General features: G+C 38.5%; 1 protein-coding gene and 1 non-coding gene across 2 annotated transcripts; both read left to right on the forward strand.

Annotated features, from left to right (window-relative positions):
• Window positions 1-1,192: 1,192 nt before the first annotated feature.
• clcn7 (chloride channel 7) lies at window positions 1,193-74,360 on the forward strand. The gene is made up of 25 exons (XM_063059029.1): window positions 1,193-1,349; window positions 8,331-8,396; window positions 9,455-9,526; window positions 12,110-12,175; window positions 14,310-14,442; window positions 14,564-14,673; window positions 18,310-18,390; window positions 19,814-19,876; window positions 35,434-35,517; window positions 38,285-38,378; window positions 40,342-40,406; window positions 41,219-41,335; window positions 43,682-43,736; window positions 45,378-45,438; window positions 47,009-47,153; window positions 48,436-48,529; window positions 49,855-50,024; window positions 50,657-50,708; window positions 55,318-55,445; window positions 61,550-61,635; window positions 63,384-63,507; window positions 64,538-64,612; window positions 66,482-66,658; window positions 68,959-69,039; window positions 72,676-74,360. Exons 1-25 carry the CDS (start codon window positions 1,242-1,244, stop codon window positions 72,760-72,762), a joined length of 2,394 nt encoding a protein of 797 aa, XP_062915099.1. The 5' UTR covers window positions 1,193-1,241; the 3' UTR covers window positions 72,763-74,360.
• Window positions 10,162-10,343, forward strand: LOC134352413 (U2 spliceosomal RNA). The gene has a single exon (XR_010019409.1). It is a non-coding gene; the product is annotated as a U2 spliceosomal RNA (small nuclear RNA).
• Window positions 74,361-144,179: the final 69,819 nt, after the last annotated feature.

A 144,179-nucleotide genomic window follows, 5' to 3' on the forward strand; every position in this document is an offset into this window, starting at 1 on the left:
ATACTTCCTGATCTTTAGATGCCTTCACCGATTTTCAAAACAGAACTCCTGCGACCGTAATGCAGCTTACTAACTTTCTCAAATAAAGTTTTTTTTTGAGCTCACAGCCCCTGTTTCTTAAATTATAAACGAGCTGTTCTGAAGCAAGAGAAAATCTCTGAAAGCGCACAGCAGGTCAGGTGGTATCTGTAAAGCAAGAAAGAAAGTTCAGGTCCATAGCCTGTCATCAAATCGTTTTTTGAAGGAATGGACATTGAACTTAAAAGTTAACTATATTTCTTTCCAACGGAAAATAATAGAAATACTCAACAGGTCAGGGCCCATCTACGGACACACACAAAAAGTAACATTTCACATACCTAACTATTTTATAAAATAAAATAGCTGAGAGCACTTATGAAATGAGAACTAAAGAACAGAAGTAAAATTAACATTTCAGATAATTTTGACTGTCAAATTATTCCCTCTATTTTCTCTCTCGATAAATGTTGAATAAAGATCATCCAGTTCATTGTGCCTGCTCCATCATCATTCACCTTGGTTCCAACGGCCAGCACCAACCCACATCTCTTGATTCGCGTAATATCTATAAATATATGAATATATCTTAAATACATTTAGCAACTGACCACCACTGTTCTCTTGGGCAGAAAATTCCGAATCTGACCGCCCTTTAAGTGAAGAGCAATACACATCAAAGTTGCTGGTGAACGCAGCAGGCCAGACAGCATCTCTAGGAAGAGGTGCAGTCGACGTTTCGGGCCGAGACGCTTCGAATTTGTTTTCATCACTGTCCTGAATGGTCGAACTCGTATTTCAAGAAATGTGACTTCTAGAGACCCCGGCATTTCGTCATCATTAGCCAATTCTCTTTTCTCAGCTGCTGTCTGGATTACTAAATGTTTCCAGTAATTTTACCTTTATATTTCAAATCTACATCCCTGAGCCCTCTGCACCTTCCTCACAGCCCACACTCCCAAGAAAGATCTCCTCATGCAAACGATACTGTACAGCTGGGGTGCTTTTATTTCAGATTATCAACATCTCCACTGTCTCGATTTTCAGTCAGTATGGTACAGTATCCCAGGTGAATAATGAACGTTCAATATGTCACTGTGTTGGGTAAATAGCGCCGGTCGGAACGCCTCGAACCCTTAGACTCGCCGTAGCGGGATCATGTGACCTGGAGCAGCAGCCACGTGACTTCGACCCGCGTCTCTTGACAACGCGGGTACGGTAAGATGGCGAATGTGGCAAAGAAAGTTTCTTGGTCTAACAAGGATGATGAATCTCGCCCCGGAGAAACGACCCCTTTACTGAACGGTTCGCCCACCGCCTCCCAGCCTCAGGTTAGTGCCGTTGGTCGAGCTTTGGGCGGCTGTGCTTGGGTTTGTTTGGACTCAACACAAGGCGCTGGTTATCCAAAACAGGGTGGTGTTTACGGTCGGTTAAAGACGCATTTGGAACAGGACTGTCTGTGATTAAGAATAGCAGCCCACAACAAAAGATCTTACGATTATTTTGTCTCTTTTTTTCCCTCTTTCTCCCGATCATTTTCGGGCAAGTTTGTTTTCCTCTCTGTTCTCTTTTGACAGGATTGAGTTGAGGTTATGGTTGCGAAACGGTATCATCTGATCCACAGAAGTCAGATGCTGAGTAACTTCAAGACATTAAAAAAAGTTAAATAGAGTCAAGTTAGAGGTAGTTTTAATTTGGGAAGTAAGTTCATTTTTGTGAGTATTTTTGCAATTGGTAATCTGAAATTTAAAATTACAAGCATGATGATGTTACTGCATCCAAGGCTGATCTATTTGATGTCTGGATTCTGTCAATGTTTGTAATGGCAACCTTTAAACTTTAATTAGGTTATGGTAAACATGTTTGAAATTTGTTTGTGAAATTATAATTTATGCTTTGATTAGAACTAGAAGCATCCTGCCATTTTTTGTGCTATCACAATATTGTGGGTCAGTTTTTGAAATAATTCCTGAAATAACTTGCCCACAATGACAGATTTATTTTGAACGAAAGCATATTTACATATCACTTTATCTAAAATGCCTTTGTGTTGTGATTATTGTATTACATTGGCAAATGTTTCATTTGTGTCTGGACCCAACTGTATCTTCAAAACACTTATCTCCATTTAACATCTAGTTGTGGGCAGCTTTAAATGTGTTTAGATGCCATGAACTCCTTTTTCAAGACTATGTTTTACCCATTTTATTGTCCAGTCCATGTAAAAACTTAAGTACAAAAAGATTATTGTATTCCTTTTGGTATAATTTTTTCTTATTTTCTGATTAGTTGTCTAGACAATTATTATGCTGCTTTTTAACCTTGAGATTTAGGGGCAACAGAGTGATTGTTTAATGCAGCTTATAGCAGAAATGTCTTTTGTATAAGGTGGATAAAAGTAATTGTGTACAATCTGGAGCTTGTGGCATTTTCCTGCAGAGGGTTGTATTTTGGGATTGTTACAACTGTACTTATTGATCACAAGCTGTATTCTCTCATCCCAAGATGTCAACTTTAATATTTTGTTAATCACATTCTTAAATGATCTGAAACTTCGATTCAGGCTCTTTCTTTATTGATGCTACCAGACCTGCTGAGTCTCTGTACTGTTTTTCTTTTTTGCATTATAGCTTTTTTTTGGTTTTTTTCATATTTAATGGCTATTGTTTAGTAAAAGTGAATTGGATGGTGTTGATTTTTTTTTGTCGCCAACAGTTGTAAATCCTTAGAATTCTTCACCTCGTACAACTGTAGAAGTTCAGTTTTGTAAGCATAGTACCAGTGAGAGTAATTAGGGAAATGGGTATTTTTGGGACATGGTAGGACGGTGTATTTGAAGTACAAGATGTGCTATGGTGGCGTAGCAGTTAGCACGGCACTATCACAAACAAGAGAAAATCTGCAGATACTGGAAATCAAAGTAATACACACAATGCTGGAGGAATTCAGCAGGCCAGGCAGCATCCGTGGAAAAAAGTAAACAGTGGCCATTTCAGGCTGAGGCCCTTCTCGTGATGCTATTATAGGTTGGGACGTCGGAGGTTGGAGTTCATTCTTGGCGTCCTTTGTAAGGATTCTGTATGTTCATCTTGTGGAATCTGTGCTTTTCTCCGGGTGCTCTGATTTTCTCCCACAGTTGAAACACATACCAGTTAGGTTAATTAGTTATTGTATATTGTCCGGTGATTAGGTTAGGATTAAATTAGAGGTGGTCAGGGGTTTGCTGGGCAGTGCGGCTCGAAGGGCAGAAGGGCCTATTCAGCACTGAATCTCTAAATAAAGATAAGATCTGATACTATTGAATGGTGGAACAGGCTCTGCAGGCCTTTGACCTCTTCCTTTAGGAATTTGTTTTCATTGTCCAACAGTGTCTCATCTTTGTCACTGCCCTTTTTTAAGACCATCTAGATTCAAATAATTTAATATATTTAATGATTAGCTAAACTCCAGGTGGCTTTCTTAGAAAAAACCTGAGGATCATCAAGAAGGATATCCTTCATTTTTTGAGACATGGAAGAGTGCAGATACTGTTTCTAGAGCAAGAATCAAACTTCATCAGGTGTCGAATGGCGACCATCGTTTGCTTCCATTAGACCATAAGACATAGGAGCAGAATTGGGTCAATCAGCCCATTGAGTCTGCTCCGCCATTCCATCATGGCTGATCTTGGATCCCACTTCAACCCCATACACCTGCCTTCTTGCCATATCCTATGATGCCGTGACTAATCAGGAATCTATCAACTTCTGCCTTAAATATAGCAACAGACTGGCTCAAGCACAGGCTGCTTTAAAAAGCCATCTTGTAGGCATTCAACAAATAGTCATAGTCATACTTTATTAATCCCGGGGGAAATTGGTTTTCATTACAGTTGCACCATAAATAATAAATAGTAATAGAACCATAAATAGTTAAATAGTAATATGTAAATTATGCCAGTAAATTATGAAATAAGTCCAGGATCAGCCTATTGGCTCAGGATGTCTGATCCTCCAAGGAAGGAGTTGTAAAGTTTGATGGCCACAGGCAGGAATGACTTCCTATGACGCTCTGTGCGGCATCTCAGAGGAATGAGTCTCTGGCTGAATGTACTCCTGTGCCCATCCAGTACATTATGTAGTGGATGGGAGACATTGACCAAGATGGCATGCAACGTAGACAGTATCCTCTTTTCAGACACCACTGTGAGAGAGTCCACTTCCATCCCCACAACATCACTGGCCTTACGAATGAGTTTGTTGATTCTGTTGGCGTTTGCTACCCTCAGCCTGCTGCCCCAGCACACAGCAGCAAACATGATCGCACTGGCCACCACAGACTCGTAGAACATCCTCAGCATCGTCCAGCAGATGTTAAAGGACCTCAGTCTCCTCAGGAAATAGAGATGGCTCTGTCCCTTCTTGTAGACAGCTTCAGTGTTCTTTGACCAGTCCAGTTTATCATCAATTCGTATCCCCAGGTATTTGTAATCATCCACCATGTCCACACTGACCCCCTGGATGGAAACAGGGGTCACCGGTACCTTAGCTCTCCTCAGGTCTACCAACAGCTCCTTAATCTTTTTCACATTAAGCTGCAGATAATTCTGCTCACACCATGTGACAAAGTTTCCTACCGTAGCCCTGTACTCAGCCTCATCTCCCTTGCTGATGCATCCAACTATGGCAGAGTCATCCGAAAACTTCTGAAGATGACAAGACTCTGTGCAATAGTTGAAGTCCGATGTGTAAATGGTGAAGAGAAAGGGAGACAAGACAGTCCCCTGTGGAGCCCCAGTGATCACTCTGTCGGACACACAATGTTGCAAGCACACGTACTGTGGTCTGCCAGTCAGGTAATCAAGAATCCATGACACCAGGGAAGCATCCACCTGCATCCAAATGCCCTCTCTTGTGATCTGACATCAACCTGATTTTCCCAATCGCCTTGCATATTGAAGTCCCCCATTACAATTGTGATCAAGAATCCTTATTCCTTTCCCTTTCCAGCTCCCTTTGCAATCTCAACCCCACATCTTGGCTTTTATTTGGAGGCCTATATATGATTCCCATAGTTTTTTTTTACCCTTGCAGTTTCTTAACTCCACCCACAAAATATTCAACATACCCTATGTCATCTCTTTCCAAAGATGTAATTCCATCTCTTACCAACAGAGCTACACCACCACCTATGCCTTCCTGCCTGTCCTTTTGGTACAAAGTATATCCTTTGATGTTAAACTCCCAACTATGACCTTCTTTCAGCCATGACTCAGTGATGCCCACTATGTCATACCAACCAATTTCTAATTGTGCAGCAAGTTCATCCACCTTATTCCAAATGTTATGTGCATTTAAATACAGCATCTTCAGCTTCTCACTAACTGAGTTCCACCTACTGTCTGTTTGTCATTCTTCATTCTTTGCTGTATGAATGTGGGAAACTTAACAAATGTCAGGGGATGACTTGGAATGTTCAAGAACCTCAAACTAAACTGCATCAGACATCACTTGTCAGACGTATTAAAACTAAAATGGAAAATGCTGGTAAATACACAGCAAGTCATGTAGCAAATCGATGCAGAAGTGATGATCATCATAACTACTAAATGTACTTGCACCCTTTTTAAATATTTAAACAGTGCAAAAATTTGGAGTCCTGATGAAGGGTCTCGGCCCAAAAAGTCTACTGTACTCTTTTCCATAATTACTGCCTGATCTGCTGAGTTCCTCCAGCATTTTTTGTGTGTTGCTATTTTTAACAACCTGTTTCTAATGGAGACAATTAGACTAAGTACATGCAGGTGTGATTCAGCCTTGAAGGACGACATTGCTTTGGAAAATGTGTAGCTTGGGTGCTTGATGGTTGGGTTGAGTTGTTCTCCGATCTTGGCAACTTACTTGCAAACGTCTTCTCCTCATCACCAGCGCAGTGGTGATGAGGAGACATCACCAGTGCGCTGTTAATTGTGCTGTATCCTTCAAATGCTTGACCTTTATATACATTCAGCTAATTGATAAGTGTACAAAGGCTTAGCATTTGGAGGGCACACCACAATCAACAGGGCAGTGGTGATGCCTCCATGTATGATGACTAAAAGTTTGCAAGTAAATCAAGATCAGAGAACAATTCAACCCAACAATGATTTTTTATTTCATGCCCATGATTATTCCTTCCTGGTACTACATTGATCACGTAACAAACACTTATCGAGGAACTCAGTGGGCAAGCAGCATTTTTGGGAGAAAAGGAATTAGCGGTATTTTTGGTCGATATCCTGCATGAGGATTGAGAGTGGAAAGGGGAGGTAGCAGTATAAAGAGATCTCCACTGCACTGACAATGTCGGAGATCATTTCTGTGTCAAATTGCTTACAGGACCTTTGCACTGCAGAGATCAATGCTGAGATAGCTATGTAATTTATGAGCTGTCTCGTAATAACTTGGGGCAATTCACAGCATGGAAAGTGATCCTTGGGCAAGTTTGCTGGTGCATTTTTTGTCAAACTACATTTCATATTGTTTGTTTGCTTGACCCCTGGAAAATTTCCAGGAACTTTGATCCATACTTACAACCAACTATCTCAACACGGATCAGAATGATGTGTTACTGGATTGCAACATTGTCTCCTTCATACATAAAGGCTTTCTGATTTGACATTCTTTCCATTCAATAAGTTCTCTGAAATTTTAAGGACTTATCTATAAATTACTATGATTGCTTGTTTTGCTTGTCATATGTCTTAAGAATTACGACTGAGAATAAGAATTATGTGCATTATCATACCGTATGTTCCAAAGACCTCTAGCCCCATGGTTCTTAAATGGCATGCATTCTTATAAGGGAACAATGGAGCTGGAGATCTTTTCATTTCAGTTCATTCACTATGGCTTTTCACTATCATTCAGGCAGGTGGTAATGTACCCAACTGGTTCAGTTCTTATTCAGGAATAACCCTTTACAACACTTGAATAGTTAATTTTTTTTCAAGCTGCTGCTCAACATCATTTGAAGCCATTATATAATTACTCACGAGTATGCTAAAGATAGCTTAACTTAATTCACCTCATGAGTTGACTCCTTCACTCTTCCTAAATTGACATCAAATAATTGAAGGGTGGATATTTATTATAACTGAATATTGGGAAGATTCGAGAATTTCTTCATGGCCCAGCAGAAACTTTCTTCCTTAGCCTCAGATTCCCTTCCAGCCCCGGCATCTGCCTGAGAGGGAATAAAAATATTTGTAACACCGGTATCATCAACTTTGAATCACATTTAACTCACCATTTCTCTCTTGGCGTTATCTAAATGTTAAAACCAAATTAGTGAGCTTTAGGAGAGAGATATAAAAGAAACACAAGAACAGGAGCAGAATGCTCAGCCCGATGAATGTATTTCTTCATTCTAATCCATGGCTGTAACTCCTTTTATCTGCTTGTGTTCCTTGTTCCATGATGAAAAATTGGAGTGTTATTCTCTAAAACCTTGAAAATAGCATAAACATAAGAGATTCTGCAGGTGCTGGAAATCCAGAGCAACACACACAAGATACTGGAGGAACTCAGCAGGTCAGGCAGCATCTATGAAAGTAAATTAAAAGGTAATGTCATGGGCCAAGACCTTCATCAGGATGTATCCGGATGAAAATATCAAACCCACTCTTTTGAAGAGTCTTTAGGATTTCCACTCCCTGTGAAGAGAGAACCAACAGTTTTCTGAATTTGCCCATTGTGTTGTATTCCTAATCTAATTAATGATTCTTCAGTTTGATTGAAAGTGTGTTATGCTTGCTTATTGTTGTCTTTCTTCAGCCCAGGTCTCAGATCCCTTGTTTAAAAAAAAATCTGGAGTAACCAGAATTGTATTTAGTCTAAGCACTATTTTCTTGCTGCCAACAATAAAATCTAAACCGATGCCTCCCTACCAGTTACCGTCCAACTTCCAGCTGTGAATTACACAATCCAACTGAACTCAAAAATCTATTGTTGCTAGAAATCTGAAAAGAAATGAGAAAATTCAACAGGTCAGAAGGCCGTTGAGAGAGGAACTCAGTAACATTTCACATTGATGACCTCCATGGATCTGTCTGATTTAATGAGTATTCCTAGTGATTTAAAAAAAATTACTCATCGTCTCTGTACCTCCTAAAGTGGAGTAATCCATAAGAAAAGAGAACTACAATATTTTGCTCAAATTTCTGATATGCCTTTTTTGTAATTTAGTTGTCTGTTGTTGTTATCTCTCTCTCTCTCTTTCTCTCGCTAAAAAAAATATATATATATATATAATGTTCATCTTCTAAAATTATATAGCTTCTCTAATTTTTCCAGACCAACTTTTTTCGCATTGAAAGGCTGACCACAGTGAATTTAGATGACGATCCAATCCAGGACCAGGTAATTACTTTAAAATTTCAGCAACATTAATACACATGCTGAAGAAACTTTGCAGTGAGACTGTAATGGTGTTTGATAAATGAAATTGTAGGAATTTTGTTAGTTCTTTTTAATTTGACAAGTAGAATGTATTTTCTGACTAGTTTTCCATGGTCCTTTTTCCTCAATAAATGAAGGTATATAACCATATAACAGTTACAGCATGGAAACAGGCTATTTCGGCCCTTCTAGTCCGTGCCAAACTCTTACTCTCAACTAGTCCCACCGACCTGCACTTAGCCCATAACCCTCCATTCCTTTCCTGTCCATATAGCTATCCAATTTAACTTTAAATGACAACATCAAACCTGCCTCAACCACTTCTGCTGGAAGCTCATTCCACACAGCTACCACTCTCTGAGTAAAGAAGTTCTTCCTCATGTTACCCCTAAACTTTTGCCCTTTAACTCTCAACTCATGTCCTCTTGTTTGAATCTCCCCCACTCAATGGAAAAAACCTGTCCACGTCAATTCTATCTATCCCCCTCATAATTTTAAATACCTCTATCAAGTCCCCCCTCAACCTTCTACTCTCCAAAGAATAAAGACCCAACTTGTTCAACCTTTCTCTGTAACTTAGGAGATGAAACCCAGGTAACATTCTAGTAAATCTTCTCTGTACTCTCTCAATTTTGTTAACATCTTTCCTATAATTCAGTGACCAGAATTGTACACAATACTCCAAATTTGGCCTTACCAATGCCTTGTACAATTTCAACATTACATCCCTACCCCTATACTCAATGCTCCGATTCATAAAGGCCAGCATACCAAAAGCTTTCTTCACCACCCTGTCCACATGAGATTCCACCTTCAGGGAATTATGCACCATTATTCCTCGATCCCTCTGTTCTACTGCATTCTTCAATGCCCTACCATTCACCATGGTACTTGTTAGGGAAATGAATAATCTAGGTCACTGCTGTCTATCCCTTTTTACTTTGGATGGTATTAAAAAAAAAAATCTGTCCTGTGTAAAGTGAATATTTCTATTTGCTGCATGTGATTTTCTTCCATAGGATGGAGTTTCAGCTGCTTGTGTTTCCAAGGAAATTCCACATAATGAAAAGCTGCTTTCACTTCAATATGAGGTAATTAGCACTGTTTGTCGTCTTATATGCATTCTTTCAGATTGCATTGATACTCCAGTTACTTCAGAGGTAAGAATGAAAGGGTTACTTTTTACTATGGCTACCTCCATTTACTGTGGAATAAACCCAAGGTGACGGTAACAAAATACGCAGTGTCTTGAGACAATCTCTTTGAAGTGCAACTTTAAGGTATCTCCTTTCCTGAAGAACTTGATACAATGCAGGATATCTCCAAGTCTGATTTGAATAGATCTATAAATTTTGTAGGTGGTAAATCATGTAATACCGAAGACCTATACCAAAATTGTATAAAATTAGGAAGAGAAGACTTTATGTATAAATTACTGCTCCTTGGCAAAAAATCCACAAAGTTAAACATCTGCTTTTAAAGAATTTATGAGATTGGCATCATATAGCAACCTTTTGAGTGTAGGGAATTGGAATTTGAGAAATATGCATGAACATGTCATTGAATTGTTTTATGTTCTTTCCTGGAAAATAGTCCTTGTGTATTATTTTTACCAGTGAAATGCTCAGCATATGTCCTTTAAAATCTATTAAGCTATGTTTTTCTCTTGTAGTTCCTCCTTGTTCCTATTGGTGTATTGAGCAACAGCTTTGCCATTTCTTTAGCGTTTGTTTTATGGACTTTTGGCTAAGATCAAGAGTAGTATCTGTTCTTATCAGGTTAATGTCTGATACGTCCCTTATCTGGGGACTATATGTATCTTTTCTTATATTGTGGGATATTGTACTTGCCATGAGATACAGTCAGCCCTCCTTATCCGCGAGTTTCGCATGTGCGAATTCAACCAATGGCGAATTGAGAAAACCCGGAAGTGCTCTTCCAGCACTTGTTGCTCAAGCATGTACAGACTTTTTTCTTGTCATTATTCCCTAAACAATGCAGTATAACAACTATTTTACACAGCATTTAAATTGTATTAGGTATTATAAGTAATCTAGAGATGATTTAAAGTATACGGGAGGATGTGTGTAGGTTATCGTGGATTGGGATCGAGAAAAAAACAGAAGTTCTCTTACTGAGTAAGTTGGAACAGGTACATCGGGTATTATTTAGCAGCATCACTTAGTCAAACGTTTGTCTTAGTATATAGTATATATTTTACCTTTCTATGCATATAAAACACTTAAGAAACGTATGTTTCAGTGCCGGACTCGGGAACGGAAATTCCCAAGTTCAATCCAGTGACAGACCACTCCCGAGTGTGCTCTCCATCCGTGCCGGGTTGATGTGGAGGATCAAAAACACAAAACTCCGAAACCCAATAATTAAACCACTGCATTGCTTAGTATTAATTGTAGCTTTAGTCAGGACAGAGCCTTTCTCACTTTATCCTTTAAAATTGTTCCAATTGTAGACCGACTGTAGCCTAATCCTTTTCCAATGACCGGTGGCGTTTCACCTCTTTCCGATTGCTTTATTATTTCCACTTTATTTTCAATTGTGATCGTGATTATTTTCGTGAACAGAAATATTGCGGATTCAGAGCTCCGCCGCCGGGTCCTAATGTCCACCGCACTGAGACAGGTTAAATAAAGTCCGGGGTTTCACTGAGTCCCAAGGTCCACTGCATTGAGACAGGTTGAATAAGGGACTTGAGCATCCGCGTTTTTTGGTATCCGCGAGGGGTCCCGGAACCAGTCCCTCGCAGATAAGGAGGGCCGACTGTACTTGTATTTAACCCATATGTTTAGCACTGTGTGGAATTGTATTGCATAAATGTACTTCACTCATTGGAATTTGAAATGATACCTCACTGTGCAGTTCAGTAATGTGAGTGCTGTTAGCAGAAAGAGGAAGTTTTTTTCACTTCTCAATTCCTAAGTTTTTGAATCATACACTTCCATAGATGGTAGTTTAATACTGCATTTACAACACATGTGAACTAGGTTTCCAGTTCTTAAAAAGACAGTAGTTTCATGCTTTTTTTTTGTCTGCATTATTAAAAGCAAAGTTTATGAAATTGTTTTCAGTCCTATAGAATATATTTGCAGGGGTGAATTACTCAGTTATGGAGCTGTACAGGCACGTGCAAGGCAGATCAAAGTCGGGACTCTTCTATAATTAACTTGAAATCCAATATTATAGCGCTCGGAAGAATATACTTTTTCGTAGGTGTGGGGATGATCCGACAATTTTCCAATTTCATCACTTGCAATTCCACTGCGATACATGTGAAAATAATGTAAGGATTAAAAAGAGGGCGATACACTCTAGTGACTGATAGGTGTATTTACAAATGAGATGAAAATGTGTAATTGCTTTTAGAATGTGTTCAGGGTTACTCTTTTCCATTTGGCTTTTGGCTGACGTTTCTAAGTGGCCACGTTTTATTCACTTTAGTATCATAACATTAAAAATTTGTTTCCTGCATAATCATACACCTTTCAATGTATATAGCCTGAGGATCTTGCATCAGATTGGATTCCTCTTAATTATTAAATGCTTGTGTTGATATTTAATAATAAAAAAGCTGCTAAATTTTGTCTTGATAAATCCATGTTAGTGAGCTGCATGGTTTTGGTTTATCTTACACTGGTTTTCTTTTTTGTTTAAAGAGTCTTGATTATGACAATAGTGAAAATCAGTTGTTTATGGAGGAAGAAAGAAGGATAAGCAAAATAGTAAGTACTTCTGTGAAAGCTGATCATTTGTTTCAAAAATGCACATTCTGCTGTCAACGCTGACTACTTTTAAGCTTTACATTTCTTCTGTTTTTATTGTGTTTGTGATTTTTCTTATCGTGTCTGTGTTAGTCTCATTCTCCTTTATTGTTAACATTTTCCTTTTAATTCCTCCTTTAGTGATTTGCTGATCTTTCAGTGATGGCCAGTTTCTACATGTGGCATGTTGGATTAGGGGTACATTGTTGTTATTGGAAGGAAGTGAAAATGAAGCTGGTAATGAGATGGTGGCTGTTAAGGAGCATTTTGATTTAATTGTTTTATAATATTTACCAGATACTGTAGTTCTCTCTCATTTTTAAAATATACTTTAGCAGTTTAAGTAATTTATCAGCCAGTTTAGCTTTCAAAACATAGTGTACCTCACTATATGAGGAATCAATGTGAGAAAACCCCTCAAATGGTTAGTTAAAGCAGTGCTTAATGCTGTCAAGTCAGAGAGGTTTGGGAATAACTATTCATGAGGAAAAACCTTAAAGACTTAAGATCTGAATGTGGCTAAAAGACCATGACAGAAGGTTCATTCTCCTTGAGTCTAAGGCATGGCCTGTTCATAAGTATATGAAGTCCATCTAATGCAATATAATGGCCATCCAAATATTGATGGAGCTGCATTACCAACTTTTTTATCAAAACCTCTTAAAGCATTTTGGTGTGTTCTTTATGTCATCTAGTTTACAGATTTAATAAATGAACCAACATACAGCTTGCAGTTACTTTGACAGGTAGACTGCATTATAATGCCTGGAAAATGAAATCCTACAGATTCAATAATTCACATATAAGTAATGATGCATATATTAATGAAGTATGAATGAGATTCATAGTAAACAACTCAAAATATATGTTTTGATTACTTTATCTAATTGATCTGTAAAAGACCTATCTGATTAAAATACTCTTCAGTACTGTTCATAGATGTACAGGGTGAGCATCCCTTATCCAAAATGCTTGGGGCCGGAAGTGTTTCAGATTTTGGATTTTTTTGGATTTTGGAGTATTTGTATCTATATAATGAAGTACCTTAGGGATGCAATCCAAGTCTAAACACAAAATCCATTTATGTTCTATATACAGCTTATGTACAGCTGGTGAGAAGCTCACAGAGTGAACAGTCTGTAGTCAGAGCACAGTTTGACGTGATGGAGCTGGGTCCTCCAGACTGTTGGAGTGGAATGACGGCCCCTGACTGTGACTATTACTGGGTTCCAGCGCTGCAATTGGCTTCATATAGACCATCAATTTCAAACAGCTGCCGGTTCCATAGTAACTGTGATGGAAGGGGGCTACTTTTATGTAATATTTTTTGATAATTTTGTGCATGAAACAATTATCTTCAATTTTCAGTTTGTCATGATAGATCTTTGCTTGCTTCATGATCAGCATACCATGAAGCCACATGTTTATTCCATTGCTGACCAGTCTACTCCAATACACGAATGAGATCTTCATTTTTCGAATATGCAGTGTTTTTCTATTTTTCATTTAACTTCCAGTCATTACATATGTGGGGTCACTTCTCAGAACTGTCTGTAGAGTGCAGAGATCTATATATCACCTAGGAACCTTCCAAGCACCATGTGTAATTTTCCATTTGTGACATTATGTCAGTGCTCAAATAAAATCTAACTTCAGAGGATTTTGGATTTCAGATAAGGGGCACACAACCAGTATTATACTGTATGTTATCACGAGATTTCTACCAGGGTCATTGATACCAAATCAATACATATATCAAATCGATATCATCTCTACTTGGGTATTACTTTCAGTGTACACGGTCTTTTCTTTTTAATTAGCAGCCGCACTAAATTCTGGAAAGTTTTAAAACAGGGGAGTGTGAAACAGTTACATTTACATTCTGCTTTTGACTTTGTAATTTAGTTGTACAGATTAACTGATTATACACTGCCCCTCCTTTGAATGTAGGATTTTGTGGTTTACAATAAACATGTGATAAAGTTTGCACATTGTCTAATTTCACCACTAGTTCATAGAGATGCCATGTGATAGTATGCTTCTAAATGTAGTATTGATAATCTACTTATAATTACCTTTCTTTTCCCTTCCTTAGGGCTTTCATGTACTGGAAATCAAAAGATGGTTGGTCTGTTGCTTCATTGGAATCTTTACTGGCCTTATTGCTTGTTTTATCGATATAGTTGTAGAAAAACTTGCAGATATAAAATACCATGTGATTAAAGAAAGTATCCTTTACAGTGTGACTTATCATGAATTACTGTTATGGATTTCAACTGCTTTGAGATTTTTTTATTCTGTTCATATTTTCCATGTAATTTATGTTGATTTTCCTTAAAGAATATGTAGATATTGATAAATCTACAGAAAAGGGTGGATTATCCATTTCACTTGTGCTTTGGGCATCCTTGAATGCAAGCTTTGTGATGATTGGCTCTTTCCTGGTGGCTTTCATAGAGGTTTTGAAACTTTGTTTTTCCAAATCCTTTTAGACTGATAAAGATAAATCACTAAATTATGAATTTCTAAATTAACATGGCTGAAATCATATTTTAGATTTAACTTTGTGATGTTTTTATGATTTTGCTTTTTATATGGAGTTTTGATAATAGTGTAGTACATTTAAAGTGTCCTTTTGAGGCTTTTGACAATTTGAATGAAACTAAGCATTCTGATGTTGACTTTTAAGAAGCATTTTCAGTATGATTAGTATAGTCCAGTGGAAAATTTTTGTCTTGCATTCTATGTTCTTTTAACATTAATATTCTTTATTTCCCTTCATTTTTTCCTCCTTTTTTTTATTCCATTCTTCCATTTTCTTGAGTATACAGTACTGTGGATTTAATTTAATTGGGACGCATCAGGAAAGTACATTTTGGTCACAATTAGGGAATAGTTTAGAAAAAAGTATAAAACAGACAAACTACTATTTAACTGAATAACTTTATGCTTTATTGTCACCAAACAATTGATACTAGAGCATACAATTATCACAGCGATATTTGATTCTGCGCTTTCCGCTCCCTGGATTACAAATCGATAGTAAATATTAAAAATTTAAATTATAAATCATAAATAGAAAATAGAAAAATGGAAAGTAAGGTAGTGCAAAAAATCCGAGAGACAGGTCCGGATATTTGGAGGGTATGGCCCAGATCCGGGTCAGGATCCGTTCAGCAGTCTTATCACAGTTGGAAAGAAGCTGTTCCCAAATCTGGCCATATGAGTCTTCAAATTCCTGAGCCTTCTCCCGGAGGGAAGAGGGACGAAAAGTGTGTTGGCTGGGTGGGTCGTGTCCTTGATTATCTTGGCAGCACTGCTCCGACAGCGTGCTGTGTAAAGTGAGTCCAAGGATGGAAGATGAATTTGTGTGATGTGCTGCGCCGTGTTCACGATCTTCTGCAGCTTCTTCCGGTCTTGGACAGGACAACTTCCATACCAGGTTGTGATGCACCCAAGAAGAATGCTTTCTACGGTGCATCTATAAAGATTAGTGAGGGTTTTGGGGGACAGGCCAAATTTCTTTAGTTTTCTCGGAAGTAAAGGTGCTGGTGGGCCTTCTTGGCAGTGGACTCTGCTTGTTTGGACCAAATCAGGTCGTTTGTGATATTGACCTGGAGGAACTTAAAGCTTTTGACCTGTTCCACTTGCGCACCAATGATGTAAATTGGGTTGTGCGGTCCATTACTCCTTCTGAAATCAACAAATTATATATTTAAATGAAATACAGAACAAATTACCAGTATTACTAAAGTGTTATAAAACTGGGTATTAGTCAAGTCAAGTCAAATTTATTTATAAAGTATATTTAAATCAACCCATGTTGACCAAAGTGCTGTACAAACCATAACAAGTAGCTAAAATCACAAATACAAGAAACACAGATATAAACAACAAGGCACACAACTTATAGGCATAAAATAAACAACACATGAGCCTAAGCACAAGCCAAAAATCAGCCACATCAGGAAGATTCAAACGCTAGTGAATAAAGGTAAGTTTTGAGCCTGGACTTGAAAGAGTCAATGGAGGGGGCAGATCTGATAGGGAAGGGAATGCTGTTCCACAGTCTAGGGGCTACAACAGCAAAGGCGCGGTCACCCCGAACTTAAATTTAGATCGTGGGACAGCTAGGAGCCCCAAGTCAGCCGACCTGAGGGACCTGGAAGTAGAATAAGGGGTTAGAAGATCTGCGATATAGAAGGAGGGCAGCCCATTTAGGGCTTTCAAAACAAACAGGAGAACCTTAAAATCAATTCTAAACTGTACTGGTAGCCAGTGGAGTGAGGCTAGGGTAGAAGTAATGTTCCTAATGGTTATTGATCAAGGAATTTATCCAGTGTACGTTGCTGTGTTCTTTTGATAGACTGGAAGTAATACCTGGTGCGGATAATGGATTGCCTTTATACAATGTGTGCGACAATGGTATCCTCTAAATCTTCATTTTCATTGTAACATTTTGGATGATTGTCGATACCTTCAAATTCTTTATAATTCCTAGTTGTTGAAGTAGTGAGAGTGTTTCATTTTCACTCGTATTCCTGGCATCTTCAAGGCTGAATGCTTGAAACTGCAGTGAGCAAAACAGTTCTGAATTGTCTTCTGCTTATTTGTCACCTCCATCGGTGACAAAACTCACTGCTCTTTGAACACAAACAGATGCAACTGACGGTATTTTAAAAAGTGTTTTCTTTAAGCATGGTGTAGTGTCTAATGGCCACACAAGTGTATGTTACTGACACTAGTTAGAAACTGTTCGGCAACAGTCTCCTGTCACAAGTAAGTGGCATAGTGCTCTTAATAAATGATGAGAATCCTGACTGTGTTCGCGATTAGTTTTTGTTCTTTGAGTTGTCCCAAATAACTGGAGGCTCAATGAACTGGAATCCACTGTATTCAAGTAATTTTAAATCTTAAAAAGTGTCTTCAGCACTTGTTCAGAGATGTATATCTGGTAGCATAGCCCTCCTTGAGTGCCACATTTGAACTAAAAGTGGTTATGTGGTCACTGTTGTGTAGAATATGAGCTCTCACTGTGAGCGACATAATATACAGAGCAAAGGCGCAATCAGTAGTAATATACGAGGGATGTTCGAAATCTCAAATGAAAATACGTAATGGAGTACTCAGCAGTTCAGACAATACCTTTGGAAAGCAAAACAACATAAATGATAAGCAAGTTTCCTTTCTGTTTCGGCACTAATTCAACAACTTGCACCATCTGTATTGTCTTATACCCCAATCAAATAGTTATTCTGTTTTTTTAAAATTGTGCTTGTGTTTCATTTGTCTCTTGCAACAAAGCACTCCATGTTCAATAACACATTTATTCCAATGAAAACATCTCTGTTGCTTGCTACCTTAAAAGTTGTATAGTATTGTAAAAGTCTCCTTATGTAACCTGTTCTGCTGTAACAATAGCTAGATTTGGTTTAAGCCTTTTCACTTAAACTCTCATTCCTCATGTACATAGAAGCAGAAAAATCGGAGTAAATCATTTGCAATTTGAACTTGTGTCTGCCATTGGCTGATCCTCTTTCTCATTCTCTCTCTTTACCTTTTGTCACTTTTTGTCTATAAATCTGTAAGCATATTTATTAACTTGCCCTTCACAACATTCTTTGGTCGAGAATTCTGCAGATTATCCACCCTCTGAATGCGGGGGGGAGAGATCTTTCTTCATCGCACTCCTAAATGTTTTACCTCTAGTTTTGTGAATCTATTTTGTATGCTTTCCGTGGTCCTGATATTCTTTGAGGCAGCATATTTCCCTGAGTGGCATGCAGTATTCCGAATCAGTATCTTGTAGGAAAGAATCAGCATTTTAGTTCTTTTGTCTTTATTGCACATACAGTAAATCCCAGTATTAGTTTTAACCAGAGGTACTATTTAAGTATTTCATATCTTCCTGTAATACTACCCTGCTTAGTTAATATCACAGGTAGCTCCCATTTATCTCAATTATTGAAGGATCTACTTAAGATAACTAAATATATTCTCTGCCAAAATATGTTTGAGCAAAGTCATCTTAAGTCATCTTAAATGGTGGAGTTAATTCATCTTTGTATGATATCTGTTTTTATGTTTGACTTTAGCCTGCAGCAGCTGGGAGTGGAATTCCACAGATCAAATGTTACCTTAATGGAGTAAAGGTGTCTCATGTGGTTCGACTTAAGGTAGGCAGAACATATGTGAAGTCATAAAATGATATTGCAGGGAATCAGGCCCTTAGGCACACAATGTTGATGCCTACCATGAAGCGCTAATGCTTTTTAAAATTCTCTCATCCCTAATAAATCTTCCCTTTATTCTGTTATTAACCATCTGTGCAATTTATACTAAGCATTTACACTGCAAAGCAGCATGTGGAAAGGAACTGTATGCACTTGGAAAACCCACAGGATCAGAATGAGAACATGCAAATGCCAAACGTGTTAAACCTGTGGTGCTGGAGCTGTGAGAGAGCAGCACTGATTACTGTAACACTGTGCCACCCCAGTTCCATGATAGTTTTAGCCCCAGTTTTCAAACTAAGTAAACTGAATAAGATATGCACACAGTTTAATAGAATTCATTGACCATTCATAGCACAACGAACAGATATCAAAGATAATCACAAATCACTTGCCTAGCAAAGTAGTTTACAGTGCAGGTATCCCTAAGAGCTGGCTTCCAAGTGACCCTTTCAAGAAAATGTATGAACAGTTAATAAAGCTATTTATGCAAGCACTTAGAGTCTTGATATTTTGAACAAGTAAGTACATAGGCAGGGAATAAAAAGAGAAAATAGTGAAAATCCTCTGCAGGTCAGGAGGCATTTGTGAGAAGAGAAACATAATTAACATTTCAGGTTGATCATCTTTCATCTGTACCAAGTATTCTGGCATTTTTTCATTTTCATTTCGCATTTATATTTGCATCGTTTTGCTTTTAAATTTCAAGTGAGCCAGGATTGTTCCATTAACCCAAAGACTAGAGATTTAATAGCCACAGTATTCAATATTATGAAGGGTTTTAAATAGAGTACATGTGGATATACTGATTCCACTTTTAGGTAAAATAATTGACAAAATATTATTTGGGTTCTGAGGAGAAAAGCTGTATAAAATGATGATGAAAGCATTTTCAATGATAACCTTCAAAGCATGAAAAGGAATCCATTGTGGATCTTTGGAGAAAGAGCATGCAAGCAGAACTGCTTGAATTTCAAAGGTTTGATACGGGAATGATTGGGCCAAATATTTAAAGAAGCATTTGGGATCTTCAATTTGTATGTAAAAGCAAGGAGTACAGAAGCAAAGAAATGCTAACTTTTATTAGCTAAGGTATGTCTAATTCTGATTTTGACATTATGTAATTTATAGAATAGGCAGTGATCCGATAATACTTAGTTCTGAATACTTTATCTTCGATTACTATAAAGCTGTGAGGAATTTATTAGTTGAAGAATAAGATGAGTATACAATCATCATTGTCTTTCTGAAGTTTCTGTATACTGGGCTATGTTGTATAAAGCTCAGCTCCTCGCCCAATCACGTTTGTAAGCATTTTATTTATTTATATATTGTCTACAGAATTATGCCTGTGCTTATATTGCAGACACTGATCGTCAAAGTGCTAGGTGTTATCTTCTCTGTTGTTGGTGGACTGGCAGTTGGCAAGGTAATGTGCAACACAGGTAACTGCATGTGTGAGCAGCTGATAATTTGTGTATACTAAACCTATAAGCACTGTATCAGATCAACTGACTTTTAAAATAATGGATCTGAAATTTACCTTTTTTTTGGAGAAGTCCAATAAATTTAGTCATTCAGACAAAAGTACAGACGTATGAACTGATGATGCAAATTGAGTATTGAATTTTTACTTTTCATTATCCAATAAACGATAACCAAGGGTACATTGTTCGAGCTGCAAAATAATTTAGCTAGATATTAAAGTGTGTAGTGTTTGGCATTGATGCAGACAGTTTTGTTAAAGTTAGAAAGCAAGTTATAATTTTCTTTAGTATTTGTATTGATGCAGTATTGAATGCATTTAGTGTCTTGTAATAGACTCAAAGAGCACTACAGCAAAGAAGCAGGCCTTTCAGTCCATCTAGTCCATGCCAGCCTGACGTATTCAGTCCTAAGATTTTTATTGATGTAGTGGAGAAGCAGACTGTATTTTTCGACTACGTGATAAAATATTGAACAGCTCAGCATAGGAGTAAGCCCTACAACCCACAATGTCTCTGCTGAATATGATGCAGAACTAAACTATGTGATCCTTATCAATATTCATGCCTCTAAAGCCTCTTAAATGCTACTATCGTATCTGCTTCCATCACTCCCTTCTAACAGCCCATTCTAGACACTTAACTTTCTGTGTTTATATACAAGAAAAAACAACTTGGCCCACACATCTCTTTTCAATGTTCTTCTCATTTTAAAAATGCATGTCCTCTAGCACTTGACATTTCTACCTTGGGGGCAAAGAAAAATATTCCCATCGTCTACTATGCCTCTCATAATTTTATAATCTTATATTAGGTCTCCCTTCAGCCTCTGGTTTTCCAGAATAAGTAACGCATGTTTTTTCCAACTTTATGGCTCATATCTTCCAATCCAGACAGCAGTCTTTCTAAAGCCTCCACATTCTTTCTGTAATGGTGCAACCAGAATTGCACACAATATTCCAAGTGCCACCTAACCAAAGTGTTTTTTTTTATATAACCTTTCAACTCTTGTACACAATCGCCCCAACCAATGAAGGCAAGCATTCCGTATGTCTGTACCATCCTGTCTGGTTGTGTGGGCACATTGAGTGAGCTCTGGTCTTGGATCGCAAGATCCTTCTGCACATCAGTGCTGTTAAGGGTCTTGCATTAACAGTATACTGTGCACTTACATTTGATGTTCCAAAGTATAACATCTCACACTTGCCCTAATTAAAGTTGATCTGCTGCTCCTTTGCCCACATCTGTAACTGATGTATATTCTGCTATGCCTTCACAGCACTCTACATTGTCCAGTGTTCCTTCATCTGCAAATTTATGAACCCAATCATCTGCATTTTTCATCCAAGTCACTTATATACATCAAAATCAACAGAGGTCCCTGCAGCAATCCTTGCAGAATACCTGTGCTCAAGGACCCACAGGCAGAATAACACCTTCCACATTACCAAATCACCATTTTTCCCATGCATTTTAATCTTCTAGAGTAGTTTACTGTGAGGGACCTTGTTAAATGCCTTACTAAAATCCATGTATGGAACAGCCACTGCCTTACCCTCATCAATTAGCTTCATCACCTTCTCAAAAAAATCTCAGTCAAGTTTGTAGGGTCTGACCAGCCCTGTACAAAGCCATGCTGACTGTCTCTAATCAGACCATGTTTTTCAAAATGCATGCAAATCCTCCCCAATATCTTTTCTACCACTGATGTGAGGCTCACAGTTCTAAAATTTGCTCTATTATCCATATTTCCCTTTTTGAACAAAGGAAATTGGATCAGCAGATTTGCTGATGATACAAAGATTGGAGGTGTAGTGGACAGTGAGGAAAGTTTTCAAAGCTTGCAGAGGGATTTGGACCATCTGGAAAAATGGGCTGAAAAATGGCAGATGGAGTGTAATGCAGACAAGTGTGAGGTATTGCACTCTGAAAGGACAAACCAAGGTAGAACATACAAGGTAAATGGTAGGACACAGAGGAGTGCAGTGGAACAGAGGGATCAGGGAATACAGATACAAAATTCCCTAAAAGTGCTGTCACAGGTAGATAGGGTCGTAAAGAGAGCTTTTGGTACATTGGCCTTTATAAATCAAAGTATTGAGTATAAGAGTTAGAATGTTATGGTGAGGTTGTATAAGGTATTGGTGAGGCCGAATTTGGAGTATTGTGTCCAGTTTTGGACACCAAATTACAGGAAGGATATTAATAAGGTTGAAAGAGTGCAGAGAAGGTTTACAAGGATGTTGCCGGGACTTGAGAAACTGAGTTACAGAGAAAGGTTGAATAGGTTAGGACTTTATTCCCTGGAGCGTAGAAGAATGAAGGGAGATTTGATAGAGGTATATAAAATTATGATAGGTATAGATAGAGTGAATGCAAGCAGGCTTTTTCCACTGAGGCTAGGGGAGAAAAAAAAAACCAGAGAACATGGGTTAAGGGGGAAGGGGGAAACATTTAAAGGGAACATTGGGGGGAGGGGCTTCTTCACACAGAGAGTGGTGGGAGTGTGGAATGAGCTGCCAGATGAAGTGGTAAATGCGGGTTCACTTTTAACATTTAAGAAAAGCTTGGACAGGTACATGGACGAGAGGTGTATGGAGGGATATGGTTCAGGTGCAGGTCAGTGGGACTAGGCAGAAAAATGGTTTGGCACAGCCAAGAAGGGCCAAAAGGCCTGTTTCTGTGCTGTAATGTCCTATGGTTCTATGGAACAACATTGGCTACTGTCTAGTCTTCCAGGACCTTGCCTGTTGCTAGTGAAAATACAAAATACTTAGTTGAAGCCCCAGCAATTTTCTGTCATAATGTGTGCAGATTCTTCACTATTTCTGTTAAGTTCTTATTTTCACTGGTTTCATAAACTGGATTAAATTAAGGAACTGGTGTTTGTGTCAGTTATGCAATAGATTTTAAAAAGAGTTTAAGAATGAGGGGAACGAATTTGCGGAACTGAGCAAGAACATTGTGGTTGATCTGGAAAATTATTTCTACCATCCATTTTTTTCCTATGCATTCACAAATACATTGGATGTTGAAGTTGCAATTGGTATATTCTTTGTCCTTTCGAATCATATAGATGGTACAGTATAGGGCCTGGTCCTTTAGCCCTTTGAGCCCTGCCACTTACGCTAATCCTTTATTATTAATTAATAATTTATTGCAAGATCTGAAATGAAACTAGGAAGTTATAAATGGCCTAATTTATACATTATTTTGCATTTGGGGAAATTGGGAGCAGGATATGTGTTTATAGAATGTACATTCTTAGCTCACTCCAGGCCAACTGCAGCCTATAAGTAAGTGATGACCATCACTAAAGTTGCAAGCACTCAACTCACACCAATGGAAGCTGCTACCTTTCAAGGTCTTTCCCATAGGCAAAGGTGCAATTACAAATAAGATGCTGGTAGAAATCAACAGATTAGATAGCATTTATGGAGGGAAATGGATAGCTGACATTTCGCGATGAGATTCTTTATGTGGATTGAAGAAGGGTCTCAATGCAAAAATTCAATTGCCCTCCCTCCACAGATGCTGCCAGAGCTGTTGAGTTTCTCAAACACTCACTTTGTTGCTCCAGATTCAACATTTGCAAACTCTTTCGTCTCCAAAGGTGCAATGATTTGTTTTTGCAAAATCTACATTGCTTTAGTCATGAGTATAGCTGCAGCTGATGGAATGATCAGATATGTGGAGTCAAAACCCCATGGTATTCAGGCATTAGTAACTGACTGACTATCCTTTTAAGTGACTCTGGACAAATTGGTAATTTATTGTTCATTAATTTTAAAATTTATGTGATATATATTGCTTTGGCATTAATATAAATATTGGTTGGGTAAAATTGATCAACCAAGAGCTATGTATCATCTTGTTAAAATTACATTCAGTATGGGTAACCCTTTAGGAACACTTACTTGCTAATCACCTGACACTCTGAAGTCTGTGGGCTTCTTGGTTGTTTATATAGTTAGAATATAAGTCATGAGAATTAATTTTGAAGTTAAATTGGTTAAGTTTCTTTCTGTTTATATTGGACTAGGCCCACAAATGGATTTAAAATTAGTCAATGTCTATTTGTGAAGGTGGTTTGGATTTTAGAATATGCAATCGTGTAGTTGATTATAGATTTGTATTTAGGTTTCCGAGACTTCCGGTAGCGCTCATGGAGTGAAGTCGCGTTCTTGACTCGCTCCATTACCTCTGAGTTTTTTCTCTCTATGGTCAGCTATACTTTAATTAACTATTAAGGCATCAATTTTTACAATACTTTGAATTAAACTGAATTCTCTGACAATTGGATGATACTGAGATCGGCTATGTCTAAGAACGGGAAAGACGGCAAGGATGGTAAACCTCCGGTTAAACCGAAAGCTACGGATCTCCCTCCGACTGAATCACCGGTGACTTTGAAAGCTATATCGGAGTTAATTCAGAGGGAAATTTCAACCTCTGTTAGGGAGATGATTCGTACAGAAATTATGGGCTTTGTTAAAGACCTGATTCATACGGAAATCTCAACTAAGTTCCAGAAAATTGCCGATTTAATTGATAAGATGCAAACATGTATTGCGGAACATCAGTCGGCTATATCTGATCTTCAAAAATCCGCGCAACAAAGTGAGCTTAAGATGGGGAAAGTCGAAGAAACAATTAATGTAATGAAGAAGAAACTTGACTTTTTGACTTTTAAAAACTCTGACTTGGAATCTAGAATGCGACGGCAGAATTTACGAATGATTGGCGTCAGGGAAGCCGTGGAAGCTAACAACCCTATGAAATATTTCTCCCAACTTTTAAAAGATGCATTCCCTACTGTATTTCCTGACCAACCACCGCTACTGGATCGTGTTCACAGAATCCCATCATACTCGTCTAGGTCAGATAGACCTAGGCATGTTATCTTACGTTTTCATTACTTTCAAGACAAGGAGAGACTGTTTCGATTCGCTCGATCTAAAGGTTTCATTGATTTTTCGGATCTTAAGTTCCGATTCGTGGAAGATTTCAGTAAACCAATCTGGGACCAACGGGTCCGTTACAGATCCGTGATGTCGGAATTCTATAAGATGGATTTAAGACCAGCGCTGCTGTACCCTGCACGTCTAAGGATTCGCATGTTAGATGGAGCCCTTCGTTTTTTTGATTCTCCATCGGATGCCCAGAGTTATCTGGATCAACTTTCATCTTCAACATCTTAATTGCCTTTTTTTAATTTTCTCCGTTGATCGGAGGCTGTGAATTGGTTGGTTTTAACTTTTCTGTGCCCTATTTGGGCAGAAAAGTTTACTTTCGATTTCTTAATATGGCTGCTAAACTTTCTTTTTAACTGCGTCATTTCTTTCTTTTCCCAGGGGATTCTGGGTGGTTACTTCCCTTTTGTCATCTTACGTATTTCCTGTGCGGCCTTAAATTTTGTAGTTTTTTTTAAATTTTATTCTGTTTTGCTTTTTATAATCATTTTATGTTAATAATCCTATTTTTTTTGTTGCTGTGTCTATTCATGAGTTTGAGGTTTATTGTGGTTTTTTTTTAATATATACTTTCCGGCTTTTGTTCTGTTCTGTGTGTATTTTAATTGAGCTAACTTTTTTTTACTTATTTTTTTACTGTTTTACAATTAGCTGATCCTTTTCATATTTATACCTTTTTTTTAGGGAGCGTATACCGGAAGTCATGGGGGTAGTTTTAGCGCTTGCTTCTTTCTGGCGGGTCTGCTTTAGATTTCGCCTTGGGGTCTTGGGGTGGGGGGCGGTGGGAGGGGCTTCACGTTTTAGTTTGTTTCTCTTTGGGCTATATACATTATTGAAGTATTGGTTGCGTCCTTTTCCCCGGTATCTTTTGTATGTTCTGTTTCCTCTCCGGGTTTGTGGGTCGCGCCTATTGTCAATCCTCCTTGTTATGGGTTGACTTTAGGATTTATGGAGTCTATTATTAATTTTGTCTCCTGGAATACTAATGGTCTTAATCATCCTATTAAAAGGAAAAAAGTTTTTAAAGTGTTCCGGAGACTTAAAGCACAAATTTTATTTTTACAAGAGACCCATGTACGGAGGGGGGACAGACTACGTTTTTTCAAATTCTGGAAGGGACAACAATTTCATTCGAACTCCAATGCTAAGATTCGAGGCGTCTCTATTTTTATAGACTCCTCAGTTACTTTTATACAACAGGATATTATCTCTGATCCGAATGGTAGATTTTTATTGGTTAGTGGTTTACTATTTAATAAAAAAGTAGTTTTGGTTAATGTTTATGCTCCTAATATGGATTGTCCGGAATTTTATAAATCATTGTTTGATCAGTTTCCGAATTTGAACGAGTTTTCATTGATTTGGGGCGGAGATCTTAATACCTGTTTATCTCCAGCTTTGGACCGTTCGGCTCCTTTACGGACTTTACCTAATAAATCTGCAAATTTGATTAATTTTTTCCTTTCTGATTCTGGGTCGACGGACATTTGGCGTTTTCTGCATCCTCAGGAAAAAGATTTTTCCTTCTTTTCACATGTTCATCATTCCTATTCAAGAATTGATTATTTTTTCATTGATTCTCGTCTCATTCCTTCAGTGATTAAATGTGATTATGATTCTATAACCATTTCGGATCATGCTCCACTTAAGCTTTCTATTAAAATTATGGCCAATATACCAAACAATAGACAATGGCGTTTTAATTCGCTGTTGCTTCAGGACTCGGACTTTGTTAATTTTATGAATGAACAGATTGAGCTTTTTTTTACAATTAACCATACAGAAGATATTTCGGTTAACACTCTTTGGGACACTTTTAAAGCCTATATTCGGGGTCAGATTATTTCGTATTCCATTGCTTTGAGGAAGAAACAGAAGCAGGAGGAGATGGTAATTGTGGACAAGATTAAAGAAATTGATAAGAAATATGTTATGGCTCCTTCTGAGGAGCTATACAAACAAAGAACTGAACTTCAAATGGAACACAGTTTACTACTCTCGTCCTCGATTGTAAACCAATTAAAGAAAACAAGAAGTGATTTTTATGTTCACAGTGATAAAATTGGCAAGCTGCTGGCTAATCAATTGAAATCTAATTATGTTAAATCTCAAATCAATCAGATTTATAACCAAAATGATCGATTGATATTGGATCATGTGGGGATTAATCAAACCTTTTGTGATTTTTATTCTTCTTTATATCAATCAGAGTCTCCTCGAGATTCTAAATATATGAATGATTTTTTAGATAAGTTAGACTTCCCTCAGATTTCACAGGATATGTCTTCTTTATTAGATACTTCCATTACAATGGATGAGATTAAGAATGTTATTTTTTCTATGAATCTGGGGAAAGCTCCTGGCCCTGATGGGTTTACCGTTGAATTTTATAAATGTTTTGCTTCTTTATTGATTCCTTGGCTCTATAAGGTTTTTGAGGCTTCTTTGAAACTTGGTAAACTTCCGGAATCTTTTAATAGAGCATCAATTTCTTTAATACTAAAGAAGGATAAAGACCCTGCTCAATGTGCATCTTATAGACCAATATCTTTATTAAATGTTGATTCTGAAGTTTTTTCTAAGTTATTAGCAAATAGACTAGAAAAAGTACTTCCTTCTATTATTTCGGAAGACCAAACGGGTTTTATTAAAGGTCGTTACTCTTTTTATAATATTCGTACATTGTTAAATATCGTTTATACTCCCTCACAAAATGTTCCTGAGTGTGTTATTTCTTTAGATGCCGAGAAAGCTTTTGATAGAGTAGAATGGCCTTATTTATTTAAGGTGCTTGAAATGTTTAATTTTAGCTTGAAATTTATATCCTGGATTAAACTGTTATATCACTCCCCTGTAGCCTCGGTTCGTACTAACTCCTTAAACTCACCTTTTTTTCCTCTCTTTCGTGGTACTCGACAAGGCTGTCCTCTTAGTCCCCTATTATTTGATATTGCATTAGAACCTCTTGCAATTGCTATTCGAGAATCTTCAAATATTACTGGGATAACTCGGGGATTAAAGTCCCATAAATTATCACTCTATGCTGATGATTTACTTTTATATATTTCTAATCCTGAGAGATCCATTCCTGCTGTTTTAGAGTTATTAGCACAATTTGGTCTTTTCTCAGGTTATAAATTAAATCTTAGTAAGAGTGAACTTTTTCCGATTAATAAACATCTTCCCTTATATTATAAATTTCCATTTAAATTGATTAATAATTACTTTTCATATCTTGGGATTAAAATTACTTGTAAACATAAAGATTTATTTAAGACTAACTTTTTACCATTAATAGACCATATTACTCAACTTTCATCTAAATGGTTTCCCTTATATTTAACTTTGATTGGTCGTATTAATGCAGTTAAGATGTTTTTTTTGCCAAAATTTTTATATGTGTTTCAGGCATTACCAATTTTCGTTCCTAAATCTTTTTTTGATAAAGTTGACTCTAAAATTTCTTCATTTATTTGGCAGAATAAGAATCCGAGACTGGGTAAAATACATTTACAGAAAGCTAAGAGAGATGGAGGTTTAGCATTACCTAACTTTAGATTTTATTATTGGGCTATTAATATTCGACATATGAAATTTTGGTTACTTGACCGGGACATACTATCTATTCCTAAATGGGTAGCATTGGAATTACAATCTGTTCAGGGTTATACACTTGGTTCTATTTTAGGTTCCTCTCTTCCTTTTGATTCGAAACGTCTTAAGCAGGTCTCTAACCCGATAGTTAAATATGCTTTGCGCATTTGGTTTCAATTCAGAAAATTTTTTGATCTTAATCAATTCGGGTTAGCGATTCCTATTTTAGGTAACATATTTTTTCCTCCCTCTTTTACGGATCGCGCTTTTCAAACTTGGAAGACTAAGGGTATTTTACGGTTTTTGGATTTATTTTTAGATGGTTCCCTTATGTCTTTTGAACAATTATCTAATAAATATAACTTATCAAGAATACATTTTTTTAGATATTTACAAGTTAGAAATTTCCTAAGTACTATACTTTCTTCCTTTCCAATGCTTCCTCCTATATATATTTTAGATTCGATAATTAACCTTAATCCATGTCAGAAAGGTGCATCGGCTATGATTTATAATATTATTATGAAACTTAGGAAAGCTCCATTTGATAAGATTAGGGTAGATTGGGAACAGGAATTGGGGCTTACCATTTCTGTGGATGATTGGGGGCAGATTTTACAATTAGTTAATACTTCCTCTATTTGTGCTAAACATTCCCTAATTCAATTTAAAGTGGTTCATAGAGCACATATGTCCAAAGATAAGTTAGCGCGTTTTTACTCGCATATTAATCCTTTCTGTGATAGATGTTCGGGGCAGATAGCCTCTTTAACTCATATGTTTTGGTCTTGCCCTACTTTGGAAACTTTTTGGAGAGATATTTTCAATATTATTTCTAAGGTATTAAATATAGATATCTCTCCTCACCCTATTACTGCTATCTTTGGACTACCTAAAATTTCTAGTAATCTTTCCCCTTCAGCCCGTAGAATGATTGCATTTCTTACTTTAATGGCGAAAAGATGTATTTTACAACATTGGAAAGAGCTTAATGCTCCAACTACCTTTTTTTGGTTTTCTCAGACGATTTTATGTTTGAATCTGGAGAAAATTAGAAGTAACCTTTATGATTCTTCATTTAAATTTGAACAGATTTGGGGACCTTTTATTCGATATTTTCATTTAATGTAATATTTACCCTTCTTGTTTTTTCTTCACTGTTTTAATGGAGGTCGGGATTGAGGACGTGATTTTAAGTTTAACTCTGTTTGGTTTCAAGTTAGCCCATTGCTTTGCTTTGCTTTTAGTTAGTTGCACGGTGGGTTTTTTTTTGGGGTTTTTTTTTCTTTTTTTTTCCATTGATATATATAAAATCTAGTATACTATTATGTTATCTTGGTTTCTTATGCTTAAATTACATTGTTTGTAGTATTTTCTTTTTGGTATTGTTATCTTTTGGAATTTTATTATACTTTAACATTGTATTAATGTTTATATGGCTTACCTTTTTTGTATACTTACTCAATAAAAAGATTTAAAAAGAAAGAAAGAAAGGTTTCCAATTCAAATGTAACCATATTGACACTGCAGTTCCCTGTATTGACACTGACCACTTTGAATTAGTTGCACATGGTGAGAAATGTGATTTTTATCTAACCATTTAATGTAGTTGGGATACTAACATGTGGAGACTTAGATAAGGGCTAATAAAAAATTTAATAATAAAAAATAAAAAATTTTGTTAATGAAGACAACTATTTTTACAGTGGGGAAACATGAGGAATGGTCATTTTTAGGTATCAAAAGAGACTTGGTTGACAATTAACTAACTTTACTACTAGCATTCTCATTTAACCCTGCCACATTACAATTAGAACTCTGCACTCCTTATCTCTGCTTGGACTGGGTGAGACTGGAAGTTTGAGGAAAGTTTGATTAGACTGTGTATGTGTTTCGTTCACTTCTATTTATAATTTTTATAGACTTTGCTTATGACTGTAAATATTGAAGACTTTTTGGTAGTGTAATTTTACTACATCTATAGCTTAATTATAAATGTTACAATTGTACTGTAACTCTTTGGATGAAAGCTAAGTTGTTAAGATGTTGGTATAGTTTGCAATTAATAACTGAAGCATATGTTTTTTGACTTGTTTTTAGATATGGAGTAAACATTCAATTTTATAACTTTTCAAATGTTATAAGTTGAATGTTTGAAGATATTTGTGAGCCTGTAATTGGAAAATTTCAGTTCAAAATTTAACTTGACAGCAAAATTATTTTCTGACTGCAAGTACTCCTGGACCCACCCTTCCAGTATTTCTTAGCTTTGTTAAATTCCTGAAAAAACAAGATTGCTCAAATATCAACCTAATTTAGTGCTTTCTGACAGAATGAAACTATCAAGAACAGAGAAATAAAGTTTTCACTTCCCCTCCACTCGGATCTTTTAATTCTTCCCTGGGATACGTATACTGGCAAAGTCAGCATTAAATGCTCATTCCCATTCTCTTGTTGAGGAAGCAGTAATGATGGTGAGTCACCAATGCAAACAGTCCTTTTGGTAAATAGCAGTTTGAGAACATTTGAGTTCATAGACACTTGTGGGGCTTGGTGGGTCAGATGCAGGCTAGATGACATAAGGAGAACAGACTACTTCCCTAACTAAAATGCTGTAAATGAGTTATGTTTTTACTGCAATTTCTCCAGATCTGCGGATTAGAGGTTTGCTCGGGTATAAAATTCGAACCTCACCTAATCATGTCCATTCTTTGCTTACCTCAAGACTGAGTTCTGATAATATTTTCCATATCTAACTTGACCCAGAGATGCTTGCAGAATATTGCACCTGATGTTCTTGACATCTTTTGAAATGCAGTGCAAGTCTTGTTCATCTCCACAGGTTGCTGCCGCCAGCTAAGCTCATCACCAAGACAAACTAGAAACAGATGGCCAAAAAAGCATGTTCTGTCCCAGGCTGCATTCCCCATTCCCTCTTTCGTTGATATTACAGATCATTTTGAAAAGTACACATGAGACTTTTATGTGTATGGCCTGTGTTTCATATCCATTGCTTTGCTATCTCTAACTTGAAAGAGACATCTTAAAATTACTTTCCCATCTTGGATAAAATCCATAATCAATTTCATGGCAGTGTCTATTTAATAAATGTCAGCTAACACAGGCACATGGCATGAATAAAGCACTAAGTTACAGTCTGATCTAACCCAAATCAAATTACAAGTCCTATTTAATCAACTATTCAGTGAAAAGGGTTTAAGTTGGAAAAGTGGCAAAGACCACAACAAAGTTAAAAGTTCACAGTACATTTATTATCAATGTACAGTGGCATGCAAAAGTTTGGGCACCCCAGTCAAAATTTCTGTTACTGTGAATAGTTAAGTGAGTAGAAGATGAACTGATCTCCAAAAGTCATAAAGTTAAAGGTGAAACATTCTTTTCAACATTTTAAGCAAGATTAGTGTATTATTTTTGATTTGTACAATTTTAGGTGAAAAAAAGGAAAAGAGCACTATGCAAAAGTTTGGGCACCCCAAGAGATTTCAGCTCTCATAACTTTTACCAAGGTCTCAGACCTTAATTAGCTTGTTAGGGCTATGGCTTGTTCACAGTCATCGTTAGGAAAGGCCAGGTTATGCAAATTTCAAAGCTTTATAAATACCCTGACTCCTCAAACCTTGTCCCAACAATCAGCAGCCATGGGCTCCTCTAAGCAGCTGCCTAGAACTCTGAAAATTAAAATAATTGATGCCCACAAAGCAGGAGAAGGCTATGAGAAGATAGCAACGTGTTTTCAGGTAGCCGTTTCCTCAGTTTGTAATGTAATTAAGAAATGACAGTTAACAGGAGTGGTGGTGGTCAAGTTGAGGTCTGGAAGACCATGAAAACTTTCCGGGGGGACTGCTCGTAGGACTGCTAGAAAGGCAAGTCAAAACCCCCGTTTGACTGCAAAAGACCTTCAGGAAGATTTAGCAAACTGGAGTGGTGGTGTGCTGTTCTACTGCGCAACAACACCTGCACAAATATGACCTTCTTTCTTTCTTTTTAAATCTTTTTATTAATTATTATTGAAAATCAACAACAGAGAAAAATACATCAAAATAATCAAGATAACATATCCATATGTAGAGTAAAAGTTAAACTATCAACCAGGCTGAACAGTGTATCAATAATAATCAAAAAACAAAGTATTAAAGCATTTTTATGGAAAAAAAGAAAGAAAGAAAAAAAGAACCCTTACTAACTAAAACAGAGAAAACCCCTAATAACTTAAAAAAGAAAGGGGGAAAACCCCATTTGGAGCACAAACCCAGAGCTATGCGCCATACAAGCTTCCATAAAAAAAGACATCAAACCGCCAACCAAATTCATATAACCAAGCATCAGAAAAGGACCACCTTAATTAACTCAAGTCAAATGATGATAACCGGCAAAAGAACCCCACCTTTTCTCAAAGTCAAATTTAGGATCAAAAGTTCGACTTCTAATTTTTTCCAAACTAAGACATAACATCACCTGAGAGAACCATTGTATCAAAGTGGGAGCAGAGGCATCATTCCATTGTAATAAAATAGCCCTTCTAGCCAATAATGTGACAAATGCAATTACATATTGGTCAGATGTAGAAATACTGTGAATATGTTGAGGAATTATACCAAACAAAACTGTCAATTTATTAGGTTTTAAATTGATCATTAAAGCTTTAGAGATTATAGAAAAAGTAGATTTCCAAAATTGTTTCAATAGAGAACACGAGCAAAACATATGTGTCAATGTAGCTATCTCAGTTTTGCATCTATCACACTGACTATTTACATTAGGAAATATTTTGGACAATCTCTCCTTCGTCAAATAATAACGATGTACAATGTTAAATTGAATTAGAGAATGACTGGCACAAATTGAAGAAGTGTTAACCAGCTTCAAAATTCACAACCAATCCTCTGTTATCAAGGTCATATTAAGCTCTCTTTCCCAATCTTGCTTGATCTTAAGTAAAGGACAATAGTAAATTATAAATTTTCCCAATAAAGCCTTTCACTAAAGGGTTCATTTTTAAAATAATGTCTTAACAGGTCAGAATCTTGTATATACGGAAAATTACTTAAATATTCTTGTAAAAAATGTCTGACCTGAAGATACTGCAAAAAATGTGAATATGAGAGAGAGTATTTAGTTACTAATTTCTCAAAGGACAAGAAACAAGTCCATAAAGGAAAAGATTCCTTTATTCCTCCAAAGAGAAAAGGTAGGATCATTAAGTGAAGGTTTAAATAGTTTCGATAAATTAAACTAAAAAGGTTAATTTTTTTAAGATTAAAAAACTTACAAAACTGATACCAAATTCATAATGATTGATTAATCATAGGATTTATATTTAAAATAGAAATTTTTGCTAATTGTACAGGTAAAGGAGCTAATAACAAAGCTAAATGAAATTGTTTCACAGTTTTCAATTCCAAGTCAACCCAAGATGGTCGTTCCTTTTTATCGGTCCAATATGACCAAGAACACGCATAACCTATATTAACCGCCCAATAATACATTCTTAAATTAGGCAAAGTAAGACCTCCATCCTTTTTTAATTTTTGTAAATGACATTTTCCAATTCTTGGTCTTTTATTATTATTATTATTATTCCAAAAAAATATGACCTTCATGGAAGAGTCATCAGAAGAAAACCTTTCCTGCGTCCTCACCACGAAATTCAGCATCAGAAGTTTGCAAAGGAACATCTAAACAAGCCTGATGCATTTTGGAAACAAGTCCTGTGGACTGATGAAGTTAAGCTAGAACTTTTTGCCCGCAATGAGCAAAGGTATGTTTGGAGGAAAAAGGGTGCAGAATTTCATGAAAAGAACCCCTCTCCAACTCTTAAGCATGGGGGTGGATCGTGCCAGTGGCACGGGGAATATTTCACTGGTAGAGGAAAGAATGAATTCAATTAAATACCAGCAAATTCTGGAAGCAAACATCATACCATCTGTAAAAAAGCTGAAGATGAAAAGAGGATGGCTTCTACAACAGGATAATGATCCTAAACACACCTCAAAATCCACAATGGACTACCTCAAGAGGCGCAAGCTGAAGGTTTTGACATGGCCCTCACAGTCCCCCGACTTAAATATCATTGAAAATCTGTGGATTGACCTCAAAAGAGCAGTGCATGCAAGACGGCCCAAGAATCTCACAGAGCTAGAAGCCTTTTGCAAGGAAGAATAGGCGAAAATCCCCCAGACAAGAATTGAAAGACTCTTAGCTGGTTACAAAAGCGTTTACAAGCTGAGATACTTGCCAAAGGGGGTGTTACTAAGTACTGACCATGCAGGGTGCCCAAACTTTTGCTTCGGGCCCTTTTCCTTTTTTGTTATTTTGAAACTGTAAAAGATGGAAATAAAAAAGTAATCTTGCTTAAAATATTAAAGAAATGTGCCATCTTTAACTTTATGCCTTTTGGAAATCAGGTCATCTTTTACTTGTTAAGTTTTGACCGGGATGCCCAAACTTTTGCATGCCACTGTATGTATACTATATACAACCTTGAGACTGGTCTCCTTAAAGGCAGCCACAAAACAAAGAAACCCAATGGTACCCATTTAAAAGAGACAGTTAACACCCAGTGTGCAAAAAAAATCATGCAAACAATAAAAAGTAAGCAAATAACATTGAGAACTAAAGTTAAGGAAAGTGAGCTCACAGCCCCTAAGACTTTCAACAGTGCAGCTAGTCCAGGAGCCAGTTAGTTGCAGGCCACAGCCTCAGTTCAGCGCAGCAATGAGTAAAACTCGCCGACCAGTGAACTGAAAACTGGCCCATTTCTCTCCTCTGGCCTTGACACTCTGATCTTTTCAATCAGGCCAATCCACTTAAATCCGCCAAACATTGAGTTGTTCCTCGCTGTCAGACCCGGGCCCTGCTGCTTCGATGTGCTCTGTTGAAACTCACAATTTACATGTTGCCTTTTCTAATTGTAGGAAGGTCCAATGATTCATTCGGGTGCTGTTATTGCAGCTGGTATTTCACAAGGGAGATCCTCAACATTAAAGAAAGACTTCAAGGTCAGTTTTGCTACTTACTTTCACAGGTCAACCAATGCACAAGTGTTAACTTTGTCAAGAAATGTAGAAAGAAATAGTATTAAGCATCAGTTAAAAGCAAAACCATAAAATGTTAAAAACACTTAACAGGATGGGCTGCAACTGTGGAAGGGAAATTGAGTTAACCTTTAATCAATACATTGAAGGTAAGACAACAAGAGTTAACGAATAAACTTTTCTCAGACTTCCACCTGGGTACAGGTATTGATTGCAACTGACGCTTTGATAGTAAACGCTTCCATTTTCTTCGGGGATCATTCCTAAACAAGATGGCAGAGTTTTTCATTCAAATGTCAGTTATAGTTGATACCTGTACCCTCTGGAAGCCTGAGAAGAGTTAATTTGTCTTGTATGCTGAGAAAGCACTAGATCCATTGTTTTTAAACAAGTGTTAAGTTGCAAAAGAGATTTGAGTTTGAGGGAAATGGATAGAATGAAAGGAATATTTCTGACAAACTGAGAGGTGATTTCGGTGCATAAGAAGCTGTTTAATAGTTCAATAAGGGCATTTGAAGACAAAAATGAACCAATTTTGAAATGTATAAAAATGAGGTAAAATGCTGCTGATGGATACAAACTGACTAATTGCAGGGTAAATATTGTTCGTGGAGATTACTTACTTTGTGTATAAAATTTAGTGGAAATTTTAAGGTAGAAGTATTAATATTTTGTGAACTAGTATGCAATTTCATTCTATCCTGATTTTGCTCCTTCTTTGGATGAATATCATGCAGAAACTCCCAAGAACTACAGGGTTAAAATATCATGTAATATCAGTAAAATCTCCAACCTTTGTTTATCTCTGTGCTGATTAGGAGAAAGCAAAAGATGGGTGTATGTTTTCAACTCCCTGTGGTGCTTGGTTGTGCATATAACCTGTAGCCCCAGAAGTCCCAACACACTAGACCATTGCTATACTGCAATAAGGAATGTTTACCATTCCATGCCCAGACTGCATTTCAGGAACTATGACCACTTGGCTGTCCTCCTCCTACCTGCATACAGACCGAGGCTAAAGAACAAGACTCCTGAGATGAAGACAACAAAGAGTTTGTCACAGGAGGCAGAGAAACAGCTACATGATTGCTTCAAGTTGGTGGACTGGGCCTTGTTTAAAGACACATAAGAGGATTTACATGAACACACCATGTTTGTCATGGAATTTATTAAAACAATTGTCAATGATTGTGTCTCCACAAAATCTTTGAGGCTCTTCCCTGGTTAGGTTCACAGCAGATGGCATTTCATTGGCTTGTTACTCAACCCTGGAACATCTGGACAGAAAGATGAAAACATCAGGATGCTCTTTATTGATTCCAGCTTGGCTTTCCATAGTATCATCTCCAGCAACTTATCAGTAAGCTTCAAGACCTTGTCCTCAATACCTCCTTGTGCAATTGGATCCTTGATTGTGCCACTTGTGGACCCCAGTCAGTTTGGATTGGCAACAACATCTCCATAATGTTCATCAGCAGAGGTGCACCACAAGGCTCTGTGCTTAGCTCTGTGTTCTACTTGCTCTATAAGGGTTCATTATTTTCTTTGCTGATGACACCTCCATCATTGGCTGAATCAAAGGTGGTGATGAATCAGCATATAGAGGGGGATTGAAAATCCACAACAACAACCTCTTACTCAATATCAGCAAGTTCAAGGAGCTGTTTATTGACTTTAGGAGTAGGTAATTGGAGGTTCATGAGCCAGTCCTCATCAGGGGATCAGAGGTGGAGAAGGTCAGCAACTTTGTTATCACTTCAGAGGGTCTGTCCTGGACCCAGCACCTTAAAACAATTGTGAAGAAAGTACAGCAGCACCTCTACTTCCTTAGAAGTTTGCGAAGATTCAGCATGACACCTAAAACTTTTGACTGACAGACTTCTAAAGGTGTGTGGTGGAGACTATATTGACTGGTTGCATCACGTCTGGTATGAATACATTAATGCCCTTGAATGGGAAATCCTACAAAATTACAGCACAGTCCATCATGGGTGAAGCCCTTCCCGCCATTGAGCATGTCTACGTGGAGAGATGTCGCAGGAAAGCAACATCCATCATCAAGGTTCTCTACCCCCAGGTCATGCTCTCGCTGCTGCCATCAGGAAGAAAGTACAGGAGTCTAGGATCTCGCACTAGCAGGCTCAGGAACGGTTATTACTCCTCAACCATCAGGCTCTTGAACCACTTGCAACAACTTCAGTCAGCTGTACTCGCCTCGTCCCTGATCTGTTCCCACAACCTGTGTACTCACTTTCTCACTCTTCACCTCATTTTGTTGACATTTATTACTATTATTATCATTATTTCTGTATATGCTCAGTGTGTTATCTTTTGTAATTGGTAGTTTGTCAGTCCTGTTGGGTGCAGTCTTTCATTGTTTCTATTGTGTTTCTTGGATTTACTCTATTGTGCTTCTTGTGTATGCCTGCAAATAACCGAATCTTAGGAATGTATATGGTGACATATGCAGAATGTACTTTGATAATAAATTTACTTTGAACTTTGCATGTTATTTGAAAATTTATGGATATAATTCTTTTGAAGAAGTTTATTGATATTCTGAAATATTCCTCAACTGTCATTGACATAAAGACATTCAAAGAACTTTAAATGAAAGGATACTCCTGCAACTGGGGGCAAGATCGATTTCTGTATTGTTATTGTCCAGTGGACAAGCTGAAATCATGTAGAAAATTGAGAAAGTTAAGTGTCTTTTGCTTCTCTGTTTCAGATATTTGAGTATTTTCGTAGAGATACTGAAAAAAGAGATTTTGTATCTGCTGGAGCTGCAGCAGGAGTTTCTGCTGCTTTTGGTGCCCCAGTAGGTAAGCAGTAATGCACTTACATTGAGTATCTAAAGACCACATAGAACTTATAGGTTAGTTTACAGAATATTCCAATAGTTCCTAAACACAATATTTTCATGTAGATGAGGCTTTACTTTTGAACCTTCAAGAGGAAATCTTAAATTCTGCCTGAGGGTCATGAAAGATCAAAGTAGGATCTGCTTAATAGTTAGCAGAATCCATGATGTACCTCAAAAGAACATTTGTGGAAGCCCTGCTAGCCTCATCAATTTTGTTAACTTTGCTTCCAACTTCTGCCCTGCTCTTAAATTTACTTCATCCGTCTTTGACACCTCTCTCACCTTTCTTGAAGTCTCTACATCCATCTTCAGAGACAGATTATCTACAGGCATCTTTCACAAACCCACGTACTCCCACAGTTATATTGGCTATGCCTCCTACCCTGTCACTTGTAAAAATGCTATTCTCTTTGCTCAGTTCCTCCACCTCTTCTGTATTTATTCTCAGGATGAGACTTTCTATTGCATGGTATCTGAGATGTGCCCTTTTTTTTCAGAAAATAGGGTTTTCTTTCCACCACTACAGATGCTGCCATCACCTTTATCTCTTCCATTTCCTGCATGCCTGCCCTTAGCCCAGTCTCCCAGTCCTGTACATAAGAAGAATGGAGTACCACTTGTCCTTGTCTGCCACCCACAAGCCTCAGCATCCAACACATTATTCTCTGCATGCAATACTCCAGACTAACTGGAGTTTTATAAAGCTGCAGCATAACTTCCTGGCCCTTGAACTCACTGCCTCGATTAATAAAGGAAAGTATGCAATTTGCCTTCTTATTCCCCCTATCAAACTGTGTAGTCACTTCTGGGAGCCCAAAATTCCTCTGTTTCTCAATAATGTTAAAGATCTTGTCATTAACACTGCACAGAATTGGAAAAAGTTGCAAATTGAGCTAATTTCATCATGGGCACTAGCCTCCCCAGCATCGAGGACATCTTCAAAAGGTAACACCTCAAAAAAGGATCAAGGACTTGAATCAGGATTAATATCACTGGCGTATGTCATGAAATATGTTATTGTGCAGCAGCAGTGCAGTTGATAATAAAAAAGCTATAAAATTACAATAAAACATTAAAAAATTAAACTAAGTAAGTAGTATAAAGAGAGAGCAAATAGAAAAAGAATCGTCGTGTACGTGGATTCAGTGTCCATTCAGAAATTAGAAATTGTTCCTAAAATATTGAGTGTGTGTCTTAGGCACCTGTATCTCCTCCTTGATGGTAGCAATGAGAAGAGGGCACGTCCTGGGTGATGGGCATCCTTAATGATGGATGTAGCCTTTTTGAAGCATCAACTTATGAAGATGTCCTCAGTGCTGGGGAGGCTAGTGTCCATGATGGAGTGGGCTGAGTTTGCAACTTTCTGCGATCTTTTCTGATCCTGTGCAATGACCCCCTCCATACCAGATGGTGATGCAGCTAGTTAGAATGCTTTCCACAGTACATCTGCAGAAATTTGCTAGAGTCCTTAGTGACAAACCAAATCTCCTCAAACTCCCAATGAAATATAGGCACTACTGTGCTGCCTTTATATCAATAATGGAGACCATTGTTCACAATTAATTGTCATGTTTAGCTTCACTGCTATGGTAACCGTTATACAATTAATTTTTGTACTAATCTTAATTTTTTTGCACTTTGAAAATATAGAAAATGTGAAAAGTTGACGGATCCCCATTCTAAACTGAGTATTTCCTAGCTGAAAAGAACAGCCAAATTTTAGCCCGTCATCATTTTTCTATTTGAGTTATGATTTGGGAAATTAATGTTTTTTACCCCATGATTTGTGGTTAAGGATACATTGTAATATGGATTAAAGTCTTGTTATTTTTTTAAAAATTATATTCTTTTACCTACCATTGTCAAATTGAATGATTGTTTTACAATTCAGCCTCCTCATAAATGTATAATTAATTTTGTAGGTGGTGTTCTTTTCAGCTTGGAAGAAGGGGCTTCTTTCTGGAACCAAATGCTGACCTGGCGTATTGTAAGTAGACAGAGGCTTCCAAAATAGAATACCTAAAGGTTACCATAGCAATGGTGGCATGTATGATCGTCTTCACCACCTCCTGAGATACTGTGCAAGAACCCATTCTCTTGTCCGTTCATAGTTCTACCTAAATCTTTTCATTCTTCCTCAATCTGCACCACGCTGCTCAGTAATTCAATTTCTTTCCTCTCAGCACTGATAGCAGTCATCCTGGCCAGAAACGATGTTCTTAGTGTCTGGAACACTGGTTCATCTTCTAAAACTCTTGGCATGTTTGCTGCTTCAACCTTCTCCAATATTGATTTCTCATGATATACCAATGTGAAGCTGTTCTCTAGCTCCTGCTTGTACCCAAGTTAGCAGAGCAATGACATTATTGTCTAGAGCTTCCCCTCTGCTTGTGTAGCCACTGTTCTTTCTCTTGAGTTTTTGCCTTCCTTGTCACTATCACAGGTTTTCCCAGATTACATTATCAGATCCAGGAGAATGGATGCTGGCGATTTACTTCCAAGTTCAAGAATAGCAGGAACTGGACTGCAAATTGAATCTTAAAATGCAACTGCCTGAAATCTAGGTTGCGTGGCAGTTTTGAAACAATTCTATTGCTCCAGATTTTATACAGTGTCTCTTAAGGGAAAGATTGGTGTAACTATCATGACTGATTTCCAGTTTGCAGTGTGTTTGCTTCCAGCATTTCGAACAGTCTCTGAAAGTAAGCGCTTCCTTATGCTGACAGTACATTTCTACCGGCCTGTAATTTATTTCTTTAAGGTGAATTTGATCCTTAGAATCTACCATCTTTATTCCAGTTCTTTGCTTCAATGATTTCAACATTTACTTTGAACTTTGTCCTGAGTATCTACCATGGCAATCCAGGTGATCTGTCAAGCCCAGGTTTGATAAACTTTGGACAATTTCAAAGTGAGGTAAGAAAAAGTCAAACAATGTATTTTATAACTGAAACATTTGGTTATTTCATTATGAATAGTTTGAATAAAGTGCAGTTTCATGTAAAAATACACAAGCATAGCAAATGTTATTTCTGTTTGGGACGGACTATCTTCATGATTGATCACAGAATTATAGAATTATAACGCAGAAAGATGCCCTTGCCCCTGTTGTAGGAGTGGGAGGGGGATGGGTAAGTATTAACCAGACTTAATGCACACAAAATGCTGGAGGAACTCAACAAGTCATGCAGTATAAATGTAGAGAAATAAACAGTTGACATTTCAGACGGAGTGCTTATGAAGGGTCTTGGCCCAAAATGTCAACTGTTTATTCCTTTTCATAGATGCTGCCTGATCTGCTGAGTTCCTCCAGCTTTTATAGTATGTGTGTTACTCTGGATTTCCAACATTGGAAGAATTTCTCAAGCTTGTGGTCAGATCAATATTGCTTCCCAGTCCTTGACTGTGGCCTTGCTCATTCAAGTTCAATCAATGTCAGAATTTTTATTCTTAGTAAGCGTTGCTTATTTATGGTTGGGAAGTAGGTCAGGAAATCGAATTGTTCCTGTATTGTTCTCATAGTCTTGGCAGGAGAATTACAATAGTTTTGCAACAGTATAATATTAAAATAAAAATGTAACAATTTTTAGGGCTATATTTTAATCACTTCTGTGATTTCTCTTGATTTATTTACATTGCAACTTTTGTTTTTGTATGCAAGAGTTATTCTAATTTTTGCTGGGGTTTCCCTCCTTGTGGGTGTGATAGCATGGGGTGCTTTCTATATTAGTACCGATAAATAGTATTTCATTTTTGAACTAGTAGGAAACTGGAAATGAAAGGACAGTGAAGATATTTTGGGAGTTTACGCATAGCAGTTGTTTGAACCTAATTTGTCCAAGAAACAGAACACTTCAATTTGCTCAGCAGCTGGATTGCATTTGTATTGAACGTTAGTTAGACCACCTTCTGGAGTAGTTTCTGTTTTTTTTTGCATCATCTCAGGTGTCTGTGCTTGTAGTACGGTATAGGTGTCCTAGGATTATGGAGGATCTTTCTGATTGTGATATATGATATGAAGCATTTAAGATTTTAAATAATTTTGATAGATATTATTATAAAGAAACTATTGCTTCCAATGAAAGGAGTATTGGGAGGATATTTTCTTTTTTGGGAATTATAGTAGATAATAAATTATTACTAATTTAGGAGAGAAATTGGAAAGAAACTTGTCATTCAAAGATCAATAGGAACTTGAAATCCTCAGTATGTTTTTAATATTCATGATGGAATGGTCATGTTCGTTATACATTTTTACAGGCAATGTTTTGACACACCAAATATTACTTCTGTTCTGCATGTTATAAATGACCTTCCAAAATTACTAACACATCCAAATCACTTCTATAGAGTATGCTAACTGTGGAGTATAAAAATTGTGGGTAGCTTAATGATTCATGTCTTTTTTTTTGAAGTGGGATTAGTTAATGTTCTGGAAAAATGGTAATTATTTGACTGTTTAAAATACATAATTTGTTTACTTGAAGCACTTAAGATTTTAAATAATTTTGGTAGGTTTTATTACAAAGAAGCTATTGCTTCTAATGGAAGGAGTAATGGGAAGACGTAATCCTTTTTGGGAATATAGTAGATACTAATTGATATTATTAACAGATCTTAGAGTAGATTTTAAAGCTTATATTTATAATGATTATCTGGTACCCAACTGCAGTTAGCTTTAATACTTTATTATTTTGGCTAATACTGTGTTAATAAAGTACAAATTTACAAAGTAGTTCTCTGCTTGACTTGGAAAGAATAAATTCTATTTTCTTATTAGTGTGGTTAAGAATTAAACTTTGAAGGATACTTGCTATGAACTGTTGGCTTTCCAAGCTGTGATGCAGAGTGATGAACAAACATGTCCAATGACAATTTAAATTTATGAAATTTAGACTAGAATTTTAATGATTCTTAGTAGAATACGTAATTTAATACAAAACAGGGTAAAGGTAAAATAGGCTTTGTGCACATTTAGGCTCAATTTCTGTTGCAAGTTTTCTTTTCATTTTATCAAATCTGCTTTGCTTTGATTTGTCATTCTCAATTTATAGTGTCAACATTTCTTAGTTCATTTAATTTATATTATCAACCTTTAATCATTTGACTGTTTACTTATCTTAGTTAAAACAATTTTTTGGGTTATTGAATATGTTAGTTATTACTGAATATTGTAAAATAACTTGATAATTTCATTTACTAAACTAGAAAGCTATGGTAGTATTAATTGCTCAATTTCAATTTATTTTACTTTCTTAACAGGCCGTACAATATAACTGGTATGAAATCCCTCTGTTTATATGTGTGGGTGCAATTGGTATGTATTTTTTTTTATCTAGATAAAGTATAGGCAGCCCACCAAATAATATGCTTTTTGATTATGGCATCATAGCCCATGCTCAGTCATCAAGGATTAATAATAATTAGATTTAACAGTGTTTAAAAACTAATTAAATATCCACATATAAACTTTATCCTGTATGACTTCAGGGAGGAACTTGCTTCAAGAATGAATTTACTTTTGGGTTTCATATTTCTGATTTGATGTTACCTGAATTACTTCTATTAGACTATTGTAATACCATTACTTTTAGTTATCTGTTTTTTAATGTATCACAACAGTTTTACTTAAGATTTTTTACCTCTGTAACTGAACTATATAGTTATTTTGTATTTGTGGATGTACCTTTTCAATTCACTTCTGATGTCAGTAGAGTACTTGTAAAGGCTGGGTATAGCTTTTCCCTCACTATCAACATCTGGCTATTGGAGTGCAAAGTATTTCTCTTACAGGAAATTGTAATAAAATCTCATGCAAAATAAAAATAAAATATCTAAGGCTAAGCTTTGGTGGTCAGCTTTGCTTTCCACACCACCAATATTAAATTGAGAAGTTATCCATAAAGTCAGCTTAACTATGAATATTTGTTCATAAAACAGAAGACATTTGAGTATTTGTCAGCTTGTACTTTGCTTGCTTCCTCTATACTATTGCCATTGTAATTGATATCGTATCTCTTTCATTCTTTGGTTGTTAACCTTAACATCATATGGACCTTTTGTTAACTTGTCATCCTTATGTGTATTTTCATGACAGGGTCTTCAGAGTTGCATGAAGACCATTTGCTATTCTTCCACAATGTTATAAATTGCTGATTCCTAGAGTCCAGTGCTTATATTAGGCTATCATATAGAGATATGGTTACTTTGGTATTCATTTTTGAATTCCCAAATGAGTTTGCCACATAGACCAATACAAGTGGCAAAAAATCCGAAACAGATAAATCTTAAACCACTCAGTACTTACTGCGGTACCTGTGGAGCTGGAAACTGAATGAAAGTTCCCATGTTTAAATGAATGCAATATTTATTTCAAAATCAGTATCAAAAATTCTTCCTGGGGTAACTGAAACGCTCACTAGATACAGCTATTTAATTTGCACCGATGGCTTCCATGAGTTCTTTAGAATTTTTTCTCGGTGCCAAGTGAGTACATGCTTGTGCCTGTGTAACAGGTTTTATTGCTTTCTATAATCACGTTCCACATTGATCTGTCTGGAACCATTCTCCAAGTGTGCACTTCATCATTCCATCTTTCAGGCTGTGCAGTTCTGTCTGAGAGTTGCACCTAGCTCTGTATACATTTTTTAACCTTCATGTCTTGCAGTAAATACTGCACTGCCATTTCCATTCTACAAACTTCACTGTTTTTAACTATAGATACTCTTTGCATGTTCATTTTTTTTTGATTAAACAACCGCTGCAGATGGTGTATTTTGTACAGGTTGAATTCCGGGAGACATTGTTCTTGTTAGATACTTCTTGTAACTTACAATTCGTAAGGAAATCAAAAATAATTAACTAGTTTTTGTTTATAATTGCTGTGGCAGGTAGAATTGAACAAACTTTTCTGATTATTTATAAAACCTATTAAATTATTACATTGTCCCTATTTCAGGTGGCATACTGGGTGCAGTATTCAATAGACTGAATTACTGTCTTACCATGTTTAGAATCAGGTAAGTTCTTCAAAACTTCCCCCTTCCATGCCACCTTTATTCTGGCTTCTGCCCTCTTCCTTTCCAGTACAGATGAAGGGTCTCAGGCCGAAATGTTAACTGTTTATTCCCCTCCATTGATGCTACCTGAGTTTCTTCAGCATTTTGTGTCCTAAAGTTCTAAAAATAATTTTTAATTCTTAAGAATAATTTTTGTTTAATTAAAGTGGACACGTTGAGAGAGAAATGCAAGCAGTGGCATCTGTAGAGATTTGTTTAAAAACACTTTATAAAAATAATTCTTCATAAAAAGAATTACAATTATTACCTAGATTTGTTTTATTTGTAGTGCCTTTGATGACAAATTTAACTTGAACCAAATTGGTTTGTAATTTTGTGATCCACAATTCTGAATTGGGGAAATTAAGTTTTGTATATTCAGAGCAAAGTTCTATGAACGAGTGCAGAGTATTTGCTGAAAAGCACATTTGTGAAATATATTTTTAAGATTTAACTTGTCAACAACAAACTAGCAGTAAGCAAGTTCAGCTTTGAGCTTGCTTTACCAATTTGTTAGCTGGATCATTGTGCATTTGATCCACACCCTTTTGATACTCTTGCGCAACAAAATTCTTTTGATCTGAAATTTTTAATTGATTCACTTGCAGCCTTGTAGGGAAAGGATTTCAGATTTTCATCTCCCAAGGGTAGAAGATGAAAAGAATTCTTCCTGGATTATCAAATGATATTACAACAGTTTTGGGATGATTTCTGTATCCTTTACACCCTCTCGAGACAAATCAGTTTCTCTTTCACATCTATAAGTTCTATTTCCTAGGCATCAATTATGGACTTCAGTGTCACTTTTGATTAGGATTTGAGTTTAAGTTTGTGCTGTTACTACCTCATCCACTTCTCTGATATAAACTTAACACATTTTGTTTTGTATGGAGATGAAGCTCAACGTTTTATTTGGACTTTCTTATTACTATTTATTTTCTCTACACTTTTTTTCCAAAATTATGTGCATTCCTTTCTTTGCTGTACCAAGTTTAAAGAAAAATGTTCAAATGCACTATGTACAGTAATCCCCGATTACTAAAATAACTAGCTTGACCTTAGAAAAAAAAATCTAAATAAAATACTGGCTGTTGCAAAAATCTTCAGAGTTAATTAAGGGCACGATGAGCTGCAGCTGTGCATTTTCACTGCTGCTGTCTGATTAGGTTTCCATGTCCGCTGTGTATGGAACAAAACAATGTATACATTACCACAGATCTTGTACTTGCTCTTAAAGGAATGCAGCTGACTTACCAACTGCTTTAGTTCTTTCTTTATAACCTGCAAGTATGGGAAATATTTAGATTATCATTTCACTTTTTATACACGTGGAACATGAAGGCTAAATCATGCTAATCCCCTATTTTCTATCATTTCCAGCAGTTCTCTCCCATTTCCCCTTTTGCATAAATAAGCACAGTAGTAAATCTGATAGAGATTTGCGAATTAAGTTTTGATTAAGTTACCAAATTAATGAACTGTACAGGTTTATGGAAGAGAACATTAACTTGCTTTTATTGTGTCCAAAAAGGTATATTCATCGTCCTTGCCTACAAGTAATTGAGGCAATGCTAGTTGGAGCAGTGACAGCTACAGTGTCTTTCGTTATGATTTATGCTATGTATTCCAGTGACTGCCAACCTCTTGGAGAAGATCCAATTAAATATCCCCTTCAAGTAAGTTTTTGTCATTTCTTCAGAAAATTTATGGCATTGGTTTTCGGAAATCAATTTTTATTTAACAGCTCTTTTGGGAGGAAAGAGTGGGTATGGAAACATTGCAGATTAATTTGCATGTTTATGTTAGTTTAAATAATTGCTGTTTGGGTGCAGACAATTGTACAGGACCTCCTCAGTGATCCAAGCTGGTAGTATTAAGAACACTGAGGAATCAACTAACCAACTGGGAGTTTTATTTGTAGCTTGCATATAAAAATTAGCCATATGGGTAAGGTACTGAAGGGTGATCTGCATCAATGATGCTATATCCAGGTACTCAATGTGTGGAAAGGGGAAAAAAAATGACTAAAATCAAAAAGAAATCATCCATATGTAATTATTTAATCAGAACTATAGTGGTAAATACAATGTTAAACATGATCTCAGCTATTTAACTATTGCAGGTAAATAACAGAAACTGTGCATGATTCAGCAATTTATATTGCATATTCGTTTCTGTTTTTCTACAAGCAGTCTGCTCATTGCAAAATTAAATTGTGGCCATTATTGAACTAAAATTGTGAACAGTTAGATTTAACAGAATGCTTTTCTTTTCCTTCTTTGATATCTAAAGGCAGCAGATTGTCTGACCTAATGGTTCAGTGGTTTATATTGTGATAAGGTTGTATTCTAGATGTATACTGAGTTAGCTGATTTTTTATTTTTGAAAAGGTTGTGGAATACCTTGCATTAACAAGGAGTTAATTCAATCTCGCTGCATCTGATTGCTGTCCAGTCTGCATAGTTGAAATGTGGATTAAATATGTTCCCTCATTGTTGAATAATGCACCTCCTCTCCCTGGAATACAACATAATATATTGCTCCAATAGTAAAATTAGACATCAACTGCCTACCTTGAATGTATCCAGTGGGGATTCGTTGTCTCAAGAAGGTTGTGGGGGGGGAAACTTGTAAGGAAAAATGAATTTAAAAAAATGTTTATTGTACTATGCTCTTATATCATTGCTTATTAGCTGATTAATTTGGAATTTTAGTAGCAGGTTTTCACTTTGCTAATGCTACATTTTTCAGATGATTAGAAATAGAGGGAAAAATAGATATTGGGAAAAAAAGAAATCAAATATTGGGTGTTATGTATGATTGCTTTAGGAATTTGACAAACTGGAATGTGAATGTCAAACCTCCTGTGTAGTTTCATTATTTTCATCCAAAAAGATTAACACTCTCTTGTTTAATTGTAACACATTTATCATAATGACATTATTTATGTAATTTCAGCTGTTTTGTCCAGACGGAGAATACAATGCAATAGCCACAACATTCTTTAACACTCCTGAAAAGAGTGTTCGTAGTTTGTTTCATGATTCTCCAGGTCAGTGTTCATTATGTGTAAAATCTATTGAACTACTATTACCATTTTATTGAATTCCCTTTAAATGGTGGTTTATAGTTTTTTTAATATATACTATTTATTTCCACCTGAGTTTTATAGAACTACAACATTACCTAGCAACTCTTGAAACCAGATTAATGAAGGCCAGCACTCCATATGCCTTCTTTAACCACCCTATCAACTTGCATGGCAAGTTTAAGGGATCCATGGACGTGGACTCCAAGATCCCTCTGTTCTCCACATTACTACAGTCCTGCTATTAACCTGTATTCTGCCTTCATGTTTGATCTTCCAAAGTGAATCACTTTACATTTTTCTGGGTTGAGCTCCATCTGCCATTTCTCAACCCATCACTGCAACCTGTCAGTGTCCTACGACTATCTTCTACACTCTCTGCACTATCCACAACTCCACCAACCTTTGTGTCGTCTGCAGATTTACCCTTTCCCTTCCTCAACAAAGTCATTTATAAAAACACAAAGAGCAGGATCCCAGTGCAGATCGCTGGAGAACACCACTGGTCATTGACTTCCAGGAAGAATATGCTTCATCTACAACCACCCTCTGCCTTCTATGGGCAAGCCAATACTATATCCACACAGCCAGGTTTCCCTGCATCCATGCCGCCTCACTTTCTGAATGACCCTACTACGGGGAACCTTATCAAACGTCTTGCTGAAATCTGTATACATCGCATTCACTGCTCTATCTTCTGAATTCTCTGAGGGAACTTAAAAGTAGAATTAGTTTGATTAGTTGAATGTTATAAATTTAAACCTGTTATAGTACTGTGCAAATGTCTTGGGCGCATACATCTAGCTAGGCTGCCTAAGGCTTTTGCAGTTTGTATTTTCAATGTGGAGTGGAGAGTGAGTTTGTAAATCTAGCTGAAGCAAAAGATGTTGAGAATGGTGAAAGTGGAGCGCAGCAGGAGGGTAGTGAAATAGGTGGCGGAAGAGGAGTGCCAACAGTGGAGGGTGGCACAGGTGCAGTCACACCCTGTCCTGAGACACCAGGCAAGGTCACTTAGTTTATTGATCATTGCAGAATGTCTCTTGTACTTCCTGATCCTTCCCCTCTCCCTTCCCGGTTTCCGACCATGATTCCTCTCTCCTTGCCCCTTTCACACTCTCAGTCCACAATAGAGACCCATATCTGAATCAGGTTTATCATCACTCACTTATGTCATAAAAAAATTTTTATAGTGCAATATATAAAATTATTACAGTACTGTGTTAAAGTCTAAGACAATACTATATATTCAAGTCCAGTATTTATTTGATCTGTATGATGTGTTTTTGCAGGTTCATACAATCCTGTGACTCTGGGCTTGTTCACATTAAGTTACTTTTTCTTGGCATGTTGGACATATGGCTTGGCTGTATCTAGTGGAGTATTCATTCCATCTTTATTGATTGGTGCTGCATGGGGAAGATTGTTTGGAATATTTCTTTCCTACTTTTCAGCTGACGCAGTAAGTTTGATCTTTGTTCATAATCTTGAAATCTATGAACATTCTGTGAACTTTTGGTTATTTTCTAAAGTGCAAATTTCATAACCATATAAATGCCTTCCATTTCACTCCCGAGCGCTCATAGCAATTGATTAATACTTTATTAAATATATTTTAGGGTTTTACTTGGCAAATTTTGTATGATGGTTCCCTTCTCCGGAGATTCCACCTAAGCAGAATGTTTCCTAGTCAGTTTTGAGGTCTGGGGAAAATTGAGTTTTGCTTCTTCAGAAAGGAAACTATTTTAGTTGTCATAATTTTGACTGTACATCTTCAAGAAAGATTAGGTAAATGTATGTAATGTCCTACTGTAGAAGTGAGCAATTTAATAAAGATGTATTGTGTAAAAACCCATTATTTGTAGGAATATAGCTAGCCTTTCAATGCTAGAGAAAACTGAAGCTTTCATTGAAATTTGACGAAGGAATTATGAAAACTATTTGATTTTGTTTTCTTGTTAATCTGTGCTACGATGCAGCAGGTATTGCTGCTGCATCACAGTTTGAACCTGATCTTTCATGTTGTATGTTTGGGTTAGCATGCTGTCCCTGTGATTACTTAGGTGCTAACTTTTTCTTCATTCCAATCTGCAGACTTGGGCTGACCCAGGAAAGTATGCTCTAATGGGAGCAGCAGCTCAACTTGGTGAGTGTATTTCCTGAGCTGGGTCGGAGTATTCGCAGTTAATTGAAGTGGAAGATTTCTCATTAATCCCATGTTGCCATATTTTTTAAATCTGTTTGATGCTTTGCATAATCTACAGTATTCGAAGCTCTGAAAACAGTTGTTCATCCCATTTGCAGTCAATAGAACTATTTACAGTTCTCTTATTAATTTTCTGACTCCCCCCCCCCCCCAATCATGATATCCATATGATTTTTCTCTTCCTTGTGTGTTTATCTAGCTTTCCTGAAATGTATTTATGTCATTAGCATCAATTATTCATTCTGGTAGCAAATTTTACATCCTAACCAGGATTATTCTTTCACTCAGAAGATAGTGCCATGATTTGTGCCACCTTAAGATGCTGGAAGCCTTTAAACAACAGAACACTATCTCACCCCAAAAGGCGAGCACCCAATTAGAAGTCGGCTTGATGCTTACAATGTGCACAATTATTTATCGTAGCCCTTATTTTGCTATTTCATATTCACCTTACTATCATATTTTCATTCTTTTTTTTTTATGGAGTGTTGACCTTGGCCATTAATTTATGATTCAATATGATTACGACAGGAAAGGATGGGTTTTGTACTGGCTACCTCTTGTGAATAGCAGGGCTGTTGGTGTCATACAAGTTTGCGGTTCACATCTCTATTTTAACAGAAGCCTTGACTACATCTTTACCCTTCACACATTGGCTTCTATTTTGATATTATTTTGTGGTCTGAATTCATTCTTTCATAATTCTTAAAGCTTTTATTTTAACCTGGCATTTCAATATTTAATCTTTTCATTAAGTTACACCTTTACGATTATTATTTCATTCTCTTTAATATTAAAGGGGAGTTGAGAAAATAATTCATTCAGTAAGTTCTCTGAGCCAGAGAGAGGTGAAAGCAGAAGCCCTATTCGTATTTTAAAAATAGAAGTTCATGGATGTGTTTGTGAAAGAACAGTGACCTGCAATGCTGTAGATCAAGATCTAGGAATTTGAGTTGACCTGAAGTCTACTTTTGGCTTATGACATAACTGTTCTGAATGACTTCTATGCTATAGTATCAGCAAACTGACTTTGAAATCCTCATAATCAGAATCAAGTTTATTCTTACAGATGTGCATCATGACATCCGTTGTTTCCTGGCAGCAGTAAAGTGCAAAATGTAAAAAAAAATTTTTTTAAGTCAAGATGAAAAATTAAATAAATCGTGCAAAAGATGAATAGTGGGTAGTGTTCGTGGCCTCACAGACTGTTCAGAAATCTAATGGCTGAGAGGAAGAGGCTGTTCCTAAAATGTTTAGAGTGCATCTTCAAACTCCTGTACCACCTCCCTGATGGTAGTAATAAGAAGAGAGCATATCCAGGATCATAAAGGTCCTTAATGATGGATGCCGCAGCCTTGAGGATATCCTACTAAAGATGTCCTCAGTGGCAGGGGAGGCTTGTGCCCATGATGGAAGTGGCTAAGCCTACAACCCAGTAAGATGGCACCATTAAGTGGTGACTTTTTGTTTGCTCCTCCAATGCAAATCATCAAATACAGTGGATTCCTGTTAATTGGGACATATTAGGGCAGGTACATTTTGATCCAATTAAGCGGCTGCCCCAATTAGCTGAAGTTTCAGGGGAATAGTAAAAAAGGTAAAGAAAAATAAGATAAGCTCAGTAATAAACTATGTATTTAAATGAAAAACAGTACAAATTAGAACACTCCCAATACTAGTGCAGTACTATAAAAATTGTATTTTAGTTCCTAATACTCATCAACAGAGGAATACATCTGTGTGGCATTCTTTTGACTGTAAATGAACAAAATCAGCGCAGACACCTAATACAGATGACAGACTGTGTACAGTGATTTCAATGATTGCATTCTCCAAATATTCATTTTCATTGTAACATTCAAGATGATTGTTGATCCCTTCAAATTCTTTGTAGTTTTTAAAGTAGTGAAATCATTTCAGTTTCACTCCCGGCCATTTCTGGTATCAGTAAGCCTGAATGCTGGAAACTGCTGTACGCAAAACAGTTCTGAATTGTCTTTTTGCTAACTATCAGTGACAAAATCAAGCACATGCAACTGTCGCTATTTGAAAACTATTTATACAATCTCACTCGCTGTTCACTTAGCCTTCGATCTCATGGACAATAGTAATACCTACATCAGGTTGCCATTTATTGACTACAGCTCTGCGTTCAAAATAATCATACCCTCAGTAACCAAACTGAATCTGCAACTGGATTCTTGACTTTATTACCGGGAGACCATAGTCTGTGCAGATCAGAAATCACATCTCCTTCTCGTTGACTATCAGCACTGGCGCACCTCAGGAATGTTTGGTTAGTCTGCTGCCCTGTTCTCTGTCCACCCATAACTGTCTGGCTAAGCAGAGCTCAAATGTCATCTATAAGTTTGAATTTCACACAAGGAGTGAGATAGATTATTGGTTGAGTGGTGCTGAAACAACAACCTTGCACTCAACCTCAATAAGTCCAAAGAATTGATTCTGAAGTTAGGGAAGAGGAAGTTAAAGGAACACCCACCAGTCCTCATCGAGGGATCAGAAGTGGAAAGGGTGAGCAGTTTCAAGTTCCTGGGTGTCAGCATCTCTGAGGATCTATCATGGGTCCAATGTATTGATGCAATTACAGGAACTTGAAGCTACAGTATATTTCATGAGTTTGAGGAGAATTGGTATGTCACCAAAGAGACTCACACATTTCTACCTTTGAGAGTATTCTAACTGGCTGCCTCATGGTCTAGTATGGAAGGGCCACCGCACAGGATTGAAAAAAAACTGCAGAAAGTCGTAAACTCTGCCAGCTGATGGGCACTAGCCTCCCCAGCATCCAGGGTACCTTCAAAAGGCGATGCCTCAAAAAGGTGACCGTCATCACTCAGGACTTGCCCTCTTCTCATTGCTACCATCAAAAAGGAGGTGCAGGAGCTTGAAAACACGTACTCAATATTTCATGGACAGCTTTTTCCCCTCTGCCATCAGATTTCTGAATGGACAATGAACCTTTGAACACTACCCCAGTATTTTTGTCCTACTGCACTGCTTTTAAATAAATAAAGCAATTTATTTCTTTTCTTATTATGTATTGCAGTGTACTGCTGCTGCAAGACAACAGATTTTGTGACATATGCCAGTGATATTAAATCTGATTCTGATACAACCCTCTGCAACTCCTTTTGATCCTGTGCAGTGTGCCTCCATACAAGGCTGTGATGCATCCTGTCAGAATACTCTCCACAGTATGTCTAGAAATTTGCTAAAAAAATTACCAAATCTCCTCAGATTCCTAATGAAGTAAAGCTGCTGGCCTGCCTTTTTTTGTAATTACATCACTATGTTGGGTCCAGACCCTTTGAGATCCAGACCCTAGGAACTTGATGCTGCTCACCCTTTCCATTACTGACCCCTTAATGAGGACTGATGTATGTTCTCCTGACCTCGCCTTTCTGAAATCCACAATCAATAACTTAGCCTTGCTGATGCTGAATACAAGGCTGTTGTGAAACCAGTCAATCAATTCTCACTCACGCATACCTCTTTGTCACCAGTGGTGTTATTGGCAAATTGAAGATGGCATTTGACCTGTGCCTAGTCACACGGACGTGAATGTTTAGAAAGTAGAGCAGTAGGCTGCACACACATCCTTGAGGTGATTCTGTGTTGATTGTCAACAAGGAGGAGATGTTATTATTGATCTGCACTGACTGCTGTCCTGATGAAGAAGTCAAAGATCCAGTTGCAAAGGATCCTAACAAGTATTTGGGCCTACTGAATGTGGTAATGATCATTCTCTGGATGATTTGAACTCTTGAGTTGTTAGAGCTGCACTAAGTGAAGCGCATCGTCCTTCTAATGTGCACCTTAGATAGTTTGGAAAGGCTTTGATAAAGTCAATTACATGCATTTATCTGGCTGGTTCAGTTTTTTGGATTGAGTTCCTGATCATTGCTGGCACCATCCCACACTCAGGATGTTGATCATCAAGATTTTAGCAATGGCAATGTCATTGAATGCCAGCATTTGGTGTTAGTGTGGGGTCAGCAGTGTTTGCTCAAACTGAATGTTTAATGATTAAAAATAAAATGTAAAATATTTTTCAGTATTGTCATAGTCACATAGTTTCTGTTTGAATTGAAATAGCAATTATGTGCCAAAATTCTTAATATTAATAATAAATCAAATAATTTACATTTTTAATGTCAATAACTGCATGGTCAATAAGACTATTAACAGCTGAGCAATTTAATAAATTATTATGAAAGTGTGAACAGTAATTGAATGTTTAAGCTCTTTAATCTTGAGAAAAAGATGAGTTTCTATTTTAAAGAATCGTTAATTGCCTCTGGTTGGGAGATTGCCTGTTGGAGCTGAAAATAATGTATAGTTGCTAAGCTTAAAAGTCTCTAGCAGATGAAAGAAAAACTTGTCATTTTAATCGCCTCTGAGTAAAAGAAGGATCCAGATTAACAATGTAACTGAATCAGATAGGAGCCAAATACAATTGCTTTGAATGTGTGGAAAAACTGCATATAAAATGCAGCTGAGCTTGAATTCTATCGCTTTCCTTTGACAGGGGGCATTGTGCGAATGACACTGAGCTTAACGGTCATCATTGTGGAAGCTACTGGAAATGTGACATATGGACTTCCCATCATGTTGGTGCTGATGACTGCCAAAATATTTGGGGATTTCTGTATTGAGGTGCCTGTTTTTGTAATACTTCAAATGTTTGAGTGTGGATTGTATAAACATAGAATATTTTCTCAATTAACACCTCAGTTTGTAAAGAAAATAAAGCTTTGTTTAGGTAAGTTATTTTTCATGCATTGTGTTGTTTCCATAGAGTGCTGAGAAAATTAAACTTAACCTTTGCCTGGATGTAAAATTAAACCTGGCTCAATCACATAGATTTGTTTAATACATAACCTGACTGATATCTGACACATGGAATTTAGTTTAAGTTAGATATTTTTGCTGTACAGTTAAATATTGAGAAACAGGAACTGCTTGCTGTGCAACCTGCACTTCTCTGGCTGGTTCTTTTTTTAACGAGCCAACTTATACTGACCCAACTCATATCCCATGGCCTTAATTTTGTTTGATACTCAGTGCAACACAGACCATAGTTAGATCCTGTTAGGTTCAGGTCAAGTAGACCAGATCTATAGGTTCTTTTGTGCTGTGGTTTAAACAGCACTAAAAATAATATCCATAGCATTTTGCAGTAAAGCAACACTGTGCTCCTCTTTTCAATGTGACTGCCCAGTCAGATGAGATAGAACTCTTGAGGTTGGTGTGATTCAGATAGGACCAATGTGGTGTGGTGACACACTAGTTGGTGTTAAAGCCTTCTTTGTAACTTTAAGGATGTGGATTGATCCTGACTTTGGACACTTAAAAAAAAAATGTTTGCATGTTCATTGTGTGATGATGTGTTTTTCTGCCTGTGATTGTAAATTACCCCTTAATGCAGGGTAAGGGTGGAATCCAAAGGGTGTTGATGAGCATGTAAGAGAGAACTAGAAATGTGTAGAGGGGAAATAAGATTTTTGGGATTGTTCTATTGGGAGCCAACAACCCTCCCAATGGGCTTGATGCCCATGGGAGGGAGCATATTCTTCATGATTAATTCACCATAGTGCACAGACGTGATAGTCTGGCTCAGTTCTGTTCACCTGACTTGGAATCTCTTGGCCAAGTGTCATCCATTTTATCTGCTGAGGGAGCTTTCCGCCATCATCCTGGTTGTGGTCCACATTCCGTCTCGGGCCAACGTCAGGCAGGCACTAGGGAGCTGAGCACCGTGATCAATAGTCGCAAAACAGCACACTCTGATGCCTTCCATATCATTGAGGGGGATTTCGACCAGGCTAGCTTGAAATATCTGAACAACTACCACCAACATATCATCTGTGGAACCAGAGAGCCAACACATTTGACCTTTGTTATACTACCAGCCATCTCATGCCTGCACTTTGGAAAGTCTGATAACCTGGCTGTACCTCTACTCCCAGTGTATGACCAGAAACTTAAGATCACAGCTCCAGCTGGTAAGGACCAAGAAGATATGATCAAAATAGGCAGAGCCCTTACAGGACGACTTTGAGTTGGTGGACTGGAGGATATTCAGGAATTCCTCTTTGGATCCGAATGAATATGCCATAGTTGTCACCAACTTCATCAAGACCTGTATGGATGAGTGTGTGCCTTTGAGAACATACTGGACATGCCTAAACCAAAACCATGGATAAACCAGGAGATTCATGGTCTGCTGAGGGCTTGACCTGTGTGTGGCATTCAAGACTGGTGATCTAGAACTATACAAGAAATCCAGGTATGACCTATGGAATACTATTTTAAGAACAAAAAACAATTCTGGTTGAAGTTAGAGATGGAATTGAATGCACTTCAGCTCAGTCAGGGTTTGCAGGTCATTACTTCTTACAAGGCTAAAATTAACATCGTGAATGGCTTTGATTCTTCACCTGCAGATGAGCTCAGCACCTTTTATGTACACTTTGAGAGGGAGAATAAAGCTACGTCTGTGCAAATCCCTGCAGTATCTGGTGACCCTGTAATCTCTTGTCTTGGAGGCAGATGCCAGAACATTGGTCATGATGGTGAACCCTTGCAAGGTGTCAATCTCTGATGGTGTACCTGGTAGGACCCTGAAACCCTGTGCCAACCAACAGGCTGCAGTGTTCGAGGACATCTTCAATCTCTCACCTGCAGTCAGAGGTTCCCACCTGCTTCAAAAGGGCAACAATCGTATGAGTGCTCAAGAAGAGTAGGGTGAGTTGCTTCAACAACTATTGCCCATTTGCACTCACATCTACTGTGATGAAGTGCTTTGAGAGTTTGGTCATGGCCAGAATAAACTCCTGTCTGGACCTGGGACCTGCTGCAATTTGCTATCGCCACAATGGACATTAGCCTTCCTGGCCCTCCACTCTGTCTTGGATCACCTGGACAACAGCATTACCTACATCAGGCTGCTGTTTATTGATTACATCTCAGTGTTCAATACTACCATACCCTCAATACTAATCTATTTGGCAGATCATAGTCAGTGCAGTTCAGAAGTAACGTCTCCACCTCACTGACAATCAACACTGACGCATCAAGGATGCATGCTTAGCCCACTGCTCTACACTCTCGACACCCACGACTACGTGGCTAGGAACAGCTCAAAAGCTATCTTTAAATTTTCTGATGACACAACTATTGTTGGCAAAATTTCAGATGGTGTCAAGAAGGCATTCAGGAGTGAAATAGTTAGCTGGTTGAATGGTGTTGAAACAACAACCACACTAGGGTCAGTAATATTAAGGAATTGATCGTGGACTTCAAGAAGGGGCAGTTGACAGAACACACACTAGTTCTCACTGAGGGATCAGCAGTGGAAAGGGTGAGCAGTTTCTTCAAGATTCTGTGTGTCAACATCTCTGAAGGCCTATACTGGGCCCAACATATTGATGCAGTTATAAATAAGGCACACCCGCGGCTTTATTTCATTAGGAAAGACAGATGTTGTCTGGTATGGAGGGGCCACTGCACAGAATCGAAAAAGAAGTTACAGAAAGTTGCAAAGTCAGCTAGCTCCAGCATGGGCATTATCCTTATCGACATCGAGGATATTCTTCAAAAGGTGATTTCTGTCATTAAGGATCCCCATTTCTTATTGCTACCATCAAGGAGGGACAAGAGACTGAGGGCACGCATTCAAACATTTTAGGAACAGCTTCTTCCCCAGTGGCATCAGATTTTTGAATGGACATTGGATCCATGTACACCAGCTCACTCTGAGCCCTGCTGAAGGGTCTCGGCCTGAAAGTCTTTTCCGTAGATGCTGCCTGGCCTGCTGAGTTCCTCCAGCATTTTGGATGTGTTGCTTACAGTCTCTCACTACTTTTTTTTTGCTTCTTGCAAAGTAATTAATATTTTTAATATATATTGTAATTTATAGTGTTTTTATATTATGTATTGCTGTGTGCTGCTGCAGCAAAGCAACATATTTCATGACATTTGCCAGTGATAGTAAACCTGTTTCAGATCCTGATTCTGCCTTCCTTTTATGTTATAATAAGCAGTCAGATGAGTAGTTGCCTTAACTGAGGCATCAATCTGGTGAGTTATTCTTGGAGGAGAAATGGATGTTTTTTTCCCTGTTGTTTATAGATGTGTTCTGGAAAAATAATTGAGAGTAAAGACTTATGCCAGTCTTTTCATAGGTATTCCTGAATATAATTCAGTGCATAGCAGGATTGCATGATTCAAAGTGGTGATTAATGTAGGCCTCTTTTCCTCATTTTTTAAAAAATGTTACTTTTACACTGAAAACAACGTTTAATCCTCAAAATAGGTCATACAGATGGGATTACTGTATGGGATACAAGTGGATTCACTGGCCTTTTATTATTCCTTGTCATATTATTTTCTCTCATGAATTCACAAATATGAGCTGCCAATTCTTTTCCTCTAGTCATCTATTTTGTATTCCATAATCAGAACGTGAATATATGTATGTAGGCTGAGGAGGAGTCTTGAAATTCCATTCTATTAATGTAGTGGGCATTCCGTAGTTCCCAGTACTGCTCATACTGAGAATCAGTAAAAATGTACAAAAGACTTAATATCTGAAACAAAGGTGAATGCATTGAACAAAATGGATTTAATGAGCATGATGGATTTTATAAGCACCGATGATTAGCTGCCTGGAAAAAGTCTACCAATTTAAGTAAATATGATTGAGTGACACGCATGGGACAACTTAAAATCTGACTAAATTAGAACTGGTTTTGGCTTTCATCCTTGTGAGTAAACAAAGTGCATGTGACCATAAATAAAATGTCTATTTCTATCCTGTTTGAAAGGAATGCATTCAGCATTTAAGGATTGGGATATAAAGCTTTAAAAATTAGTAGATGGTTTATTTTTAAATTGTAAATGTACACTCCTGAAAATAGTGCTGTTCTATAGTTTAATCCCAGTCATATAGCAAGGAAACAAGCCTTCTGATGATTGGACATCAATTTACACTAATCCAGTCCCTCTCTTTCCATTCTTCCCACATTGTTACCAACTCGCCACAGGTCCTATATTTACCTACACATAGAAACATAGAAAATAGGTGCAGGAGTAGGCCATTCGGCCCTTTGAGCCTGCACCGCCATTCAGTACGATCATGGCTGATCATCCAACACAGAACCCTGTACCTGCCTTCTCTCCATACCCCCGATCCCTTTAGCCACAAGGGCCATATCTAACTCCCTCTTAAATATAGCCAATGAACTGGCCTCAACTGTTTCCTGTGGCAGAGAATTCCACAGATTCACCACTCTCTGTGTAAAGGAGTAATTCACACCAGGGGTAATTTACAATGATCAATTAACCTACTAACTTGCATGTTTTGGAGAAGTAGGAGTGAATCGGATCTCTTAGAGAGATATCCATGCAATCACGGGCAGAATGTGCAACTTCCCTATGCACAATGTCAGAGCTCTGTTCTGAGCCTGTGTTGCTGAACTGTGAGGCAGGAGCTCTACTCACATCACTTTTGTGCTGAGTGGTACAGTTATTAATGCAAGCTCTTAAGTGTTGAATTCTACTTTAAGATTAGTATGAGTTAGATATTTATCCCATACTACCAAAAAGTAAATAAAGATCACGTCTGGAGGTGGAATATATAATCTTAGCGAGAACCATCAGTCTCATTCACTTGAGGGGATTCTCACTTTGGTTGTTAAGCACTCAGTTCCTTGTCATTTTTAATTCTATCAATGTTCATTTATGGATTCCATTGACTTTGAATTTAGTTGTTAATGTTGCTACGTTTTATTTCGATATCTGACTTTTCTATTTTAGTTTGTATCTGTAAAATTGATTACTTATTGCCAAGCTTTTTGTACTTAAGGATTATGTGTTGAGGCCAGCACTGATCTGCCCTGATCATATCAAATGGCAGGGAATGTAAAAATTAAACCTTATTACATTACTTAGAAATTTTTTTATTAACTGAAATACTCAGCAGCTTGGGTAGTATATTTGGAGAGAAAAAAGTGTATTTTTTTCAAATCAGTGATCTTTAATCAGGGACATGCTGATAAAAGGTGATCATTTTGAAATTTCAGCTTTATTTCTTTGTCGACAGATGCAATAATACAAAAAAAAAGAGAGGAAGAGTAGACACTTGGCATCTCATGTCTGACCCACTTTGCTAATCTATACTGGCCTGAACTCTTCTGTGTAGTTCACCATATTTCTTAATTCTTCAATGTTTAATTTATTTACCTATTTCCGCCTTTAATATATCTAACAGTCTGGTCCCTACCACCCACATGACAGAGTATTCCAGAGGTTTATTATCCTCTAAGAAAGTAAATTTCCATACCTCAGTTTTAAAAGGCCAAAACACTTACTTTGTAGCTATGTTCCCTTGTTTGTGGTATTGGCAACATTTCAACTATCTCCAGGCCCCTTACAATCATATGCTTGAATAAGATTACTCCTCATTCTTTTAAGGAGAAAGCAAAACTGTTTAGCCCCTTTTGAAAGAACAGCCCTCTCATCCCAGGTATTAGCCTGATCTGAATGTTTCCAATATTTTGAGTTTACTTCTGATTTGCAACATTTGCAGTACTTCTCTTTTGTATTGGTCTCAGAAGACTTGGCAAAAAGAAATTAACAGTTGACTTAGCAATGTGTTACAGTTCCTTAATAAATTAAGGAGAGCTATATTGATATAAACTATAATTTGGTTCTATAAATTACCTACACTTTAACAACTAAATTGTTTTTGGTTTTAGGGACTGTATGATATTCACATTAAGTTGCAGAGTGTCCCTTTCCTTGGTTGGGAGCCTCCTGAGAAGTCTCATACTTTAACTGCACGGTAAGATTGCCCATTTTGTCTCTTCCAGCTGGAATTACTCTTATGTTATCAATTGAGATAACTTTTTTCAAGTATTTTTGCATAAATTTAAAAGCAAGGAGTGAGTTCTGTCAATCTTTGTTAAAATAATTCCTTGGTTTCTCATTGTCATTAACGTCCTGTTCATAAGGAGTAGATAATAAAATGTGCTTTTGCTGAGGATGCAACAAAAATAAGTTATTAAATTCAGTTACAATTTTATCCTTTTAGGAATCTAGTACTATGCTGTCGCCATGCAGTCAGCTAATTGATGTAAATGTAGGTTTGTTCCAAAAGTATTCTACTTCAAGGCATGTGAGCATGGAATATAAATATTGAAAGTACTTTAAAATATTTGTAACACTAATGTTATATTCAATCTCTTATTTTGTGTGTATATGTGCTCATTATGTCTCGCAAGTTGATTTTCATAAGATAATTGATGCAAATGTATTCAGAATTGGCTTTCTGTATTTGAGGATGGTGGGTGCAAGAAGAACACAGAGTTGTATGTCTAGTTTATAGTAGTGATGCATTTGAACCATATGAATAAATTACTTACTGAAAATGTTTTCTTATATTTTTGGGAGGTATCTGATAGTATTTAGTTTTCTTATCCCATTACATATTAAACCTAACAATGCAGAATTAATGGATTGTAGCACTAGTTGTAATTATGTCTTTTATACGTAATAATTTGATGTCATACCTGTTTTGTCAGGCTACTACTTAAGGTAGCAATCATGTCATGTTGTGCTAACCAATATTTGTGTGTCTCCCACATCATATAAATGAACAGCATGAACATTTACAGCACATAGCAGGTTTCAGAAAACAACAAAATTGGCTATTGCACTTAACTATGTTAAAATATTGATTAAGCCACTAAAGTATTCTGGTATCTGTTCAGCACTTGGGGTACTCTATAAATTAAAGAATGACTTGTATTAATTTTGACTTGGTAAATTTAAGCTATGTTTAGCTTTTACTAACCATTACTACGCTACAGCAGCGATGTACAAGAGAGGTAGTAAATTCACTGTGAATTAATTTGGAAGATCCTCTTTTCCCTTCAGAACTTTATCAGATGCTTTCCCTGGTGTATAACCGAATTAAATCTGCTGGATAGCTCTCAACTAAACTTAATTGCCTCTTCAAAGAATGTTTCACTTGCAGATTAGAGATAGTTACACTGAACCTCGTTCTGCTGGTTTTTTTAGCTTGCATCATCCCACGAGATACTATTGAATTTATTTTTAATATTTGGATGCCAATTCCAAGTTAATGTTGCACATCCACTTTGAGCAAGAAGGCGATGAAGTTGTCCTGAATCTCTTGCCCAACGTGAGGCTCCTTTTTGGGGTTGTTGCATTGGCTCATTAATTCTCCATAGTACTTAATGATATTATCTTATTTTTGATGTGAAGTACATATATAGGGTTAAATGCAGATTTTATATTTAATGCATAAGAGCCAGTTTTACTCCAGATACTGGAGAATAGAGAAAACTCTGAATTTTTTTTTTCATTCTGGTTTTAGATTGATTTTATTAAATTTTTATTTACTTTATACCCCAGATAATTGCATTCTAGAATTATACTGGTGATGATTTCAAGGATAAGAATGGAAACTTGTAGTTCCAATTTTGTATATGAGGTGAATTATATTGCACAATAATATTGCATAATAATAAAATACATTTTAATACCAAGTGCATTATTCAATTTTAGTGAAGTGATGAGTTCCCCAGTAACTTGTTTCAAACGACTTGAGAAGGTTGGACGCGTCGTGGACATTCTCAGTGACACAACAACTAATCATAATGGCTTTCCAGTGGTTGATGAGAATCAAAAGGTATGTAAATATTAAAATATATAGATTTTGCTTTGTATAAATTATACAGGAAATGCAGAAGATACATTGTGATGACTTTGAATGTGGCTAGCATGTAATAAAATGTAATTATGATGTAGCTATTTAAAATTAAATGGATAAAAGTTATGGTTTCTTAATACGTGCAAATTACAGTCATCTCTCACATCGAAATGGATTTCCAATTCTTAAGCAAGTAAGGGCTTTTCTAAATTTATTATTAAGATCGTTCATTCAGTTTAATTAGTATGTAGTTATCAACACATCTCTGTAATTAAAGATATAATTACCTCTTTTCAAATTATTTTAAGCCCTTGTAAATGCACAAGATTGCCAGCTTTGGTTTTCCCTCTTTCGATCCCTTCCATGATATCCTTTTCCTTCAGACACTACACATTATTTTGATGATAAATTCACATCTAGATGATCTTTGTGATGCAAGGGAATCAAGGGTTATGACTGGAGTAACTAGAATAATTATTTTGCATTTTTGTCCTCCCAATGATGAAAATTGATTGTTTTCTATTGGCCTCTTAGCTAGATGCAGCAACCTATCGCATGGGGGCGTTCAGTATTTTGCAGGACCATTTGTAATGTTACACGCAATTGAATCATCTTGGATATGCTGTATTTCAAGTTTTTAACAATTCATGAAATGCCTGTTTATTAAATCCAGAGAAATTGAGATATTTCATATGGAAAACGTGACATACCTAAGCGAACTGTTTTTTTTCCACTGCAACAATATTTTGATTCTCTTGTCAATTTACTTCATTCTGTAGTGACCCTATAGCTTGATTGCTTTGTCCATGAGGCTGGTTGTTTAATAATTTTCCTGGGCCTACTTTCATTTTGTTGAAATGGAATACATTTTCATGACCCAGCATTGTGTTTGATAAACTACAGTATATTCTTACTGCTTCTTTTAAACACTACTCTAAATTGTAAAAATAAAAAAGTATCTTGAAATGCTGTTTGTGTTCATTAATTATGAAATATTTTCTCTTTTCAGCCTGAATATGATAATGTTGGAAGATTATGCGGATTAATATTACGATCGCAATTGATTGTCCTCCTGAAACATAAGGTATTATTTGAAAAAGAGTAAAATTGGAAATATGACCAATCAAAAATGAAAACAAAATGTTAGAAATACATTGATTTGTTTTTGCCCTAAAAGAGTATGGACTATATGCATCCTTCAGAGTTTTTATGACTGTAATTCACCTTTAAGTATTAAGTATTATTGTAAGTGTACCTGAATTAAACATGGATTAATATGTCAGTTGTTACAAGATGGTATTTCAAATATGTGATTGTTTTACAGAATGGGGGAAGAGACAATGAATATAGAGTTGTGTTTACTATTCATAAGAATGCCAGCAGTTTTGGTACAATATAGCCAGACTCTAGTCAATTTCAGATTAAGCTCTAATGTACAATTTATTGTCTTCATTTCAAATGTTAAAGTGAAATAAATTGGGCACTTAACAGTCATTTTGAAACCAAGAAAATTATGCAATTAGGGGTATTTCATGTTAGAATGCAGCAACTTGATTTGCTCAACGGTTGAGTTGCTGTTCCTACTTCACAGGTCATTTGATTTTTTTTGTACAGTATTTCACAATCGCATGAAAATGTGTATTTAAAAAATAGTTTTTCTTTTCAAGTATTTGTTGTTTGACCGTGAAAGCCTTGCTCCCTTAGAGGATCATGTTGACATGTTAGATAGACAAAAGTTCTTGGGATGGATTAATTTGAATTCAAGAATTAGCATTAATGAATAGAGAAAAATGCACTCACCACTTTATGAGATTAAATGGCATTTTTTCTTAAAGGTAGTGCTGAGAAAAATCTCTTGTCCAAGTATTAGCAAAATGTCCAGCAAATCGCTTAATAGGTATCGGCAACTTCAACAATTCATTATTTGCATTCTAGTCATATAGCATGGGAACAAGCTCTTCAGACCTTCTCTTGCATGCTGACCAAGATGCCCTTTCCCTGTGTCTTTTAAATGCTGTTGTGCCTGCTTTAGCCACTTCCTCTGGCAGCTCATTCTGTATACATACCTCCCTTCGTGTGGCAAAAAAATCGCCCCTCAGGTTCCTATTAAATCTTTTCCTCTTACCTTAAACGTATGCCCTCAAGTTCTTGATTCCCCAAACCTCTGAAAAAGACATTGCATTCACCGTATCTATGTCCCTCTTGATATTATGCACCTCTGCAAGATCTCTTATGCTCCAAGGAATAAAGTCCTGTCCTGCCCAAGTACTCCCAAACAACCCAGTTCCTTGAGTGCTGATGACATCCTCATAAATCTTCTCTGCATTTTTTCCAGCTGAATCACATCTTTGCAACACCAGGGTGACCAAAACAACACAATACCCTTAAATGAAGCCTTGCCTACTTCTTGTTTAAAGCCACCTGACACAAATAGGTGAGCTACCAGCTAAATTTGGCTGATGTAGCATAAAAAAGAGCAGGAACACCAGTCCGTAGTTTTTGAAAAGGACAGACGTGGAGCTTGCATTGATTTGTGTATGCTTCTGAAACCACACATCCTAACTTGTGGCTTTGGGTCTGCTGTTCCAGAAACTGGGGGTGTAAACATGTCCATTCAAAGTAAGTGTAACCTCAAGAAGCTTTTTCTGGTATATTACATGGTGCCATGCCTGAATTAAGTAAAATATTAGCAGGTGGAACTGGGAGGTAGTGGAAAGGAAGAAAATAGTGTTCAGTGACATTTTGGCATAAACTGAGTATTTTTTAATCTAAATTTCTCAAGAAATAAATTCACACTATTCTTAAGATATTGTTTATGAAAGATGAAACTTCATCTAATTTGATTTTAATTTGATCTATCTGTTCTTTCTTTTAATAAAGATAATGCCTCTAGTTCTGGAGATAACAATTATGGCTAAAACTTTTACTTCAGTTTTATTTTTGCATTTTTCAGGTGTTTGTGGAAAGAGCAAACTCAAACTTGACACAAAGGAAGCTTCAACTTAAGGATTTCAGAGATGCATACCCAAGGTTTCCTCCTATCCAGTCTATTCACGTATCAGAGGATGAGCGACATTGTACAATGGACTTAACAGAATTCATGAACCCAACCCCATATAGTGTGCCTGGGGTAATGAATCTTAAACTGCTATCTTATATTTGTATTGTCCAATTGATCTTTCAGATCAGCTTTTCAATAACTTTTTTTAACGATGTGCTATGTGAAGTTTTGTCTCGGTTTAATAAGTTATTTTAAGTCGCTGCATGTAACAGTTACATTTACAGAAAAGATAAATTGATTTTACACAGCTTTATATTTTTACTTAAAACATAAGCATGGGTTTTATTGGGGTTCATATTTCTTACATGATCATTAAATATTGCAATTTTGTTAAAGTAGGTATGCTGACTTATATTTGGTTTATAAAAATGATATTTATTCATGGCTCACTCCTTACACTTGAAAAGATTGGTTGTTTTTTTTTGTGCACTGTATTCCCATTTTTATTATGATTCCTCTTTGCACCTTGTGGCGCACTGGGTTTTTTTATGAAGCCAAGTTGCTAGTTCATTGCTCAGCTCAGCACAGATGGAAAGGATGCAAAGAGACGGATAGATTGAAACCTGGGACCACTCTCCTTGAAGTCTGGTGCTGATGCCACTACACCACGCTGGCTATTCCCTTTAGCTGTAAGAATTTTAAATGCCAGTGCATCACAGAATGAGAGTAATTGTACTTTTTATGGACTTCTATATTGCTGATGAATCTTTCTTAAAATGCTTTGACTTTTTATTAAGGTAGTGAAAGAGTCTTGCTTGCCTTTATTGTTGGGTGCTTTTCTATGTTTTCCTGTATTAATTCAACTGTATTTAATCTACATTTAACATAATTCTCTTTAACCATTGTCCAACGCTTTAACTTCTTATGCAATTGCTATCGTCGTCCTTTCTCTCTACATCTTTCACAACAGATTTATAATGCTTTTATTTGGTCATCATACCCACATTATTTTGAACTTGCATTTCAATAAAACAGAGGAAAAAATAATCATAAAAACAGAATGCAAATGCTCCTAAGTGTATATAAAAAGGCAGAGACTAAACTAAAAATTAACTCAACAGGTCAGACAGAATCTTAACTGTAGAATGAAGAGAGCCTTTATGTAAAAGCGAGTGTGAGAGATGAGACAAGGTAGTTTGAGATGGGTAGAAACAGATAAATTGAGAAGAGGGGTGAGGGCTGAGAGATGGGCTGATGGAACCAAGTGGTTAAAGCAAGCACTGAATTTTCCACATCCTCTGCATGCTTGAACCATACCCACCAATCCACCCAGATTTTTTCTTGTTCACCTATCCCTTCTCTCCCGCTTCTGAACTAAGAATCATTGCCCTCCCCATTTACCCTTCACCTACATACCTATCCACCTGGGTTTCTTTTTCCTTCCTCCTCCTCCAGTTGGTTTGATCTGTCCGTCATCCCTCCCTTCACCCTACCTGGCTACATCTGCTCATCATGTCCCCTCATCTAATTTCATCTGTCGCCTACCAGCCTCTGTCTCAGCACTCTCTCTCATTTCTGTATTTGGCTGTCATCTCTCTACACTAACAATGAAGGTGCAGGGTCTCTACCTGAAACATTAACCATCCCTTTGCCTCCACAAATGCCGCTTGAGCTGAATCTGGCAGTTTGTTTCTTGCTCCTGATTGCAGCATCTGCAGACTCTTTCTGTCTCCAGAAACTAAACCATTTGTTGTTCCCTGGAAAATTCATAATGGGGAAATATGAAAATGGCTGAAACTTTGCTTTTGATTTGTATGTACTCAGCAAAATAAAGATAACATCCTGATAGAATCAGAATATTGCAGAGCAGAAATAATGGAGATTTGGTGGCTAAAGAAATTAGAGCAATTGTCATCTGGGAAAAGTAAACTAATAGGACTAAAGATATCCTTGAACCTAATGACCTAAATCTTAAGGTCATAAAAGAAGTGTTTGCTAAAATAGTGGATACTTGGTTAGTGGCCTTCTAAAACACCTTCGATTCTGGAATCCCAGCAGACCGGAAGGCTGAAAATATAACACTCTCTTTACAAGAAAATGAGACATTATAGACCACAGTGTGATAACTGCCATTAGGAAATGCTCACGGCTATCTGTGTTGTACTTGTTAAGGCAGCTTCTCTGATGTGCTGTTGGCTCATCTTTCAGCAGAAGGCTGTGCCTCAGGTCTTGCTTGGGAAGAGAGTAGTGAACACAGGACAATGACAGATTATCCCCAACATGCAGATGTGTGTCCATTGTATCCGTTTATGAATGATTTCAAATTCATCTTGTTCACATTGGGTTAGGAAGTCAACAAAGAAACTCAATATTCAACAGTAAAACAATTGGTTTACAAGTTTAAATCCAATATTTGTTTTTTTTTAAAGGAGGCATCTCTACCTAGAGTCTTCAGATTGTTTCGTGCTCTTGGTTTGAGACACTTGGTTATATGTGATGGATCCAATGGGGTGAGTGGTTTAAATTATACTAGAAAAGATGTTAAATGGAGTGTCGTGTATAGTAATATTTTGACAAGCTTTCGCTGAAAGTACTTGGAAAAGTGTACTTTTAAAATTGTATTTAGTTAATTCAAAGGAAGAGAACTGAGTTAAGACCATTAGACATAGGAGCAGAATTAGGCCATTCAGTCTGCTGCGCCTTTCCATCATGGCTGATCCTGAATCCCACTCAACCCTGTACACCTTTGATGCCCTGACCGATCAGGAACCGATCAACTTCTGCCTTAAATATACGCATGGACTTGGCCTCCGCCACAGTCTGTGGCAGAGTATTCCACAGATTTATTACTCTCTGGCTAAAAAAAATTATTCCTCCCCTCTGTTCTAAAGGGTTGCCCCTCAATTTTGAGGCTGTGCCCTCTAGTTCTGGATAACCCCACCATAGGAAACATCCTCTCCACATCCACCCTATCTAGTCCTTTCAACATTTGGTAGGTTTCAATGAGATCCCCCTGAATTCTTCTAAATTCCAGTGAGTACAGGTGCAAAGGTGACAAACCCTCTTTATATATGTTAACCCCTTCATTCCCAGAATCATCCTTGTGAACTTCCCCTGGACAACACATCCTTTCTGAGATATGGGGTCCAAAACTGTTGGCAATATTCCAAGTGCGGCCTGACTAGTGTCTTATAAAGGCTCAGCATTATCTTCTTGCTTTTATATTCTATTCCCCTTGAAATAAGTGCCAACAGTGCATTTGCTGCCTTTACCATAGACTCAACCTGTAAATTAACCTTCTGGGTGTCTTGCATGAGGATTCCTAACTCCCTCTGCACCTCTGATATTATCTCTGATATAAGACCATTTAGATAATAGTCCGCACTATTGTTCCTTTTACCAAAATGCATTATCATACATTTCCCAACACTGTATTCCATCTGCCACTTCTTCGCCCATTCTTCCAATTTGTCTAAGTCTTGCTGCAATCGCATTACTTCCTCAGCACTACCTACCTCTCCACCTATCTTCGTATCATCTGCAAACTTTGCCACAAAGCCATCAATTCCACTATGTAAATCATTGACAAACAGTGTGAAAAGTAGTTGTCCCAATACCTCCGAGGAACACCACCAGTTCTAGCAGCCAACCAGAAATAGCCCTCTTTATTCCCACTCGCTGTTTCCTGCCTGTCAGGCATTCCTCATCCATGTATCTTTCCTGTATCACCATAGGATTTTATCTTGTTAAGTAGCCTCACGTGTGGCACCTTATCAAGTGCCTTTTGACAAGCCAAATTAGTGACATCCACTGCCTCTCCTTTGTCCGCCCTGCCTGTTACTTCCTCAAAGAACTCTAACAGATTTGTCAGGCAAGATTTCCCTTTCCAGAAACTATGCTGACTTTGACTTATTTTATCATTAATTTCCAAATACTCCAAACCTCATCCTTAATAATAGACTCCGACACTTTCCCAGCCACTGAGGTTTGGTTAACTGGCCTATAATTTCCTTTCTTTTGCCTTCCTCCCTTCTTAAAGAGTGGAGTGATATTTGCTATCCTCCAGTCCTCTGGGACCATGCCAGAATAAGTGATTTTTCAAAGATCATGACTGATGCATCTGTTATCTCTTCAGCAATCTCTCTGCGGACTTGGGATGTAGTCCATCTGGTCCAGGTGATTTATCCACCTCAAGACCTTTGAGTTTGCCTAGCACTTTTTCCTTTGTAATAGCAATGGCACTCACTCCTGCTCCCTGACACTCATGGACCTCTAGCACACTGCTAGTGTCTTCTACTATGAAGACAGATGCAAAGTTCATTTGCCATTTCTTTGTCCTCAATTACTACCTCACCAGCATGATTTTCCAGTGGTCCAATATCAACTGTCACCTCCCTTTTACTCATCTTAAAAAAAACTTTTGCCATCATGCTTTAAATATAAGGACAAACTAGCCAATAATGCCTCCTCTACTGTAAAGATGAAGCCACACTCAGGTTGGAGGAACAACACCTTATATTCCGTCTGGGTAGCCTCCAACCTGATGGCATGAACATTGACTTCTCAAACTTCCGCTAATGCCCCACCTCCCCCTCGTACCCCATCCATTATTTATTTATGTACACACATTCTTTCTCTCTCTCTCTCTCTCTCCTTTTTCTCCCTCTGTCCCTCTCACTATACCCCTTGCCCATCCTCTGGGTTTCCCCCCCCCTTTTCTTTCTCCCTGGGCCTCCTGTCCCATGATCCTGTCATATCCCTTTTGCCAATCAACTATCCAGCTCTTGGCTCCATCCCTCCTCCTCCTGTCTTCTCCTATCATTTTGGATCTCCCCCTCCCGCTCCCACTTTCAAATCTCTTACTAGCTCTTCTTTCAATTAGTCCTGACGAGGGGTCTCGGCCTAAAACGTCGACTGTACCTCTTCCTAGAGATGCTGCCTGGCCTGCTGTGTTCACCAGCAACTTTGATGTGTGTTGCTTGAATTTCTAGCATCTGCAGAATTCCTCGTGTTAGCCAATAATATAATCTTTTTCCTTCTTATAGCTTTTTTGGTTGCCTTTTGTTGGATTTTTAAAGCTTCCCAATTACTTTTGCTACCTTATATTCCCTTTTCTTGGTTTTTATGCAGTCCTTAACGTCCCTTGTCAGCCACGGTTGCTTACTCCTGCCTTTTGCGAACTTCTTCCTCTGTGGGATGTATCTGTCCTGTGTCTTGTGAACTATTCCCAGATACTTCTACCATCTCTGCTCTGCCATCATCCCCACCAGTATTCTCCTTCAATCCACCTGGGCGAGCTCCTCTCTCGTGCCTCTATAATTCCCTTTATTCCATTGCGATACTAATACATGTGACATCATGCTCACTAGATACTCAATTACATTAAGGTCATAAGACAGTCACAAGATACCCACGAGGTATGTAACAAAGGGAACAACATCTGCAATCCTCCAGTCCTCTGGAACCTCTCCCATCCTCATTGATGATGCAGAGGTCATTGCCAGAGGCTCAGAAGTCTCGTCCCTCGCTTCCCGCTGTAGCCTGGGGTACATCCCGTCCGGTCCCAGTTACTTATTCAACTTGATGCTTTCCAAAAGCTCCAGCACATCCTCTTCCTTAATATCTGCATGCTCAAGCTTTTCAGTCCACTGCAAGTCATCCCTACAATTGCCAAGATCCTTTTCCATAGTGAATACTGAAGCAAAGTACTCATTAAGTACCTCTGTTGTCCCCTCCTGTTCCATACACACTTTTCCACTGTCACACTTGATTTGTCCTATTCTATTCAAATTCTATTCAAATATTTTTTTCAACATTCACATTTCTTAAGCAATTAAGATTTGAGGAAAATATTGTTGCCATTCTACATTCTGTTTGCCCATCAATTAGGAAATAAGTTGTAGGAAGATATTTTAAAAAAATGTTCATGTAAGAGACCAGCATTTAGACAACATCTAAGACCCAATGTCAATTTTACTAGCCAAAGAAAAAGACAATTTAATATTGAGGAAATGGTGTTGTAACAGAATTTTCTAATATATCTTCCAGAAAAGGCTGTCTATAATTCAAACCAAGCTTTATCAGAAGTTTTTATTCATTAACTGATAGTATGCCAAAATTGATTTGAAAAATATTTTTGCATACAGGTAATTGGAATTGTTACCAGAAAAGATCTTGCTAGATATCGTTTGCATAAAGGACAACTGGAGGAACTTGAAATGGCACAAACGTGATTTCATGACATGCATTTCTTCAGAGACTCTGACCTACTGGAATTTTAACTTTGGAAAAATTCTAGTTAAAACATTTTTATGCAGCCACTATTCTTTTGCACTTCATGTGAATGGAGCCTCACACACCAGGATATCTTCTGGAGGCCTACCATAGTGTGCCAGAATTGATCATTTGCACTGTAATTTGTTGTAACATAAAATTGTACAGTTGTATATTTTTAACTAGAACAAATGTTTGCCTTGCACAGTTTTCTGCTGTTCTTTCTGGATCATTGTGAACTTTAGGACTTGGGAATTAAGTATGTACAATACATGTATAATGGATCTCCTGTATGACTAGTGGAATTGGAACTTTTGTCTTGGGACTTCGTCTGAATTTCATAAATTTTTGCTGCTACTCAGTCAAATAAGAGATGGTGACGAAACAACTGCGTAGATAACAGCTTGCTCGCCGTGCTTAGATGCGAAGTTGGTTTCCACTTGCTTTGCAGCTACATATTTCCATCAAGGTACCTGTGAAGTATGGCCAACAGAATGGAATTATCTTGCAAGCGCACCTTGCTAAAGGACAGCTAAATGAGAGTTCTGTGTATACAGTTATCTTATTCTTGCATAACTCTACGCTGTAAATTCTAGTGTATCACCCCAAGTAAGAGTACCTGTTTTTCCCAAACATGATATGTAAGACAATCTAAAAATGAACAGTAGAACCTAAAAAAAATACATACTTGCACCAAGCTGGAATTGCACTGCAGCTACTAAAGACAATAGCCTACCAAGAACCTTCTACAGCCTTGCTGATCAGATGGGAGCAGATCATGATCTAAATTCAGAGATTATTTGTCACAAGTATGGATGGCCACTGGAAAGTGCGTTGTGTTTACACAAATGTAAAGCCACTCTTAACCCTGAGCACAATGTAAATTTTTCAGTATTTGTGTTTATTGGGTGTTATTTATATTTACAATTTTAATCATTACATCTTCACTTCTATTATACAACTTTATATTTTATAAAACTCTTAAAAGCTGTTAAAAGTGCAAGGTAATGACAAATGAGTTTTCTAGAGTGAATTTTTAAAAGTATTTTGACTGAATTCTGTAGTAGAAGATGTAATTGTGCAGTGGTAAACTGAGTGGTAAAATTTTGGTTTATCTGTGATCATGTTGATCTGCAGCAATTTTTGCTGTTGCAAACTGTTGATGTGTGCACCTCACTTAACACAAGATCAAATAAGATTAACTTGATATGTCACAAAATTGATAAAGTAATAAATGATAGCAACACAATGGATTAAGCAAAAAAATAGTTAGTGTTCCACTAACCACCAAAATGTTTTGCAAACTTAGATCTTTTATAACTAATCAGTACACTTCCTTTTATAGTGATTTGTATTTTACTTACATTTTAATTTTATTCTGCTATATAAACATCTAAACCATTATTATTTTGATGGTCGTATGAGTGAAACATTAACATGCTTTAGTCATTAGGTTCTATTTAAATATTTTCTGTCAAGTTTTAATGTATCTTTGTGCTCATGAATTTCAGGGTGTATGTGAATTTTGTTTCATGTGCAAATAAATGTTTAAGTTCTTAATCTATTCTTTTGTGTTCATGTAGTCTTTATTCATTCCTTGTTTTTAAGTCTGAGTTGGGACAGTTGACTAAATCCTTACAGTTTAAAATTTTACAATCCACGATTGGAGTTCGATGAAGAATCACAACTGAGTATTCCATCCTGCCCCAATTAGCTGAAATTTCATGGAAATAATTAAAGAAGTATTTTAAAAAAAGACTGTCATTTTACTGAGTAACATATATTTAAATGAAATATAGAACGAATCAGAACACTAGGAAGACTACTACAGTACTAGAAAATTGTATATTATTTAATAACAATCAACGGAGGAATTCAGGTTTATGTGGCCGTGTTCTTTTGATTGACTGTAAATGAACAAATTAGCGTAGGCACCTAGTGTAGATAATGGACTGCCTTCATGTAATGGTTTTGATGATTTCATTCTCCAAACCTTTATTTTCATTTGTAACATTCAAGATGATTATCAATACCTTCAAATTCATTTTCTTCAAACTGTTCAAGTAGTGAAATCATTTCATTTTCACTCCCAGCCATTTGTGGCATGTTCAAGCCTGAATGCTTGAAACTGCAGTGAACAAAACGGTTCTTGCCAACTATCAGTGACAAAAATCACTGCTTTTTTAAATCACAGACAACTGATGTTAGTTAGAAACTGACAACAGTCACCTGCTCCAATTAAGTAGCATAGCATCCCAGATAAATAAAGGGAATCCCAGCTACTTTCTCAATAACTTTTCATTCTTTTAAGAGTTGTCCCAGGTAAGCAGCTGTCCTAATTGCTGATGGCCCAGTTAACCAGAATCCACTGTGTGTGTGTGTATATCAATAGATTAGTGGTAAAGCCAATAACTTGGTGTTCTTTTCTAATTCTTCAATCAGGATATGTGTGAATCCAGGCCCACAGCAACATGATGGATTCAAAGTTGTTTATGCCTTCAGCAGTTATTTATTTCAAGAGTAATGCCATGCTAACAAATGGCAGTCTTGCAAGTGCACAAATGAACAAATAACAGGAGAACTGATTGAAAACTAATGAAATGAAATTCTAACCTCAGAGCCATAGAAAAGTATAGCACAGAAACAGGCCCTTCAGTCCATCTCGTCCATACTGAACCATCTAAACTGCCTACACCCTTTGACTTGCACGGGGACCATAGCCCCTCATGTACCTATCCAATCTTCACTTAAATGTTGAAATTGTACTTGCATGAATCACTTGTGCTGTCAGCTTATTGGACGTTCTAACGAACCTCTGAGTGAAGAAGTTTCCCCTCTTTTCCTTTAAACTTTTTACCTTTCATCCTTAACCCATGTCCTCTGGATGTAGTCCCACCCAACCTCAGTGGGAAAAAAAAGCTTGCTTACATTTACCCTATCTATACCCCTCATAATTTTGTATATTTCTCTCAAATCTCTCAATCTTCTAATTTCCAAGGGATAAAGACCTAATCGAAGAAAAATAACTTTCTTGAAGGTTTAGGGGAGTATAGTGGAAACAAAACCTAAAAAGGGTTCTTTAAAAGGAAATGAGGTTTAATTTTGAAAACAAAATCATCGAGTGAGCAGTAATTTTATTTGCAAGCACTCCACTCTGAAGCGGGGTGATCGATGCCGTCACTTGCAGGTGCTTGGACTGACCGTCCGGGGGCGTGCTCTCGCAAATCCGCAAGCCTCTCGGGATCTATTGTGACGTCAGGCAGACGGAGGGGAGAGCTGAAAGGTGCGGCAGCAGGTAAACTGGCCGTGTCGCTCGTGTAACATGGGAGCTGAAGGCTTGCCACTTTAATACAGATTGAAGCCCACCATTAGCCGGTTACCAGGGCAATGAGCGACTTCCCTCTGGCAAATGATAACAAATGCACCGCTTGCTGCAATAACCGGCATCTATCCTTGCTTTGCGCAGTACCAAGCTCTCTTCCACCTCTTCAGCTTTACAAAGGAGCTGATGCCTTTATGACTTTCTGCTTTTCCATCTTGGCCAACCACTTCTCAGGCCACTTTCCCCAGAAAGTGCACGAGATGCAACACTTGTCCTTACACTTGTTCTTCTCTCAGGGCTCCAAGAAGTCCTTACAGGTGAAGCAGTGGTTCAATTGCATTTCTTCCAGTCAGTGTGGCTGAGGAGCTTAATTAAGTTGGTTAAACCTCTTAGCTGATGAATAGTGCATGGGATTGGAAAGAAATTGGAAACGATGAAACTTCATGCAAACTTTGTATTTTAGTAGTTGAAATATAAATGAGGGAGACTACAAGATGAGAAAGAATTTTCTGGAGATAATATAACCAATGAAGTAATCCTTGCATCTTAATAGTAACGAAACTTAATTATTTGCATTAGAAGTTGTATTTTCATGTTCAGCATTTTTTGCACACATTGGTCATTGGTTTCATTTACTGTAATGTTATGAAGATCATAAGGCTTCAGTAAACTTGATTATAGTCTGATAATATTTACTATCTTATAACTCAGGAAAATTGCACCAGATCCAAAACCCTTTCCCTCATTTCCCTTACCATTGTAAATTCTTCTCATATTTTGCCACTTAACAACATTAAGGGAAAATTTATATTGGTCAGCTAATTTATGAAAACAACATTGGGACGTGGGGGGGGAGACCTGAGTAGTTAGTGAAAACTGTGTTTTCACAGGAAAATGTACATTTCACACAGGCAGCAACTGTGGTCAGGTTTGAACCCAGTTCTCTGGAATTGTTGGGTAGCAGCATTAGCAGCTGCATCACTCTGCTGCCTAATTTTCCCTCATAATATAATGTTTTATAATAAATAATGAGTTTAGAAGAAACTTTACTGTGAAACATAGATTTCCATAATAAAATATACATGCTGCATAATACAACTGCAGCTAGAATTGTGAGTTTTTATTTTATTTAAGCTGGAATAGAACACATTTAATTTACACTTTCATTGGAACGCATTCACAAGTTTATATAAAAACATTCACATAAACCATTTATTCATGTCTTGTAAGCAGTAAGTACAATTTTGTGCCTCCTTTCAAAATATTTTAGAGATTATAAGCAACTGCTTTTTTTAAGTGACTTTTAAATATCTTTTTAGATTGTCTGATGAAGATATTCCTCAGGTTGTCCTCCCTACTATCTGCATGTCAAATCCAAACAGAGAGAAACAGAGTTACGGAGTTAAACAAGGGCACAATGCCCACAACAGTAACAGGAATGAGCTGCCTCTCCTTGAGGCCGAATCTCTGCCTAATAACGGAAAAAGTACAAAACTGTTGGAATCCAGAGTGAAATCAGTAGAAGTAGCAAATTATTCCTTGCAAAAGGAGATTATAAAACTTCAAAATGAACTCGGACGTACAGGAATTGAAGCTATGAACTTCCAAGAACAGAATAGCTCATGGTCAGCTATTATGGACAATATTGAAGCAAGCAATGGCATGATTTCAAAGATTGTGTCACGCTTAAAGGAAGCGGAAGGGAAGCTTTACTCTGAAAAACTGTCAATTGTTACATTACTAAATCAAACAAAACAGTTAGACCTAGTTGTCACTGGTTTGGAAGATGAAATGAAAAGACAAAGAAATGATTTTGAGAGCAGGTGAGAATGATGTGAAGAAAGTAACTTTGAGAGAGCAATTCTTAAATGTTTGTAAAGTGCAAGCTTAAACATAATAATGCAACAATCACTCTATACTGAACTAAAGTTGAAATTTAAATTGCTGTTCAAGTCTATAAAATGGGACTTTACCCATAACCTGATTTTGTAGCATGCATCCAGCCCTTAATTATAGTGACATGATAATATAGTTGCTAAAATGAAGGAAATGTCTCTAATTTTAGAAATGCACTTTCTGATGGGGTATTAAAATTTGACATTGCAGAGTTTACTAATTCTTCTTTGGCAGTCCCTCGGTATTGAGGATGACTTACTTCCACTCCATTTTGTAGGTCCTGAGGTAGTTGGTGATGTGCATGTTCTACATGTCCTAAAATTTATTTTTCCTTAGGTTCCACCTATATGATATCACTGGACATTTCCCTAAGATATCTGTCTAAGTGCTGCCATGATGTTCTACCCTAATCAAATGGTGCAACTCTCCTCCTCTCTTACTTCCATCTCATCATATCAGAAACATTGATATCTCAGAACACTGAGTTGCCGGTCCTGTCCATCTCTCAGCTGTTTTCCCATAATAGCTGTAATATCACAATCCCATGAGGCCTTTATTATAACCCTCAGATTTCACTTTATTACTGTTGCCATACATTTTCACTGTTCCCCACTCCTTTGTCTGATTGGAGAGAGCTCAACAGATATGTTTAGGAAACAATGGGTTATATAATTTTAGCTAATTATCAAGGAATATTTTAATGATATTGCCTGGCTTTGATTCAAGCAAATTTCAATAAAATACTTACATTTCTGTAAAGATTTTCTTTTTAGAATCTTTTGTGACTTTAAATCCCAGGTGCCTATTTCAATTTTCCCCTGTTGAAATGAGCTGTGTATTTCTTTAGGTTAGCAAGATTACAAACTGTGGTGCAGGACATTCAAGATCAAAAAGTCCAGACAGAGAAAATGGTTTCTACTTTGCTGAATGACCTAGGACAGGAAAAGGATAAAATGGAACTGCAAGACTCTGAAATTAAACTACTCAAAGAAGAAATGAAACATTTTTCCAAGAGAATGATTGAGAATCCCAACAGCACAGTCAGTACTGTTGGAATTTAATTTTTCAGGAATATGTCAAATGATTTAAATCTTAAAATTACAAAATTTTCATTGATGAGTAAACTTGTATCTTAAATATCTTTTCAAAAACTCAAGATTTCTTGATTCATATTATGTAGATTATATGGCTTAAGCTTATGTAAAACATCTTTTGCCAGTTAAAATCTGCAACTTTATACTTATACTACATGATCCTTTGATTCATAAATTGATAGGACATTTGCGATATAGGAAGCATTTTAGCCTATTGCATTTGTGTTAATCCCAATTCCTGCATTCATTTTGTTGATCCATAATCAAATCATATTATAATATGTTATTAATTAGTAAATTAAACCAATAATCCCATTTATGAACTATTGAAATAATTGACAAATGAGGAAAAATTTATAAACAATTTAAAAACCAAAAGTCACCTGACTCTTGATAGACAATAGGTGCAGGAGTAGGCCATTCAGCCCTTCGAGCCAGCACCACCATTCACTGCGATCATGGCTGATCATCCACAATCAATACCCTTTTCCTGCCTTTCCCCATATCCCTTCACTCCGCTGTCTTTAAGAGCTCTATCTAACTCTTTTTTTGAAAGAATCCAGAGAATTGGCCTCCACTGCCTTCTGAGGCATGGCATTCTACAGAACCACAACCCTCTGGGTGAAAAAGTTTTTACTCAACTCCGTTCTAAATTGCCTACCCCTTATTCTTAAACTGTGGCCTCTGGTTCCGGACTCCCCCAACATCGGGAACATGTTTCCTGCCTCTAGCATGTCCAATCCCTTAATAATCTTATATGTTTCAATCAGATCCCATCTCATCCTTCTAAATTCCAGTGTATACAACCCCAGTCGCTCCAATCTTTCAACATATGACAGTCCCACCATCCTGGGAATTAACCTCGTGAACCTACGCTGCACTCCCTCAATAGCTAGAATGTCCTTCCTCAAATTTGGAGACCAAAACTGCACACAGTACTCCAGGTGTGGTCTCACCAGGGCCCTGTACAACTGCAGAAGGACCTCTTTGCTCCTATACTCAACTCCTCTTGTTATGAAGGCCAACATGCCATTAGCTTTCTTCACTGCCTGCTGTACCTGCATGCTTACTTTCAGTGACTGACGAACAAGGACACCTAGATCTTGTTGTACTGCCCCTTTTCCTAACTTGATATTGGCTGAATATCTTTAGAAATTTATGTTTTTATTTATTAAAAATACACCAAAAATACCCATGACTTCAGACAGCAATTCATGAAGGGAAGAGTTAATATTTTAAATCAATGATGTTACATTGGGATTGCAAAGAGAGAGAGAGAGATTTAATGACTGAATTTATGAATAAGATGGAGGGAGGAAAGGTAAGTTGTTTGCAAAGAATTACAAATTCTTTTTCTTTGCTTATATTTTTTCTGTAAATCTCTGTAAAGTTTCTTGGGATGATTTTATATTCATGCATTATGTAACTACAAAGTACTGCTATTAGCGCTGCAGATATGCTTTGTTAATAGTTAAATTATTTGCACAATGAACAAAATTGTCTATTTATATTTATACAAGATGTAAAATGATAAAAGCATTCTTCCAGTAAAGTTAATTATCATTTTGCCTTTCAAATTTTGCACATCCTGCTCACTAATCCTCAACCTCTCTTGTAGTGTTGAATTTCTTATTGGGATAGTTCAAAGTAGAATTTATCAGAGTATAAACATGTCACCATATACAATGCTGAGATTCTTTTCTCTGTGGGCATATCTAGCAAATCGGTAGAAGAGTAACAGTAAACAAGATCAATGAACTGTGCAAACGCAGATATAAGTAAATAGCAATAAATAACGAACATGAAATGACAAGATAATGGAGCCCTTAAATGAGTGTAGGTACCCCTTTTGTTCAAGAGCAAATGGTTGAGGGGTGGTAACTGTTCTTGAACCTGGTGGTGTGAGAGTAGAGGCACTTCTACCTTTTACCTGATGGCAGCAGCGGGAAAAGAGCATGGCCTGGATGGTGAGGATCTTTGATAATGGATGCTGCTTTCATGTAGGTATGCTCAATGGTTGGGTGGGCTTTACCCGTGATGTACTGGACCACATCCACTACCTTTTGTAGGATTTTCCACTCAAAGGCATCGGTGTTCCCCTACTAGGTTGTATAACAGCCGGTAGCCACACATCTATAGAAGTTGCAAAGGTTTTGTTGATATGTTGAATGTCTGCAGACTCCTGAGGAAGTAGAGGCACTGCTGTGCTTTCTTCTCAACAATATTTATATGATGGGTCCAGGACAAGTCTTCCGAGACAGTGACACCCAGGAATTTAAAGTTACTGACCCTGTCCGCCTCTGCTCCTCCAATGATTACTGGCTCATGGACCTCTGGTTTTCCTCTCCTGACATCTGCAATCAATTCCTTGGTCTTATTGACATTGAGTGGGAGATTGTTGTTATACACGCAGCCAAATTTTCAGTCTCCCTCCTGCATACCAATTCATCACCATCTTTGATACAGCCCACAACAGTGGTGTCATCAGCAAACTTATGTATGGTGTTCGAGTTGTACTAAGCCACACAGTCATAGATGTAAAGCGAGTAGAGCATGGGCCAAGTACACATTTCTGCAGTGCTGTGTGCTGATGGAGATGGTGGAAGAGATGTTTTTGCCGATCTGGACTGACTGGGGTCTGCAAGTGAGGAAATCCAGGATCCATTTGCACAAGGCGGTATTGAGACCCAGGTTTTGGAGTTTACTGATTAGTTTTGAGGGAATGATGGTGTTAAATGCTGAGCTGTAATTGATAAGGAGCATCCTGATGTATGCACCTTAGCTCTCCAGATGTTCTAGGGTTGTGTGAAGAGCCAATGTGATGGCATCTGCTGTAGACCTGTTGCGTCAGAAGGCAAATTGGAGCAGATCAAATTTGCCACTCAAGACAGGAGCTGATGTGCTTCAACACCAGCCTCTCAAAACACTTCATCACTGTAGATTAAGGGCCATTGGGCAATAATAATTTAGATAGGCTACCACGCTGTTGTTGGGCACCATTAGGATTGAAGCCTGATTGAAGCAGGTGGGTACCACACAGTGCGAGAGTGAGGGGTTGAAGATAACCATGAACACACCAGCCAGTTGGTCAGCACAGGTCTTCAGTACTTGGCTAGGTACTCCATCCAGACCGGATGCTTTCCTCGGATTCACTCTCTTGAAGGTATCCTGCACATCATCTTCAGCTACTGAGACCAAAGGATAATTGGGAGACATGGGGCTGTGCAATGGTTCCTCCCTGTTCAGGTGGTCAAAGCGAGTATAGGAGGCATTGAACTCATCTGGAAGCAAAGCTCTGCTGTCCTCAATGTCACAAGATTTAACTTTGTAGGAGGTTATGGCATTCAAACCCTGCCACAGCTACCAAGCTCCCCTCAATGATTCCATTCTAGTCCAGAACCTCCACTTCACCACTGTGATGGCTTCCAGGGATCATACCTGCATCTCTTGTAGCATTCTTGATCTCCAGACTTGAATAACTCTGATCTGCTTTTCAGCTGATACAATTCAACAGAAGCTGGGAACCAACTAGTATCATGGCCCGATTGTTGTCATTAATACTTCCCCATGAATGTTGTGGATGAGAAATCTATGCATATGTTTCTGGCATGATGTCTTTGCATAGTTGTAGTCAATCTTGTTGCTTGCGTGGATTGCACTAATTGAATTACTCACTTTCTGTTGAAATACATTTACTTTGATTGGTTTATTCATTATATAAATATAGTGCTATCATATGTCTAATTTTGGAAGTAAATATAAATTACTTGTGCATTTTGAAGAGCTTCAAACATTGATTTGCCAGGTAACTATTCATAATTAGAAATGCTTCATAATCATTGTAACAGTGAAAATTACCTTGTAATTTTTATATAGGCTTAGCCTGCATAAAAACTAAGAATGTATTTATATATTTTACAGTTGCTTAGCATGCAGAAAGAAAATGAAGCCAAGCTATATGCTGAAGAATCACTTAAGCAAATAACAATGAAATTTGAACACAGGTATATGTGTGATTATCTCTTAATTTCCCTTGGCAGTGTTTGTGAACAAAAATATTACAAAGAGCAAAATATATTGTTGTTACCTAATCTTTGTTTCCTATGTCAAAATATTTCCGTTCTCTTTACCCATTATTTGTTGCTTAGTTTTGCAATGAAGTCAGGAATCATCTTTATTTTCTCTTGTGATTAAAATTTAAAAAACCTAAATATCTAAAAGAACAGCTTCTCGCTCATTGTTCAAATTCATTTTCCCATGGAAAAGCTCTGGGTGGAAAGCTTGCTTCCAAGAGACAAAGTGCAATGTTGAGAAGTAAAATGCCCAAAATAAAATCATTCTGAAGCTTGCAGATATAAGTTCATAGTTTAATGTTTAGGGTGACGTCTCTCTGACTGTCTGCTTTTAATCTTCGTTTTCTTCTGTAAGTGTATATATTTTTGGAAACAAATATGAGCTATTTGTATTTTCTTCCACATTTAAGAAGAACATAGTACTTAGTTTAGTTATGTGTTAGGTTTACTCAAGAGTGGAAAAATGGTGCTGTTAAATGAAAATATTTTGAAGAGCTTATAAGTAAAATACATTCATTAAGTTTTACAGCCAATGATGTAATTTTATTTACAATAAAAGAAGCACATACTTTGATTGCTGTTGGTTTGGTAATAGATGCCAATGCGTCTGCTACTAGCTGTGTCACTGAACTACATGTGAAGACTAACAGTGGTGTCTTGTGGTGCTGAAGTTTCCACAGCTTTACTCAAGGGATTCAAATTCTCTGATCCTATGCCACTCAGACTGACACAGGATTAGTCTATAATTATCTCTATGGGAATTCCTGTCCTGAAAAAATAAAGGGAATAGATATTTATCAGTTTTATAAAAAATTAGCTTTAATTCATTTATTTTATTACAATCCCTTAATTATTTCTTCATGGGCTTTTCATCAATGTGCTTTTTAATACAGTAGATTCTGGCTAATTAGAACACATTGGGAGCAGTTCATTTTGGTTCAATTAAGCAGCTGCCCCAATTAGCTGAAGTTTCATGGGAATAGTTAAAAAGGTATAAATAAGACAAACTACCATTTAATTGAGGAAGAAATTATGTATTTAACTGAAATACAGAACAAATTAGAACACTACCTATGCAACTACAGTACTGTAAAATTGTGTACTAGTTCCAAATAGTTATCGACAGAGGATTTGATCCTGTGCAGATAATGGACTGCATTCTCCAAATCTTCATTTTCATTGTAATAATCAATGCGATTGTCAATATCTTCAAATTCTTCGTAGGTCCTAAATTGTTGAAGCAGTGAAATTGTATGATTTTCGCTCCTGGCCTTTTCTGGCATCCCCAAGCCTGAATGTTTGAAACCGCAGTGAACAAAACATTTCTGCATTGTCCTACTGCTTATTTCTTGCCAAAAACTATATTAGTGACAAAAATCACTACAATTTGAACATAAATACATGTGACTGACACCATTTAAATGCTGTTCACTCGAAGCGCAGTGTAGAGTGTAACAGCCAAATAAGTGCACACAAATGATGCTTGTTAGAAGCAGTTGGCAACAGTCTCCTGATCCAATTAAGTGGCATGGTGTGCCAAATAAATGAGGAGAATTCTGGCTATTTTCTTGATTAAATATACACAAAATGCAGGAGGAACTCAGCAGGCCAGGCAGCATCTATGGAAAAAAGTGCTTTCAACGTTTCTGGCTGTGGGGTCTCAGCCTGAAATGTCGACTGTACTTCTTTCCATAGATATTGCCTGGCCTGCTGAGTTCCTCTAGTACTTTGTGTGTGTTTCTTGGATTTCCAGCATCTGCAGATTTTCTCTTGTTTGTATTTTCTCAATTACTTCTTGATCTTTAAGTGTTGTCCTAAATAAGTGACAGCCCCAATTAACCAGCATCCACTGTATTTTTAAAATAGTTTAATCCCAATTATTGAATACATTTGAAAGCTATTTTATTATAATCCAACAGATTGAAGCCAATTTGATTTGAACAAGCTTGGTAAAGTTCTCATCAAGGTGCCATTTCATTTAGTTTTCCAAAAGTATATGAATTTTCTCATATGTTATTTGGACTTGATTTATCCAATTTAAAAAGCAAGTCATTAAAATGTACTGTATTTAAATTTATAGGTTGCAACAACTTGAAGATACATTGTCTTACCTTCAGAATAGGCAAACTTTTCTTGCATCCGAAGAAAAGATTCTAGAGCAAAGGATTAATGTAAGGTAATTCTTTGTCATTTAAATCTGCCTTAGAAAATTGGAGTTTATATGCTTTTCAGAAAGTTCCTCAAAATGCTGGTCTGTAATTCTGTGAGACACAAATTGCCACAGCTGAATTATTTCCAATGTCTGTCACGTTATGTTCAAGCTGTGTTGAATGAATAATGGTCTGATTTTTGAATAAAACTACAGTCTCCTGAGAATTTTTTAAAAGTTTTTAAGCTGAAAAGTTTAAAACATCCACAATATTTGAGACTCATGGGAATTGCTTTGAAAAACTGAGAAAAATGAGGTAGCTTGCAGTGATTAATATATCAGAGAATCGATATATTTTTAATGTGCAGTTAATACTGCATATTAAAAATTGAGAGGCCGATAATTTGTGTATCAGAAGGTGGATTATGATAAAGCACAAGATATTAATGGATAAATCAAAGGAGTATTTATACCTGCCACATACAAAGTCAGATGCTGCCTGACTTGCTGAGTTCCTCCAGCATTTTGTGTGTGTTGCTCCTGATCTTAAACAGACAGCAAAGATTACAGAGAGAAAACATTATCTAGTGTAGTCCTTTGATGGTCCATGACATACTTTTAGTTGCTTGATGTAAAGAAATGAGACAACTGACAATGGAGAAAGGATCAGCTTTCCAGCGGGAGACATGGTCAAAAAAGTAGTTACAGAGATGAGGTACAGTATATGCCAACCTTAAATGTCAAAGAGACGATGTTGAGGTTTTTATTGAGGGTTAATTGTTCAAGAATAGATGGGGAACACTGGACAAGACAGTGAAAACATGTTGAAGGTGAGAAGGATTCAGAGGGAAGTAGGGAAAAGTTGCACAGAGTGTTATCCTTTTTGCTGAAAGGATGATGAACAAAGTTGGGAATATTCCGGATAAGATCCAAGAAGTGGAACTGCAGACGAAGTCTATTGGGATAAAGTTGTTGAAAAGATAGGTTGCACTGGGCATTAAGCAATGGTTCAACAAATAATGAGATAGAATCCTAAATAGTCTAAAACACACTGGATAGAATTTGTCAAAAAATCTCTGCAACAAGTTGCAACTGCGGAGAGCTGTGGAGGAAAGAGAACTGATTGTGATTTTGAATTTTAGTAGATGTAGATGAAAGGTGAGGGAAGTAAGCAACAAAGGGGTATGGGATAAAAAGGCACAGATATTCTGCTAGAGTGAAGCAGGATTTCTAAAGTTGGCATATAATATGTTAGCAGCACACACAAAATGCAGGCCAGGCAGCATCTATGGAAAAGGGTAAAGTCAACATTTTGGGCCAGGACCCTTCAGCAGGACTGGAGAAAAAGATGAGGACTGGAGTTAAAAGGTGGGGTGGGAGGATGGAGAAGCACAAGGTGATGGGTGAAACCGGAGAGGGGAGGGTGAATAAAGAGCTGGGAAGTTGATTGGTGAAAGAGATACAGTCAAGTGCTGGAGAAGGCAGAGTCTAATACAGAGGACAGAAGGCCAAGGAAGAAAGAAAATGGGGGAGGAGCACCAGAGGGATGTGATGGGCAGGCTAGGAGATAAGGCGAGAGAGGGAAAAGAGAATGGAAAATGGTGAAGGGGAGGGGTATTACCGGAAGTCTGAGAAATTGATTTTCATGCCATCAGGTTGGAGATAACCCAGATGGAATATAAAGAGTTGTTCCTCCAACCTGAGTGTGGCCTTATCATGACAGTAGAGGAGGCCATGGATAGGCATATCAGAATGTGAATGGGAAATGGAATTAAAATGGGTGGCCACTGGGAGAAACCGCTTTTTCTGGCGGGTGGAGCTTAGGTGCTTAGCGAAGCAGCTGCCCAATCTACGTCGGGTCTCACCAATATACAGGAGGCGCACCGGGAGCATGGACACAGTCTATGACCCCAACAGACTCACAGGGGACGTGTTGTCTCACCTGGAAGGACTGTTTGGGGCCCTGAATGATAGTGAGGGAGGAACTGTAGGGGCAGGTGTAGCACTTGTTCCACTTGCAAGGAGAAGTGCCAGGAGGGAGATCTGTGGGGAGGGACAAGTGGACAAGGGAGTCGCGTAGGGAGTGATCCCTGCAGAAAGGAGAAAGCAGCGGGGGGGAGGGAAAGCTGTGCTTGGTGGTGGGATCCTGTTGGAGATGGTGGAAGTTGCCAAGAATTATGTACTGGTGGGGTAGTAGGTGAAGAGAAGAGGTACCCTATCCCTGGTGGGGTGGTGGGAGGATGGCAGGAGGGCAGACATGCATGAAATGGAAGACATGCGATTGAGGGCAGCGTTGATGGTGGAGGAACAAAAGCCCCTTTCTTTGAAGAAGGAGGACATCTCCTTCGTGCTGGAATGAAAAGTCTCATCCCGAGACCAGATGCGGCAGAGGCAAGGAATTGTGAGAAAGAAATGGTGTTTTTATAAGTAACAGGGTGGGAATTGAATTGAATTGACTTTATTACTTACATCCTTCATATACACGAGGAGTAAAAATCTTTGTTACATCTCTGTCCAAATGTGCAATGTGCAATTTTATTGTAATTTATAATAAATATGTACAACAGGACAGTCAATATAACATAGAAATACAGTTGCATCAGCATGAATTAATCAGTCTGATGGTCTGGTGGAAGAAGCTATCCCAGAGCCTGCTGGTCCTGGCTTTTATGCTGTGGTACTGTTTGCTGGATGATAGCAGCTGGAACAGTTTGTGGCTGGGGTGACTCGGGTCTCCAATGATCCTTCGGGCCCTTCTTACACACCTGTCTTTGTAAATGTTCTGAACCATGGGAAGTTCACAACTACAGATGTGCTGGGTTGTCCGCACCACTCTCTGCAGTATCCTGCATTTGAGGGAAGTACAGTTCCCATACCAGTCAGTGATGCAGCCAGTCAGGATGCTCTGAATTGTGCTCCTATAGAAAGTTCTTAGAATTTGGGGGCCCATAATAAACTTCAACCATCTGAGGTGAAAGAGGCGCTGTTGTGACCATGTATAGACCATGTACAAATGTAAAGGTGTCCATTAGTCTTGTGAGACCATGGATCTGCACCTGGAAAGTCTTCAATCTCCAGGGCGCAGGCCTGGGCAAGGTTGTATGGAAGACCAGCAGTTGCCCATGCTGCAAGTCTCCCCTCTCCACAACACCGATGTTGTCCAAGGGGAGGGCATTAGGACCCATACAGCTTGGCAAAAGTGTCGTCGCAGAGCAATGTGTGATTAAGTGCCTTGCTCAAGGACACAACACGTGTCCTTGGCTGGGGCTCGAACTCATGACCTTCAGGTCGCTAGTCCAATGCCTTAACCACTTGGCCATGTGCCCACACAGACCATGTACAGACCATGTGAAATCCTTGGTGATGCTTATGCCGAGGAACTTAAAGCTGTTCGCCCTCTCAACCCCAGATCCATTGATGTCAATAGGGGTTAGCCTGTCTCTATTCCTTCTGTAGTCCACAACCAGCTCCTTTGTTTTTGCAACACTGAGGGAGAGATTGTTCTCTTGACACCACTGTGTCAGGATGATGAATTCTTCTCTGTAGGCTGCTTTTCATTATTATTTGAGATTAGGCCAATCAGTGTGGTGGTATAGTCCAGGAAGCTGTGAGAGTCTGTGGATTTATAAGAGACATCAGTAGATAAGCTGTCTCCAGGGATAGAGACAGAGTAATCGAGAAAGGGGAGGGAGGTGTCAGAAATGGACCAGGTAAATTTGAGGGCAGGGTGGAAGTTGGAGGCAAAATGGATGAAGTTGACAAGTTCAGCTTGGGTGCAGGAAGCAGCACAATACAGTCATCGATGTAGCGTAGGAAAAGTGCGGGACCGCCATAGTGTAGGCTTGGAATATAGACTGTTCCACATAGCTGGCAAACAGGTAGGCATAGCTGGGACCCATGTGAGTGCCCATGGCTACACTTTTGTTTGAAGGAAGTGGGGGGAGCCAAAGGAGAAATTATTAAGAGTAAGGACAAGTTCTGCTAGGCAGAGGAGAGTGGTGGTGGAAGGGAACTGGTTGGGTCTGGTGTCCAGAAAGAAATGGAGAGCTTTGAGGCCTTCCTGGTAGGGACTGGACATCCATAGTAAAAATAAGATGATAGGGGTCAGGGAACTTGAAATCATTGAAGAAGTCCAGAGTGTGTGAAGTGTGATGGATGTAGAGGGCAGGGACTGAACTAGGGAGGATAAGACAGAGTCGAGAAATGCAGATATGAGTTTAGTGGGGCAGGAACAAGCTGAAACAATGGGTTTACCTGGACAAGCAGGTTTGTGGATCTTGGGTTGGAGGTAGAAACGGGAAGTGCGGGGTGCAGGAAGTATGAGGTTGGTGGCAGTGGATGGCAGAACCCCAAAGTTAATAAGGTTGGTGATGGTGAGGGAGACATGGCCTGGTGCTCCTTAGTGGGGTCCTGTTGGAAGGCTAAGTAAGAGGAGGTGTTTGAGAATTGTTACTGGCCTTCAGCTAGGTAGAGGTCAGTACACCAGACTGCTATAGCATCCCACTTATCTGCGGGTTTGATGGTGAGGTTGGGATTGGTGCGGAGGAAGTGGAGAGCAGAGCGTTCAGAAGGAGGGAGGAGTGATGAAGTCGAGATGGTTGATGTTCCGTTGGCAGTTGGCAAATAACTTTCACTTTGAAACGGTAAATAACATATAATATGTTATTAACCTGTTAATTTCATGAAAATGAGGGGATTAATTTCAATGTATTTTAAAATTGATGCAACTGAGAACAAATTGCATAGGGCTTACAAATCTCACCAGTGGGAAAAAGAGCAGTTGAGTTTAAAGTGCTCTTCAAGAATGACTTCAAGCTTAAGATTTCTCAATGAAAGCTTGGTAATAGTAGCTGCTCTGATAGTTTCCTCATAAAGGTTTAAGCAGCAACTTTTGTGAATATTAAAATTTTTGCAGAGTTGGGAATCTTTAAATTAGACAACAAGAAGATTAAGGTGCAATGGATTTCTTTGTACAGTAACTGGATCATGAGAATATCAATAAATACCTACAGCAATGATAGCATGTTAAAGTAGAATCTACTGGTGTACAGGGAAGAGGTTTATAACTTCAGTGAGGAGGTTGACTGAGGGGTGGATATCCCAGGAGGCACTTGTGAACCAAAAAGATATATCTAATTTGTTACATGAAGTACCCTCTTCATTTGCGGTTCATGACTATTGTAAGGTGTAAGAGCCATCATGTTTTGCTGAGAAAATTGTTGAAGTTATGCTTCAAGTGCTCGGGTCTATCTAGAAATATTTTCAGGATGCACCAGGTGGTATGGCACAGCAGAGATTATAGACGGATAATAGCTGTAGGTGCTTAGTAGATTGTAGGACAAAGAACACATTGAAGAGGATGATAAACACAAAGATGTGGAATCTATCATTGCTTCCAAACAGCATAGGTTTAAATAAAAACCTCCATGCTTTCTGTTTATAAAACCATCCTTCACACGTCCTAAGCGTTATTATTCATCCAGCATCCTCTTTGCCTTTCTACCATCAGGCAGGAGACTCCAATGCATAAAAACAAAACGTTTAGGATAGGGAACAGCTCTTCTCTCAGGCTGTTAGGCTTCTGAGCTCCTTGCCACATTGCATTCGAAGTGTCACTGATTAATCTTTTCTGTACCTTAGAATATTTAATTTATGCACTTTAGTTATTATGTGTAGTCCATCTGTAGATTTTATCCTTACCTTGTGTTATGTGTACTACTGTGCTTTACACTCTGCTTCAGTGAAACATCTCATTTGGCAGTATACATGTATATAGTTAACTGACAATAAACTTGATTTCACTTGACATGACATACCCATCCATTGCACAGCTGTCCAATCGATCCCAAATTTGTCATAAACCAAGTTGCCGCTGAGCATGCAACAATGCACAAAATGTTTTCCTGGTGCTAACATTGATGTTTATGTAGCAATATGAAAACTTAGCATTTTGTTCTATTTTTATATGAATTACATCTTTTGATAGCTTATAACTAGGGACATAGAACAGCACGGCACAGAAAGATGTCCTTCCATCCATCATGTCAGCACTGACCATGATGTCAATGTAACTAATCCCATCTTTCTGCACACAATCTGTACTCCTCTATCTCTTGACTATTGCTATCCTATCTGCTTCTACTACCTCCCATGGCACCATGTTTCAGGTACCCATCATTTTCTGTGTAAAGAAAAAATGCGTTTTGCAAATCTCCTTTAACCTTTCCCTTCTCACTTTAAAGTTATGCCCACCAGTACCTGGCAATTCCAATATAGGAAAAAGACTCTGACTATCTACTGTGACGAGAATACACATAGATTAAGATGTTAGTTGTCCTGTGCTGGCACCAGTGGGATCAGCAGTTGGTCTGCCACCTGTCTTCAGGAGAAAGAGAGATAAGAAAAACAATGGAGCAGCATTTGGAGATGTTAATGAAGGGACGGTAGAGAGTAACGGAAGGAGAGCTGTCAAGATCGGCTCCGCCTTTGAACCCTGAACTGTTTGAAGTGATGGACAGGCGATACCCCAGCAGGGGGATAAAAAGGGACAGGTTCGCTAAGGCAGGACACACACGACACCACGAGGTAATGAGACCCTGGAAGCGGTGCGCCTCCCATAAGTCGGTGGGAAGTTTTGGAGGGCTGGTCGCGGGACCAAGCCATAGATGCACAGGGTGGAAAGGCACGATCAGTGGGAACCTGGTGTGTGTCCGCCCTTGCCTGGGTGCCAGGTTCACTGCAGAGAACCGATCGTATCTGGAAACGGAGGGGTCATGGTCGGTGACCTCAGAAGACATCACAAAGGGGTCGCCCGAAAGCTGACTGCAAAGAATATCGAAGATCTGTGTGGAAGCCGTTTGAATATTCATTCGTTTTGCTCTCTCTCTCCCTCCCCCCACTGTCCATCTCCCACGGCAGTGATTACGGTGAACTGAACTGAACTCAATTGAACTGAACTTTGCGTCACTTTGAAACTGGTCATTTACCCCTAGATGACGATAGAGCTTGATTGATCCTGTTATCCTAATTCTGTGTACATGTGTGTTTATCACTGCTGAACTGTTGCATTTATTATCCTTTTGATTAGAGTACTGTGTTGCTTGTTTCTTTAATAAAACTTTCTTAGTTCTAGTAATCCAGACTCCAACTGAGTGATCTATTTCTGCTGGTTTGGCAACCCAGTTACGGGGTACGTAACATAAGTGGGGGCTTGTCCGGGATTTTGAACGCTAAATTTGGGACGGAGTAAATTGATTGGGTTAAAATTCCCGAAAGAAAGAAAAGACAAACAGCAGAAATGGAGGTTGAGGAATTTATAAAGGCGCCGACCTTGGAGGCATTAGAGGATGCCAGGAAAGCGGAATTGGCAGCTGTGGCCAAACGGTTGAATCTTGCTGAGGGGAAGTTGACAATGAGGAGAGAGGAGATACACAGAGCTATCGTAGCATCGTTTCACCAGCATCATCTTCTATCGGTCCTATATCTACTCTCACCTGTCTTTTACTCTTTATATACTTAAAAAAGCTTTTAGTATCCTCTTTGATATTATTTGCTAGCTTCCTTTCATAGTTCATCTTTTCCCTCTTAATGACCTTCTTGGTTTCCTTTTTGTAAGCTATTAAAAACTTCCCAATCCTCTCTCTTCCCACTAATTTTTGCTTCCTTGTATGCCCTCTCTTTTGCTTTAACTTTGGCTTTGACTTCTCTTGTCAACCACGGTTGCATCCTTTTTCCACTAGAAAATTTCTTCTTTTTTGGAATATACCTGTCATGCACCTTCCTCACTTCTCGCATAAACTCCAGCCACTGCTGCTCTGCTGTCTTTCCTGCCAGTGTCTCTTTCCAGTCAACTTTGGCCAGTTCCTCTCTCATGCCACTGTAATTTCCTTTACTCCACTGAAATACCGACACATCAGATTTCGGCTTCTCTTTTTCTAATTTCACAGTGAGTCATGTTATGATCACTGCCTCCTAAGGATTCCTTCACCTCAATCTCTCCAATCACCTCTGGTTCATTACACAATACCCAATCCAGTACAGCCGATCCCCTAGTGGGCTCAACAACAAGCTGTTCTAAAAAGCCATCTCGCAGACATTCTACAAATTCTCTCTCTTGAGATCCAGTGCTGACCTGATTTTCCCAATCTACTCGCATGTTAAAATCCCCCACAATTATCATAACACTGCCCTTCTGACAAGCCTTTTCTATTTCTAGTTGTAATTTGTAGTCCACATCCCTGCAGCTGTTTGGAGGCCTATAAATAACTGCCATCCGGATCCTTTTACCCCTGCTATTTCTTAGCTCAACCCATAAAGATTCTGCACCTTCCGATCCTATATCACCTCTTTCTAATGATTTAATATCATTTCTTACCAATAAAGCCACGCCTCCGCCTCTGCCTACCTTCCTATCCTTCCGACACACCGTGTATCCTTGGACGTTCAGCTCCCAGAGACATGCATCCTTTAGCCAGGTCTCAGTGATGGCCACAATATCATACCTGCCAATCTGTAGCTGTACAACAAGATCATCCACCTTATTCCTTATGCTGCGTGCATTTAAGTACAACACCTTAAGACCAGTATTTGATACTTTTTGCTTTGATTTCACTGCAACTTTATTGCACTGCAACTCATCCCAATGGCTACAAATTTGCCCCATCACCTGCCTGTCTTTCCTGACATCCTTACTGCTCACTATCTTAGATTTATTTCTGTTTTCCCCTTCCTCCGCTCTATCATTCTGCTTCCCATCCCCCTGCCAAATTAGTTTAAACCCTCCCTAACAGCTCTATTAAACTTTCCTGCCAGGATATTGGTCCCCTTCAGGTTCAGGTGTAACCTGTCCTTTTTGAACAGGTCATACTTCCCTCAGAAGAGATCCCAATTATCCAAGAATCTGAAGCCCTGCCCCCTACACCAGTCTCTCAGCCATGAATTCATCTGCCTGATCCGACTACTCTTGCCCTCGCTAGCACGTGGCACAGGTAGCAATCCCGAGATTACTACCCTGGAGGTCCTGCTTCTCAGCTTCCTTCCTAACTCCTGGAAATCTCTCTTCAGGACCTCCTCCTTTGTCCTATCTATGTCATTGGTACCAACATGTACCAAGACAACTGGCTGCTCACCCTCCCCCTTTAGAATATTCAGGACCCGATCCGAGACATCCCGTACCCTGGCACCTGGGAGGCAACACACCATGCGGGTATCTCTGTACCTCTGAATTGAAGTAGATTGCCAAGAACTGGGTGGCAGAAAGAACCCGTGTGCTTTCAACTTCCGTCTTACCATTTTACAAAAACCTCCCTTGATTCAGCTACATGTCAGACCTCTCACCCTGCCTCCTAAAGACTAGGAAGCATTATAAGACCATAGTTAACATAACTGACATCCTATTGAAGGTTAAAATAATTATCATCTTTGGTAATCAGCTCTTCATAGTAGAAATTCTCAGAATACTTACAATACACTCTGAGTAGGTTATCTTTTTTTCTTTACTACTGTAAGGAAGAAGTCTAAAATAGTTGGACTCTACAATAGATGGAATCAGTGTTGGCTGCATTTTGGACACAATTTAAAGAAAGCTGTGTCTTTATTTAACAGGCTTACTGAATTGTCCACTGCAATAGCCCAAAAAAACCAAGAGAGGGAGCAAGATCTGCATAAATTGTATCCTACTGCATTGGAAAGCAACTATCCAACAACAAGCGAACAGGTAACTTCAAAAATAGTGAACTTTGTTGTAATACTACATACAAAAATTATTTAAAATATACTTCATTTTAAATATTTGCATGTTTTAACAAGAAACTAGAAAAATCTTAAATCAGAACCTGGAATGACTTTCTTGAATGGAAAAGCCAACAAAAAGTAGTGGATCCAGTCCAGTCCATCACGGGTAAAGCTCTCCCCACCATTAAGTACTTCTACAAAGGGGAGCTGTCACAAGAAAGCAGCATCCATCATCAAGGACCCCCACCATACAGGCCATGCTCTCTTCCCACTTCTGAAATAGGGAAGGAGTTACAGGAGCCTAAAGTCCCACACTACCAGGTTCAGGAAAAGTTATTACCACTCAACCTTCAGGCTCTTGAACCAGAGGGGATAACTTCACTTGCCAAATCACTGAACTGTTCCTATGACCCATGGACTCACATTCAATGACTCTTCATCTTATATTGTTGATATTTATTATGTATTTATTTACTTATTTATTCATTCATTCCTTCTTTTTGTATTTGCACTGTTTGTTGCTTTTTCACATTGGTTGTTTGTCCATCTTTGTTCTGTGCTGTTTTTCATTGATTCTATTGTATTTACTGTGAATGCCCACTGGAAACTAAATCTCAGGGTATACAGTGACATATATGTCTTCGATAATAAATTTACTTTTGAATTCTGATTACTGGTGAACTATTGAAAATTGTGGAAATACTTTACTTTATACTTTATACTTTATTGTCGCCAAACAATTCATACTAGAATGTACAATCATCACAGTGATATTTGATTCTGCGCTTCCTGCTCCCTGGATTACAAATATTAAATATTAAAATAGTAAAAATTAATAAATATTAAAAATTTAAATTATAAATCATAAATAGAAAATAGAAAAATGGGAAGTAAGGTAGTGCAAAAAAAACCGAGAGGCAGGTCCGGATATTTGGAGGGTACGGCCCAGATCCGGGTCAAGATCCATTCAGTAGTCTTATCACAGTTGGAAAGAAGCTGTTCCCAGATCTGGTCGTACGATTCTTCAAGCTCCTGAGCCTTCTCCTGGAGGTAAGAGGGATGGAAAGTCTGTTGGCTGGGTGGGTCATGTCCTTGATTATCCTGGTAGCAATGCTCCGACAGTGTGCGGTGTAAAGTGAGTCCAAGGACGGAAGGTTGGTTTGTGTGATGTGCTGTGCCGTGTTCATGATCTTCACGACTAGCAAAGTGATCTTCACATCACTTTGCTAGTCACTGCGGCATAGCTAGAATATGCAGGTTCTAGAGCAGGGGTTCCCAACCTTCTTTATGCTATGGACCCCTACCATTAATTGAGCGGTCCGTGGACCCTGGGTTGGGAACTCCTGCTTTAGGGGGATCCACAAGCAGTCCCAGAATAATTCCAGGGATGAAGGGTTTTGACTAGATTGGAGTACTTTGGCTGCTTGATAGTGGGTGTGAGCTCGATGAGCCAAAGGGCCTGTTTCTGTATTGTAACTCTCACTGACACTTTGCCATTTGGAACAAAGAAGGTTGAGAGGAAATTCAGTCAATGAGCTGCTCTGCATTCTCAGCACCTGCTGAATCTCTTGTGTTTTTAGGGTTAGGTTGTGTTTAAGTAGGATGCTAAGGGAGATTTATTTTTTCACTGGCAGTTAGTTCAAGGACAGATTCAACTTAATAAACAAAGATATGGGGGAATATAAGGAAGGAGTTTGTACGTTCTCCCCGTGACTGCATAGGTTTCCTCCGGCTGCTCCTGTTTTCTCCCTTAATTCAAAGTCCTACCGGTTGGTAGGTTAATTGATCATTGTACATTGTCCTGTGATTAGACTAGGGTTAAGAAGGGGGGGTGCATTGCTGGTCAGCTGGAAGGGCCTATTCTGTGCTATATCTCAATAAATAAAGAAGTAAAAACAATTATGCAGAAGTAGTTATGATTTGGAACTCATTGCATGTAAAGCTGGTGAAAAAGAATTACTTAAATGTTTGAAAGAAATAATTTGCAGGACTTCAGGGAAAAGGGTAGAAGAAAGGGAAATAAATTGCTCTGTGGTGATCTGGCATGAATTAATGGGTTATATGTGTCACACAGATTTTATGATTCTGTATGTTAGTGCAGGTATTTTAAATAACATTGCACTATATTATATGGTAGTGCAATCTCTTTTTGGATATTGGGATTTAATTTTGAAATCCACTCTGTTCTAAGCACGGAGGAATATGGTGTTGTGACGGATTGAGAAATGGAGTCCAGGTGAGTCGCATAAGTGAAGTAAAAACAACAGGAAATAATCCATTGATTGCCATCAAGCATCTCCTGGAAGCTGACTCTAAACTTTATTAGAGATGTGGTAGAGAGAAAATTATTTGCCTGCCTCTTTACCATGGTAAGAGTTCAACTCAAGAAAGCTAGAGAGAAAAATAAGCAATATATTTTTTAAAAGCAAAAAGCAAAGAGTAATGTCAGTAAGTTTAGGTTATTAGTTGCAACAATAACTCAGTTACCAAGTGTCAATGGTATTTTTCTGTCATTAGCTGCACCGTTGTTATAAATTGGATAATTACCAATTGCATTACACTTTTTGAAAAATTCTATTTTTTTTTGTTAAAAAAAGATCTATACCCACAACCAAAGTCAAAGCTGTTTGGGGGGAAAAAAAACCTTATCAGATAATAAAATATGCTATTAACCAACTTCTGTACTTTAATGAGAAGTCAAAGATTATGAAAATAATTTAAAAACGGCCCTCGCGAATTTTGAAAATCTTGGTTAGATTCAGAAATTGAACAACGAATCTTTTCTAAGTTTAGGCATGCCATAACATCCCGTATCCACTGAGCATGATTAGGCGGAACAGCATCCTTCCATTTAAACAAAAGCATCCTTCTAGCCATAAGAGAGATAAAAGCCAGAATGTGCAGATCAGATGTCTTCAAAATGATATCTTTCCTTCCAACAATACCAAATAGGGCAGTCAAAGGATTAGGCTTAAAATTTACTTTAAAGAGTACAGAAAAAGTTTGGAATACTTCCTTCCAATATTTTCCAAGACTTGGGCATGTCCAAAACATATGAATAAATGAAGCTTCTCCATTGTTACACCCATCACAGTAGGGAGATATATCCATATAAAAACGAGATAACTTATCCTTGGTCATATAAGCCCTATGAACCACTTTAAATTGTAGGAGGGAATGACGAGCACATAACAATGAAATATTAACCAATTTTAAAAAATCATTCCAAGTTTCTTCAGAAATTGAAGTCTGTAAATCTTGTTCCCAAAGATTTTTGATTTTGTCTAAAGAATCATTTCTCATTCCCAACAACATATCATAAATATTGGATATTGAACCATTATAAAATGACTTCATATTAAGAATTTCATCTAATACGTTCTTATCAGGACTATTAAGAAATGTATATAATTGAGATCACAGAAAATCTCTAATTTGTAAGTACCGAAAAAATGGGTTTTTGGTAAACTATATTTAATTGACAATTGTTTGAACGAAGAAAGATATCCTCCAACAAACAGATCCTGGAAACATGTAATGCCCAATCCTTCCCATTGTTTAAAAACTACATCCGTCTTAGAAGGCTTGAAAAGATAACTTAAAAAAAGCTAATATACAGAATCTCACATTTTGGTTATGCTATATTAATCATGAGGACTGTCCCGGATGGGTTTCTTTAGAAGCTGACTCGGTTAGTAAATTTTCTATTATCTTTCTTTTGGGATCTTCACTTCCTTTATCCTTAGGTAAGATACCTGAAAATGTGGTAGTCAAACATACTTTGAGGATTTGGATACAATGTAGAAAACACTTTGGTTTATTGCTTTCTAGTCCCATTTTTAAAAATGATCTTTTTAAGCCTTCTATGACTGATGTAGTTTTTAAACAATGGGAAGGATTGGGCATTACATGTTTCCCAGATCTGCATTACACTTTTTAACAATCATATTTATGTAGCTCAATAAGTAATGATTCACTGCATGTATATCTTAAATCCTGAAACATAACTATGATGTATTTGTCAGTCTCAGTTGTTACACAGCATTGCTATTTTAAGGTAAGTTTTTGCATACGAAGACATTTTAGATTCTTGTTTCAATAAGGTCACTTAATAATTAAGATTACGTAAGGTTGAAAAGAATAAGCAGATCCTTCATGAGATCAGTGGATTATTTCATTTATTCCTGGGATTTCTAGTTATTTTCCATTACTTGCAACAGGATGAAAAAAAAGAAACCAATTAGCAATTCAGTGGATTGAGATAAGGTATTCCGTTTGCCATGAAGCAGTGGTTGAAAGATGCATGTTAGGACATTGACAACACAGTTAGGATAACACAAGTTTACAGAGGGTAGATTGAAGGAGGCTTATCAGGATTTTATTGGAATAGTAATTTCTAGAGGAAATATAGTCATAAGATTCTGTTGACGGATGAATTCAGACAGGATCAGTGTGGGACAATGTTAAGGAGAAGGAAACAGACTGAAGTAGAGATATGGTGAAGCAGGAAGATAGAAACAATATAGACAAAATACTGCAGTTGTAATGTAAGTGAACAAGTTTGCAGTAACTATCCTTAAAACATCCTTACAGAATGCACATATGTAGTTAAAGGTTTTCATCCAGAAATTGATACCGATTTTTAGTTCTTTAACACACATACAGTATTCTTTATAAATCAGTGAGCTGGCTAGAAGCTGACTTTAATATATTAATATACATTATTAACTAAAGCCCTAAAAAAGGAAAAGGGCCTGGAGCAAAAGTACTGCCATGCAGGGTGCTCAAACTTTTGCTTCGGGCTCTTTTTTTTTGTTATTTTGAAACTGTAAAAGATGGAAATAAAAAAAAGTTTTCTTGCTTAAAATATTAAAGAAATGTGTCATCTTTAACTTTGTGCCTTTTGGAAATCAGTTCATCTTTTACTTGCTTAACTATTCACAGTAACAAAAATTTTGACCAAGGGTGCCCAAACTTTTGCATGCCACTGCAAAACAATTTGTATCATTGCTTAATTTGTTCCAGACTTAAAATATCTGAGCTCATAAGGTAGTATTAACTGAACACTGGTTGTTAGACTTTAGAGATAGGTGCATTTTTGTGCTCTATGCAGTAGGAGCAGGCTTAGTTAGCTGACTTATCTTTTCTCATTAGAAGCTTTTTATCTTTGTTGACAATTTAGCTCTTTCTTTTAGGACAAAGTAGCTCAATACTTAGAAGATACCAGCAACAAATTATTTCAGAAGGAAGGTCCACTTTGGAAAGAAATAGAAGATAGAATTTTGAATCTTGAAAAGGTGAGTATTTAATAGGAATTATTGAAAGCTGAAAATACTTTAAATTTATAACTTTAGCTCAATTTTCTTTAAAACATATCTGTTAAATATGAATGATGCTGGCAGTCACATTAGTTGGTAGAATGCAGAGTATGTGATGGTGACTCCAGTCAGATCTTGGCAATGTGGTTGTTCCTCAGCAGCAACAACTTTCATTTACTTAACCCCTCTACCATATAAATGTGGTTGTGTCGAAGTGGTTAAGGCGTTGGGCTCGCGATCTGAAGGTCGTGGGTTTGAGTCTCGGCCAGGGCAGCATTTTGTGCCTTTGAGCAAGGCACTTAACCACACACTGCTCCATTCCACCCAGCTGAAAATGGGTACCGGCAAATGCTGGGGGTTAACCTCGCAATAGACTGGCGTCCTATATGGGGGGAGGGGGGGCGGGGGGAGTCTTGTACTCCCAGTCGCTTCACGCCACAGAAAACCGGGATAAGCACCGGCCTGGCCTGATGGGCCACAAGACTCGGGACAGACTTTAACTTTTCTACCATATAAAACTATCCTAAAGAACATTGAGGAACAATGACAAATAATCACTGAATGATACAAGGAGGTATTAGAGAAAATCATTGAAAGCTTTGTTGAATAAATGGTTGCCGAGACACTCTAAAAGGAAGGGAAGGTTGACAGAGAATTCCAGAATTTAGGACCATGACAACTCAAGGTATGGTGACCAACAACAGGGTGACTGAAATGAGCAATGCACAAGAGGCTAGAATTAGCAGTCTGAGTTTGAAATTTAGATCCTTTTCATTGTTCCATCCTTGTTCTGTAACATCAGTTTACACATCAACTTTGAATGAATCACATAGACAGCACAATGTGACTCCAGTCCTTTTTGAATTCAGTCTGCACGGTGGTTCGTTTATTTCTCAGCACAGAAGCCATACCACTATTCCCACATTCTCGATGGAAAAGGAGACTGTCTGAGCCCTCTTATTTGGGTACTCCTAGAAGGTTCAACGGGAGCATTGATGTACTGTTTCACACATCCCATTTAAGTCACTCAGCAGATCAGCCCGCATCTGAGGAAAAGAAACAGTAAGAGTGTTTCAGGTCTGAAATCCTTCATCAGAATAGCTTCTCTTTTCACAGATACTGCCACACCTGCTGATATTTTCTGCTTTATTTCAGATTTCTAGCATCTGCAATGGTTTTTTAAAAATTCCTTTCCTGGTTAAAGTTGGTTAGTTCAGTTAATATCCGAGATTAAAAAATACCCTACTCCTTTCTGCATTGTGTGAATAGCAGATTCTGAACCCAAATCTTCCACTGCCCTGAGATTGCTGGGCACTCTCCTTGGAAAGTAAAACCACTGTATGTTACTATATCATCATAAACTCAGTTATTTCATTAATTTCTTTTAGCATAGGAAATGTACTCTGGCCTCCTTGTTATTCCTATCCCACATCAATATCTTAGGTTCTTACATGCCCTCTGAAATAGTCTAGCAAGCCACTAGTTGTTTTCAACTATGACAAAGAAACAGACACTGTAGTATGTCAAGAAAATGTTCTTCTTTATATTACTAATTGAAATCTTGATTTGTTAACTGATCATTCCTCCAAGAAACAATGATATGTTGATTAAACCTCTTTGCTGAAAGCTTAATTTTATATAATGTTAAGCTCCAGTTGCATTTAAGGCCATGATCATTAACTTCTATAGAACTTCTGCATTTATTTCAGTAACATCGATTATAAAGGAAATTGTGTGACTTTCTTTTATTTATAAAGAACCTGTATAGATTGGAAAATATGAAAAGCAATTTTGAAAATGTCTTCTGGGAGGAAAAGGAAAAAAAATGGACCAGTCTTCAAATATTGAATGCAGATGACATTAAAATAATCAAAAACCAGCAGGTGCGTCCTCTATTTCATCGACTAACTATCTGATTCATTTGGAGTACAGTGAATTATGGTTAACTGGGCCATCAGTGACTCAGGGCAGCCATTTATTTGGGAAAATTCTTAAAGAACCAGTAATTGAGAAAATAACCTGGATTCTCTTTATGTATTTGGGACACTATGCTACTTAAATGGTACAGGAGACTGTTGCTGAACAGTTTCTTACTCGTGTGAGTCATATGCAATTTTGTGCGGCCATTATCAAAGGTTCAAAGGCCCAATTTAATGTTAGAGAAACGAATACAATATACAAACCCCATTTCCAGAAAAGTTGGGATATTTTCCAAAATGCAATAAAAACAAAAATCTGTGATATGTTAATTCACGTGAACCTTTATTTAACTGACAAAAGTACAAAGAAAAGATTTTCAATAGTTTTACTGACCAACTTAATTGTATTTTGTAAATATACACAAATTTAGAATTCGATGGCTGCAACACACTCAACAAAAGTTGGGACAGAGTTAAAATAAGATTGAAAAGTGCACAGAATATTCAAGTAACACCGGTTTGGAAGACTCCACATTAAGCAGGCTAATTGGTAGCAGGTGAGGTATCATGACTGGGTATAAAAGTAGCGTCATCAAAGGCTCAGTTTTTGCAAGCAAGGATGGGTCGTGGCTCACCCCATTGTGCCAAAATTCGTGAGAGAATTGTTAGTCAGTTCAAAAGGAACGTTTCTCAATGCAAGATTGCAGAGAATTTAGGTCTTTCAACATCTACAGTACATAATATTGTGAAAAGATTCAGAGAATTCAGAGACGTCTCAGTGCGTAAAGGGCAAGGTCGGAAACCACTGTTGAATACGCGTGATCTTCGATCCTCAGGCGGCATTGCCTAAGAAACCGTCATGCTACTGTGACAATTATAGCCACCTGGGCTCGGGAGTACTTCGGAAAACCATTGTCACTCAACACAGTCTGTTGCTGCATCCAGAAATGCAACTTGAAACTGTATTATACAAGCAGGAAGCCATACATCAACTCTATGCAGAAACGCCGGCGAGTTCTCTGGGTCCGAGCTCATCTCAGATGGACCGAAAGACTGTGGAACCGTGTGCTGTGGTCAGATGAGTCCACATCTCAGCTAGTTTTCGGAAAAAACGGGCTCGAGTTCTCCGTGCCAAAGATGAAAACGACCATCCAGATTGTTATCAGCGAAAGGTGCAAAAGCCAGCATCTGTGATGGTATGGGGGTGCATCAGTGCCCACGGCATGGGTGAGTTGCATGTATGTGAAGGTTCCATTGACCCTGAGGCGTATATTAGGATTTCAGAGAGACATATGTTGCCATCAAGGCGACGTCTCTTCCCGGGACGTCCACGCTTATTTCAGCAGGACAATGCCAGACCACATTCTGCACGGGCTACAACAGCGTGGCTTTGTAGACACAGAGTGCGTGTGCTTGACTGACCTGCTGCCAGTCCAGATCTATCTCCTATTGAAAATGTATGGCGCATCACGAAGAGGAGAATCAGACAACGGAGACCACGAATTGTTGAGCAGCTGAAGTCTTATATCAAGCAAGAATGGACAAAATTTCCAATTGCAAATATACTACAATTAGTATCCTCAGTTCCAAAACGATTAAAAAGTGTTATTAAAAGGAAAGTTGATGTAACACAATGGTAAACATGTCTCTGTCCCAACTTTTGTTGAGTGTGTTGCAGCCAAAAAATTCTAAATTTGTGTATGTTTACAAAATACAATTAAGTTGGTCAGTAAAACTATTGAAAATATAATATAATGTTGTTTGTTGTTTGAAAATCTTTTCTTTGTACTTTTGTCAGTTAAATAAAGGTTCACATGAATTAACATATCACAGATTTTTGTTTTTATTGCATTTTGGAAAATATCCCAACTTTTCTGGAAATAGGGCTTGTACATCCTGAAATGCTTTTTCTTCACAAACATCCATGAAAACAGAGAAATTCCCCACAGAAGGAACGACAGTCAAACGTGAGGACCCCAAAGTCCCCCCCCCAGCTCCCCCCTCCCGCACTTAAGTGGCAGTGAGCAACAATCCCCCCTCCCCCTACTGGGGGGAAAAAAGCATTGGGACCACCAACAAACACTCAAGCATGAGCAAAGCAATTGCAAAGACACAGACTTGCAGTTACCCCAAAGATTTTGCGTTTCATCCGGCATTCAACATACTACAGGTTCTCTCTCTCCCTAATAAGGGAGAGGGAGGTGTCTCCATTTTCTCTGCGAGCAGGGAGACGTAACAAACAACTCACTGGTTTATGATGTTAAAAAGTCAGTTACTTCACTTTTTTCGAGCTCTGTGCCTGAAGATTACAAAGATCCCGGGTCCTTGGGCCCACAGCAGCAGTAGATTTCCGACTCCCCCGATGACACAGGGGTCTCCAGCTGTGACACCGACCGTCACTCCGCCCGTCTCCAGAGCCCCAAGATCTTGGTCTTCCAAATATGAGCCGGACTCTCAGGCCAAACCCTTGACGTGCCGAACAACGGCCAGTCCTGAAACCCTGAGAACGGGTCCCATTCCTGCAAAGAACGGAAGTCATTGTGTAACTTCAGGTCAGGGTCTTCAAAGGAACCTTGAAAGGGAAAAATAATGATATTAAAGATGGAATTAGAGCTGTTTCCAAAGATGCAAGCAAAGGAGTCGACGTTTAGCGCCTACTACTACTCTGCACTTAGAGCGAACAGTTTTTATATAGTGTTCGTTGCGTGCGTTTGTGTTCAAAAAGCTGTGATTTTTGTCACTGATATTTGGTGAGAAATAAGCAGTAAGGCATTTCAAAACTCTTTTGCTCACTGTGGTATCAAGCAATGAAGATCCTAGAAACAGCTGGAAGTAAAAATGAACCTATTTCACTAAACAACTTGGAGCTGCAAAGAATTTGAAGGTATTGACAATCAACTTAAATGTTACATTAAAAATAAAGATTTGGAGGATATGAGCATCAAAAGCCTTGTATGAACGCAGCCCATTATCTGCATTAGGTGTCTGCAGTGAGGTTGTTCATTTACAGTCAATCTAAAGAAGACAGAAGTGTACACTGGATGAATTTCTCTATCAATAACTATTAGGAACCAATACACAGTTTTGCAGTGCTGTAGTAGTATTCATAGTGTTCTAACTTGTTCCATGTTTCATTTAAATACATAATTTGTTACTCGGTTAAATGGTAGTTTGCCTTTTTTAAAATACCTTTTTAATTATTTTCACAAAACTTTGACTAATTAGGGCATCTAATTCATTGGGCCAAAATATATTGATTCCAAAGTGTCCCAATTAACTGAAATTCACTGTACTTCCCCAGATAAAAAGAGAGCATTATTGTTCTAATATGAATAATAATTAAATCAAACTTCTATATTGTTCATATTTTTAAAGCAATGATTTACAGTATATCTTGATTGATTTTACCACTATTTATCATAGTCATACCTTACTGATCCCAGGGGAAATTGGTTTTCGTTACAGTTGCACCATAAATAATAAATAGTAATAAAACCATAAATAGCTAAATAGTAATATGTAAATTATGCCAGGAGATAAGTGCAGGACCAGCCTATCAGCTCAGGGTGTCTGACCCTCCAAGGGAGGAGTTGTAAAGTTTGATGGCCACAGGCAGGAATGACTTCCTATGATGCTCTGTGTTGCATCTCGGTGGAATGAGTCTCTGGCTGAATGTACTCCTGTGCCCATCCAGTACATTATGTAGTGGATGGGAGACATTGTCCAAGATGGCATGCAACTTGGACAGCATCCTCTTTTCAGACACCACCATCAGAGAGTCCAGTTCCATCCCCACAACATCACTGGCCTTACGAATGAGTTTGTTGATTCTGTTGGTGTCTGCTACCTTCAGCCTGCTGCCCCAGCACACAACAGCAAACATGATAGTACTGGCCACCACAGACTCGTAGAACATCCTCAACATCGTCTGGCAGATGTTAAAGGACCTCAGTCTCCTCAGGAAATAGAGACGGCTCTGACCCTTCTTGTAGACAGCCTCAGTGTTCTTTGACCAGTCCAGTTTATTGTCAATTCATATCCCCAGGTATTTGTAATCCTCCACCATGTCCACACTGACCCCCTGGATGGAAACAGGGGTCACTGGTACCTTAGCTCTCCTCAGGTCTACCACCAGCTCCTTAGTCTTTTTCACATTAAGCTGCAGATAATTCTGCTCACACCATGTGACAAAGTTTCCTATCATAGCCCTGTACTCAGCCTCATCTCCCTTGCTGATGCATCCAATTATGGCAGAGTCATCAGAAAACTTCTGAAGATGACAAGACTCTGTGCAGTAGTTGAAGTCCGAGGTGTAAATGGTGATTTATTTCTCTGGTTCTTCATTTCTAAAGGCCAGGATAAATTAATCACCCGTTCACCTCTCCAGTAGTTGAGCTACCTTTGAGAATAGGAGAAGTCCCATTGATGATCTTTTTCTCCACGAGGATATAAAGTTTTGCTTCAATGTTTCATCAAGATTTCTACACATAAAGTATCTTGAATCAAGGAATTGTTGGATAATTCAGATCAATACTAAAGATGTCATGTCTGTCAGTAAAGAAAAACACTTTGTTATTCATCACTTTAATATTTTAAATGTTTTTGCAGGTAGATATAGTTACCACACTTATTTCACTTGAAGTAATAGTGATGATTCTGACAAGGATGATATGCTTACTTCAATAAAAGATTTAATTGATGAGGAATTTTCGATAGAGTAGCTTCAAAGTTCAAAGTAACCTTATTACTCAGTCACCGTATAGAACCCTGAATTCATTTTCCTGTGGGCATTCATAGTAAATACAAGAAACACAAAGGAATCAATTAAATACCATGCACAATAAGACCGACAAGCAACCAATGTGCAAAAGACAACAAACTATGCAAATACAAAAAGGAAAAAGTCATAGCTAGTCACAGAATAAAAGTCACATAGAAGTCCGGTATTGTGCATGGAGAGCATGCCAGCTTTTGGCACAAGCGATCCACTTCTCTGATTTGTAACTCTTTCCATATGTCCTGCAATTTTTCCCTCGAATACCAATCCAATTCCAACTGAAGGTGTTGATTGGATCTGGTTCACTATCTTTTGAGACATTGTAGCAGTGAGGAAGATAATGATTAACATAATGGGAGATCAGTGGAATGAGCACAGTGCACAGAAGATTTTGTTCCCTGGGTAAAAGCATTAGTTATGTTGCTAGTCTGGAGAAGCTGATGGTTTTCCACAGGCAGGGAATATTGAGAGGTAATTTAACAGAAGTATTTAGATTCAAGATTCAAGTTTGTTTAATGTCATTTCCAGTACACAAGTGTAAAGGAGAACAAAACAATTGCTATTCCAGATCCAATAGAGCATATAAAAAGCACATTAAGACCATTATAAGTATGGTCAAACGAATAAAGAAAGCTATATCCATTGGCAGAAGCATATTAAACCAGAAGAGGCAAGTTAAAGCTGATTATTAAAAGTAGATCAAGTTCAAGTTTAATTATCAGTCAACCATACATGAATATACCCAAATGAAACAGCGATCATCTGGGGCCAAGGTGTGAAACATTACCAACAGCACACTGCACATAGCACAGAGAACAAATAGTTCATCTGGTTACAATTTCAGAAAAACATACAGTCACAAAGAAATAAATAATATAGCCCAAGACCCTGATCCATGACTGTAGATTGTCCTCGTCCAGCTTGTTCTACCATTGAGCAAACACTGGAGGGCAGCACTGAGCGGGCACCAGAGGGAAGCACTGATGGGAGAGGCAGCCACCAACCCAAGTACAGATTCCAACATGCCTAGCAGAGACCTCTGCTTACTCCTACACTACCCCAGCTCTCCTCCCCGGGCGACTTCCAACAGGCCGCTGCATCCGAGGTGACTCCTCAGCCTAGGCCAGGTCCTCAGCATAACTGAGGCAATGCAGATCCCCCGCCGTCGGTTGCACCAGTGAGCCAATGAACCGAATTTGCAGTATACTACATTGCCAATGTCCAACAGGGTCCTGTGATAACAAGAAAGATGTCCCAGGCAATCATTCACTCCATTTGTTGGATCGTGCACCATCTTGGCACAATGGTATGCAACAAATCTAGGTGACAACACAATAACAGTATGCAACAAGTCCAGCGCCATCGCCATCAAGCAACCCGCTGATGGGACAGTCCTGCAGTACTTGATGTTCTTAGTATCCGGCAGTGACTTGTGATGGGAAAACAGACTCACAGGATGAACGAATGCACCTTTGATTGGACCTGGATTCTGAGTGCTCTGCCATCTTATCAGAAGTACCAGGGAGGCTCGAGGAGAATATTTTTCACTGGAAGCACTTCAGTTCATTTTAGTTTCATTTTTAGCATGTTTCAATGATCTCGCCTGTCTATCTTTTTAAAATTGATTTCCTCAACTAAGGAAGTGTCAATATACAAGAAAGTGTCAATATGCAAGGAGACTTAGATGTCCATGTATATCAGTCACTGAATCTAAGCAATTAAGAATGGTATTTTGGTTCATCGCAAGAAGTCTGAAGTAGGGAAAATATTTGTTCCATTGCAATTATATAAGGCCATGGTGGAGAAATTTGGCCATTTTTGGTCTTCTTACCCAACAAAGAACATACCTGTTATAAAGAAAGTCCAATGAAGGTTCACCTGGCTGATTTGTGGAATGGCAAGACTGCCTTATGGGAAAAGATTGTTGTATAAATCTGTATTCACTAGCGCTTTGAAAAATGAGAGAGGAAGAAATTGAAATTTAGAATATTTTCACAGGACCATACAATGTGTGTTAGAGGATTACAAGGCAAGAGATTTAGAACTGAGATGAGGAAAATTTTCTTTGTTCAATTTGGTGAATGCATGGAATTCACTATCATGGAGGATTGTAGAGGACAAATCATAGAGGACTGTGGAGGACTATATTTAGGTAGGAGATACAGTAGATAAGATTCTAGATACAAATGGCATCCAGGGATATCGGCACAAAGAGATAGCAGGATTATATATTAAAATAGATGATCAGGCAGAGGAATTCTGAAGGGTTAAATGGATGAATGCTGCCTCAGTTTTCTATATTTCTATGGTACTGCTTATATCTTGTCCTAAAGCAGGTTTCCCCTCACTTGTTGCTTATGAATTTGTTATTCTTTTGTTGCCCATTCCATCCCTACACTCTCCAAAACCCCTCTGTCCTTCCGATTTCTTTTACCCCACACATTCAGCCGTATAGTACGCAGTTTCTTTAAATCTCACCGCTTCTCTTCTACTGCCAAGGACGCTCCCAAAAAAATGATTGTTTTTGATAGTTCTACTTAATAGTTCACCGTTTGGTCCATCATAAAAAGTGAATTTTGTCTTGAAGAGTAAGCTTTAATATCCATCCCTAATGGTTTTTCATGAGCTGCCTTCTTGAACTCTTCCTTACAGTTCTTGTGATGTGGGTGGGGCGGGGGGGGAGGGGGAGGAAGGAATCCTCAGAATTTGATCAAAAAGCATTGTAGGAATAATAAGTTAGGATAATGTGAGACTTACTGTGAACCTGAAAAGTTGGGAGATGTCAAAAATTCCTTATCAGTTGCCGCAATGCTTAGGTGGTTGAAGAGTGAAAAACTGAAGGAGGTGGATTGTTGATTGATTCTGTCCTGGGTAGTGGTAATCTTTTGAATGCTGTTTGAGATGTATTCATTCAGTGAGTACAAGACTGAGTATTTTACCGCATTCTTCATGTGCATCACACTGGTGGTGATAGGGGATTGTATTATCAGAATTTGAGCCACTTGTAGCAGGTACCCGGCCTCTGATCAGCTCTGGGAGCCTCAGATTTATTGGCCCAGTTACATTTCTGACCAGTGGAGACACACCAGCATATTGGTATTGGGGTGTTTGACTCTCACAGTGATTGTACCCTCTGCTGTTAGAGATGTTGCCTGGTAGCTGAGTGGTTCAAATGTTACTTATCACTTATCAGTTTTTACCTGAATGTAGGTAACCTTTGCTGAGGAGGCTTTGTAGCATCCACTGCAGGACAACTAGACACAAACACAGTTACTTTCCCCAAGCAGTAAGGCAGAAAAAAATTTCACAACACATACCAATGATAATAAACCTGGTTCTGATTCTGATCAACACTTAACCAACTTATCCAAACCCCCCACCACAACTGCTTTATCATTTCCTGTCAGCCACTTTGGTTGCAAATACTCCTGTGCCTAACAGCACTTTATGGACATACAGTCAATCTATGCAAGATGATGCCAGAACCATTGCCAGTATACCTCTTTTGAATGTAATTTCCCTTTAAGCAATTTACTTTTAAATTGGCTTAATGAACTACAGATTTCACCATCTTCTGAAGGGTTCAGCGGACTTAACTCTCAATCAAGCAGGTACGGCACCTTTAAGTGGACAAAGATTCATTGCCATGGCCAGATAGGAGATAGGAGGGGGTGACTACAAGCCAGGCTAAAACACAGTGGAATGGGAATAATTGCTGTATCAGAGGGAAATGAGAATTTGTTGTGTTCTATGTTTGATTGAGACATGCTTACTCCCATTACGCCAGATATGGTGATCTGACCTGTAGGTTTCTTGATTCATAGGATTGCTGATTCAGAAAGGGCAAAAGGTAGAGGGTATGTGTTTCATGAGGGTGATGCTCTGATATGGCAGTTTTGTCGAACTTGTGCTCCCCTGAAGTTGAATACTTAAAGATCAAATGCGATCCATTCTATTTACATAGGGAGTTCTCCTCCATAATCCAGACACACTTCAAATCATAGTCAGGGACTTCAGCTAGGCTTGTCTGAAGAAAACCCTGCCCATTTATCATCAGACTATAACCTTTGGCACCAAGAAGTCTCAACACACTGGACCACTACTAAGATAAGAATGCCTACCGTTCCATGTCAAGATCACATTTCAGTGAAGCTAATCACTTGGCTGTCTTTCTCCTACCTGCGTACAGGAAGAGGTTAAAGAGCAAAGATTTAAAGACTACAACAACACAGAAAGCAGGAAGCAGAGGAGCAGCTGCAGGATTGCTTTGAGTCAATGGACTGGGCCGTGTTCAAGGACTCACCTGTGGATCTGAATGAATACACAATAGATGTCATGGACTTTATTTAAACAGGTGTAAGTGAGTGTGTCCCCACAAAGTCATTCAGGGTTTTCCCGAACCAGAAGCCCTAGATGATCCATGAGATCCGCATTCTGCAGAGGGTCAGGTGAGAGGCATTCAAGTCTGTTGACCAAGAACATTATAAGAGGTCTAACTACAATCTCTGGAAAGTCATCTAATGGGTGAAATGGTAATTCTGGACTAAACAAACCAATGAAGGATGCTTGACAGTTGTGGCTGGGCTTGAATACTATCACCTCTTACAAAGTAAAATCAAGCCACATAGGTGACAACAGGGCTTCACTTCCCGAAGAGCTCAATGCCTTCCGTGCTCACTTTAGCCATCAAAACATGGAGGAATCATCACAAACTCCCACAGCTCCAAATGATCCTGTCATTTTTGTCTTTGAGGCTGACATATGAGCAGCCTTCAGGAGGGTGAACCCACGAAAAGCATCTGGCCCTGATGGGGTACCTGGGCAAGTACTAAAGACTGTGCGGATCAACTGGCTGGAGTGATCACTGAGATCTTTAGCCTCTTACTTTGGCAGTCTGAGGTACCCAACTACACCAAGCAGGCTTCAATTATACTGGTGTCTAAGAAGAATGTGGTAACCTGCCAAAAATGGCTATTGTCCAGTAGCACTTACAATCACAGTGATGTAATGTTTTGAGAGGTTGGTGATGAAATATGTTAACTCCTGCCTGAGAAACAATTGGATCAGCTCCAATTTGCCTACTGGCACAGCAGGTCCATAGCATATGCTACCCCACTGGCTCTTCTCTCAACCCTGCAACATTTGGATAGCAAAGATGCATGCATAAGAATCCTCTTTATCGACTACTGATCAATAAGTTTCAAGACCTTGGCTTCAATACCTCCTTATGCAATTGTATCCTGGATTTCCTCACTTACCGACCCCAGTCAGTTTGGGTTAGCAACAACATCTGGTGGAACGGAGGGGAGGAGAAGATGGCGGCGCGACGCAGTGTGCGTGGCCGCTCCAAATTGATATCGTATTTGTTAAGTAGGTACCGTGCACAATCCTGATTTGATGGAGACAGACGTGGGAAGTATGGAAGAACATCTGGAGAAACTTCTGAAATGCCTGCTTCGCTGCCATTGCTACTGTGCAATCGAGAATCTCCGGAGGGGAAGGCCCCAAATCCTCGACTTTGCCTATTGCCTATTGCCGGGGCCGGGGTCGAAGCACTTGGCAGAGATGGTGCTTGGTGCTCGGTGTCGGAGGGCTGGTCGGAGGCTCGAAGTTTTCGGACGGACTCAAGAGTCGGACTGTGGTCGGGTGCTTCCAGGATGCTGCATCGGCAAGTTTGCGGCACTGGAGGTTCATGGCAGGAAGAGAGTTTCTCTTTCTTCTACCGTCTGTGTGAGATGATGGGACTTTCAAAAGACTTTGAGACTTTTTTTTACCGTGCCCATGGTCTGTTCTTTATCAAATTACGGTATTGCTTTGCACTGTTGTAACTATATGTTATAATTATGTGGTTTTTGTCAGTTTTTTTAGTCTTGGTTTGTCTTGTGTTTCTGTGATATCATTCTGGAGGAACATTGTATCATTTCTTAATGCATGCATTATTAAATGACAACAAAAGAGGACTGCGTGTCCTCATAATCTAATCTAATCTCCTCCACAATCTCCATCAGCACAGGTGCACCACAAGGCTGTGTGATTAGCCCCTGCTCTACTCACTGTACACTTATGACTGTGTGGCTAAGCACAGCTCCAATACTATATTCAAGTTTGCTGATGGCACCACTTTAAATTCCTCAGGGTTATCATTTCAGAGGACCTGTCATGGGCCCACCATGTAAGTGCAATTATGAAAGCAGACAGCACTTTCTTCAAAATTTGGTATGACATCTAAAACTTTGACAAACTTCTATAGATGTCTGGTGGAGAGTATATTGACTTGCTGCATTACAGCCTGGTATGGAAAATCTTACAAAAAGTAGTGGATATGGCCCAGTTCATCACTGGTAAAGCCCTCCCCACAATGAGCACTTCTACACAAAAGTGTTGTTATAGGAAAGCAGCATCCATCATCAGGGACCCCCACACCCAGGTCACGCTCTCTTCTCACTGCTGCCATCAGAAAGAAGGTGCAGGAGCCTCAGGACTCACACCACCTGTTTCAGGAGCTGTTATTACCCCTCAACCATCAGGCTCTTGAACCAAAGGGGATAACTACACCCAATTTCACTTGCCCCATCACTGAAATGCTCCCACAACCTCTGGACTCATTTTCAAGGACTCTTCATCTCATGTTGTCAATATTTATTGCTTACTTGCTTGCTTGCTTATTTATCAATTAATTAATTAATTCTTTCTTTCTTTTTGTATTTGCACAGTTAGTTGCCTTTTCCACACTGGTTGAACACCCAAGTTGGTGCAGTCTTTTATTGATTCTATTATGGTTATTATTCTATTATGAATGTATTATGTCTGCAAGGAAATGAATCTTATGGTTGTATATGGTGACACATATGTACTTTGATAATATGCTTTGAACTTTATAGGTAAGCTATCTTATGCATTTATATTTTTGTGTTCTTTATCTTATTTTGGCTTTTTTGTGCTGCATTGGAGCTGGAGTAACAATTATTTAATTCTTCTTAACACTTGTGTACTGGAAATAACATTAAGCAATCTTGAATCTTGAATTACTGTTTCTGATTTCATGATTCATGGAAGGTAATTGCAGAAACAATTGAAAATGGCTCTCCTTGGTTCCTGCACTGAGGAAGACTTACAAAGATGTTACATTGCAGAAATGATGAGTTTTAACAACCTCAGTCATTTCCTTTGTGCTAGCTATGATTCCAGCTAATAAATTGTCTGCTTAATTCCCATTGAACACGCAATTTTAAACTATCCCGTTGGCGGCACATCCTGTAAAATGCTGCCTTGATATCAAGGACAGCAACTTTTACATTGGTAGTACCAATGAAACATTTAAGAACATTTTCTCTCTAAAAACAGCAATGTATAAATTTAAGTTATATATTTACCAACCTTTTAATCCTAATTATTGTGGCTCTAATAAATCAAAGGTGTCATAGTAAATTTACTCTGAACAATTGGAAAACTATTTTTAAAAATGGTTCTTTTTGCAGTCAGGATTGCAAGAAAGCTACATGAAGATGGATAGCAATCTTAAGAAGTTAGCAGACTCATTTGCTCATAACATGAATTTGATAGAAAAAGTTCTCAAAGCAGAAATACTTGAAAGGTTAGGAAGCAAATTCTATTTTTATAAAATCTCAGCATAATACGCACTTATCCATGAATGAAGTATAGATTTTTATTATTACAGTGACTAATTTGAGGATAAGATGTAGGTCAGCGGTGGGCTGGTTTTTGTTGCTGGTGTTTGGAATGCACTGTTTACTGTAGGTGCCCACTGCTTAAAACATATGTTCTTATAACTTTGCCATTAACATAATTTTTGATGTGGGTTGGGTGGGATAGTTGTGGTTAACTGCCACCCCAATCTTCCCCATAACCCACGCTGCTGACTCCATTTGTGATTAAATCGATCTAAAAAAAAATTGCTTTAGTTATATAAGTTTGAATTTAAACATACATGTATAACTATAAAAGCAACGGAGAAGAATCTGTTATACTTACTGTACCTGATATGGGACAGTTAGTTCCATACTACTTCTCTTTCCGTATAGTTATACAAATTTCTCCTTTTTATGTAGAGCTCCTGTTTAATACTTCCACCACTCTTTCAGGTGGTGCATTCCAACTCACAGCAAATTACTGAGTAATAACATTTCTTTCTATCTCTTCTCAGCCTTCTTGGAATTTACTTTAAGTTTGTATTCAGTGGTTGCTCCCCCTTCTACTTCTGGAAATAGTTTTCCCCAAACTTCTTTATATCAAAATCCACCATACTTTTGTAAAAGTCTCCTAAGATTTTCTTTGTTTTAAGAGTGATCCTAGCTTCTCTCAGCTTTCCAGATTATAAAAAAAAACTCTCATACATGGTGCTATGATGTTAAAACCTGACCCCTTGCTACGGTCTTTATGGACATTTTAAATGTCATAGAAACATAGAAAATAGGTGCAGGAGTAGGCCATTTGGCCCTTTGAGCCTGCACCGCCATTCAGTATGATCATGGCTGATCATCCAACTCAGAACCTTGTACCAGCCTTCCCTCCATACCCCCGATCCCTTTAGCCACAAGGGCCATATCTAACTCCCTCTTAAATATAGCCAATGAACTGGCCTCAACTGTTTCCTGTGGCAGAGAATTCCACAGATTCACCACTCTCTGTGTGAAGAAGTTTTTCCTAATCTCCGTCCTAAAAGGCTTCCCCTTTATCCTTAAACTGTGACCCCTCGTCTGGACTTCCCCAACATCAGGAACAATCTTCCTGCATCTAGCCTGCCCAATCCCTTTAGGATTTTATACGTTTCAATAAGATCCCCCCTCAATCTTCTAAATTCCAATGAGTATTAGCCTAGTCGATCCAGTCTTTCATCATATGAAAGTCCTGCCATCCCAGGAATCAATCTGGTGAACCTTCTTTGTAATCCCTCTATGGCAAGGATGTCTTTCCTCAGATTAGGGGACCAAAACTGCACACAATTCTCCAGGTGTGGTCTCACCAAGGCCTTGTACAACTGCAGTAGCACCTCCCTGCTCCTGTACTCGAATCCTCTTTTAATAAATGCCAGCATACCATTTGCCTTTTTCACCGTCTGCTGTGCCTGCATGCCCACTTTCAATGACTGGTGTATAATGACACCCAGGTCCTGTTGCACCTCCCCTTTTCCTAATCGGCCACCATTCAAATAACAATCTGTTTTCCTGTTTTTGCCACCAAAGTGGATAACCTCACATTTATCCACATTAAATTGCATCTGCCATGAATTTGCCCACTCACCTAACCTATCCAAGTCACAGTGCATCCTCTCAGCATCCTCCTCACAGCTAACACTGCCGCCCAGCTTCGTGTAATCCGCAAACTTGGAGATGCTGCATTTAATTCCCTCATCTAAGTCATTAATATATATTGTAAACATCTGGGGTCCCAGCACTGAGCCTTGCGGTACCCCACTAGTCACTGCCTGCCATTCCGAAAAGGTCCCGTTTATTCCCACTCTTTGCTTCCTGTCTGCCAACCAATTCTCTATCCTCATCAATTCCTTATCCCCCAATACTGTGTGTAAGATTGCACACTAATCTCCTGTGTGGGACCTTGTCAAAAGCCTTTTGAAAATCCAAATATACCACATCCATTGGTTCTCCCCTATCCACTCTACTAGTTACATCCTCAAAAAATTCTATGAGATTTGTCAGACGTAATTTTCCTTTCACAAATCCATGCTGACTTTGTCCGATGATTTCGCCGCTTTTCAAATGTGCTGTTATCACATCTTTGATAACTGACTCTAGCATTTTCTTCACCACTGATGTTAGGCTAACCGGTCTATAATTCCCCAGTTTCTCTCTCTTAAAAAAGGAGAGAAAAAAGTGGGGTTACATTAGCCACCCTCCAATCCTCAGGAACTAGTCCAGAATCTAAAGAGTTCTGAAAAATTATCACTAATGCATCCACTATTTCTTGGGCTACTTCCTTACGCACTCTGGGATACAGACCATCTGGCCCTGGGGATTTATCTGCCTTTAATCCCTTCAATTTACCTAACATTACTTCCCTACTAACATGTATTTCCCTCAGTTCCTCCATCTCACTGGACCCTCTGTCCCCTACTATTTTCGGAAGATTATTTATGTCCTCCTTAGCGAAGACAGAACCAAAGTAGTTATTCAATTGGTCTGCCATGTCCTTGCTCCCCAGAATCAATTCACCTGCTTCTGTCTGTAGGGGACCCACATTTGTCTTAACCAATCTTTTTCTTTTCACATATCTATAAAAGCTTTTACAGTCAGTTTTTATGTTCCCTGCCAGTTTTCTCTTATAATCTTTTTTCCCTTTCCTAATTAAGCCCTTTGTCCTCCTCTGCTGGACTCTGAATTTCTCCCAGTTCTCAGGTGAGCCAATTTTTCTGGCTAATTTGTATGCTTCTTCTTTGGAATTGATACTATCCCTAATTTCCCTTGTCAGCCACGGGTGCACTACCTTCCCTGATTTATTCTTTTGCCAAACTGGGATGAACAATTGTTGTAGTTCATCCATGCGATCTTTAAATGCTTGCCATTGCATATCCACCCTCAACCCTTTAAGTGTCATTTGCCAGTCTATCTTAGCTAATTCACGTCTCATACCTTCAAAGTTACCCTTCTTTAAGTTCAGAACCTTTGTTTCTGAATTAACTATGTCACTCTCCATCTTAATGAAGAATTCCACCATATTATGGTCACTCTTTCCCAAGGTGCCTCTCATGACAAGATTGCTAATTAACCCTTCCTCATTGCTCAATACCCAGTCTAGAATAGGCTGCTCTCTAGTTGGTTCCTTGACATGTTGGTCCAAAAAGCCATCCCGCATACATTCCAAGAAATCCTGTTCCTCAGCACCCTTACCAATTTGGTTCACCCAATCTATATGTAGATTGAAGTCACCCATTATAACTGCTGTTCCTTTATTGCGTGCATTTCTAATTTCCTGTTTAATACCATCCCCAACCTCACTATTACTGTTAGGTGGCCTGTACACAACTCCCACCAGCGTTTTCTGCCCCTTAGTGTTATGCAGCTCTACCCATATCGATTCCACATCCTCCCGGCTAATGTCCATCCTTTCTATTGTGTTAATCTCCTCTCTAACCAGCAATGCTACCCCACCTCCTTTTCTTTCATGTCTATCCCTCCTGAATATTGAATATCCCTGAATGTTGAGCTCCCATCCTTGGTCACCCTGGAGCCATGTCTCTGTGATCCCAACTATGTCATATTCATTAATAACAATCTGCACTTTTAATTCATCCACCTTGTTACGAATGCTCCTTGCATTGACACACAAAGCCTTCGGGCTCGCTTTTACAACACTCTTAGCCCTTATACAATTATATTGAAAAGTGTCCCTTTTTTATTTTTGCCCTGGATTTGCCGGCCTGCCACTTTTACTTTTCACCTTACTACTTTTTGCTTCTACCCTCACTTTACACCCCTCTGTCTCTCTACACTTGTTCTCATCCCCCTGTTGTGAACTAACCTCCTCTCTCCTAGTCTCTTTAATTTGATTCCCACTCCCCAACCATTCTAGTTTAAAGTCACCTCAGTAGCCCTCACAAATCTCCCCGCCAGGATATTGGTCCCCCTAGGATTCAAGTGTAACCCGCCCTTTTTGTACAGGTCACACCTGCGCCAAAAGAGGTCCCAATGATCCAAAAACTTGAATCCCTGCCCCCTGCTCCAATCCCTCAGCCACGCATTTATCCTCCACCTCATCGCATTCCTACTCTCACCGTCGTGTGGCACAGGCAGTAATCCCGAGATTACTACCTTTGCGGTCCTTTTTCTCAACTCCCTTCCTAGCTCCCTATATTCTCCTTTCAGGACCTCTTCCCTTTTCCTACCTATGTCATTGGTACCTATATGTACCACGACCTCTGGCTCCTCACCCTCCCACTTCAGGATATCTTGGACGTGATCAGAAATATCCCAGACCCTGTCACCAGGGACGCAAACTGTCATCCGGGTCTCTGGACTGCATCCACAGAATCGCCTATCTGACCCCCTTACTATCGAGTCCCCTATTACAACTGCCCTCCTCTTCCTTTCCCTACCTTTCTGAGCTACAGGGCCGGACTCTGTGCCGGAGGCATGGCCACTGTCGCTTCCCCCGGGTAAGCTGTCCCCCCCCCCAACAGTATTCAAACAGATGTACCTATTGTCAAGGGGCACAGCCACTGGGGTACTCTCTATTACCTGACTCTTCCCCTTACCCCTCCTAACCGTGACCCACTTGTCTACCTCCCGTGTGACCACCTGCCTGTAACTCCTCTCAATCAACTCCTCACTCTCCCTGACCAGACGAAGGTCATTGAGCTGCAGCTCCAGTTCCCTAATGCGGTCCCTTAGGAGCTGCATCTCGGCGCACCTGGCGCAGATGTGGACGTCTCCACCTCCTTTTCTTGCTTTCGTCAAAATAAGTCTCTAATGGTCTTTATGTTGTATGCTTTTTGATTTTTGATTTAGATTAAATCATGAATGTTGTTGTTAAGACTTCTTTATGAAGGTGGTGGCGAATCTGTGGAATTCATTCCTACATGAAGCTGTGGAGGCCAAGTCCTTGGGGAGGAGGTTGTTAGGTTCTTAATTAGTAAGGGTGTCAAAGGTTATGGGAAGAAGACAGGAGAATGGGGTTGAGAGGAAAAATAAATCACCCATAATTGAATGATGGAGCAAATTCATTGGGCCAAATGGCTTAATTTTGCTTCGACGTCTCATGATGACTTTCATTTTATTTGGTGATGCAGCAATACCCCTGGTACTAGGAAGTTTCAATCATGTGTGGCTTCACCTGATCTGTGGATGTTCTATGGATCACAAAGGAAAGATGCCACACATCACTCTGTAAAACTATGCAATTGCACAAAAGTCTAGAATAAGAATCACCTCCAATTTTAGAAACCTGGCTGTAAAGTAATATATAATTTGGATTGACACTCTACTGATTTTCTCATTGAAAAACGAGTGTCTGAGCATTCAGTGTAGTAGAGCACACACTGAAAAGGAGACCATAATTGTTCCTCAAGAAACAATTTTTCTACCAAATTTCACTATGGTCAGGCTTTTTAAAATGGCTGTTGTGTGTTATACCCATAGTATCACACGAATTAGGATCTGTGCAACACAGTAATTTTGGGAGCAAAAAATAGACTTTAAAGTTTGCTCAACTTTAGAAGTTAATGAAAATGACACCAAATGACACGTCATTTGCAGCTAATTATTGGACTGGGGAAGATGCACTCACTAATTCAGGGAACATTTCCCATGACCTTCCCTGCATTGAAGATGTGACTGAATGTTTTATGTGCTTCCCATGAGGATTCTGGAATTATTTTGATTAGAAAGCTTTCTACTACAGTATTTAGCTTATTTTACAACAGCAGATGGTAAATTCCACATGAGTTTGCCAGTTTCCAGTCAGCAGTCATGATCCACTCCTTCTGAGCTAGAACTCATATTGCCAGACATCCTACCTCTCCCAGAAGTTCCGGGAGTCTCCCGCATATTGATAGTGGCTCCCTGATGCCTGGAAGTTAGATACAATATCCTGCAAATCGATTTTTTTGAGAGGCAGAGGGAGAACGAGGGAGAGGGAGGGCGAGCGTGAGCATCCTGATTGGTCTCTCTTCGTGCTAAGTAGACCTATCAGATTTCTCTGTGGGCAGGCTTTACGGTCGACCTCAAAAATAATGGCAGTGTTGCTCGCTGCACTGTTTGCAACAGTGACTTTTCTATTGCCCATGGTGGGTTAAAATGTAAAAGACATGTCGAGGTGAGTTTAACAGGTGTCATTCGTTCATTAGCGTAGCTAACATTATTTAAACTAGCTGGCCAGCTGCTAAGGTGCTACTCTATAGATGTCGTACGTGATGAGGCCAAACTCCATGTAGACTTGCTTAAAGATGTAATAGAATAAACATGATAATGTAAGTACATATTTTAATGTCACATTTTCTGCATATACCCAACTTGGTTTACAGATTAGACAAAATCACTAAGCAAAGTATTACATACACCCTTGGAGGTCGACCGGTAGGTGGGTATATGGGGTTGCGGGGGGGCGGGGGTGCTACCTCCCTGAGATGAGTTTTTGCAGGGTGGGATGTCTGTGTTGCCATTATTCCAGTCAGGGGGAAAATGGTTGTTGGACAATAATAGCTGACTCCTGCATAGGTGTTTCAAGGTTCCTGCCAGCAAACCATGTACAGCTGATAAGGTGGCCAACAATATTTATTGGTCACTACAGAAATGATTAAGCAAACAATTAGCATGTTGAAGCAGATCTTATGGCCCTTAGACTATTCATATCTTATAGCAGGCCTTGTACTTTTAATTGCTAGAGATTATCTTTGATAAAGAAGCACATCGCTGAATTTGATGGGACATATTACTTTAGGAAACTGGGATGAGATTTAGCCCACAGAGCAACTGCATATATATGATTTCTGCAGCCATATATATGTCTCACAGCAATTAATTATGCAAAATTTTCTTTTCTTGCTTATTTGCAAGTTTTTATATCCTCTGTGCACGTTTTGGACTGTTTTAGTAATAATTATATGATTGAACAAAGGTTGCTTGGTTCTTTTAGAGTGGAAATGATGAGGAGCATCTTTTTTTTCCATTACCTGTTCCATTAATGTTCAGTATGAATACTGTTTCAGCATTGCATTAATTCTGTTCATACATATATACTGTTATTTGCTGACTGGTTTAGTCAATGGATAGGAAAACTATTTGCTCAATGGGCTGCTTGCTATTCCAAAATTAACTTAATCCTATAATTCTCTTATAACAGGAATAAACGAGAAACCCAACTAGAAAATAATATTGAAGTTTTACATGAAAGTGTGAGTCTTGCATTACTAACTCTTCAGGAAGCAATAGGCATCCTACAGGAAGATATTAATAATGAGAAGCGAAAGGTAAAGGTTTTGAACCTAATTCAAACATTAAATATTTGTCTGCTGTAATAATATCAATCCATAGCAGATTAATTTAGTACCCTCTTGTTCGTTGAACAATTAAAATGGAAGTGAAATTCACAGTGAATAGTAGAGTTTTTGCTTTTCTTTTTATTTTCAGACATCAAAAGCATCGACTAATGTATGGGTCTGGTTTGATGTGTGTTAGCAATCTCCTGGTTCTTCAGCAGTGGTTCTACACATCATGCCTATAGTACCTTTGATAATGTAGATTTTCGGCTTTCACTTCCTGACTAGCCCAAGATGAGAAGATATCTTATCAGTTGTTTCTACATTACCTTCCTTGGATGATCATCTGATATTTAGAGATTTCCAGTCTAGTGCTCTCTCTTTGTTCAGATAAAGTCTTGGCTACCACGGTGATGGTATTAGAAACAGTTCTGTTACTTCCAATTACCACACTCCTCATTGGGACCTTTTAGTATCTCTTACTTAACACTTCTATTGCATAGAATATGTCTGACTTGCTTAATAGATGGAGATTCTCTGTGATGTACTTCAAGCTTCATAATATAACATGCAAGCTAACTCTTGAGCCGATATCCCTGATCCAACAACTTGATTCAAAACAAAACATGGACTTAAGACTGGCCAGTTCACTTTGGTCCTCTTACACTACAACCTCCTTCTAGGTTACATCAGGAACACCTCATTGTTTATAGCGCCTTGTTATAATTGGAGTATCAGCTGAAGTCTCTCTGCCAAAAGAACCAAGATTGTAGGATTAGTAGGAAAGTATGGTGCCGTAGGTTGGTTAGTGTTCTTCCTTCACTATCTCAACATCTTTGATAATGGAAAGAACTCAGCAGGTCAAGCAGCATTCGTGGAGGCAAAATATTTTGGGTTGTGATCTTGCATCAGGTCCTGCTGAGTTCTTCCAGCTTTATATTTTTGTTTTATATTCTAGCATCTACAGTTCCATTTGTCCTCTTTTGAAAGCTTTTTATGTAAACAATGTCTCTAATTCCCAACATTCCAACAGTTTCATGATTATAACAGTCACAATTACAACAGAGAAAGTACTCAGGAAGCTGAATAGTCTAAAGGTAGATAAATCTCCTGGACCAGATGGAATGCACCCGCGTGTTCTGAAGGAAGTAGCTGTGGAGATTGTGGAGGCATTAGCAATGATCTTTCAAAAGTCGATAGATTCTGGCATGGTTCCGGAGGACTGGAGGATCACAAATGTCACTCCGCTATTTAAGAAGGGGGCAAGGAAGCAAAAAGGAGATTATAGACCTGTTAGCTTGACATCGGTGGTTGGGAAGTTGTTGGATTCGATTGTCAAGAATGAGGTTACAGAGTACCTGGAGGCATATGACAAGATAGGCAGAACTCAGCATGGATTCCTTGAAGGAAAATCCTGCTTGATAAACCTATTACAATCTTTTGAGGAAGCTACAAGTAGGCTAGACAAGGGAGATGCAGTGGATGTTGTATATTTGGATTTTCAGAAGGCCTTTGACAAGGTGCCACACATGAGGCTACTTAACAAGATAAGAGCCCATGGAATTTCGGGAAAGTTACATATGTGGATAGAGCGTTGGCTGATTGGCAGGAAACAGAGAGTGGGAATAAAGGGATCATATTCTGGTTGGCTGCCGGTTACCAGTGGTGTTCCACAGGGGTTGGTGTTGGGGCCGCTTCTTTTTACATTGTACATCAACGATTTGGATTATGGAATAGATGGCTTTGTGGCTAAGTTTGCTGATGATACGAAGATAGGTGGAGGGGCCAGTAGTGCTGAGGAAACAGAGAGTCTGCAGAGAGACTTGGATAGATTGGAAGAATGGGCAAAGAAGTGGCAAATGAAATACAATGTTGGAAAGTGTATGGTTATGCACTTTGGCAGAAGAAATAAATGGGCAGACTATTATTTAAATGGGGAGAGAATTGAAAGTTCTGAGATGCAACGGGACTTGGGAGTTCGTGTACAGGATAACCTCCAGGTTGAGTCAGTAGTGAAGAAGGCGAATGCAATGTCGGCATTCATTTCTAGAGGAATAGAGTATAGGAGCAGGGATATGATGTTGAGGCTCTATAAGGCGCTGGTGAGACCTCACTTGGAGCACTGTGGGCAGTTTTGGTCTCCTTATTTAAGAAAAGATGTGCTGACGTTGGAGAGGGTACAGAGAAGATTCACCAGAATGATTCCGGGAATGAGAGGGTTAACATATGAGGAACATTTGTCCGCTCTTGAACTGTATTCCCTGGAGTTTAGAAGAATGAGGGGAGACCTCATAGAAACATTTCGAATGTTGAAAGGCATGGACAGAGTGGATGTGGCAAAGTTGTTTCCCATGATGGGGGAGTCTAGTACGAGAGGGCATGACTTCAGGATTGAAGGGCGCCCATTCAGAACAGAGATGCGAAGAAATTTTTTTAGTCAGAGGGTGGTGAATCTATGGAATTTGTTGCCACGGGCGGCAGAGGAGGCCAAGTCATTGGGTGTATTTAAGGCAGAGATTGATAGGTATCTGAGTAGCCAGGGCATCAAAGGTTATGGTGAGAAGGCGGGGCAGTGGGACTAAATGGGAGAATGGATCAGCTCATGATAAAATGGTAGAGCAGATGTGATGGGCTGAATGGCTGACTTCTGCTCCTTTGTCTTATGGTCTTATGGTCTTATAATCTTTATTCTTAATACAGCTATTTGTTAACTTGCTTCAGTGCGATCCTTACTATCTTTTCCTGACTTAAACACAAAGGTAAACAGCAAAATCAAGTGGCATCTACCAACATAAGTGATAAAGCGATAAAAAACTTAATTGCAGTTTTGTACCTCCTTTGTATTGATCTCTTGACCCACTTTTATACTTGTGTTCAGAAATCCTTCCAAGAATTGCCTTCTCTGTGGTGACAAGCTGCCGGTCACGATGGTGCCAAGCTGAAATGTCCGTTGAGGTTGTGACTCAGACCTAGTTGTTTTATAACTTTGTAGGGATACTTTTGGGGTCAAGCAAAGGGAGTTAGGGGTCAGGTTAGAATTTAGGGACAGGGTTGAGGGAAAGTGAGTGGTCAGGTGCAGTAAATGAAAAGTCAGGGACAGGAGCAGATTGGATTACTTTGTGGTGGAAGGCCAGCAATCCCCAAGGATGGAGGTTGGATCGGCAGGTGTTGAGGACAGAGATCAGTTCTCCTGGTGGCCAAGGGCCAAGGTCCAAGGTCGGGGTTCCCCTAGGACAAGGGCCTGTGACCCCTGAGATTGGCAAGTCCCAGGTTTGGAGTTCCATGCAGCCTGGATGCACCAAGTCAATTAGCATGACTGGATGTCAGACTCCAGCGATCTGCAGGGGACGTTAGGTTGGTAGGTACTGAGGACAAAGACCAGGGACCCCTATGGACAAGAACTGAGGTCAATGGGCTCTGAGGAATAAAGGCTGGTGACCTTTGAGGCCAATGAGTCTGGGGATTAGATGTCCATGTTGGCACGTCTGGATGCTGGTCAGCACGGAATGAGGACAAAGACTTGTGATCCCTGATGTCAAGGACTACGGTCCATGGGGCCCTGAGATTGAGGGCAGTTGATTCCCAATGGGGAATGAGATGTACATAAAAGTTTGTTTTGCTATTGTTGTGTCTCTTTTGTTGTATGTTGGCTGTGTGTTGAACATTGTGGGCATGCTGCAAGTGTGGTAACCCTTGCACATCTTCAGATTGTATTGGTTGTTAGCACAAACAACTCCTTTCACTGTATATTGCAATGTACATGTGACTAATAAACCTAAGCTAATCAAAGTTGCGAATTGCGAATCCATTGAATCTCCATTAAGGACATTTTAAATGGGCATGATGTGATTTGTGGAGCAATTCTGGGCTTTAGCTCGACCATTTCTGGATGGGTAGGCCAGTCTGAAATAGTTAGTTGTGGAGCATTAGGAGAGAACTAACAGAGCAGATAGTGAGGAGGCAGGCACTCAGTTATCCATAGGGATCAGCCCGTTGACACTTGGAACAGCACCTTGTCATTCCCATGACTCTATCTGATGTGACACCCAGTGAAGTTGAAAACTGTAGCCCCTGGAGCCAAAATGCAGTCTTAGTTTGAAGGGTCGCTATCTGCAAAGGCTCCATCTGGATTGTGAATGCAGCAGTGGGGCTTGAGTTAACCAATCAATTGTTCAACAGAAGGATCTCTATTCTTTGGGGATCTCATTGATATGTGGGCCCATGTCCCCAGCACTTCCTGATGAAAGTTATTCAGAGTTCTGTGCAGCAGAATTAGTAACCAATCTCTCTCTATAGCAATTGGAAGGCCGACTGACTTAACTCAAAAAGTTTTATGTCTACAGGTTCACCAAGTTTAGAGTTGTTTACAGTTTTGTCTCTAAGGAGCACAGTATGCCAGCCTCTGAGCCCTAGTTTGTGAGGCCTGATTGAATATATTGGATCCTGGCAGAGATGGGACTGCTTTTCTTGAATTGGTTGATGTGCTTTCAGTTTTCAACAGCTGACATCCAAGCCATGCTTTCTGTTCACTGCTGTCACCAGGAAGGAGGTACAGGAACCTTAGGTCCCACACCGCCAGATTCAGGAACAGTTATTACCCTTCAACCCTCAGACTCCTGAACCAGCATAGATACACTTCACTCATCTCAACTCTGAACTGATGCTACAACCTATGGACTCAATTTCAAGGACTCTACATTTCATCTTCTTGATATTATTTATTTACTTAATTATGTTTTTATTTTCACAGTTCATCTTTTGCATATTTGTTGTTTTTCTTTGAGTGTAGTTTTTTTATTGATTTTATTGTATTTCTTTGTTATACTGTGAATACTTGCAAGAAAATAAATCTCAGAATGGTATACAGTAACATATACTTTTTTAAATAATAAATTTACTTTGAACTTTGAGGTCAGGAACTGATAAGCTGAGTCAGACATTTACATGAGGAGATGGAAAATGCAAAGTTTGTCATGCAAAGTGAAGTAGAACTGAGAAAGAAAAGACATGAAAATACGATGTGGAATTACTCCTCTAGCATTGCACTTCCCATCACCATAACCACTCCCTGTCCTGCAATTCTTAGTATATTTTATTTTACAGAGGAGATGATATACTGGCAGATGTCAGCTTGTTTGTTAGCCAGTATTCTGTATCCGGTTATGTACCCCTTATCCTGCAAGAATTAAGAATGTGTGTTAATGATATTCAAAGTTCAAAGTACATATATGTCATCATATACAACCCAGAGATTAAATTTCTTGCGGGCATACTCAACAAATGCATAGATAATAACAACTACAGAAACAATGAAAGAATGCAGCAGTTTGGGCGTTCAACCTGTGTACATTTATTCATGCCTGCAGGTTCATGCAGCATGTGACTGTCTTATTGGTGTAGTTTTTAGTTGTACTAAGGCGTAGGAGCATGGATAATGATTTGGGTGTTTGTGAATGAGAAGAAGGTGACAGATTTGAAGTGCAGTGCAGTGACGGTAGAAAAGAGAAAGGGAGGAATTTACTGTGAATTGTAACACTGAAGTTGTAGTCAAAGGCTGAGAGGGCAGTTTCCACAGATGAGATCTTAGAAATTATTTTGCAACTGGAACAGTATCCTTTGGGGATATCTTTGGCATCATCTACTCGGCAAACTCAACCATTTGGTGGTGCTGGTATTCCCTGTCAGGCTGCTTGCTTGCTGGGTAAACTACATTGGGGTCCTGAATGGAGCATCACCCTCTCTGGATCTCTCCTGTCATTTATATTTATGTAATTTTCCCACAGTACACAGCAATAAAGCTCCTTTCCTTTCAAAAAAAAATGTTTACCTTTAAGTGGCTTCAGTGCCGCCAAATGTCAAACTGAGTTGCAAGTGGTAAGTACCCAATCAGTGACGTTAGCTACATGCCTGGAGCATTTTAATGAGGTCAAGTTCGATATTCTGGCTTGGACTACATGAACAGGTACAGTACGTGCCCCCTGCAGGCCTGGTTAGATAACCAAATGGAGTTCTAGACCAGTGTTTAGAAACTGAAGATTGTTTTACAAAGCAATTGCGATGGACCTGAACTAATTGATTTGGTTGCACTTATAATTCCAGCCGCACAACTTAGAGTAATAATGACCTGAAGAGCAATAAAATAAAACCTGAGAGAGGAACGTGGATGGAAAAGACATCCAAGTTATTTATCCTCTCCAAAGATAAAATAAGCATCCTTTACAAGTTAATTTATAAGGAAATTAATTATGCTTGTTTAATGAGCAGTAAATTTGCTTAATATATTTTTCTCATTAGGCTGATACAGCGCATGCTGAGGTAGAAACTGAGAAGAAAGATGTCCAAGACAGGTAACCAGATAACAATTACGTTTGTACATTGCTAACTAATAAAATTGAATTTAAACATCTCCTTTCCCATTTCCACAAATTCCACTTTGATTCAATAACTAGAAGGAAGTGAAAGCAACTTAATTATTCCTACACTCACAGTCAAAATATTTTAAGAGTAGCAGCAGTCTCTTCCCAGGTTACATTCAGATTGTATTACATAAAACATAATAGTTACACCATAGCAACAAATCGTTTGGCCAATAAATGAAAATAAGTAAAAAAAGAGAAATAAACACTGAAAACCTGAACTAAAAACAGAAGACACTCAACAGATCAGACAATATCTGTGGACAGGGAAACAGCTCACATTTCTGCTCTGGGAACCTTGATCAGAACTGAGGAGAGAAACAAGTAATTTTAGCTGCCAGAGAAAGAGGGAAGGAAGAATAGGTGGGACAAAGGGAATTTTTCTCATCGATTGACAGAGTGATAGCTAAAGGGCTGTTAGATTCGGATTCAGCTATTTGCATGTGTAACATATTGTTAATGGCAAGCATATGGGAAAAAAGGAAGGAGAAACAACAAGATGATTGAGTGAAGTAATGGCTGGCAAAAATAACCATTATTCATATGGAGAGAGAAAAATAGTGAATAATTTATAATTTTGAATCCAGTCAATCCTGTGAATTGAGCACAGAACGACCACTTAGTCTACATTTGGCTTCTCGGACGTGGAGGTGGCCATATTGTGAACACAGAATGCAGTACACTAAGATGGAAAATTTGCAAGAGAACTGCTGCTTGACCTGGAAAGGTTGTTTGGGTTCCTGAATGTCAGGAAGAAGGAGATGAAAGGGCAAGTATTGCATCTTCTTTGATGGCATGATAAAGGGGAGTGATTATATGGGGATAGAAAAGTGACCAGGGACTTGTGAAGGGAGCAACCCTTTAAAATGATGAACGGAGGCAGGGAGTAGTATTTGGATCTGATGGTGGAGATGGTGAAAATTATTCATTGAATGCAGGGGCTCGTGGGGTGAAAGATAAAGAGCAGCAAACCCTTTTCTGTAACTTCTGCCTTCTCCAATGGGATTCTATCACCAATCATATCTTTCTCTCCCCCCACATTCTGCTTTCTGCAGGAATCACTCCCTACGTGACTCATTTGTCCATTCGTCCATCCCCACTGACCTCCCTCCTGACACTTATCCTTGCAAGCGGAACAAGTGCTACACCTGCCCCTACACCTCTTCCCTCACTACCACTCTCGGCCCCAAACAGTCGTTCCAGGTGAGGCGACATTTCACCTGTGAGTCTGTTGGTGTCATTTACTGTATCTGGTGCTCCCAGTGTGGCCTCCTGTGTAATGGTGAGACCTAACGTAGATTGGGAGACCACTTCATTGAGCACCTTAGCTCTGTCCGCTGCAAAAAATGGGATTTCCTAGTGTCCACCTATTTTGGTTCTACTTCCCATTCCTATTCCAACATGCCAGTCCATGGCCTCACCTGCTGCCACGATGAGGCCACACTCAGGTTGGAGGAGCAACACCTTGTATTCCGTCTGGATAGCTTCCAACTAGATGGCAAGAGCATCAATTTATTGAACTTCTGGCAATTGCCTCCCGCTCCTTCACCATTCCCCATTCTTGTTTCCCTCTCACACCTTCTCTGCTCACCTACCCAGCACCTGCCTCTGGTGCTCCTCCCCTTTCCCTTTCTTCCATGGTCTTCTGTCCTCTCCTATCAGATTCCTCATTCTCCAGCCTGTTATCAATTTCACCAATCAACTTCCCAGCTTTTTACTTCACCCCTTCCCCGTCCCAGTTTCACCTATCACCTACCACCTTGTACTTCTCCCTCCCCCTCATCCCCTCCCCCCCCCACTTCCTATATTCTGGCTTCTTATCCTGATGAAGGGCCTCGGCCCAAAACAATGACTGTTTACTCTTTCCCATAGATGCTTCTTGGCCTGCTGAGTTCTTCCGGTAGAATGTGTGTGTTGCTTTGAATTTCCAGCATCTGCAGTTTTTGTCATGTTAGCAAACCCGTTATTCCAGGAAGAGAAGTGGTGAAAGCAGATATTCAGGATGAGGTGTGACCAAGGTTCTGTCCATGGTGGCTGAAGGGAGGTCGTGATTCATGAAGAAGCATATATTTGGACAATAAGCCAAGAATGAGAACTCTAAATTAAAGGAAGTCACTGCATTATTATATTGAAGGATTGACTCTACAGATGTCGCACTGCCCCATGAACCTGTCCACACATCCAGTTCCCTTCTTATTCCATGGCTCCAACTGCAAACCTAATTCCCAATTCCCAACTCCTGCCACACACTGAACCACGTTTCCAACCCTAGCTCCAGTTAGAAACCTCACCAAACCAAACCCAACCTTGCTCGTCTACCCCACATTAAAAGTAACCACATACGGGTAACTCCACAATAGAAGTTCAGGACTTGGGCTGTCGGGATCCTTGAACAATCCCAACAATGGCAGAATTGAATATTGCTCAGGTTGTCATAGCCGGGGAACTTACAAGCTTTGATGTCAATATTGCTGCACCGATAGAGAAATGATGGGCAGAGAAGGCAACTTATAAAATAAGGCCATATATACACATTGTAAGGACAAATGGGAATGGGGCCTCCATCTTCATAGAATGAGCTTTGCTATCAAGATAATCTAGTTCTCTATCTCAGTGATGACTCCTACAGGATTAGCAATCATTTTATAAAACACTGGCTCTTCTAAAGTGCTACATATGCCCCAAATCTGACACCTTCAGATGAGACCAAGGAGGACTTCTGCTTCAACTTTCAAAAGTCCTGGTCTGCACCCAACGGGAGACACATTGATTCTACTGTGTGACTTCAACAGCTTGGAAAGTTGGAAAGAGACAAAACCCTTTGGTAAACTGTCACTCAGCGATTCAGGAATAGCTTCTTCCCCTCTGCCATCTGATTTCTAAGTGGACATTAAACCCATGAACACTACCTCACTACTTCTTATTTCTGTTTTTTTTTGTGCTACTTATTTTAACCTAACCATTATATATATATAATTACTGTAATTCATTTTTTCTATATTTATCATGGATTTCATTGTATTGTTACTGTTAAGTTAACCAAACTTCACAACATATGCCATTGATATTAAACCTGATTCTGATTCACAAAGAGGAGTAGGGTTGGCTAACTCCAGCAGGAGGCTATTTTTGATAGAATTTTTGGAATAAATCCATGTCATAAGTACAACTTGTTTTGACTGAAGAGCGTATTGTCCACATCGCCTCCGCTATGGCAGGTACTGATATCTGGTGGACTGACTGCTGCCTTATCTGCTCTGTTATCTCCACCAAACTGAACACAAAGCATCAGCATTAACAGAATCATTGATGTTAAAAAGATCAATGTTGAAGTTCTCAAAGAGCCCGCAAACATGGCTCTTCTCAAGCAGCACCTCACACACAACTTGCCAACTTCCATCGTGCAACAGCTACAGAGTGTTCACAGATTATGGACAGCCTTGAACTTCCATCATAATTGTTGCCTGCAAAGAGCATCTTGGCTTATTTACTAAGAGGAACAAGAATTGATTTGATGACAATGACCAGGTGATGAGGAGCTGACTGACAACAAACGTGCTCCTGCTTCAATTTCTTATGTATTGATGATCAGAGACATTTAAAAACAGATCCAGCAGATTTAAATAACTTACATTTTTTTTGTAAATTTATTTTGTTTAAAAATTGCTTTACATTTATTGAAATATTGCAATTAAGTAAAATGAAGGGGAAAAAAACACCTTTTTAATCAAGGTCGACAAACCCATTGAAATGAGGTCACTCACAGACACAGAAGGTCAGGAACAAACTGGCCAACAGGTTCTTAGTGAAAGATTTCACGTAAATATGGGAAAGGTCAGATTTCTCCTTAATGAACTGAACCCACAGTTATCTTGAAACAGATGTCAAAGCTGTTTATCTAAGGAGTCTAAAGTTCTCTCTTTTCTACATGCTTTGCCTATTTTCTCTTTCAGTTTTTACTCAAGTTATGTTTTAGATTTTTTTCTAAGAATTTAAGTCTTCATACATGCAGCATTTTGGGTCTTAAGCGTTTGTTTTATTTGATTTTTTAGTATTAATACAAATAAATTAAAATACAGTCGTATCAGCAAATACTTTGAAAAAATTAGAACATAGCAGTTACTTAAACAGAAACCACTTTTTAAAATTATGCTTTTACATATTTCTTAAGAGATTTTAAAGAGGGCACTTATTAATTTAGACTTTTTGTACTTTTTTTGATAAAGCAAAATATTTATGGGCAGGTCAATTCCCAGTAGTAACTCTAATACACAACACTAAGCAGAAAATTTTAATTCAGATTTGGGATTTGTTTCTTTAGGGTGTGGAATATTGAATCAGTACGAAAGACTATGGGAACCTTATTGGCAGATATTCATCAAATTAAAGAGGACACACCTGAAGAAATTGCAAAGATCAAAGATGATCTGATAGTTGTAAGTTTACAACTGGTTACATTTATTTTGTCTTTTAAACTCAAAAATTGAAAATCACATGTCTTAAGGCTGCAATTAATGAAGAATTTTGTAAATAGTAACCTAGTTTATGTGCATTTGAATCTTAAGCATGTGTTTCAGTCACATTTTGAACTCTTGCTGGGACAATTCTATAACTGAAATGGCATTTAAATTGACTTGACTGAAGGGATATAATATTGCTTGCAGGTCATGACCAAGTTGTGGATATACAACCACTTAAAAAAGTAGTGAGGAAGTATATTAACATCTTAGTCGAGCGAGATGACAGTAATCAGAACAAATTTTAATTTTTAAAATGATCTAAAATGAACTAAAAGTTAGAGTAGCCAGGTCTGAGTCATTATAAGAAGTTTCACTGTTTCAGTTGCTCAGAAGCAGTCTAGGGAAATGCACAGTGCTGCATTTCTCTCTATATTGGTACAGAGGGAAGCAGAGTACTTGCTCACAATGTTCCCAAATGATTGATGTAAAACTTTATATGTGATTATTGTGTACCTACAATAGCACTATCATGATAAATTTACAACACATACAAATACAGTAAATGCAGAAATGCTTTGTGCAAAGTTTACTAACTTTATCCAAATGAAAACAATGTCAATTAATTGCTCCTTAAGTTGATAGAAACTTACACTTAATATTGACAATGTGACATGATTTTTGAACTACATTTTCCTTCGATTCTGTTTACAATTTGTGGCTAATTTAGAAATATTAACTTGCAAGTTTCAATATTTAAAATTCACAGCAGATCGATTTTATAATTACCTCTTGACAGCATCAATGTATATTTTTTATAGAATCAAAATTTTAAGGGATGCTATTTTTCACAACACCGTATAATTGCAAAAGTAGCAATTGATTATTTCTAAAGCTGTTTTGGAAGGTTGATGTTACAGAATTTAACATGTTTATTATAAAGTACTTTAAGCAAGGAACAAAATATATTTAAAAGCTTAAAAGATTCTTGAGAGTGTAAAAGTTAAGGGCATTATATTGGACAGCTTTATGCTTATATTTGTTATTCTACATCTTCAAGCTTGTGTGTGAAATGTTTTAAAGCTTCTGCCATACCTAGGTGGTGGTGTGGGGGATGGGTAATAAATATTAAGTGATAATTTTTAGAACAGTTTTCCAGAGGTTACAGTTTAACCAAGTGTTAGACTTTGGAATATTATTTGAAAGTAGCTTAAGCAATTAAGTATAATAAGTCTGCAATTTGATACAACAGTCTGTCATTTTAGCACTATTGAACCAAAGTACCAAAACCTCTCTGATTTTATATCTGCAAATTCTTCCAAGCAAGGATCTTGACTTTATAGTGTATCTAATACAATGGTCAGTCCTTTGCATATTTGTGGTTTTAAAAATTATAGTTGGTTAAATCAGTGAAAATATGAAATTTATGGCTGTCCTTATTTTAAACAATCTACAGAAAAAGTTGGTGAATTAATTCATGACTCTCTGCACTGTGGTTGAACTGCAAAACAAATTAAAATCTGGTTATCTTAGGTAAAAGCTTGTTATCTTAATCTTTAAAGTAAACAGTTGAAATGGAAGTCGGCATGACATTTGAAATGTACCTGGCGCCTAATCTGATATATAAAATTTTAAAAGACCTCTGCAAGAAACAACTGCAGAATCAATATTCCACATTTTTTCTGAATTTTTTTCTTGGAATTAAATAAACTAGATTGTTTAAATTTCTGAAGTAAATGGAATAATTAAAATATAGACATTTAGTGTTAAGAGTGTATGCTGACTGAGCTAGTCTCAATTTCCTGCATTTGGGCCATACCCCTCAAAGCCTGTCCCCTCCATGTACTTAACCAAGTGCTTCTTAAATCATACAATTATACTTGCCTCAACCACTTCTTCTGGCAGCTTGTCCATAAACTCACTACCCTCTGTGAGAAAAGGTTGCCCTTCAGGTGCCTTTTAAATCTTTCCCCTCACACCCTAAGTCTATGCCCTGTAGGTTTGGTCTCCGCAGCACTGTTACCACCCACCCTATCTATGTCTCTCATAAGTTTAAACATTTCTATAAGGTCACTTCATTCTCTTATGTTGCATGGAATAAAGAGTTTGAATGATCAACTTCGCCCAATAATTCAGACCTTCTAATCCTGACAACATTCTCATGATCTTTTCTGCACTCTTTACGGTTTAACCATGTCTTTGCTATAAACAGTACACAGTGCTCCGTGTGGCCTCACTGATGGTTTATATAACTGCAGCATAATGTCCCAACTCCAATACTGATGCCTCAACTGATGACAGCCAGTGTGCTAAACGCCTTTTTCACCACTGTCTACCTGTGACGTTGCTTTCAATGAATTCTGCACTTGTACTCTTAAAGTCCCTCTGTTCCATTACATTCCCTTTTCCACTCCTCAATCCATCTCTGAGACTGATCAAGATCCCCTTGTTAACTTTGACAACATTCTTCACCATCAACAACATGTACTAATGTCACGTCATCTGCAAACTTACTGATCAAGCCTTTTACATTTGCATCCAAATCATTTGTATAAATAACAAATAACAAAAGATCCAGCACCGATGCCTGCAGCAGACTAATAGTCACAAGCCTTCATTCCAAGAAACAACTTTCAATCCTCAGGCTGTTCTTCCCACCCCTGAGCTAATTTTGAATCCACTTAGCAAGCTCTCCCTGGATTCCATGGGACTTAATATTCTAGACCAGCCAATCATACGAGACCTTGTCAAAGGCCAAATAGACAACATCCATTGCCCTACCCTCATTTTTTTTGTTACTGTTATAATTTATAACTCCAAAACATAAAATTAATTGAAAGAAAGCAAAGCTGGGAGATGCTGGTGCTTAGTTCTGTTTTTCCTTGTAACAAGGCACGCACTTATGATGTGGTAGTATGATGATGGATTTCATTCACATACTTTTACATATAACCTGTAATTAATTAATTATTTAAATAACAAAGAATGTTCAATCAATATCACTCAAATATTATTGAAATATGAAATGCACAGCACTCCTCCCTGATCAGCTATAAACTCCAACTCAATATCTGCTTGGTGGGTGAGACTTATGGCAGTGAAACGATCTCAGGCTCTGGGGCCTCTTTGGTCCTTTCAGGGGTTGACTTGTGGACTGCAGGAAGTGGCTCTGACAGCTAAAGACATCTTTCTTCTCCAACAATTGACTCTGTTCTCCTTAACTGATCAACGTGTCATCTCCAGATGACATCAGACACAATCTCCACTGTGTTGGAGAGTGGCCCAGTTCTGTCCTTAATCGCTCTAAGTACCCATTTTTGATTATCTCTGTGGTCCCTCACCGGGACTGCTTGTCCAAGAGTGAAACACTGGGTCCTCCTCATTTGAGGAGCCCTCAGTTTGTCTCAGCTGTTTGTGCTGTATACTCCCTCTGAGGGGATCCAAGCATGAGCATGAGGGACGACCAAGGAACAGCATAGTTGGTGGGTGGTTGGTTGCTGCATTGCGATGCAAGGAGAACATCGGCACGATTCTGATTCAGTGTTAGTCTGGTGTGTTATGCTGACATTGCTTACAGCTTATTTTTTAGAATCTGGACAAACCTTTCAGCCAAGCCTTTTATAGCTAGGTGGTACGGTACAGATGTAATATGTCTTATTCCATTCTTTTTCAGGAATGACTGAAATTGTTACGCAGCAAACTGTGGTCTCTTGTCACTGACTAAGTGTTTTAGAAGACCAGTCCTTGAGAAGAGGCTTCTCAACACATCAGCAGTGTGTGGCAGTAGTGGAGGCTTTTGAGAACACCATTAGCCACTTTGCATCCACTACTACCAAGAAATTTGTGCCCATGAATGGACTGGCGAGATCCACATGAATCCTCTGCCAGGACAATGCAGGCCGTACCCAGGGATGGAGAGGCGCTATTCTTGGCATCTTCTGGACGTGTTGGCATCCTGAAAAATACATGGCAAGCTGCTCGATCTGCTGATCTATCCCAGGCCACCAGGCAATGTTTCGAGCCAACGCTTTCATTTTAACCACGTCTAGATGATCTGTAAATAGTTGCCCCAACACTTCAGCTCTAAGATTGAATGGTACATTTCTCAATCCCCGCATAAGTCAACCCCCATCAAGGGCAAGTCCATCCCAGCGCTGGTAAAAATGGGGAACTGGGATTGCTGCTGCACATTCCTGCCATTTTGGGTGGCCATGTAGATGTGAGACAATGTGGGATATTTTCTGGTTTCCCTTTGGATTATGTCTGCCATAATTGGGAGACTTTCTATTTGTGTTAGGGAGAATACGTCAAAAGGAGTGTCATTTTTGTAAATTTTTCAGTTATTTCCTTTTCCAAGGGTAAACAAGCCAATCCATCAGTACTCCCATGAATAGCTGTCCTCTTGAATTCAATCCTATGATCGAACCCTCCAAGAAGCAGAGGCCATCTCTGCATTCATGCTGGTTTTGTTAGTGAATCACCCCTCAGTGGACTGAAAATGGACACTAGTGATTGATGATCAGTAATGAGGGTAAACTCTTTCCCATTCAAGTACTGGTTGAAACATTTTACATCCCAAACCAGACTCGAGTCCTCTCTGTCAATCTGTGCACAATATTTTTCTGCAGCGATAAGGGAACATGATGCAAAGGTTATGGGGCGTTCATTTCCATCACTCATAACTTGTGACATCACTGCGCCCACGCGAAAAGGCGAGGCATCACTGGATGATGTGAATCGTAATGTGTGACTATAGTGTCTGACATCACCATTTCCTTTGCCTTTTGGAAAGCCACCTCACACCGCTTTGTCTATTGCCATTTCTTTGTGACCTGTAGTAATGAGTTCAAGGGGTGAAGCACAGTAGCTACTTTTGGCAGGAACCAGTTAGAGTAATTAACAAACCCTAAAAAGGGTTACAACTCTTTTGGCCTTGGGGCATCCACCACCGCTTGAATTTTCTCAGCACATTTGTGTAATTCTAGTGTGCCAGTGATGTGACTACATTAAGTGATACTTGGTTTAGAGTTCACACTTGTCAAGTCGTGCTCTGAGCCCATAATTTTCTTGAGATTTTGGAGGTGTTTCTGTCATCGCCACTGGTAACGATGATGTCATCCAGGTAACAGTGAGTGCCCGTGAAGCCTTGCAGCACCTGGTCACGAGCTTTTCGCCAGAGTGCAGGTGTAGATGCTACTCCAAAAATAAGCCTATTTTTACGATAAAGCCCGACATGTGTGTTTATGGTGAGAAACACTTTGGACTCTTCTTCATCTCCATCTGTAGGTAGGTCTCAGCTAAGTCCACATGCTGAAGTGTTTCTGTCCAGAAAAATTTGCAAAGATATCCTCTATCTTGGGCAGAGGGTATTGATCTACGTTCAGTACTGGATTGATGGTGACCTTAAAATCACCACAGATTTTGATAGACTCATTCTTCTTGGCTGCTGGGACCATTGGCATTGCCCTTGAGCTCCACTTAACTTTGGAAAGAATTCCTTCTGCCTCCATGTGATCTAGCTACTTTATCACAGATGGTATACAGGAACTGGATGAACTTCTGAAATTTGGGTGTGGCATTTTATTTTAACACTAATTTAGCCTTGATATGTTCGAGTTTTCCACTGACATCCTTGAACACTGCTGTGGCATCATTCAGTACCTTTCTTGATTCAGTTTCAGTTGACTCTGTTGCAGGCAATGTGGGATGCAAATGGCGGATGGATCTCCAATCAAGCTGTAGTTGTCTCAGTCACTCAAGTCCCCACAATACTGGCCCTCCTGTTTTTAACCACATACAAGCCCAGTGTGGCTTGTTGGTTGTTGTATTTCACTATTAGGAATGTCATTCACACAGGATTTATCTTTTCTTCGGTATAAATTCTTAGTTGGATATCTGCAGGCTTCAGTTTAGTATCTTTGAAATGCCTCTCAAACTCATTTTGTGGAATCACTGAAACAGCTGAACCAGTGTCCAATTCCATTTTAATTAATTTGCTGTTCACTTCTGGTGTAAGCCATATTGCTAGTCTATTGTTAGTTTTCACATTGTAAATCTGAATGCTACGCAGTCCTGTCATTCTCATCATTAGCAGATTTTTAGAGTCATAGAAAAGTGCAGCACAGAAACAGCCACTTTGACCCATCTAGTCTATGCCAAACTATTTAAACTGCCTTCTCCCATTGATCTGCACCCATATCATATCCCTCCATACCCCTACCATTCATGTACTTCTCCCAACTTCTCTTAAATGATTAAATCAAGCTCACATGCACCACTAGTGCTGACAGCTCGTTCCACTCTCTCACCATACTCTGAGTGAAAAACTTTCTCCTCATGTTCCCCTTAAACATTTCACCTTTCATCCATAACCCATGACCTCCAGTTAATCAATTACAGTACTGTATACATATATAGAATAGATTAAAAAACGTGCAAAACTCAGAAATACTGTATATTAAAAAAAGTGAGGTAGTGTCCAAGGGTTCAATGTCCACTTAGGAATCAGATGGCAGAGGGAAAGAAGCTGTTCCTAAATCGCTGAGTGTGTGCCTTCAGGCTTCTGAACCTCCTACCTGATGGAAACATTGAGAAAAGGTAACAGTGAGAAAACCTTATTTACATCTTTCCTGTATATAGGTGACCAAAGCTGTACGCAATTCTCTAAATTAGGCCTCACCAATGTCTTATAGAACTTCAACATAATATCTCATTTCCTGTGCTCAATATTTTAATTTATGAAGTCCAATGTGCGAAAAGCTTTCTTTACAACCATATCAACATATGTTGCCACTTTCAGTGAATTATGGACCTGCATTCCCAGATCCCTTTGTTCTACCACACTCCTCAGTGCTCTACTATTCACTATGTAAGACCTACCCTGGTTGGTCCTACCGAAATGCAACACCTCACACTTGTCTGCATTATATTCCACCAATTTTTCACCAACAGCATGCAGATTAGTGCTCTTTTTGTGCAGTCCATTTATCTTGTCTGCCTGCCATCCTTTTTCTATGTGTCGTACTTTGTTGCTTTTTCTGCAAGTTCGCCTTTGTTTCTGCCTGCATAAGTTTGGTATTTGTGAGCCCTAGTCACAACAGTAACACAATTTGGTCAGCCAGGCAAGTTCTGTTTAGACGTTGCAACTTTGTTCATGCTCACTTTCATTCCTGACTGCAACTCAATTGCATTTCTGGTTGTTGTTTCCATTGAAACAGCAATTTCAACTGCTCTTTTAAATGTGAGTTGTGCTTCTGTTAGGAGCCTTTTTTGAATGCTTTATTGTACGATTTCACAAACTAAATGATCTCTCGGTGCGTCATTAGCCCATTACTGAACTGACAGTGCTCAAACAGTGTCTTCAATTCTGCCACGTCAGCTGAAATGGACTCCCCTTCCTTTTGACTCTGCTAATGAAACCTAAAAAGTTCTACAATCCATGATGGTTTCTGCTTTAAATGTTCTCACATTATTTTCATGATATCAGCAAAGCTAATTTCGACTGGTTTGCTTGGAGCAGTTAAATGTTTAAGCAAATCGGATGCTTTTCCACCCACTGCACTCAGCAAAACTGGCACTTGCTTTTCATTGGCTATTTTATTTGCTTCAAATTACTGCTCCATTTGCTCAGTATACAATATCTATAATTACTTTTGTGCAATCAAATGCACCTACCTATTTGATGTAGCCAACTATTTCTGTTCTTTTTTCAATATTTTGGATAGTTATCACCTGATACTCACTGTTTACAAACCAGTGATTTCATCCATTTTCTGCCTTTTTAAAAAATTCTACTGTCTTTTCTCTTCCCCTTGCGAAGAAATGATGTGTTGTGCTTTCTTTACACTCAAACAACTTGCTGTGTTTCAACGAGCAGGTAGACTTCTTGGGTTTGTTTAAAACATCCACATTGCCATTGTTATGTTTACAACTCCGAAACATAGAGCTAATTGAAAGAAAACACACAGTCAGGAGATGTGTGTGTTATGTTTTGTTTTTACTTTTAGCAGGGCACACATTTATGACATGGTGGTGTGATGACATATGCCATTCATATACTTTTATATATAATCTGTAATGAATTATTTAAACAATAGAGAATGCTTAGTCAAACAATATATTTACAATACCACTCAAATATTATTGAAATACTAAACACACAACAATTACCTCTTCAAGAAACTCTATAAGGTTCATCAAGCATGATTTTCCATGCACTCCTAATCAGTCTTGGTATAATCAGATGTTGGGGTAGACTCTATCCCTCAGAATTCCCTCCAGTCACTTCCCTACTACATGTCAGGCTGACTGGCTTATCCTTGTTATCTCCCTTAAACAATGGAACAACATTAGCCACTCTTATAATGTGGCTAACAGTGAAGTACATAGCTCTGCAAGGACCTGCATAATTTCCTCTCTGGCCTCCCAGAGGGATGTGAACGCACTGGAGAGAGTTCAGAGCAGAGCAACAAGACTCTTTCCAGGTCTACAGGGTAGGAGTTTTGAAGAAAGACTGAAAGAATGAAATCTTTTTTAGCCTAAGTAGACATAGAATGAGAGGAGACATGATAGAAGTGTTCTAAATCATTAAGGGTATCAGAAGGTGGATGCCAGCTGCTACCTCAAAATTAATCCATCAATGAGGACACGGGGCCATAGGTGGAGACTGGTTAAAGGGAGATTTCGGACTAACATCAGGAAGCATTTCTTTACACAACGAGTTGTGGACACATGGAACAACCTACCTAGTTGTGTAGTTGAGAGTAGTACCTTAGAGACTTTCAAATCTAAACTTGATAGTTATTTCAACGCACTATGTGAATAGGAATTTGGCGAGCTTTGTTGGATCGAATGGCCTGCTCTTGCCAAATACTTTTTAATGTTCTAATTTCCACTTGTTTCTATCATATCTTGAGTAACTACAATTTGCTCCTGTAAACACCAAGGAGAAATATTTGTTAAAAATCTCATCCTTGCATTTCCTTGCTCACATCACTTCACTTCATTCTCCCTCATTACAAACTTAACCAAAAATGAGATTCTTGAATAAATTCCTGCTCACTTTTCCTATCCTATTCCAGTTATCCAACTTTCTTATGTGATTAGAGACATGTGGCACACTCAGTAAAGAGATTTCAGCAGAAAAACAATGTGACTGAAGTTAGGATTTAAATAAACAATGCAGGTTTAGGATTTAAAGTGTCTGACTAAGTAACACCATTGGAAATGTTTATAAAAGGTTTTACTAAAATACTGAATTAAATCTAGTATTTGTGAAGAAATTACTGGAGCCAGAAATTCTTGTATCTTCATTAGCCACAGGTGAGATAGCAGAAACATTGGGGATACAGATAATCCTTGGGGATAAGTATATAGTACCCTAAAAGTAGCGACCCAGTTGGACAAGATAGTGAAGAAGGCATGTGGGATGCTTGACTTTGTTGTTTGTGGCATTGAGCAGAAGAGTGCCTCATCATGAAGCAGTTGCCCAAGATGAAGGTGAGATTGCATAAACTATTGAGTACAGTTCTGATCACCACACTATAGGAAGGATGTGATTAAACTAAAGAGCATTTAGGAAAGGTTTGCAAGTACTGGAGGGCTTGAATTATGAGGAAAGACAGGACAGGATGTGATTGTTTACCTTGCAACGAAGGAGGCTGAAGTTTGACTTTGTTGAGGTTTACAAAATCATGAGGGGCATAGATAAGGTGGATTGTTGCTGCCTTTATCCCAGGTAGGGAAGTCTGAGATGAGAGGGCATATGTTTAAGGTGAGAGGAGACTGATTTAAAGAAGATCTTCATGGCAAATTTTTCATATAGAGTGCAATGGGACTATGCAGTGAACTTTGAGAGGAAGTGGCATGTGCAATAATTAATGTTTAGAGAAAATCACTTAGGCATGTGTCTGGAGAGGAAAGGTTTGGAGAGATATGGGCTGGCAAATGGGACTCAGTTAGATAGGCGCCTTGGTCAGCATGAACAAGTTGGGCCAAAGGGCCAACTTATTTATTTATTTAGAAATACAGCACAGAACTGGCCTTCTGGCCCAATAAGTCCCACTGCCCAGCACCCCACCTATTTAACACTGGCATAATCACAGGACAGTTTACAATGACCAATTAACCCACTAACCAGTATGTTTTTGGAGTGTGGGAGGAAACCAGAGCACCCGGAGGAACTCCACACGATTTACAGGGAGAAAGTGTAAACTCCTTGGAACTAGCTTCAGACTGGAACTCTAAACTCCGGAATGCACAGATCTGTAATAGCTGTTTCTGTGCTGTATCTAACAGGTCATTTTGTTAACATTCAAATAAAGATAATGTATAATTTTTATTCAGTATAGGTTTTCTTAATTTTGCACTATATCACTATGAATCTTTCTCTTACTCTGTTTTGGCAAGTAAATTGAAATATGTATCCTAATTTTGCACTGTTAAAACCTTTTTTGTTGACATCACTTGACCTCTTAGTTTGGATGAAAATGTGAAATCAGGCCAAAGCTTAAAATATGTACAATGTTGATATATTGAACATTTACTTTTTGCAAATAATTGGATGCAGAAATGATATAGATTTTAAGTATAAATAACTTAATTTGAGAGTTGACATCTTCATTATTGAAAATTTTGATGAGGTAAGTGCATACATTCAATTTATCTTTACAGCATTAAGACTAACTAAACTAAAGATCAAGGAAGTTTGTTCATTATGAAACTAACAAAATAGATATTCAGTGTTGAGTGTGTAAAAGTAAATCTGACTATTCAAATTTACTGACAACAAAGGGTGAATTTATTTGCTATTATTATGGATTCACTAAAAGGACAGCCAACAATTGATAAGATTGGAAATTCTTTGTTAGCATTAATGCAGATAATCATCCTTGCTTAAATAAAGAGTGTACTTAACCTCAGATTACAAACAATGTTGTTTATCCTTTTATGCTATTTCTAATGTTTCATTTCTCACTCTCTCTGACCATGTATATTTTGATTGTCTGACTTTAAAAAAAAAATTTGCTTCTCACTTTACCATTTATTCACAAGTGGATTGCAGAAATTGAAAGACTAAAAGATGATTTAACCTCATTAAAGACAAAACCAACTCAGGAGAATGAAAATGACACACCTAGAAGGAACAAGCTATTTATTAAGGAAACTGAAGAGGACAACATAGACATTAACAGATGGGGCATCTATCAAGCTAGCAGGTATGAAGGGGGAACACAAGAATAACAAAAGAAGTACGTGTTAATCTGACTTCTGTCA

This window comes from Mobula hypostoma, chromosome 9 (assembly GCF_963921235.1).
Source record: "Mobula hypostoma chromosome 9, sMobHyp1.1, whole genome shotgun sequence".
In the NCBI taxonomy this organism is placed as follows: Eukaryota; Metazoa; Chordata; class Chondrichthyes; order Myliobatiformes; family Myliobatidae; genus Mobula; species Mobula hypostoma.

Coding starts and splice junctions, on each gene's coding strand:
- clcn7 (XM_063059029.1), top strand. CDS start 1,242: ATGGCGAATGTGGCAAAGAAAGTTTCTTGGTCTAACAAGGATGATGAA. Junction 14,443..14,563: donor ATACCATGTGATTAAAGAAA/GTATCCTTTACA, acceptor AAGAATATGTAG/ATATTGATAAATCTACAGAA. Junction 64,613..66,481: donor TTGTCCTCCTGAAACATAAG/GTATTATTTGAA, acceptor TGCATTTTTCAG/GTGTTTGTGGAAAGAGCAAA.